The sequence below is a fragment of the Artemia sp. Qi Xiang Cuo genome, chromosome 14, assembly GCF_049724085.1.
Source record: "Artemia sp. Qi Xiang Cuo chromosome 14, ASM4972408v1, whole genome shotgun sequence".
In the NCBI taxonomy this organism is placed as follows: Eukaryota; Metazoa; Arthropoda; class Branchiopoda; order Anostraca; family Artemiidae; genus Artemia; species Artemia sp. Qi Xiang Cuo.
In genome coordinates, this window is record NC_142807.1 from 34,447,913 (window position 1) to 34,559,529 (window position 111,617).

General features: G+C 35.7%; 1 long non-coding RNA gene and 1 pseudogene across 2 annotated transcripts; one reads left to right on the top strand and one right to left on the bottom strand.

Annotated features, from left to right (window-relative positions):
* The first annotated feature begins 12,300 nt into the window (after positions 1-12,300).
* Positions 12,301-72,174, top strand: LOC148944400 (uncharacterized). Of its 2 annotated transcripts, none has more exons than XR_016142866.1 (3): positions 12,301-12,475; positions 69,298-69,427; positions 71,736-72,174. It is a non-coding gene; the product is annotated as an uncharacterized LOC148944400 (long non-coding RNA). The 2 variants fall into 2 exon arrangements; XR_016142867.1 differs by lacking the exon at positions 12,301-12,475 and adding an exon at positions 35,992-36,018 and having other exon boundaries at positions 71,736-72,170.
* On the bottom strand, positions 15,213-16,194 carry LOC148944401 (uncharacterized; annotated as a pseudogene).
* Positions 72,175-111,617: the final 39,443 nt, after the last annotated feature.

Here is a 111,617-nt window from a genome sequence, read left to right on the forward strand (position 1 = left end):
TGCAGGTATAGTTGGCTAGGCTCTTGGCTGATAGTGAGATTTTGTGGTGTTTGAAGCATTTTAGCAGTTTACAAAGCAAGGTATGTTTTACAGACGTCAGTATATTACATTCAAATAGGCAATGGTCAATTGTTTCATTATTCATATTACAATGGCTGCAAAGAGGGGACAGGGGAATTGAACCACTTGAATTAGAAAACTTATACGAGAATGCAAGGTGATTTAGTCCATTTGTTCCAGTGGTTGTGGTGTCAATCTATTGGTTATTTTACTTCTTCGGTACTCTACTGGTTTTCTGGTGCTCTAATTCTTTTCTTTGGCTGAAATCTGTGCCAGCTTCTATCATTAAATTGAAAAGAGGTTTAAGGCAAGGTGGAGTTTTATTTCCGACCCTATTTAATTTATGTATTTCAGGAGTTCTGGCAAAGATATCGGCTACCGATTTCTCTGGTTTTTCTGATGTTTCATACCTGCCTTACGCTGATGATCTGCTTCTTATAAGCCGCACTAAAACTGGTTTATCTAATATGGTTTCTTGTGTTGCCACTTCTTTTTCAGACATAGGCCTTTCTCTTAATGTAGATAATTGTAAATTTCTTTCTTTTAATAACACTTCTAGTACTTCCCTTCGCTATAGTGGCTTTACTATCCCTCTCGTAGATTCTCTTTGATGGCTCGGTATTTCTATTACTAATAGTGTTCTGAGCTTGCGCCAGCGCACAGTCTCAGATATTAATATGAAAATTAAATTAGGTAATGCTAAGATTGTTGCCAATAGAGGTAAATATAATAAACTCGCATTGGCCAAGCTCTACTCAACTTTTTGTAACCATTCAATTCTTTTTGCTTCGGGAATTTTTCTCCTTCTTAAGAAAACTGAGTTAAAAAGAATCCAGATTAATTATTTTAGATTTTGTAAATTTTCGTTGTTTCTTCCACCTTGGACCAAAAACCGATTAATTATTAATAAATTTCTTGTTCCTAATATTACTGAAAAACTGGAAGCACTACACAGAAAACTTTCAGATACTGCTTGTATCCGTTTTTCTCAGCACCATCACCTTATCAGTTTTTTTCAGTCGTAAGTTTTTTTCTTTTATTTTTCAGTTGTTTTTCTCTGTTTGGTCACTCTACATTTTTAGTATTGTAAAGAGTGAGTAAAAATCAAATAATGATAATAATAATGACAGCTTGTGTTCATATTTCTGCATATTACTGCTTATTAGGTTCTGCAAGTTGTGAGTTTTTTTTCTCTCTCTTCTTCTTTTCCCCCTCCTTTCATCTTATTTCTTTTTTGTTTTAGTTTCTTTTAAATTTTTATGTGTTACTTTGTAGCTGGTAATCTTTGATTTCTATATTGATTTGTGGTGCATTTTATGTGTTTTTCCTCGTGATACTCCACGTATTGTACTTCTGTACAGTGTGGGTTAGAAATAAATAATAATAATATGTAGTTTCAAGAAAATATGCCTCGTTGTATTGACAATGCTGTCAAATTTTCCATTGTATGTGTAAACTATACTTTTGTTGCCAATCCAGAACTTGGAAGTTTTTCATTAAATTTACAACATTTCCTCTGATTGTTAATGTGAAATTTTTCCAATGAATTACTAGTCAAGCTTACAACAGCATCTGGCCCTTTCAAAGAAAAGCTTGATCCCTGTTTTGGAATATTTTTTCATATCAACATAATTCATGTTTAACATGTTTCTCAGTTTATCCAGATCAAGTTTACATTTTTGCCCTTTTCTTGGACTTCTGGACAAATCTCTGATTAGATTTTCTTTGTTTGAGAACTATTGTTCATGTATGCTAACTATCATTATCCATCCTAGATTGAACAAGCTTCCTAAAAAGTTCATTTTGGTCATGCTTGATTGGCTGACAAGCCTTGTTGAGTGTTCTTGGAAGTGTCTGACTACAGCTCTGCAATGCTGACCTTGTGTTTTTGTAAAATTTTACTCTCATATTTTTTTTTCTATGATACTCTAGTTTTATCTCTCTAGGCTGTTCTATGCAACCTTGCAGGTATCTTAACGTTTTCTTGGTAGCTTTCATCGCTCCAGTATCTATTTATTGTTCTACTAGCTACTATATTTATATGCTTATTCTGGTAGCTTTCATCTTTTCTGCACTTATCTACCCTTATATAGTAACCCTTATTATTACAATATTGCTCCTTGATTTTTTCCACCTTTCCGTTGTCAATAGCCTTTATCAATTATAAATATTTTTTTTTCTGTCTTTAGTAACTTGGGTGTTCCTATTCTTAAAATCTTCATCAGAAGCCAACTTTGTTACCACTCTTATGTGTGTTCTGGCTCTGTTCCTTTCAGTAGTTTTCCCATTTGGTTTGTGCATGTTTTTTACATTTTCAGTATACTATCTCTTTTCTTTTTATAATACCATTTTCTTGCACTGGATATTTCAGTAGCTCTATTTTGATAATTATTATCAATGATAATGATATTTTGACAAATGATTAGAGCTAAGGGTTATATTTCTAAGTATTAATTTTAGCAGTAGTGGGTTTTATAGGCAGCGCAATAGCGCTGCCTAAGTAAAGAACAATGTTGGCACATAGCATTATTTTTTTTTGGTTTTACGCCAGGGCACTTTGTATTGAACACCCACCATTTCCCCAAACACATCCAATCAAAATTTTGAGATAGCCATTTTGTTCAACACAGTTGAAAGGTCTGGAAATTATGTCCTTAAGGAGAACAATCCCTCCCTAGTTCTCAGGGCAAGTGTTTTAATTTATGCCCTGGGGGCATATAATGTTTTTATTGAATGGTTTGTTACAGAAACTGTAAAAACGGCTCATTTGATTAGAAATTCAAAGGGCTAGTGCCCTTTTTAATAGTCAAAAGTGATTGGAGGGCAACTAACCCCCCTCCACGCACACCATTTCCCCAAACACATCCAATCAAAATTTCGAGATTGCCGTGTTGTTCAACATAGTAGAAAGTTCTGGAAATTTTGTCTTTGAGGATGAGAAACCCCTCAGGGCAAGGGTTGTAAAGTCTGCCCTGGGGATATGTTAGGTTTTTATAGAAAGTGCAGTCATAGGAACTTCAAAAAGGGCTCATTCATTTGGAAATTGAAAAGGCTAGTGGCCTTTTAATAGTTAAAAGTGATTGGAGGGTAACTAACCTCCATCTCATGCCCACATTTTCCCCAAACACGTCCAATTAAAATGTTGATAGCCGTTTTGTTCAACACAGTTGAAAGACCTGGAAATTGTCTTTGAGGAGGACACTCCCCCCACAGCCCTCAGGGCAAGGGTTGTAAGTTATTCCCCGGAGGCATATAAGGTTTTTAATGAAGACGTTGCTGTAGAAACTTCAAAAAAGGCTCATTTGATTGAAAATCAAAGTGCTAGTGCCCTAACAGTCAAAAGTGATTGGAGGGCAACTAACCCCCCTCTCACGCCCACCTTTTCCCTAAACACATCCAATCAAAGTTTTGATATAGCCATTTTATTCAACGTAGTTTTAAGTTCAGGAAATTAGGTCTTTGAGGATGACAACCCCCCCCCCCCAGCCCTCAGGGCCATGGTTGTATGTTATGCCCTGGGGGCATATAAGGTTTTGTATAGACAGCGTTGTCGTAGAAACATCAGAAAGGGCTCATTAAATTGGAAATTTAAATGGCTTCCTTTTTTAATAGTCAAAAGTGATTCTAAGGCAACTGACACCCCTTCCACGCCCACCTTTTCCCCAAACACATCCAATCAAAATTTTGATATAGCTATTTTATTAAACGTAGTTTCAAGTTCTAGACCGAGGATGCTCGATGTTGACAACCCCCCCCCCCCCACATCCCTCAGGACAACGGTTTTAAGTTATGCCCCGGGGGCATATAAGGTTTTGTATAGACAGCGCTGTTGTAGAAACTTCAGAAAGGGCTCATTCAATTGGAAATTTAAATGGCTTCCTTTTTTAATAGTCAAATGCGGTTCTATGGCAAGTGACACCCCTTCCAGGCCCACCATTTCCCCAAACACATCCAATCAAAATTTTGATCTAGCCATTTTGTATATTTGTATATTTTTGATAGCCATTTGGTTCAACGTAGTTGAAAGTTCAGGAAATTATAAGTTTGAGCAGGACACTCACCCCACAGTCTTCAGGGGCAAGGGTTATGTTATAACCTGGGGGCGTATATGGTTCTTATGGAAGGAATGCTCATATAAACTTCAGAGGGCTCATTTGATTGGAAATTGAAATTTCTAGTTCATTTTTTAAGTGTCAAATGATATTGGAGGGTAGCCAGCTCCCCCCCCCCCAAACCTCTTTTTCTCAAATGCATCCAATAAAAATTTTAAGATAACTATTTAGTTAAAATAGTGCAAAGATCATATAACAAAAATTTCGGTGTGGACACAACCCCACAGGGCCCAGGGGTAGGCGCTGTAAGTTATGCCCTGGGGGCATATATGGGAAATTGAAAGTCCTAGTTCACTTTCTAAGAGTCAAAAGAGATTTGAGGGCACCTAGCCTCCCCCCCCCCGCCACGCCCATTTTTCCTCAAACCCATCCAATAAGAACTTTGAGATAGCTTTTTTTGAAAAATAGTTCAAAGACCATATAACGAAAACACCGGGGTCGACACAGCCCCTCAGGACCTGAGGGCAAGCGTTGTAAGTTATGTCCTGGGGGAATATATGGTTCTTATTGAAGGGATGCTCGTAAAAAATTCAGAGATGGCTCATTTGATTGGAAATTGAAAGTTCTAGTTCAGTTTCTGAGAGTCAAAAGATATATTGGAGGGCAACTAGCCCCCACCCCTTTTTCCCCAAAAGCATCCAATAAAAATCTTGAGATAGCCATTAAATTAAAAATTGCTCAAAAGTCAGATAACAAAAACTCAGGTGTCATCACAACCCCCCAGGGCCTGGGTGCAGGCATTGTAAGTTATGTCCTGGGGCATATATGGATCATATGAAAGGGATGCTCGTATAAACTTTGGAGAGGGCTCATTTGATTGGAAATTGAAAATTCAAGCTCACTTTCTAATAGTCAAGAGATCCAAGGGCAGCTAGCCCCCCCCCCTCCCCCCTGCCTTCTTTTTCCAAACCCATCTGATGAACTTTGAGATATAAATTTTGTTAAAAATAGTTCAAAGGTTGGATAAGAAAAAATACGGTGTCAATACAACCCCCCAGGACCCAGGGGAGGGCGTTCTATGTTTTGCCCTAAGGGCATGTATGGTTCTTATGAAAGGGATGCTTGCATTAACTTCATAGAGGGCTTATTTGATTGGAAATTGAAAGTAAAGTAATTGATAGTAAAGGCCATACGGCTCCAATGTTTTATTATTATTATTATTTATTTTTTTAAGAGGCACTTCATATAGAAGGGGTTGTTGTATAAACTTCAAAGGGGGCTCATTCGATTGGAAATCAAGATTTTTAGTGCCCTTTTTAAGAGTCAAAAGTGATCGGAGGGCAACTATTCCCCCCCCCCCTCCAAGCCCTTTTTCTCCAAATACATCTGATAAAAAATTCTAAGTTAGACATTTTGTTAAAAATAGTTCAAAGATCATATAACAAAAACTCCTTTACATATGGTCATTTCGTTAGAAATAGTTCAAAGGTCAGATAAGAAAAACTGATGTGTCGACACCCCCCCCCCCGGGCCCGGGGAGGACGTTGTAAGTATTGTTCTGGGGGCATATATGGTTCCTATGGAAAGTATGCTTGTATAAACTTTGACCACCTTTGTATCGTAAAAACTTGTTTACTTCCTAAGGAGACAAGCATAGGCGATATTGCGACATTTTAAGCCTGGGCTGCATCAAAGTCACGTTTGTCGACTAATAAGCTAAGTTTAATTAATGATCGAGGCCGCATCCAAGTGGGGAGAGTTCCCGGGTTTTTACCCCTTTTTCCGCCATTTTTTTTGGCTTACTTACAAAAATGTAACACCAATTTTTACAAAATCAATTTGAAAGTTTTTTTGTAACTCCCCTCCTCAAAAAATATTCCAGCTGTTTTATTTCATTAGCATTCACCAAATTTCAATTCTCGAGTGTGTTTTATATAATAGACAAGTACCATGGTTTTTCGTAATTTTAGCTTCTAACTCATATTTCAGAAGCAAAAACCTAAAATGATTCCTAACGTTGAGAAGTTTCTCAACAAGTTTACCTCTCTTGGAGACACTAAGCGTAGACAGTAATATTATTTTTAGATCCAAGATATCTAGCTTCTCTAAGGGATAGAGAGAAAGAGAGAGGGGGATTACAAAATTACTTTAAAAAACGTATCAAAAATTGATACTATAATGTGTAAAAAATTGTATCGTAAAGCTATGGGAATCACAGTTTGAATCCACACAAAGTAATGAAAATGTACCATGGAAACGATAGAATCTTCTTAATTCTTTTATTTTGAATACACTTTGTTCTTGATCTGTAATGAAACCGGTTCTCTGTCTTCACTCGGAGATAATCAGCTTAGCCTGAGCGAGAGAAACTACTTTGGGGGTATGTTTTAATTAAATATTTAATATATAGAGGCGGCTAATTTAGGCATTAGATATAATTTGTTCTGGCCGGCCTGCTTCCCATAATTCTATGTTGTATTTTCCATAATTTTGTGACTAAATTATTATATTTTCCTTAACATTTTGGTATGTTTCATTATGATAAACACAGCTTCACTTCTTTGGTGTGGTTGTTATAACATGTAAGCACCAAATAGTACTTGAATAAATTCCAATATAGACTATGTGGGTAACAATGGAAGGAAGCATGATACTCTGATTAATTAAAAATCACTGCAATTATGAAGTTATAATTTCATTGTTCTTTTTTTTTTATATCCTAGAATTATACCGGCAACCAGAGAACCCTACTGTAGAGGTTTCAAGCCCCTATCTGCAAAAATGTAGAATTTTGTATTTTGTGCCAGAAGAAAAATAACGGATGCATGTTTATTTGTTTTTGTTGTTTTTTTTCCCAGGGGTGATCGTACCGACCCATTGGTCCTATAATATCGTCGGAGTGCTCATTCGAACGGAAATCAAAAGTTCTGGTGCACTTTTTAAGTGAACCAAAAAATGGAGGGCAACTAGGCCCCCTCCCACGCTCATTTTTTTCCCAAAGTCACCCGATCAAAATTTTGAGATAGCCATTTTGTTCAGCATGGTCGAAAATATAATAACTATGTCTTTTCGGATAACTTAATCCCCCACAGTCCCCCGGTGGAGGGCTGAAAGTTATGAACTTTACCCAATGTTTATACATAGTGTTGGGTATTGAGAAGTATACAGGCGTTTTCAGGGGGGATTTTTTCTGGTAGTGGAGGGTGGGTGGGTTTGGGGGTTATGTGGGAGGACCTTTCATGGGGGAAGGGACATTGTTATGAAGTGGGTGCCGGATTTCCCAGCATTATTTAAAAAACGATCAGAAACTAAATTAAAAAAAAACAGTTTTTCAACTGAAAGTAAAGAGCAACATAGAAATTTAAAACGAACAGAAATTATTAAGTATATGATTGGGTTCGCCCTCTAGTCAATACCTCGCTCTTAGTCAAAAGATTTTTTAGTACTTTCATAAGAGCTATTTATTCTAATTAACGGCCTTTGTGATTAAGGGGTCATTTTTAAAGAATTGGAACAAAATTCGAACTTTAGCGTAAAGAGTGAGGTGTTGACTAGGGGCCGAACCCCCTATTGAATTTTATACTAAGCTAATTGTGACACCCTTCCATTATAATTGGCAATCGCCACTTTGCATATACTAAGTGGGCAACCACTTGCAGTCTATATCATTTACGTTTTACACTATATTAGAGAAAATCAACTTACTGTGCAGTGTTGCTAAAGGGACACTTCTTTTTCAGTACACTTTAAGTACCTTTCCATTCTTCCCTAGCAAGCCCAATTCTATCTTCTTTTACTGACTCTTTTTCAGTTTCATAAGCAGACATTTCATGACAAATTAAAGCCTACTGAACAAACTGTTACAAGCAAACGATGAGCATGTCAATAAGATAAATATACACTACTTATTCAATATAATTCAGCTCTCAAAAGATATTACTAATACAGTTCATTTCTGCAATTTCTGAGATTCAATGTGTGGTAAAAGATAAGCATAAATAAGCTTAAAAGAGATATTGTGTTGCATAGATAACACACAGCATTTAAGATAGAAATCATTACTGTGGAGATTTGGCATTCTATGAATCAGAATTTCTGGATCCAACTAATCTTTGGCTTTTTTACTTTCAGATGGATAGTTCATGTCTCTGCAGAAACAATACTTAATTATCTGGCTTATTGAGGGCAAAGTTTTTTAATAGGATGACCACATCCAGAGTTACTAACTTTACGATCAAAATGAATCAAAACCTAGTAAATTTTAAACGGCGAGTCCAAGACCGTTGCCTGACAAGGACAATCTTGGGTATTCTGTCATCTATCATCTGCAGAATCAGTCTATGATATCCAAATTTTTCTCTTATTATAGCCCTAGAAAGCAGGATTGATCCATATTTTTGCACAACTTACTGTTTGAAATACGGTCAGTCAGTCGGGTATTCAAAACAATCAATCGATAATTTCTCTAGAAATATCTATTAAATCTTCCTCTGTTTTTTGTAGCAGTCACGCTTCAAAACCATGAATGACCAGTGTTGTCTGAAAAAGTCCAGAGAGCAAACTAAACACTCAAAATAATTAGGTTCACACTCCACACGACTATCAAAAGGCAAGAAACCTAAGACTGAAAAAGCCTAGACAGCCAACTAAGCATCTTAATTGATAATTTGCAGACAAGTCCAAAGAACTGCCGAAGTAAACATCAAATGATAAAATTCAAACTACAAAATGAAAGACGAAGAAATCTATCTTGGAAAAGCACAAATTACAGATCTAAACATCCCTATCATAAGCTTCACACTATTCAAACCATGGAATCCCAGACTAAACATTCTGATTTTCAAATTCCAGTCACGAAACTCTTTTAGAATTCGAAGAAATATACCATATAAGCATGGAAATCAAACTTAAAACAACAAAACATATATTTTTTACAACAAAAAGACGAAGAAAAACTCTAAATTGGCAAAATGTTCATCCATGACGAGTTATCCCTCTACACGATGCGGTGGTTTGTCTCCCTGTTCCCCCTATTATCTGTTTTTAACCCTTCGCTGCCCTTCAACATAAAAACCCCTCATAAAACAAAGACAAAACGATGCTGGAATCTAAATTGGTAAGCAATATTAAAATCTAAAAAAATATAAGAATATTTCCTCTTTCTCAGACTAGACAGTCTTGGCTTTTTCACCAATTATCCATGGCTACTTGATGCAGCCAGCAACTTGAATTTAAATCAAAAGTTTACCTTTCTTAAACTTCAAAAAATTTAGTTCTAAGATCACGCAACAACAAATAGAAAGCTGTCAACTTTTAACAAACGGAAAAAAAAACATTTAAAAATACGATCAATGGTAAAATAAAAGCAAAAGGGTCTAAATTAAAGAGAGTTAAAGAGGGTGTGGTTGCCAAATGAGGATCTAAACATAGACGAGGGACACTATATCCATATGCAATGTTGTGAGGCGTCTCATATGTCCCTATTTGATGTCGTGAGGTTTCTCTATCTCAGTGACTTAAAGAAAACTTTTATATGGTAAAATACAAGCGAAAAGGCCTTAATTAAAGAAAGTCGAAGAGGACGGTCGATCAAAAATCCCCCTGAAATACATGGAAGGGAAGGGGCTCCCTTAGATTTGGGAAAGTCATGGTTAACACTCTCAAAAATATAAATCTAAACGTATGTCTCTGATAAAACATAAAAATCTTGAAAAAAATAAAATTGTCAATATAAATGTTGTAAGTTAAAAAATCAAATGTTAAAAACTGGAATTATGAAAAACAAAATCGCTAATTAAAAAAAAACTAAAATTCAATCATTCCATTTTAAACAATAAAATAAAGAGAACCATCCATTTGAAATACAAAAAAAAACTTAGCTAAAGTTCGAAATAGAAAAACAAGTTTAAAAATTATGAAAAAACAGAAACTGGATAACTCTAATTTAACAAAGGAAAAAAAACATAAAAACTTGATAAATTGTAGAATATAAGAAAAAAGCCTATGTTAAGAAATTACAAAAAACGTCTATAGGATATATTGTGCGAAAGACCTGTGACATAGAGTAAGGTGCAAGAACCCATCTTGGGTCTAAAAAAGTTAGGGCCCTGAGTTCCAAAAATCCCAATCTATCAGTCTGCCCATGACAAACCATAAAAATCTCGCAAAAGATAAATAATTTGCAAGTTGAAATAAAAAAGACACGTCAAAAATTAGAATTACAGAAAAAACACGCCGTTAAAACTCAAAAGCAAAAACCGAATGTGAATTGCAGAATTCTGAAACGTGGTGCTCTAAAATACAGAATAGGGTTTAGAGAGTTGGATCCTCAGGCAAGTTCTTAGTAGCCGTAATTCTGGTTGTAGATTATTGAGAAATTACGTTTCAGAGTAGTCAATTACCACTTCCAAAATGAAAGTAGAGGAAGGATTTTAACCTAGAAATATGTGGTACCCCACCCTAATAGAGTTTTGAATTTTTGGGGTTTACTAGGGATGCAAAACCGTGAAATAACTTGTTTAAGTGTAAATTATTTTACCTGAGATAACGTAAACCCCCACTTCTCCAATTATGATTGGAGAAGTTCACAACATAGTAACTAAAAGTTGATTGAACTTGAAATTTAAATTTTTGCGAGACGTGAGTTAACCTTACGTTAAAAAAACGTCAATATAGAAGCCAAAGGTGGAATTTCTCTGGATGAGGATTTAAAAACTCTGGATGTGGTCATCCTTTTAAAAAACTTTGCCCTCAATAAGCCAGATAATTAAGTATTGTTTCTGCAGAGACATGAACCATCCATCTGAAAGTAAAAAAGCCAAAGATTAGTTGGATCCAGAAATTCTGATTCCTAGAATGCCAAATCTCCACAGTAATGATTTCTATCTTAAATGCTGTGTGTTATCTACGCAACACTGTATCTCTTTTAAGCTTATTTATGCTTATCTTTTACCACACATTGAATCTCAGAAATTGCAGAAAGAAACTGTATTAGTAATATCTTTTGAGAGCTGAATTATATTGAATAAGTAGTGTATATTTATCTTATTGACATGCTCATCGTTTGCTTGTAACATGTTGTTCAGTAGGCTTTAATTTGTCATGAAATGTCTGCTTATGAAACTGAAAAAGAGTCAGTAAAAGAAGATAGAATTGGGTTTGCTAGGAAAGAATGGAAAGGTACTTAAATGGTACTGAAAAAGAATTGTCCCTTTGGCAACATTGCACAGGAAGTTGATTTTCTCTAATATAGTGTAAAACGTAAATGATATAGACCGCAAGTGTTTGCCCACTTAGCATATGCAAAGTGGCGATTGCCAATTATAATGGAAGGGTGTCACAATTAGCTTAGTATGAAATTCAATTGTATTCCTTTAGAACATAAGGGTCAATTATAGAAAATGCGACTTAAGACGGGTGAGATTAGTTGGATCCAGAAATTCTGATTCCTAGAATGCCAAATCTCCACAGTAATGATTTCTATCTTAAAATCTGGGTGTTATCTACGCAAGACTGTATTTCTTTTAAACTTATTTATGCTTAACTTTTACTACACATTGAATCTCAGAAATTGCAGAAAGAAACTGTGTTAGTAATATCTTTTGAGAGCTGGATTATATTAAATAAGTACTGTATATTTATCTTATTGACATGCTCATCGTTTGCTTGTAACAGTTTGTTCAGTAGGCTTTAATTTGTCATGAAATATCTGCTTATGAAACTGAAAAAGAGTCAGTAAAAGAAGATAGAATTGGGTTTGCCAGGGAAAACTAAAAAGGTACTTAAACGGTACTGAAAAAGAAGTGTCCCTTTGGCAACACTGCACAGGAAGTTGAATTTCCCTAATATAGTGTAAAACGTAAATGATATAGACTGCAAGTGTTTGGCCACTTAGTACATGCAAAGTGGCGATTACCAATTATAATGGAAGGGTGTCACAATTAGCTTAGTATGAAATTCAATTGTATTCCTTTAGAACAGATGGGTCAATCATATAAAATGTGACTAACGACGGGCGAGATTAAACAACTTTTGCTGTCAAATCTATTTAGAGGATTTAATATAGATGTCAAATCTATGTTATTTTAACCAGTGCTTATCTACGAAAAGTTTTCATCGGTTAATTTTATTTCAAGTTATTTTTTGGTTTCTAGCAGCTACAATTCATTCTTCTAGAGTATGTGGGGCTGTATCTGCTGGTTATCACTATGGCATCCTTTCATGTTCCGCATGCAAAATATTTTTTGGATATGCATTCAAAATTGATGACAACACTATTTTGTATCGATTCAAAACTTACCAGTGTTCATATGGAAAGAATTGCAGCATGCCAAGCAAGGGAAAAAGACATTCCTGCAAGTACTGTAGGTTTAAAACCTGTTTGAGGATGGGAATGAACCGCAAGTTTCAATTAATTCATTTCAGCGGGAGTAATAGTAGAACGTCAGTTTTTGTTGCTTATTTTGTAGGTATTCTAGCCCCATGTAGAAAAATTAGTAGCTCCTTTCCCCTTGTTGAAGGATGGCTAAATATGCTGCTACTAATATCAAAGGCTTTTAAAATCACGTATTTTATTCTCGATGAAGATTATAACAATTTATTAAGCAGTTTATTATAGAATTGAATATAGACTTTTTTATTCTCAAGAATGATATAGGCACAGCAACAGAGTAGTTGCTGGGCCAATATTATACAAAAGAAATATACCATTCTTGAAGCAACGATAAATTGTATGCACAAGAAAACTAACTAGGCGTATTTGATTCTAGCAAATTCGTAGATCAGTTGATTGTTTTTAACTCTTCTTTTTTATGTTGAGAAAATACAATGATCAACTCAACAGATAACACTACTATGACGAATATGGGTTGGTTGGTAGTGTAGGGTGACAAACTTTTGAAGTTATCAAAATTTGGAGTTGAAATTTGGGATGCCTGGTAGTGTAGGGCAAACTGATACTTTACCCATTTGTCTATAATTTAATGATGTTAAAACTTTCATTTTGGGGCTCCATTGGCTTGAATGTTCGACATCGACATCGATTTACTAAAGCAGCTTTAAGGGAGGATTTGAATTTATTGAGACGGAGAAAGAGCGTGTTTTGAAGTGTTGGCATATGGCGGCCGATGATGCACTGAGTTATTAGTAGTAGTACTAGTATGAAAATTATTTGACAAATGGCCGAAAATATGAAGACTAACATAGTCAATTCATTGGCTCAGACATACTAATACATAGCAGACATATAAGTGTCCACAAGTTGGCATAGCCTGCTGTCAAACTTGAACCGCTTTTAGTCTCAAATGCTTCTGAGGTGTACTCTCAAATGTTGCTGAAGAGTATTTTTGCCAAATAAAATACTCTCTAGGATGATAAATCTTGGTCAGAACACATCTGTCATGATTGCAACTGACCTTGATCCATGTTTGAGTGAAATTTATATCTCTCCTGACGATGTTCTCTAAGCTGAGAACAAAATAGCAAGAGAGAATTTGGCCTTGCTTGCTGTTCAGTCTGTATAAGTAAATGTTTTTACTGTGATAATCCCTATGATTTAGCCCACAGCAGTATCAAGCTAGTTTATGGTGTTAACACGATTAAGCTTTAGTAGTAAAAGTCTGATATGCTTGGCCAGCTGCTGAATCTATTAAGGCTGAACAGAATTTCAATCGATCCACTCAAGTCTTGTAATATTGTTCCCAGAAATACCCATACAAAGTTTCCACGAAACAGATTTTACAGAGCCGCCACCAGTATCTCTTCTGAGAGTCTTTTCCATGGCTGATGACATATGAACAAGACATCTTTTTAACAAACTTTACCCTTAATAAGCCAGATAATTAAGTATTGTTTGTGAAGAGACAGGAACTATCCATCTGAAATAAAAGATGTTGAGGTAATCACTGAAAAATAGACCCGACACTCAGGGAAAACATTTACTTGTTTAGTTATGTAATGGTCAAAAATACCCGGTAGTTTATTTTTTTTTGTTATGAGCCCAAACAATTTAAAAACTGGGCTTGTTTAAAGTTCATTTATGTAAGCGAATCTTTTAAATTGTTTCATTTATATAATTCGAAGCCTGAAAAAAAATGCAAAATAAGTTAGTAAATAAGTAAATTTATTGCCCGAAAATTCACATGGAATTAAAACGGAGTATAACAAAGGAAAAAGAAAAGAAAATTCACACTAGGGAACATCACCAAACATATTTGATGTACATTAGAAAAACTACTGGTACATGATGGCTAGCAACGGGTTCGCTCTTCCCTTAGCGTTTTTCAAAAAATTCTCTCGACACGGTTAACACAGACTGTTGGGCGGGATACACCATAATTACGCATGATATAGGAGTTACTCAACCCTGGTGGAATTCTCAGAAGGAACTTCGCGAATCGAAAAACAGAACTCTTACTTTTGCACACTGGGCGGACGACAGGCATTTCCGAAAAGGTGCTATATACAGTACACGGGGAAGGGCAATGGCAATATACAGGGACGCAAGATATTTACGGCAGAACCAATGTCTGTTACCAATAATTGACCCGTACGCAATTTACATTTTCACTTCTACGTGGCGTATAAGCAGCATCCTGGTGGAGTGGAGGCTTCGGCCGACTGGTAAACAAAGGTAAGTAATACTCTCAGATGGTTTCACAACTGAATCGTTCGAATGGATTTCTTCTTAGCACTGCTCCGCATTGAAAACACGATGGCAGATTTTGACACATTAAACGACAAACCTACTTTACTGTATTCCCTATTCAACACATGAAAATTCTTCGATAGTCGATCAGCGGACCTGCTCAAATTAAGCAAGTCGACAGCATACGTCATGAATGAAACATCTGTCCCTTTTGAAACACAAGAAGTAGCTACTTGGGCTTGCGCCGGCAGAACACTTATTCTACTAACTCGGAGATACAGCTGAACCTTGTCTGACTCCTTTACGGATTAATTACTCTCTCTGTATAGTCATTTTTCACATTCATGTGGTGCTGCTTGAGGGCTTTCTTGAATTTACGTTTTGTGTGTACACGAAGACAATTCAGCACACCAAATTTAGGACGGCCACTTTCCCTCCACACTGAGAACCAGAACTTAGCATCCGGACATGCTTTCACTAGCTCTTGATTCTTTGAGAACCCCGGGATTTCAGTTCCTTTACGAATTTTCCTAACGGGAATAGAAGCATTTTCTGCGGTTAGTAGTGCGTGTGTGATTTCAATACAGAAAGGATTAACCTGTATTTTAGTTTCTTGGATATTCCTATGGCTTGTAGCAGACTAAATGGCACGCTGATCTTCTGAAGCGTCGTGTCCAGCATTGTCTGATAAAGCAGGAAGTCAGCATTTGACCAATCTTTTATTTCATGCCACTGTGAAGTAGTTTTTGCCTTTAAGATGCACACATTAACACATGCTTTAATTGGGATGTGATCGACGGAGTGACTTCCCATTAGCACGCTCACTGTGCCACTCACGTTCGGTGTGCATACCACATGGTCTATATTTGAGACTGAACCACTAATATTTACAAATGTGAAATCTTTGTCTTTTGGCAGCACACCATACCGACTTTCAGGTGCACTTAGGATCAGCTGGGACCAAGGAGACGAGTCGTCGACTAGATTACTCTTGTAGTCTCCGATTAAAACGCATTCCAGTTTGGAAAAAATAGTACTCTTGAGGCACTTTGTAAGAGCTCACATTGCTTTCGAGAATCGGTTATCCGATTCTTCGTCGCTGTAGTTTGTAGGAAGGTAAACATTGACAATCACCAGGCTCTCACCCCATATAGCCATAAAGTTTTCAGCTGCATAAAAACTCTCAGAATCAACGGCAGAACTACATACGATCGCTAGTCCACCAGAGGTCCTCCCACAATGACGAGACTTGGCTGGTACATACAAAAATGTATGATTGTCTGAAAACTTGAGAAGGCTGAGGCTATCATTTGTCAGCAAATGTTCTTGGATGCACAGAATATCGCTCCGCCGACATAGTTCCTCAAATAAAGGTATTCTCTGCGACACACTTCCATTGATATTCCAAGACACAATATTAGTATTCTGTTCAATCATGAGAGCGTTTTTGTTTTCCAATTTGCTTTTTCATCTCAGGGCATTGAAATGACTGACATATATGTTTTGTCGACTTACATGTCACACATCCAATTGGTTCCGTGCATGGGTTACTAGCCTTCGACGTATGGCATTGGACACCGCAACGTGGACAAATCTGGAGAGCAGAGCACGCCGCTGAAACGTGACCAAATTTTTGGCAATTAAAGCACCGTTTTGGGAGATACACAAATTCTTCAATCGGAAAACGTTCAAAATCTAGTTTTGGTGGGCTTTTCATAGCCAGATCTAGCTGATAACGGGAGGAAAAGTACAACTTATAGGTTTGGCTAGCATCACACCGCTCTGCCCTTTCACAACCTGAAACGAAGGCTTTCACCGTATCTCTATCATATGTGTTTGGGGCTAGTGCCTTTTTAATAATCGAAAGTTATTGAAGGGCAACTAACCCCCTTACACACACTTTGCTCCTAAAACAAATCCGATAAAAACTTTGAGATAGCTATTTTTTTTAAATAGCTTAAATATCTTATAATGAAACCTCCGGGGTCAATACGATCCCCCATTGCTCGGGGGCAGGCATTGCAAGCTATGCCCTGGGTCATATATAGTTCTTATTCAAGGGATGCTCGCATAAACTTCAGACAGGGATCAACTGATTGTAAATAGAAATTCCTAAATCAGTTTTGAGTGTCAAAAGAGATTGGTGGCAACTAGCCCCTCCTCCCCAAGCACCTTTTCCCCAAATTTATCATGTGAAAATTTTGAGATACCCATTCGGTTAAAAATAGTTCAAAAGTCAGATAACAAAAACTCAGGAGTCAGCGCAGCCCCCCGGGCCCGGAGCAGGCGCTGTAAGTTATGCCCCAGGAGCATATATGGTTCGTATGAAAGGGTTGCTCTCAAAATTCATAGTGTTTTATTTGACTAGAAATCCAAAGTTCTAGCTCACTCTTTAACATTTTTTTACTTAAATAACCAATTCTATTACTTAGAGTTATCAATCTCTTACTTAAATAGCTACAAAATTCTGCAAAATTAGTCTGCCTTTTTTTATTATAATTATGGAGAAAATAGAATTCAAAGACAAGCGAGAATTGGATTAAAGATTGGTTGGTAGACCGTGGTCACCTTCAGGGAGTAGGGGTTATGCACTTCTAATGGATGTTGTTTTCACCACAAACAAGAGTATGACTACTGCTCGTTTCGCTGATGAATAAAAGTATCAATTTCTTAACTTAAAATTATCATTCTCTTACGTAAGTGGCTACACAGTTCTGCAAAATTATTTTACCTTTTTTTATTCCAATGACTTGAAAAACAGAATTTAAGCACAAGTAAAAATTGGATTAAAGATTGGTTATTAGACCGCGGTCGTTTTCAGGGACTAGGGGTTTTTACTTCTACTGAATCATGTCTTCACTACAAACAACAGTATAGTCACTACCAGTTTTTCTAACGGTAAAAGTATAAGGCCTTCTGCGTATTTACTGAAACGAATTATATTACAAACTTTTCTTTTGTTCTTACTTAAATATTAAACATAAAATGAAAATTGCAGTGAAATCAGACCAGGATTTACCAATAGGCTCACTAGGCCCTGCGGTTTTCATTATTCCTGAAGTTTTGGGGCTTTCCCCAGGAAATCTTCCAAAAAAGGAGTGGAAAAACATTCGAGCCTAGAGGCATCAAAGCTTTAAATCTGGCCGGGGTGAAACAAATTCTTGAGCTGGTGAGCTTTTAGCAATTAATATCACTATATATAAAATATTCAGTATAATTTTTTAGTTCTTACCAAAACTTCGAATTTATAACGGAATGAAAAAAAAATATTTTTAATTTAGGAATTATAAAAAACTGAAAATTTTGGCCATCAAAAACGGACGAAAATTAATCTAAAAAAAGACTTTCCGATATAGAACTTTCAAAGAAAAGTAAAGGCCAAATTAAACTTAGTATCATAATAAAGAGAAACATACAATAAATCAAACTAAAAAAAAAAAAACAGAAATTACTGTTAAAGAATAAACGAAACCCAAAATGAACAGAAATTAAATAAACAATCATAGCAAAAAACATACAACAGGTATTACTATAAATGAATAAATATATCGCAAAACGAGTAAAGCTTAAGTTGAATATACAAGTCAAGCTTAAAACAGACAAAAATGTTTTGCTATTGAGACATAAATGAAATAAAAAACGAACAGAAATGAAACAAACAATTATAGTAAATAAACATTAAAACGAGTGAAACTTAAATTGAATATGCAAATCCAGCTTTAAACAAACACAAATTTCAACAAGGAAGAGTTTGGGTTTTGCCTCCTTCTTTCACTGTAAAAGTCTAAAAAATCTAAAGTCTAAAGTCTCAAGTAATAGTGTTGATAGGTGAAATCAAGCCAGCGTTTTAGTTGTTCAGTATCTAAATAAGATAAAAAAAAATGAAAAAAAATTCGTTGTGAACTGTGACCCTCTGTTGTTTTGTCGCCCCAATCGGGTCTCACGTGAACCTCTTGTTTGTTCACCTGAACCATCATCAGAATTACCTATATAGATGAACAAATAAATCCTAAAGCGAATCTGAACTATTTCCCCTTACAAGTTCACCCTTACCTTTCCCCTTACTTTTATGTTCGAGTAAGAAAGTCATCTATTTGGATATTTTAACACCCAAACTTCATAGAGGACCAAATATTAATTTCGTCCTTTATATCTGGGGTCGGTTTTAAGTTTTAGCGCTGTTCTTTTTTTTTGTCCTTTCTTATATCTCAAGTTGATTTACGTCTTTTTTTTCTAGGTTGAAAATTGAAAAGCTGAGCAGTAAATTTCGAAAACTTCTGTGTAAGCCTGTATCTGTTGCCGTCTTTTTGTGTAATGGCATTCATTTTTACATAATAAGTCGTTGCAACAGATCAGCCTTCTTGTAATTTAAAATTTTAATTTTAAAATCAAGGGTTCTCAACTTTTAAGTTCTTTTAACAGTAAAATTGTTGTTTATGCTCTTTTTTTCCTTTTTACATTTTAAAAGAAATTGAACCCTTTACATTTTTGAATCTATTATCTTTTTTACTCATCCCTCGCTAAACGAATTTACTGCTCATCCAAGCTCTTCTGCTTATGCTCCTCATGACCTCCGCTCCTCAGTCAAGGAACCGCTTCCTGAGTCAACAAGTTAAAAAAATGTATTTAATTTTCCCTCTATATTAATAAAATGTTGTCCTCAAAGACTTAATTTTCAGAATTTCCAACTACGTTGAACAAAATGGCTATCCCAAAATTTCTTGGATGTGTTTGGGGAAATGATGGGCGTGAGAGGGGGGTTAGTTGCCCTCCAATCACTTTTGACTATAAAAATGGGTACTAGCCCTTTCAATTTTCAATCGTATGAGCCCTTTTTGTAGTTTCTACGACAAAGCTCTCGATGACGATGACGATGTGAACCACCAAGTCCTTTTAATTAAGCTTGTAAACCTTGGACTACCCCCTAAGCTAGTATCTCTTATAAAATCTTTCATAGAATTGCGAAGTTTCATTGTTTGTGTAGGTTCAGCCTCTTCACCCCAAAAGACAATAACGAAAGGCCTTCCTCAGGGAGCAGTCCTCAGCTGCCTTCTTTTTGCCCTGTATCCCTGGGACATGAATCTCTCCCACACAAATCTACAATATGCTGATGATCTGGTGCAATGGTCATCTGGCAAAACCTTTGAGATTGCACAGTCAAAGCTGCAAAAGTCGCTTTTCCAATTTGAAAAATTCTCTCAACATTCAGATTTACCCATTGCACCTACCAAGTCAAAAATAATCCAATTTCACCGAAAGCGAAATCATGTTATTGCAAGACTAACTCTAAATGGAACAACTATTCCAGAAAGATAATCATATTAATTACCTAGGTCTCATGCTTGACCAAAAACATAATTTCCACCTCCTCATTTCAAACACAATAAAAAAATAATACGGAAAAACAATTATACTAAAAATACGTCTTTTCGCACACTGGGGCTGTAAGGAAAAAACCTTACTCAAGTTTTTTAAAGCACATATAAGCTCTCATATTGACTATGGGCTCATCGTCTATGGTGCCTGTGCAAAGACCCAGATGCAAAAAATTGAAACAATACCTAACGATATAATACGTCTCATATTTGGTATTAGGATACCCACAAGCACCGATTTTCTGATTATGGAGAGTGGATTAACAACAATGAGGGAGAGACGTAGCATTCTCTTGATAAAACATCTTACAATAATTAATCAAATAGCTCACACACCCTACATAATTGGTTAAGAAATCCAGCCATGTATAGAGGCATTGCAGATGAGTATGTCAATATTCAGAAGAAGTTCCCTGTACCTGCAAAGTCTATTGCACCTACTTTCCCCCAATCCCCTCCATAAAATTGGTCAATCCCCATAATAAATACTGATTTATCAAAGTGGACTAAAGATTTAACCCCCATTGCTTTTGTCCAGAAAAAATTTTCTGAACTTAATACAATTTACTTATAAAAACCATTTCCAAATATTTGTTGATGGGTCCAAAATGAATGAGAAGGTAGCAAGTGGTGCCTTCCTTCCTCACCTGAAAATTGCAATGGGTGAGAAATTGTATAATAATGTATCTATAATGTCTGCAGAGTTAAATGCCATAATCATGGCATTAGAACACCTTATAGAAAATAAACCCTTGATTGCTAATTTAAATAATATTATAGTTTATTCTGACTCTTCATCAAGCCTTGAGTTGCTGTCTTCAGCTCCTCAGTATAAGCTGGATATTGACACTTATCATTGTCTTAGTATTATCGATAATCTTGCTTCAAGTGGCATAAGAACTTATCTTCGGTATATTCCTAGCCACTCTGGTATAAGTGGTAATCATCAGGCTGATGAAGTAGCAAAAAATGCTATAAATGTTGACCAGCCAAGTGGGAAACCAATCCCCATTAGAGATATTTAACGATGGAGACTATCAGATATTATGTTTAGTAAGAAAAATCCTACTCTTTCCCCCTTTCCCAATAAGTAGTTTTGTAAAATTTATCACAGAATTTGTTTTGGAACAAATGGACTAATTTTTCTTGCATTCTCGTATCAGTTTCCTAATTCAAGTGGTTCAGTTCCCCTATCCCCTCTTTGCAGGTATTGTATTATGAATAATGAAACAATTGACCACTGCCTATTTGAATGTAATATGCTGACGTCTGCACAGCATACCTTGCATTGTAAACTGTTAAAAGGCTTCAAAAACCACAAAATCTCACTATCAGCCAAGAGCCTAGCCGACTATTCCTGCACACAGAGCACAGAAATCGATATCTATCATCTTATATTTGAACTCCTTGAGTCAAAAGATCTGCTGAAGGATATTTGAGAATATCTAATAAATAAGAGACGAACAAGCCAGTAGCTCTGTAGCCCACAGAGTGAAGCAAAAGGAAAAGGGCTAAATAGTATCAACTTAAAAGCCCGCCTGCTGTGAAATAGAAGAAGAAGAAGAAAATTTGAAATTTGGCGCCTTTTCTGGTTATAACTGATTGTTTGAATGTAGCGTCTTTTTCCTGCATTATGATTGGTTAACATATTGGGCTAAATGGTTTCAGCCAATCAGATGTGGCTAAATTTTTCCATTAATTTGTACATTTAAAGTGATTTTTAGTAGTGTTCGGCAATATTGGCAAATATCGGAATATCGAAATGTCGATATTTGAATTTTGATATATCGATATTTCGATATTCGATAACGATATTGACAAGGCCCAAGTAGGAAAGAACTAGTAGACCTAAAAACGTTTATTTGTACTAATTTATACTTCAGTATTGAGAAAAAACAAACAAAACTACAATCGTATACATGTGATGAATGCATACAAAAAGCCATGAAGGGGGGGGGGGACACATTATTGTCCTAGGAATAAAAGCATGTCTATATTATCTCCCTTTACGCGGTTTCGCCTCTCGCTAATCAACTGACAAGTTTTGGAGAACACCCTCTCTGGAGGGACACTAGTTGCTGGAACACAAAGGAACTTCAGGGCAACTTCTGCGAGGACCTTCCTAGACTGGTAGTGCGTCTTCCACCACACTAAGGGGTCAGTAGTACGAGCCATGGGCTTCTCACGATTGTAGCTTGTTAGATTGAGGATGCCCTCTGCAGCAGCGATCGTTGAACTGTTCCCTTCTATAGCACCGACGAGCTCATCATGGGCTCCCCATAGGCCACCTAAGTTGTTGGATGAAGCCATTGCTTCAGTTATTTCGGCTGCGTCCACTGAAGTAGATAGGAAATCAAGCTCTCTTGCAATCCTTGCTTCTATAGAAGAAACGGCATCCTGAGATATATATCCGTATGCTTTCCGGAACCGTGGGTTGAGATACGTAGCCACTGCTATAGGCGTCACTTGCTCAAGTCCCTGGAACCGATCTTTCATGTGGCAGATCAAACGTAAACGTAGCTGTTCGGCTGCGGGAGTATCGCAAGTTTCACTCGAAATGGAGTTTAGATGGCGGATCAAGATCTTTGTCAGCGGCAGGACCTTCGAAATCGTTGGGTACTTTTCCGCCGAGACTTCAACTGTGACTTCATCGAAAGGGCGAAGCAAGACTATGATAATCCTGAGACTTTCCCATTCGTCTTCCGTAAAAAGAAGCTCAAGCTTTCCAAGCATGGCAAGCGAACTAGAAACTGCATCCTTCACATCAAGCAAACTTTTGACCATCAGAAGAAGTGAGTTCCACCTAGTGGCAACATCAGCTTTGAGTTTCTTTGAGACGACTTGTCCATTACACAGCTGGTTGCTTCTGAGTTTGTCCGCTGCTATGACACTTCGATGAGTTAACGACATCTCGGCATTTCGAAAGTAGCGGATTGAAGCCTGGAGCCTCGTCTATTGCAGCACGCACGACAAGGTTTAGCGTGTGCGCAAAGCACGATACATGCCTCCAGCCGGATTTCAGTTCCTTGGCGGCATCGTTAACTGCTTTCTTGATATTGCTCGCATTATCTGTGACAATGGCCACAACTTTTTCTTTTATTTTCCATTCTTCTGCTACTTCCACCAAAAGTCTCTTGAGAGTTTCTGCTGTGTGACGCTCTTCGATTTTCTTTGTACTGATCACCCTGCTGTGCATCTTGAATTCATGAATAAAATGGACTGTAACGGCCATATAACCCTCTGTAGACCGTGATGTCCACCCATCAGTAGTAAGAGCAACATAGTGTGCTTTTCCAAGCTGGATGGAGAATTTTTCTTTTTCTTGCTGATAGTAAGTTGGGAGCAAGTCTCTCGTTATAGATTCAACACTCGGTAATGTGTAGCTGGGATTTAGAGCTCTACAGAACTGCTGAAAGCCAGTATTCTTGACCAATGAAAGAGGCTGCATGTCAGTTGCGATCATGTTGACCAGCAGACGATCACATTGTTTTTTCTGAGGATGAGACTTATTATACAAGGGCTGAGCAAACTCTGAAACCTTGACTTGTTTCTGTTCACTTAAGTTTCGTTCTCCATTTCTGAGTCTGTATTCGAGTTTGGCTCCTCTTTAGTACTGTTAGCAGGTCCTTTTATTCCAAGGTCCGGCTGCTTGTCCATATCGTTGAACTCCTTCTTGTGATTGTGTTCTCGATGGGATTGGAGATTTTTGGTGTTACCGGCTGTCATGACGCTTAAATTGCAGACTAGGCAGACAGCAGACTTGGCGTCTACTTTCCGGAAGTACTTCCACAGACGACTGCCCATTTTCTAAATCTGCGATCTGTTGGGCCTCAAATGAAACTGGAAAGGTAATGTGCTTTGACAAAAATTCAATTTTTCCAATCCTTAAAGGTAAATTCTAGCATTAAAATAAATGAATTCTAAGTATACACGTTCAACAGTTGAACTTTTACCTTATAAGTCTGTTCAAAAAGCTAGATTTCATCAGAGTACAATATCTTGAGCTAGAGTAATGCTTATTTTTAGTTAGCAAGGACGTTGTGTAGTAAGTATCAAATATTTGGTAAGTTTGGAATAAAGGACCATATTGAAATAGTGCTAAAGATGCAGATTAGCTACCCTACATTTTAGGTACGGAGGTACTTCACGATAGAACGAGGATAATAGAGTAAGTTGAAGGTGCAGTGTAGCTCTCCCTGTAGTATGCGGTGCAGAGGCCCTACAAATAGAACTGCAATATACAGTATTAGGCTATTATTATTATTATTATTATTAATAGGGGTGGACCCAATAAGGATCGAGGCTCAGGCCTCCAAGGCCCATTGCTGCTACACTCCAAAAACTATGCTTCGTTTGTGGTTGGGGGGCCAATGATGGCAATATACAGTGAGAAGTGAATTATTTATATTTTTCTTCTACTTGGTAGTATCTCTGCAACTTTACAGCCAAATTAACTGAATAATACACAGAAAGAAATGGGTTGTTTTTATTAGGGGTAGCTAATCTGTACCTTTACGAAGATAGCTAAGAAATAAACATACCATTGGATTCAGAGCTCAATCCATTATCTGAAAATAGCAAACATGTCTCCTGGAAGTTAGCCTTTAATTAATTTGGGGAATTTGCGAATTTGCAGGTTTTAGAATTTAGAAAACCTAGTTTTGGTTACGTTTTTGGCTTGCTTGAGATCAGGGGTCAAAGCAGTCCTACCCACGACCTAGCACCCTGACCCTGAATCCCTTTGTCTACCTGAAAAACTTGACTTATAGAATCTAAAGATGTATGGAATCCCGCCTGTGATGCATTTTATATTAAAATAATATGGATTGATGACTGTTAGATTTTCAAGCTTCTATGACAATATTTTTTCACCCAGAGCCAGTGCTATCTATTCAATTGTCTTTTGATGATGTCTATTTGTATAGTGCTTGTGTTTCTCTTTTCTATTTATTGTTTCCTGTTGGTTACTTCATCTTTATGGTGCCTCACACTCCTTTATTTGATATGGTCTATAAACAAATTTCACTTAAATTAATTTAAAAACTTTGACCTCAAAAAGTATTTAGCATTGAATTACTTTACTAGTATTGAAATTCTTTTAGCATTGAACTATAATATTTAAATATGTTAGTATTGGACTTGGAATGGAAAGCCCAGAATATCAAAATGTTTTTCCTCATTTATCAGCCAAACAATGAATATATTTAGGATAAAATATGAAATAGCAAACTAAGATGGTAATCATTATAGAAACTTAACATTTCCCTTGAGTAGCAGAAGTATTTTGACATTTTCACTTCAAAAAAAAAAAAAGGCAACGAAGTATTATTTGCCAACATACAATTGAAGTGGTCAGTATTTGCATTCTTGTCAAATGTATTGCTATACTCAATTAAGTAATAGTATTAAAATATGTAGTTAGATATATTTAAAGTTGGTCTTTTTAAAAGTGTGTTCAGACAGTCTGTTTGAAAAAAGGGAGATGTAAAAATAGAAAAAAAAAGTTGTCCAAACTTTACATTTTCCAGAAAATGGAAAAATGGAACATTGATGCTTGTCTACATTGAGTATTTTTTCCTATATATTCAAAAAGTGCTAGGTGTGAATGTGTTAAAAGATGGATTTTTTGTGAGGTTGCAATAATTATAGAAATCAATATGCTACTTTTAGATGTTTCAGAAAATCTTTGCATAGGTAAGCTTTTCAAATAAAAATAGCAAAAACTTCAGGTCAAATAACATTTGCAAACACATGCCATCATGAGTAAGTGGTATTTCATTATTTTTGAACAAAGAATTTATGTATTTAAATAACCAAATAGTTTTTATATTCTATACAATCGCATTTTTCAACATTTATCAACGAAAAAATGATTATTTTTGTCGCATATGGTAGATAAAATAGGTAACAGCTAAATTGTCATTGACCAAGAAGCAAAAATAAACAACATGGGCAGAATACCTAATGATAAGAAATGGGAATTTACCTTGAGTAGCAAAACCATTTTCAATTCTAGTTAAAATTAAAAAAAAATGACAGTTATAAAAATGGTTTACCAGCTAGAACCATATCCTTTGCTAAGAGCTGGTATGTGCAGCCTTGAACATAGGCAGTCCGCGATATGAATCGGGGGCCAGTCTGTGTCACGGCCAGCCCGGAGCGCCACTTAGGGGGGGGGGCATGGTCCTCCCTAGACTTTGAAAGTTTCCTTTATATTTATATTTTATAGCTATTTTCTATTTTAGCTATATGCTATATTAAACCAGCGAGACTGGCTAACTGGTCGTTTTTATTAGTCACCCCTTTGCTTCGTTTTTTCACAGCTATTAAAGAGGACTATTACCTACGCTATTTTATTACCTAATCCTTAACCGGAAATGTGGTTTCTGAGTAGGGTTCATTCAAAACTAAGCCCCTGTTTTAGGTATATTTGCTGAATGTTGTTCTTTTTTTTGCATCTTCATAAAATAAAATCGAAAAGAAAATCCTTGCCCCCCCACATTTTCGTGAATTGGCGCCACTGCTACCAGCAGGCCTAGCTGCCCGTCCTTTTAGCGTAACCGGTTGCTTCTTGACAGTGAAAAGCAGGCTATCAGAACAATGCCTTAAATTTGAAGTCTAGCTTGGTACTGAAACAAGTCAGAGATCTGCTAAGTATAACTGTGAGTCCCCCCCCTTAACCCTCTCATAAACTACGGTGACCGAATACGGTGGGTCTTAGCCATATGCCATCTATGTATGGCCACCGAGTTTTGATAGTGGCTAGAGTATTAGGCTTTGTTCAGCTGAAACCTAGATCAAAAGCTGAAGTAACCAACACAGACACAATAGGTGTGAAAATTCAGAACTGTTTAAACTATGCCAGTATGTCCAATATATTCAGTATTTACTGCTGTAGATATGAAAAGAACATCAAACATGTCTTAAGGGCTGATAACCTTACAAACAGATGAGTCTCAGACTGAAAGCTGGGTATCATGGCTACCTCTTCCCAATAGACATTTTGGCTGACCAAACCTACTAGTTTGCAAAAGAGCAATATAAAGTAATTCAGTAAAAGAATTAGAATAAGATGATCTAACCTTTGGGTGTGAGAAATATCTAGTTCAATCACCAGTGATCATGAGCTATGCCACTAGATTATGGAAACAAATTTGACTTATCTTTAGTTACTTACTCTGTTAATATTAGATAAAGCAATTACAGAGTTATTTGGAGATTTTGATGGAAAAAAAAGTTTTGAACATCACTTTGGATAGCTGTATGGCAAAAATGTCTGTTGGGAAGGATCATTCTTTGTGGCCTACTTTAGCTAGAGTGCTGATTCTTTCTGGCTCTGTTTGTGCTGATCTTCTGAATGATACATAATAAGCAAAAAATAGGTACAATAAATATGCATATCAATATGTTTCACTAGTTGCAGGCTGCCAGTCATGCAAATGGAAAAAAAATAACCAATTCCTTATGCATAAGAAAGAGGTTGAAATTTAAAACTATTTATTATACATGAGAATGTCAGACATTGCATACCCTTTTTACTAGCTCAGATGTAAGATGCTAAAGGAATGTGGATAAACACAAATGTTAGAGAAAAATACTTATTGCATGAAATGAGAGTCAAGATATAAAATGTACACAACTGTAGGCTATCTTATGAAGAGTCAATGAAAAGACAAATATACAAGAATGAGTACTGAAAAGATGCCAGACAAAACCTTAACTGTCACAAAACTAAATAGAGCATGGTTGAAACCTGGGTAAAGTTGCAAATTATTTCCCCCTCATAAAAACAAATTATTTCCTACTGTATATTATTCAGTTGTAAAGTTGCACTGATACAGCCCAGTAGAAACAGAATATTAACAACTAACTTCTTACTGTATAACTCAGTTCTATTGTTAGGGCCTCTGCACCCTACACTACAGGGAGAACTAAATTGTACCTTTACCAAAGCAAGTGGCATAGCCAGCTGGCCAAAGGCCCTCCCCCTTATTTTTTTTTCAGTTCTTTTTTCAAAGTTTCTATGGGTGTATCCCATTTGAGCGCTTTCCCATTTGAGCGCCATGGCGCGCAAATGGGAATTTCCCATTTGGGCGCCGTATTTTAATTAGTTCAGTTGTGTCCCATTTGAGCGCCAGATAATATTTTGCGTATGTTAGGTGATATAGCTAGGTGATCAGGTAAATTTTTCGCAAATCATATTATTGACTTACGAATAAAGTAAACACACCACTCGATGCCTTTTTTAGGCTCTTTCCAAATATAATAATCATTTTTGTCGGAAATGAATTTTACCCCCACCCCTATGTATACCAATCCAGGGTATATATTTGCACATTAGGGGGGTGGGGGTAAATTTTAAACTTACCTCCCATTAACATCAGAAATAAAATTTACCCCCCCCTAATGTGCAAATATATACCCTGAATTGGTATATATAGGGGTGGGGGTAAAATTCATATCAGAAAAAATGATTATTCTATTTGGAAAGAGCATAAAAAAGGTATCGAGTGGTATGTTTACTTTATTCTTATGTCAATAATATCAACTGCGAAAAATTTACCGACGGGTCTTCATGTCTGTTTTCCTCATACAGTATATAGCGGTGGATACCGCATAATGCATAAGTACCTGTATATGTCAATAATATCAACTGCGAAAAATTTACCGACGGGTCTTCATGTCTGTTTTCCTCATACAGTATATAGCGGTGGATACCGCATAATGCATAAGTACCTGTATATACCTTTAGTAGTAAATATATATGGTATACATAAATACTATATATATTTACTTAGTTTATAATACTATAAATGGAAGTTATTTTCACAACCATTGACCCAATAAAATCCTCAGTTTTGTTCGTTGTCTTCGTGGCAATAAATATTTCTACAGGTCAATGTGGCAGCAAACCACGCTTCATCCACCGCAAAATCACAATTTTGGGTTTGGCGCTCAAATGGTACTCCGTGGCGCTCAAATGGGAACAAAATTCCATGGCGCTCAAATGGAACAAAATTCCGTGGCGCTCAAATGGGAAAGCGCTCAAATGGGAACACCCCGTTTCTATCACTACAAGAGACCCTGAAATTGCCAGTTTGTAGTGGGGTAATCTAAAACAGGACCCCTCCCCCTGACCTTTGGATACGAGAATATTAAAAAAACAAGGAAAAACTTCTTAATGCTAAATTCGAAGTTTTTACTACACCATTGGTTGGAATTTACTGGTTGAAACTTAATTGAAAATTATATTGAAATTTCTTGTTGATATTTAATATTAGAATACAGATTAATTATAGAAAGAATCATTGTTGATATTAGAAATTATAAGAAAAAGAAATAAGAAAACGAGTTCAAAGTAGAGAAGATATGGGGGTCATGAATCAGCCAATAAAACAATATCAGAGCATTATTTAAAAAAAATGCTTGTCTTGGTGGACCATTCTCGGTTATAACCAGCCTTTGAAACAGTATTGGGATATGACGGTAAAGGTGCTCCCCATGCAGTAAAAATGTGGTGATGCAGCTCAATAGAAGCAGGATGTAAGACAAATTATGCATTAATTAGTCCATTGACCAGCAACTGTTCACCTTTACTGCATGGGTAGCAGTTCTGCATGTTTACCCAACATGATAGACTGAATAATATACAGTTGTTTTGATAATGGTGCAGATTAGCAAGATTAGCTAACTCTATAGTATAGGGTGCCTGATAGAACCAGAATAGACAGTAAAAAATGAGTTGTTCATATCCTGCATCTACTGGGCAGCATCTCTGCAACCTTACAGTACAATTTACTGAATAACATAGATTGAGCAATGAGTTGTTTTTTTTTTTAATTTTGGATATAGGATGATAATGAGATATTTAGGAAATAAACATACCAGTTGACTCAGAGTTTACCATAATACTGTATTGAAATGTAGCAATCATTTCCAGTGGAAAATCATCCTCTAGATTCTATAAATCAAGCTTTTTGGGGATAAAAAGGGATTCAAGGGTGGGCTGCAGGCTTGTAGGTGAGGTGGCCTTGACCCTGAACTCCAATTAAGCCAAAAAAAAAAAACTGAAAATAGGGTTTTCCTATCCGAGAATCTGGAAATTCCAGACTTTTTTAGATTTCTGGAATGAATTTCCACCATAAATGATTGTTATATTTGGATAGAGGATTGAATTCTAAATTGAATTGTATGTTCGTTTCCTAGCTATTTCATTATGGTCCTACATTTCAAATTTACAATTTTTATTAGGGGTAGCTAACCTGCAGCTATGCCCATCAGTGTTAGCAGTGGCAAAAACTCATAGGTGCAAGCTCTAGGCTAAATGAGATGCAGAAATAGTCAGCATTACAAGGAAACACAACTAGAGGAGACTTAAGAGAAGGATAAGCACAATGGTGTCACTCCAAAAACATACAGCTTACCTTTGTACTTTCGTAACACTATCTCGGCAATCAAATCCGTAACAAAACCTACTGATCTTTGCTCTTCGCAACCAACTGACCAACAGAATGAATGAAATTGCAAATGGGAATCGTGTAACTCACCAACTTCCTGTTGGCACATTGCTTTTGATTTGACGCTTGTCTTGTTGTTGTTTGTTGTTTGGGGTTTGACGCGTTCAACCAATCGGTCATATGCGTTCGTATCACTCGATTATTTAGTGCCTTCTGTAATCACTAGCTTGCTTGGGTGTCACTTTAGTCAATATTCATTGAGCCATGTCAGGTATCACTTATTGTGCTATTGGTAGGGGGTCATTCACCTGTAGCAAATGCCTGCATTGAAAAACAATAATCAATTCAGAACTGCTTTGTCATAAAACAATTAAAATACAATTGCAACACAATTAAATAAATAATGCCAATATACATCATTCCTGTCACATACGCCAACTAAAAAAAAAAAAAAAAAAAAAAAAAAAAAAAAAAAAAAAAAAAAAATTAAAGGGAATGAACCAAACCAGTAGCCTAGTCTTAACAAATTTACCTAAAAGGTTTGTGCTTAGCTTTCTAGCCCAAGGAGGAGATGTGTAATGTCCCAGAACTGAGCACATTGTGAATGCCTTAAATGCCCTCTCACAGCAATTCCTTAGTATTTCCCTCTCACAGCAATTCCTTAGTATTTCCCTCTCCTTTTCATATTTTCTACAGTTGAAGATGATGTGACGTATGTCTTCGTACACTCCACATGTGTCGGAGTTGGGGGAAGGGGTCATTTTCCAATGGAAGAGTTTTGATTTAGTCCTTGCATGGCCACATCTAAGACGAAAGAGACAAGTTGAAAGGATGCGAGATGAGAGGTACATTTCTTTTGATGGCTGCTTGTAATTATACAGATCTAGGAGCTGAGTATGGAAAGAACGGAGCCAAGCCTCTTCTTCCTCCAAAATTTTTGAACTGATTGAAGACAGGAATTCAGGACCAGTAATAGGGGTTTGAGTGATCAGACCCAGATGGGAGGCTTGTTTTGCAGCCTGGTCTGCTAATTCATTTCCTTTTATACCACACTGTGCTGGAATCCATATAAATAGGACGGATATACCCTTTCTTGCAAGTTGTGTAGTTAGATTTTCAATATCCATGGCAACATTTCTTGCTCGGTGTTGCTGGTGTGAAAAGTAGTCCAGAGCTGACAGTGAATCAGTGCAGACAATACACTTCTGATGCTTGATCTCTGTTTGGCTTGATATGGCTTGAAGAGAAAACTTAACTGCCATAAGTTCTGCAGAGAAAATTGCAAGGTTGGGGGGTAAACGGTGGCAAAGAGACAGGCCCTGGGAGGGTATAACTACTGCACAGCTGCATTTTGTTTCTGTCTTTGAGCCATCTGTGTAAACTTGGATGTAGTCCTAGTATTCTGCCATCTTTCCCAGGAATATGATTTTCATAACTGCTTGGGGGGGGGGAGGGTCCTCCTTTTTTCAATGCTGCTATTAGGAATAATCAATTCCCCAATTCCTTTGGAGGTGCTGGGAGAATCATCATCCAAATTAACAGTCAGCCTGCCATTCTCTGTGAACTCTTCCATGCCAGGAAGGCAAAGGAATCTCTGAAAAGAGGGCATCTCTGTTGATTTGCAGTAGAAATCAGGATTTTGATGGCTGAAGATTCTTTTGTATACAATGGGGTTTTTGCGTCTCATGTTACTACAAAAATATATTTGCATGGAATATTTTCTTCTGAAGTGGAGAGACTAGACCCCCACTTCGCAGTGCACAGCTGCAATAGAAGTTGATTTTAGGCAACCAAGGGTTCTTCATAAGATTGCATGGAGGATAGTGTCAAGTTTCTTCAGGAGACATTTCTTAGCGGATCCATATATAAATGATCCATAGTCTATCTTGGATATCACCACTGACTTGACGATAGTTGAAGCAAATGCAGTGGGGGCTCCTCTTCTTCCAAGGCAGAGAGCATTAATGAAGTTTTGTCTTTGGTTAAGACTGCCAATCATCTCATCCAGATGGGGTTTCCATGTCAGTTTTTGATCAAATACAATTCCCAGAAAGCGTGCATGTTCTGCAACCACAATCCCATGTCCATTCAGTTTCACCAGTGGTTTAAAAGCATCCAGGTTATGCATTTTGTTGAAAGAGGCACTGACTGACTTATTGTTCGAGAATAGCATATTATTAATTTTTGCCCAAATTAATAGCATATCTACAGCTTTTTGAGAGGCAGACCGTATGCAAAAAATGTCTCTCCCCAAAACTGCAACAGCAATATCATCAAGATACAAAAAAAGCTTTGCTCCAAGAATAATTTCCAGGCTTATATCATGACAATTAACTGAGAAGAGAAGTGGACTTAGAACAGCCCCTTGAGGGATTCCAGTGTCAAAGACTTTCCTCTTAAACTCTGAGAAGGAGCCCCCCAGGGAAACCTGGACCTCCCTGTTGGTGGATCCAATTTACCAGTAGGTCTGGTAAGCCCATTTCAGATAGCTTTCTGATTAGTTGCCTCACATCTACTCTATCAAATGCTGATTCCATGTCTAAAAATATCACATGTACTGCTTTTCCTTTTTTGAAGCTGTGTTTGATCAGATGCTCTAGTCTAACTAAGGCATCTGTGGTGCTCCTTCCAGGGAGAAATCCGAGCTGTTCAATTTGGATGTGATCGGATAATGGGGTTGAAATGCTTTGTTTCAACACCCTCTCAATTAGTTTTACAACTGAAGAGGCAAGAGATATGGACCAGTATGAATCAATCAGTTTGGGGTCTTGTCCTGTCATGAAAAGAGGGATCACGTTTGCCTTGTTCCACTCAGATGGTATTGATGACTCTATGACAGATCTATTGAATAACTCTGTCAGTAGCTCAACAAATGTATCTGGCAAATTTTTCAACATCAAATTGTGAATTCCATCAGGGCCAGTTGCACCAGGCTGGAGCTTTCAAATGGTGTCTTTAACTTCCTGAAGACTGCAATGAGAAAATGGACCAGTGCTGTTTCTGAGAATGAGTTGATGGTGTGTGAGCTGTGATGGTGTATATACTTTCAGAAACTTTTCTAAGAAGAGATTAATCTTTCCATTGGTTGAAAATTCTGCATTCCATCCCATCTGTATTTCTGCAGGGATGGGTGTTCTTCTTTTTTTACCTGAAAAAACCTGAAAATTTCTCCGCAACACTCGAACGGGGGTATTGTGGCCAAATTTCTTTTCAGTGAGTATTCTCCATCCCTCCTGTGTCTCAGTTTATAGCGTCTCTTTGAATTCTGCTGTCCTTTGCTTGGAAACTATTTTATTCTCAATTGAGAGGTATCTAGACAAGTTATTTTTTTCTTTTTAATTATGTAGGTAGGCTTTATGGCATTTACTTTTACATACAGGAGTGCAAATTTGTCTCTTTGGGTGAGGTTGTTTGTAAACAAATATATTTTATGAGGAAGCTACTATAACTGAAGTAATCTTATTAGATAATGATTCCACTGACTCGTCACTTGTCTTAATTTCTGAAGCCTTTTGGTCTAAGTTGTGTTTCCAGGACATCCAGAGTTTGTCTTGGAATTTCCAGAATTTCACTGGTTGGAAGCTTGACCTTGCTGGGTTGATCTCTAGTGTTAATGATAGAACCTCGTGGTCAGAATCAAAGTCACAGGGTTTCTGAATTTCTACACTATTTATAATATCTGATGATGTGAAAGTTAGGTCAATGGTTGAGTACTTGCCTGTCTGAGGGTTCAGCCTTGTATTTAGGTCTTTGGGGGTGACAAGGGACAACTTATTTATGGGTTCCAGGATGTAATTGGTTAGAGGGGTTGCAATTGGATCATCTGGTGATACAGCATCCCACATTCTGTGGTGCAGGTTAAAGTCACCACTAATTATTTTCACAGGACCACATGCATTCACAATCAGTTTGAATTGATTCAGGGAGAATTTATATGTCTTTGGGGCATAACAAATAGCAACACTAATCCACTTATTGCTTCCCAGTAGTTTTATGTCAATTATACATACCTCCATTTCCCCTTGTGGACTGGGGTCATGTATTCTAAAAGCTAGGTCATTTTTCACAAGTGACAGTAGGCCACCATCTTTTTTGTGGACTCTGTCCCAACGGGCAATATTGTACCCCTTGAAATCATGGACAATATTTTCCTGTTTTAAGAAAGTTTCTTGAAGTAGGAAAATATCAGGAGCGTGTCTGACTAAAATATTTTGGAGTTCTTTTCTTTTGGCTTTGTTAAATCCCCGGATATTTAATTGGAACACTGAAAGGGAGCTAGTCATTTGTGTGTGAGGGGGCTAACCTGGGTCTTTGTAGCTTATTACTACTACCTTCTGGGCTAGGTGTAGCCTCCTTTCCTTTGCGTTTTCTTTCAGGAGGCCTTGGGCTGCTGGTTTGGGGTGGGTTGTTACTGGTTGTAGGGCTTGATTCAACTCTGTTTAGGTTTTCAGCAATGTTGGACAGGCTAAGGACTGCATTTTGAAGATTAGCTGGCATCATCTGAGATACTAGTTTGCAAAGTGATGTTATTGTCTCAGCCAGATAAGAGATCTGCTTTGTAACACCTTCAAACATGGTCATATATCTCTTGTTCAGGTCCTCAACTGGATGGTGGTAAGGTGTCAAAGGAGGGAAGGAGTCTTTATGGGCCATAGGGACGTATGTGGTTTGTGTTTGAAGTCCCTTCTTCAGGACCTCGGCAGCAGTCCTCATGGGGACATTATTAGTGAAGGAATAGGTTACAATTGCTTTCTTCTCCATGAATACTGGGCATACTCTAGCATTAGCAGCATGGTTACCACTGCAGTTAGGGCACTTGAGGACCTGATCTTGTTTAATTAGCATTAAGAAGTTTTTCCTTGTTTTTTTTAATATTCTCGTTTGGGTGATTAAGGCGGCTTCCCAAGGTCAGGGGGAGGGGTCCAGTTTTAGATTACCCCATGCAATGTATTGCATAGCTAATAAAAGCGTTTCCTTTGCGCAAAAGCAAAAATTGTATCTTTTGAAAAAAGTATCATTTTAAAGCACCCTACAATTTCGCAAAAGCTAAGGGTAATGGCTTACGTGCAAAGCATAGCGCAAAGCATAGCATACGTCCGCAAATTCTACATTTGAAATTTTCCAAGAAGAAATCTAAAGTTTTTCTGCCTTCATTTTTATCTAGTTGAAACGAATTAGGGGGAGTGTCAGATAAACGATGTTTTTTTTTTTGCGCATCAAACCTTTTTTGCGGATGCAGACGTGCATTTAATTGCGACAATTTTTTTTGTATCTTCCCACGCATGGGAGACGTCAGCAAACCAGTTGTTTTACATTAGATATAAACTGAAAATTTGGTGTTTTAAGACAGTCTTAGGAGAGCATCCAGAGACAATTTTTATGCTCATTTACCGAGTTGTCATCTTTAACTTTGTCAATTGTCATTTTATGTAAGTACAATAAAACCATTGTTTATTATGATCTTCTTGTTTTTATTGTCATATGTCAGTCAGATCTCTCGTGTACTCTAGGTAACGTTCCCATTGGGAATCAGTATCAGAGGATAGCAAGCAGTCCTGAATCTGTGCTCCTTAATCTCAAGATAGAGGCAACGAAACTCAATCAGATCCCATAGATTCAATTCATAGGAGAAGGGATTCAAACCCTTCGTGAGGCCACCTCTAAATTAAAAGTCAGAAAACATCTTCAAGACATGAAAGCCTCCTTAAGATCAGCAACTTAAGAGTTCAAACATTACCCCCCGTTTCACCCACTACAAACTGGCAATTTCAGGGTCTCTTGTAGTGATAGAAACTTTGAAAAAAGAACTGAAAAAAAATTAAGGGGGAGGGCCTTCGGCCAGCTGGCTATGCCACTGGCTTTGGTAAAGGTACAATTTAGTTATCCCTGTAGTGTAGGTTGCAGAGGCCCAACCAATAGAAGTGGGATATACAGTAAGAAGTTAGTGGTTTATTTTCTGGTTCTACTGGACAATATCTATGCAACTTTACAACTGAATAATATACAGTAGGAAATAATTTGTTTTTATGAGAGGGAAATAATCTGCCACTTTATCCTTGTTTCAACCATGCTCTATTTCGTTTTGTGACAGTTAAGGTTTTGTCTGGCATCTTTTCAGTACTCATTCTTGTATATTTGTCTTTTCATTGACTCTTCATAAGATAGCCTACAGCTGAGTACATTTTATATCTTGCCTCTCATTTCATGCAATAAGTGTTTTTCTCTAACATTTGTGTTTATCCGCATTTCTTTACCATCTGAGTTAGTAAAAAAGGGTATGTATTATCTGGCATTCTCATGTATAATTAATAGTTTTAAATTTCAACCTATTTCTTATGCATAGGGAATTGTTTCTTTTTTTTTTCATTTGCATGACTGGCAGCCTGCAACTAGTGAAACATATTGATATGCATATTTATTGTACCTATTTTGTGCTTATTATGTATTTTTCAGAAGATCAGCAAAAACGGAGCCGGAAAGAATCAGCACTCTAGCTAAAGTGGGCCACAAATAATGATTCTTCACAACAGACATTTTTGCCATACAGCTATCCAAAGTGATGTTCAAAACTTTTTTTTCCATCAAAATCTCCAAATAACTCTGTAATTGCTTTATCTAATATTAAAAGAGTAAGTAACTAAAGATAAGTCAAATTTGTTTCCATAAGCTAGTGGTATAGCTCATGATCACTGGTGATTGCACTAGATATTTCCCACATCCGAAGGTTAGATCATCTTATTCTAATTCTTTTATTGAATTACTTTATGTTGCTCTGTTACAAATTGGTAGGTTTGGACAGCCAAAATATCTATTGGGAAGAGGTAGCCATGATACCCAGCTTTCAGTCTGAGACTCATATGTTTGTAAGGTTATCAGCACTTAAGACATGTTTGATGTTCTTTTAAGATCTACAGCAGTAAACACTGAATCTATTAGGCATACTGGCATAGTTTAAACAGCTCTGAATTTTCACACCTATTGTGTCTGTGCTGGTTACTTCAGCTTTTGGTCTGGGTTTCAGACTGAACACAGCCTAATACTCTAGCCACTTTCAAAACTCAGTGGCTAGACATAGATGGCATATAGCTAAGACCCACCGTATTCCGTCGCCGTAGTTTATGAGAGGGTTAAGGGGGGGGGGGGGACTCACAGTTATACCTAGCGGAGCTCTGACATGTTTAAGTACCAAGCTAGACTTCAAATTTAAGGCATTGTTCTGATAGCCTGCTTTTCACTGTCAAGATGCAACCGTTTAAGCTAAAAGGACTGGCAGCTAGGCCTGCTGGCAGCAGTGGCGCCAATTCACGAAAATGTGGGGGGGCAAGGATTTTCTTTTCGATTTTTTTTATGAAGATGCAAAAAAAAGAACAACATTGAGCAAATAGACCTAAAACAAGGGCTTAGTTTTGAATGAATCCTACTCAGAAATCACATTTCCGGTCAAGGATTGGGTAATAGAATAACGTAGGTAATAGTCCTCTTTAATAGCTGTGAAAAAAACGAAGCACAGGGATGACTAATAAAAAGACCAGTTTGCCAGTCTCGCTGGTTTAATGTAGCACATAGCTAAAATATAAAATAGCTATAAAATATAAATAAAAAGGAAACTTTCAAAGTCTAGGGAGGGCCACGCCCCCCCCCCCCCTAAGTGACGCCCCTGGCTGACAGTGACACAGACTGGACACAGATTCACATAGAGGTCTGCCTATGTTCAAGGCGGCACATACCAGCTCTTAGCAAAGGATATGGTTCTAGCTGGTAAACCGTTTTTACAAGTGTCAATTTTTTTTTATTTTAACTAGAATTGAAAATGGTTTTGCTACTCAAGGTAAATTCCCATTTCTTATCATTAGGTAGTCTGCCCATGTTGTTTATTTTTGCTTCTTGGTCAATGACAATTTAGCCGTTACCTATTTTATCTACCAAATGCGACAAAAATAATCATTGTTTAGTTGATAAATGTTGAAAAATGCTATTGTATAGAATATAAAAAATATTTGGTTATTTAAATACATAAATTCTTTGTTAAAAAAAATGAAATGCCAATTACTCGTGATGGCATGTGTTTGCAAATGTTATTTGACATGAAGTTTTTGCTATTTTTATTTGAAAAGCTTACCTATGCAAAGATTTTCTGAAACATCTAAAAGTAGCATATTGATTTCTATAATTATTGCCACCTCACAAAACATACATCTGTTAACGCATTCACACCTAGCACTTTTTGGATATATGGGAAAAAAAACTCAATGTAGACAAGCATCAATGTTCCATTTTTCTATTTTCTGGAAAATGTAAAGTCTGGACAACTTTTTTTTTCTATTTTTACATCTCCTTTTTCAAACAGACTGTCTGAACACTCTTTTAAAAAGACAAACTTTAAATATATCTAACTACATATTTTAATACTATTACTTAATTGAGTATAGCAATTCATTTGACAAGAATGCAAATACTGACCACTTCAATAGTATGTTACCCCCAATTTCTATGAACCCAAGTTACCAACCTCTCCCAGGATTCGAGTATAGAACCATCCCATTTTCAATCCAGGAAATGAAAAATGCAGTGCATCATATTAGGACCAAGACTAGCAGCAGCTATGACAATATACACCCTACATGGATAAAGAATCTCACCCCTTCATACAAACGGGAACTTCTAAACTGTTATAATCATGCTTGGGCTTCATCTATGTTCCACAATATCTGGAAATGTTCGTCCCTATTACCAATCCTAAAGAAAAATAAACCCAAAAATTACCCTGAGTCCTATAGGCCCATAATGATTACTCCTGTGATGGGGAAAATAATGGAAAAAATGATCTATTACCGACTCCTCTGGTTTGTTGAAAAAAATAATATGATCCCTCACACTGAAACTGGCTTCAGGAAACACTATTCCTCAACAGATGCTTTCATATTGTTAACAAACGCAATAAATGAATCATTCTCAAAAAAATGTGCTAGTTGTTGCTTTCCTAGACTTTGAAGGGGCATATGACAATGTGAAACACCAAATCTTTTTAATTAAACTTGCAAACTTGGGACTACCCCCCCAAACTAGTATCTTTTATAAAATCTTTCATAGAATTGCAAAGTTTCATTGTTTGTGTAGGTTCAGCCTCTTCACCCCAAAAGACAATAACAAAAGGTCTTCTTCAGGGAGCAGTCCTCAGCTGCCTCCTTTTTGCTCTGTATCTCTGGGACATGAATCTCCCCCACACAAATCTACAATATGCTGATGATCTGGTACTATGGTAATCTGGTAAAACCTTTGAGATTGCACAGTCAAAGCTGCAAAAGTCACTTTTCCAATTTGAAACATTCTCTCAACATTCAGTTTACCCATTGCACCTACCAAGTTAAAAATAATCCAATTTCACGGAAAGCGAAATCATGTTAATGCAAGACTAACTCTAAATGGAACAACTATTCCAGAAGATAATCATATTAATTACCTAGGTCTCATGCTTGACCAAAAACTTAATTTCAACCTCATCATTTCAAACACAATAAAAAAATGCTATAGAAAAACAATTATACTAAAAAGACTTCTTTCTACACCCTGGGACTGTAAGGAGAAAACCTTACTCTAGTTTTTTAAATCACATATAAGACCCCATATTGACTATGGGCTCATCGTCTATGGTGCATGTGCAAAGACCCAGATGGAAAAAATTGAAACAATACAAAACGATATAATACGTCTCATATATGGTCTTAGGAAACCCACAAGCACCAAGTTTCTGCTTATGGAGAGTGGATTAACAACAATAAGGGAGAAAAGTAGCTTTCTCTTGATAAAACATCTTACAAAATTTGAATCAAATAGCTCACACACCCTACATAATTGGTTAAGAACTCCAGCCATGTATAGAGGCATTGCAGATGAGTATGCCAATATTCAGAAGAAGTTCCCTGCAGGGTTGCCAAAATTTTTAGGGACGAAAGTGTCCAAATCAGCCAAAAAAGGACACTTTTAGTGTCCCTCTAGATAATTAGCCAAAATACAGGGTTGCCGCTATGAATTTTCAAAACCTGTGAAAAAAGTGCCGAAAAACCTGTGAAATTCGTTCTTCTTAGTTCTGCCACCTAGCGGTCTGTTACCTGCATGAGATCTGCAGGTATATCCAGCTTTGACGTTAACACTACCTATAAATTAAGTTTAGTGCGGGTTCAAATTGAAGAGATGGCAGAAAAAAATTCGTCATGAGAATGTCAACAGAGGGAAATGTTATATCGATTATCGATACCGCTACCTATCTTAGTCGAAAAGGAAAGAACCAACCATATAGATTTATTTTCACTTCGGCATTTTCATAAGTTATGCGTAAAAGATACGAGTCTTTGATCTTCGGTAGCTATTAAGGATCTTTGTGTGCGAGAAGGTACGAACGGCTGTAGCAACGAAATTTCTATTTTGACCTACATCGTTTTAAAGTTAAATAAAAGACGTCGATCACCTTAACCACTCAGCCAAATGGTTGTTCAAGAGGTTAAAATTGTTTAACAACTCATCTATCTTGCCGTTTTCTGAACATTTAGAAGCAGGGTTGCCATCATCAGTAGGATTTTACTAGATCTAGTAAAATAAAATAAAAAATCTAGTAAATTTAAAAGATCTAGCAAATTTCCCGAAGTAAAAAGTCATGATTTGTAGGAAACAAAACATTTGTTATTTTCCATGAATTCAGTAAAAAATTAGGGTCCATTCATTACAAAATCTGATTTCGATTATGTTAGATATTATGGCTACTATTGCTCTCATTTTTCGATTTCGCGTCAACCCTAGCGCCTAAAAATCTCTACTTTTCTCTAGGCTTCTTCTTGACACCAGCTTTGAAAGGCAAACTATTTAAAATCAGGACTGGTATGCCTGCTTAATTTGTTTTCAGACAAATTTCCCTGACTCTCATAATAGCTTTTACGTTTGTTATTTAGCTTTGTCCCTTTAAAGACGCTGTTGCAAACGAACTTTTTTAGTACTTGCCCAAGTTCTTTCTGACTCTCTGCAGCTTGCCCCATTTAATTGTTGGAGCAGAGGGACAGTTATTGATTTTATCGGTCATCAAAACTAAAAACCTGAATAGGTTAAATGTCTCGAGTGTTTTGTCTCTGATGAAAACAAAACAACTTGTTCTCAGGTCGTCAACTGGAGTACATGACTGGGTGATCCCCAGCGATTTGACTCGGGCTAACAAGAAATGGAAACAAGCAGATCCCTTCAGTCAGAACTCGACACTAGTGGATACTTTAAATTCGGATGAGGCCGAGTTAGATTAAAGCCTTTTATGTGCGACTTTTTTTTTAATTGTCACCACATATTTTTCTTCTTACTTCACAATTTGTATGATTTTCCTGACATGAAAACTATTGACAGAATAATATTTTTTCAAACTAAATATTCAATGTTATATGAGTTTTCTTTTTCTTGGCAATCCTAGTGCAATTTGAGGTGCACTTTTTAATTTACATATTTCCACAACTAAACCGGTAGCCGATTTCGTCATTGCCGTTTTGAAGTGACATAGATTGCATAGGTTAGTGACATAGGTTTTTGATTTCCTTGAATACGAACGAGAGAGAATCCAGAAAAAATCAGTTAAAAAAAAATCCTAAATTAATTGCTTTAAAATTCGTCAGAAATATTGGCAGGCAGCTTATCCCTTATTTAAAGACCAGCCCAATTAGTCTTTTAAAACTGGCGAATTTTCTCTTAAAAATGCAAAATTGAAGGGTTTAAATTTCAAACTGAAAACAGAAACTGGAGGACAAATTTCAAAAGCCGTCACTTTCAAACACACCTCAGATTCTAAGCACTCCATCGTCTGAATTGCTTTGTGAATATGAGTTGTAGCTGTTTTTCTTCGTTGATTGTTTTTCAATTTTTCAGTATACCTGAATTTTATGACCTGAAAACCATTGATAAATTAAAGCCGGGCTTCATCAGCTGGATTTCCAGAATCCAAGATTCCCGACTATTTTTTGACGTCTTGGATACACCACATCTGGAATATAACGCATATCCAGTAGTACATCCAAATATTAATAATAAAAAAGGATTTTCGAACTTATAGGTTTCCGGAATTTTCAATCATACTGTGACAACAAAAAAAATAAGGAAAAGAGAAAAAGAACAAGAAAAAAGGAAAAAAGATTGTGTAAATCCTATTGATTATCCTCCTATAGATAAAAATCGATGCTTGATGGTGCGCGTGCGGCGGTAGCCGCACACGCAAAAAAAATTGAGCATTTAGTAAAAACAGATACGATTTAGTAAATTTATCCTCTGAGATGTCGTGAATTCTCCCAGGCCAGGGTGGCAACCCTGTTTAGAAGTAGCCCTGAGCAAAAATAACGTTTCCGAGAACTAAAAAGCGAGAAGAAATGTGAGAAGCGGATTGAAATAAATTCGCTTGATTTATACTCGATAGAAACTGGCGACCAGTGTTTGACAAAAAATCACAGCTGAAAGTATGGAATATAAAACAGAAGCATTGGCTAGCGGCTATAAATAAAATTGAGCCGCAACACAGCTTTTCTGCGAAACTCTTTTCTTTCTATGACAGTAGTGCAATAATAGCCATGTGCCCACGGCTACACGCCACAGGGATTTACGCGGAACACGCCAGCATGGATTGGCCATTCACTTCTTCTCTCCAGCCTTCTCAGCGGCGTTGGTAAACTGCCACCAGCAGTAGGCGGGTCCTTGAAGTTGACCGACTTGATGACAAACGTCAACCGTAAGACAGAAGAAAAAGGAGGATTTGATAGTTCTAGCATACCATATTAGTTAAGAATTTTGGTCCTATTCCTCGTCAGTTGATAAATAGTGTTCGTACAGCACCCAAAAACATCGAAGAAAAATCCCAAAAACGTTACCAAAGAGTCAACGTAAACTACAAATTACAAATAGTCGTATTTATAAAAAAAATGAAGAAAATAAATACATTTATTTTTTGATTTGGAAAAATGTCCAAAAAGTGTCCTTTTTCTCAAAAAGCTGCCTTTTTTGACCCAATAATGTCCCGGTGTCCCTCAGAGTGAAAAAGTGTCCAAAAGACACTAAAAGTGTTCATTTGGTATCCCAGGTTCCCTGTACCTGCAAAGTCTATTGCACCTACTTTCCCCCAATCCCCTCCATGGAATTGGTCAATCCCCATAATAAATACTGATTTCTCAAAGTGGACTAAAGATTTAACCCCCATTGCTTTTGTTCAGAAAAAATTTGCTGAACTTAATACAATTACTTATAAAAACCATTTCCAAATCTTTGTTGATGGGTCCAAAATGAATGAGAAGGTAGCAAGTGGTGCCTTCCTTCCTCACCTGAAAATTACAATGGGTGAGAGATTGTATAATAATGTATCTATAATGTCTACAGAGTTAAATGCCATAATCATGGCATTAGAACACCTTATAGAAAATAAAACCTTGATTTCTAATTTAAATAATATTATAGTTTATTCTGACTCTTCATCAAGCCTTGAGTTGCTGTCTTCAGCTCCTCAGTATAAGCTGGATATTGACGCTTATCATTGTTTTAGTATCATAGATAATCTTGCTTCAAGTGGCATAAGAACTTATCTTCAGTATATTTCTAGCCACTCTGGTATAAGTGGTAATCATCAGGCTGATGAAATAGCAAAAAATGCTATAAATGTTGACCAGCCAAGTGGGAGACCAATCCCCATTAGATATTTACCGATGGAGACTATCAAATATTATGTTTAATAAGAAAAATTCTACTCTTTCCCCCTTTCCCAATAAGTAGTTTTCTAAAAATTTATCACATAATTCGTTCTGGAACAAATGGACTAAACTTTCTTGCATTCTCGTATCAGTTTTCTAATTCAAGTGGTTCAGTTCCCCTGTCCGCTCTTTGCAGGTATTGTATTATGAATAATGGAACAATTGACCACTGCCTATTTGAATGTAATATGGTGACGTCTGCACAGCATACCTTGCATTGTAAACTGTTAAAGTGCTTCAAACACCACAAAATCTCATCTATCATCTTATATTTGAAGTCCTTGAGTCAAAAGATCTGCTGAAAGATATTTGACAATATCTAATAAATAAGAGACAAACAAGCAAGTAGCTCTGTAGCCCACAGAGTGAAGCAAAAGGAAAAGGGCTAAATAGTATCAACTGAAAAGCCCGCCTGCTGTGAAATAGAAGAAGAAGAGGAAAATTTGAAGTTTGGCGCCTTTTCTGGCGCCAAATAATATGATCATATATTCTGACTCTCTATCAAGCATTGAGTTGCTGGCCTCAGCTCCTCAGTATAAGTTGGACATTGACACTTATCATTGTCTCAGTATTATAGATAATCTTGCTTCATGTGGCATAGGAACTTATTTTCAGTATATTCCTAGCCACTCTGGCATAAGTGGTAATCATCAGGCTGATGAAATAGCAAAAAATGCTATAAATATTGACCAGCCAAGTGGGAGACCAATCCCAAATAGAGATATTTACCGATGGAGGCTATAAGATATAAATTTTAATAAGATTAATCCTATCCTTTCCCCCTTTCCCAATAAGTATCTCTCTAAAATTTATCATAGAATTCGTTCTGGAACAAATGGACTAAATTTTCTTGCATTCTCATATAAGTTTTCCAATTCAAGCGGTTCAATTCCCCTGTCCCTTCTTTGCAGGCATTGTAATATGAATAATGAAACAATTGACCATTGCCTATTTGAATGTAATATGCTGACGTCTGCACAACATACCTTGCTTTGTAAACTGTTAAAATGCTTCAATCAACACAAAATCTCACTATCAGCCAAGAGCCTAGCCAACTATACCTGCACACAGAGCACAGACATCGATATCTATCATCTTATATTTGAACTCCTTGAGTCGAAAGATCTACTGAAAGATATCTGAGAATATCTAATAAATAAGAGACAACCAAGCCAGTAGCTCTGTAGCCCACAGTGTGAAGCAAAAAGAAGAGGGCTAAATAGTACCAACTGAATAGCCCGCCTGCTGTGAATTATAAGAAGATTTTCTGGTTATAACTGATTATTTGAATGTAGCGTCTTTTTCCTGCATTGTGATAGGTTAACATTTTGGGCTAAATGGTTTCAGCCAATCAGATGTGGCTAAATTTTTCCATTAATTTGTACATTTAAAGTGATTTTTAGAACCATTATTGAATCCATCAGATTCAAATAGGGAGGAATTGTTGGCATTTTCTCTTTTGAAGGAATTAACCTAGGCTATCTGAGGTTAGAAATATTAATCATAAATTTACCTGGGCTTGCTTTATTAAATTGAATATAGCTGTAGGCCTATATATAGGGGTGGGGGCTAGAATTTATTTCTGACAAAAATGATTATTCTATTCGTAAAGAGCATAAAAAAGGCATCAGGTGAGTGGTATATTCACTTTAGTTGAAACTCAATAATATGATTTGGTAAATATTTACCGTAACCATCACATTGGATTGGGGGTAAAGTTCTACCAAATCATATTATTGAGTTAGGACTAAAGTGAATACACCATTCGATGCCTTTTTTATGCTGATTACGAATATAATAATCATTTCTATCGGAAATGAATTTCAGCCCCCCCCCCCCTATATATACCAATTCAGGGTTAGGTTAGGTATATATAAGGGGGAGGGGCTAAAATTCATTTCCGATAGAAATGATTATTATATTTGCAATCAGCATAAAAAAAAGCCATCGAATGGTGTATTCACTTTATTCCTAACTCAATAATATGATTTGGTAGAACTTTACTGGATTGGGTACCGGGGCATGCAAACATTAGTGGAAATGAAATGGCTGACACTGCAGCAAAACAAGCATCCATAAAAGACAGGCAAACATTTGTAGGTATCACACCCAGGATGGTTAATCAAATTGGAATAGTGATAAAGAAATTGAGAATAAAGATATTCAAGGACAGCCGTGTGTTCTCAACAAATATGTTAGTTATACGAAAGAAAGAAAGGCAATTTAAAAAGAAAATATATGGACTGCTAAGTAAATCTGAAGCCAGGGTGATATTCAGACTAAGGTCAGGTCATGCAGGAATTCAGAAAAATAGAGCCCGTTTTAATAATGAATATCTTAGATGTGCATTTTGTGGAAATGAGGAAACGGTAAAACATCTGTTATTTTAATGTACAGGAACAGAAGACAGGAGGAAGGATATTAGACAGTTTAATAGAGAAAAGAGAATTTGACAGAGTAGTGACATACTAAGTGAAGCTTGAACAGTGACTGTGCTGATGGACTTAAGCTGATATGCAAGTTTTTAAAGGATATTAATCGGATGCATCTTATATAAACCAAGTGATTACAATAAGCCTTCTGAGCCCTTGCAGGAAGAGAGGAGGAACCATCCATTTCAATAATAAACCATATGTAATACTTACCAGAAAAGATTAAAAGGGATAAATGTACTGTGTCCCCATTGCCATTCAGCCCCTGAACCCCTGTATGTTGAATTCTTCTTCTTCTATTTTACAGCAGTGGGGCTTTTCAGTTGATACTTCTTCTTCTATTTAACAGCAGGCAGGCTTTTCAGTAATACTATTTAGCCCTTTTCCTTTTGCTTCACTCTGTGGGCTACAGAGCTACTGGCTTGATTGCCTCTTATTTACCCATTAAACCTACCAAGTAAAAAATTATCCAATTTCAACGAAAGCGAAATCATGTTAATGCGAGACTAACTTTAAATGGAACAACTATTCTAGAAGATAATCATATTAATTACCTAGGTCTCATGCTTTACCAAAAATTTAATTTCCACCTACATATTTCAAATACAATAAAAAAATGCTACAGAAAAACAATTACACTAAAAAGACTTCTTTCTACACCCTGGGTCTGTAAGGAGAAAACCTTACTCTAGTTTTTTAAATCACATATAAGACCCTATATTGACTATGGGCTCATCGTCTGTGGTGCATGTGCAAAGACCCAGATGCAAAAAATTGAAACAATACAAAACAATATAATACATCTCATATTTGGTCTTAGGAAACCCAAAAGCACCAAGTTTCTGCTTATGGAGAGTGGATTAACAACAATAAGGGAGAGACGTAACTTTCTCTTGCTAAAACATCTTACAAAAATTGAATCAAATAGCCCACACACCCTACATAATTGGTTAAGAAATCCAGCCATGTATAGAGGCATTGCAGATGAGTATGCCAATATTCAGAAGTAGTTCCCTGTACCCGCAAAGTCTATTGCACGTACTTTCCCCAAATCCCCTCCATGGAATTGGTCAATCCCCATAATAAATACTGATTTCTCAAAGTGGACTAAAGATTTAACCCCCATTGCTTTTGTCCAAAAAAAATTTGCTGAACTTAATACAATTACTTATAAAAACCATTTCCAAATATTTGTTGATGGGTCCAAAATGAATGAGAAGGTAGCAAGTGGTGCGTTCCTTCCTCACCTGAAAATTGCAATGGGTGAGAGATTGTATAATAATGTATCTATAATTTCTGCAGAGTTAAATGCCATAATCATGGCATTAGAACACCTTATGGAAAATAAACCCTTGATTGCTAATTCAAATAATATTATAGTTTGTTCTGACTCTTTATCAAGCCTTGAGTTGCTGTCTTCAGCTCCTCAGTATAAGCTGGATATTGACACATATCATTGTCTCAGTATTATAGATAATCTTTTTTCAAGTGGCATAAGAACTTATTTTCAGTATATTCCTAGCCATTCTGGTATAAGTGGTAATCATCAGGTTGATGAAATAGCCAAAAATGCTATAAATATTGACCAGCCAAGTGGGAGACCAATCTCCATTAGAGATATTTACCGATGGAGACTATCAGATATTAATTTTAATAAAAATAATCCTAGCCTTTCCCCCTTTCCCAATAAGTATTTTTATAAAATTTATAATAGAATGTATTATGAAACCAATGGTCTAAATTTTCTCGCAGCCTCGTATGAGATTTCTAATTCATGTGGTTCAATTCCCCTGCGTCGTCTTTGCAGACCTAGTAATATGAATAATGAAACTATTGAACATTGTGTATTTGAATGTAATATGCTGACATCTGCACAACATATCTTGCTTTGTAAACTGTTAAAATGCTTCAAACACCACAAAATCTCACTATCAGCCAAGAGCCTAGCCAACTATACCTGCACACAGAGCATAGAATTCGACATCTATCATCTTATATTTGAACTCCTAGAGTCGAAAGACCTACTGAAAGATATCTAATAAATATGAGGCGATCAAGCCAGTAGCTCTGTAGCCCAAAGAGTGAAGTAAAAGGAAAAGGGCTAAATAGTATTACTGAAAAGCCTGCCTGCTGTTAAATAGAAGAAGAAGTATCAACTGAAAAGCCCGCCTGCTGTAAAATAGAAGAAGAAGAATTCAACATACAGGGGTTCAGGGGCTGAATGGCAATGGGGACACAGTGCATTTATCCCTTTTAATCTTTTCTGGTAAGTATTACATTTGGTTTAGTATTGAAATGGATGGTCTCTCCTCTCTTCCTGCAAGGGCTCAGAAGGCTTATTGTAATCACTTGGTTTATATAAGATGCATCCGATTAATATCCTTTAAAAACTTGCATATCAGCTTAAGTCCATCAGCACAGTCACTGTTCAAGCTTCACTTAGTATGTCACTACTCTGTCAAATTCTTTTTCTCTATTAAACTGTCTAATATCCTTCCTCCTGTCTTCTGTTCCTGCACATTCAAATAACAGATGTTTTACCGTTTCCTCATTTCCACAAAATGCACATCTAAGATATTCATTATTAAAACGGGCTCTATATTTCTGAATTCCTGCATGACCTGACCTTAGTCTGAATATCACCCTGGCTTCAGATTTACTTAGCAGTCCATATATTTTCTTTTTAAATTGCCTTTCTTTCTTTCGTATAACTAACATATTTGTTGAGAACACACGGCTGTCCTTGAATATCTTTATTCTCAATTTCTTTATCACTATTCCAATTTTATTAACCATCCTGGGTGTGATAACTACAAATGTTTGCCTGTCTTTTACGGATGCTTGTTTTTCTGCAGTGTCAGCCATCCATTCCACTAATGTTTGCACGCCCGGTACCCAATCCAGTAAAGTTCTACCAAATCATATTATTGAGTTAGGAATAAAGTGAATACACCATTCCATGCCTTTTTTTATGCTGATTGCAAATATAATAATCATTTCTATCGGAAAGGAATTTTAGCCCCGCCCCCTTGTATATACCTAACCTAACCCTTAATTGGTATATATAGGGGGGGGGGGGCTGAAATTCATTTCCGATAGAAATGATTATTATATTCGTAATCATCATGAAAAAAGGCATCGAATGGTGTATTCACTTTAGTCCTAACTCAATAAAATGATTTGGTAGAACTTTACCCCCAATCCAATGTGATGGTTATGGTAAATATTTACCAAATCATATTATTGAGTTTCAACTAAAGTGAATATACCACTCACTTGATGCCTTTTTTTATGCTCTTTACAAATATAAAAATGATTTTTTTCAGAAATAAATTCTAGCCCCCACCCCTATATATAGGCCTACAGCTATATTCAATTTATTAAAGCAAGCCCAGGTAAATTTATGATTAATATTTCTAACCTCAGATAGCCTAGGTTAATTTCTTCAAAAGAGAAAATGCCAACAATTCCTCCCTATTTGAATCTGATGGATTCTTTAATAGTCCTAAAAATCACTTTAAATGTACAAATTATTGGAAAAATTTAGCCACATCTGATTGGCTGAAACCATTTAGCCCAAAAAGTTAATCAATCACAATGCAGGAAAAAGACGCTACATTCAAACAATCAGTTATAATCAGAAAATCTTCTTCTAATTCACAGCAGGCAGGCTATTCAGTTGGTACTATTTACCCCTCTTCTTTTTGCTTCACTCTGTGGGCTACAGACCTTCTGGCTTGGTTGTCTCTTATTTGTTAGATATTCTCAGATATCTTTCAGTAGATCTTTCGACTCAAGGAGTTCAACTATAAGATGATAGATATCGATTTCTGTGCTCTGTGTGCAGGTATAGTTGGCTAGGCTCTTGGCTGATAGTGAGATTTTGTGTTGTTTGAAACATTTTAACAGTTTACAAAGCAAGGTATGTTGTGCAGACATCAGCATATTACATTCAAATAGGCAATGGTTAATTGTTTCGTTATGTATATTACAATGCCTGCAAAGAGGGGACAGGGGAATTGAACCGCTTGAATTGGTAACTTATATGAGAATGCAAGAAAATTTAGTCCATTTGTACCAGAACGAATTCTATGATAAATTTTAGAGAGATACTTATTGGGAAAGGGGGAAAGGATAGGATTAATCTTATTAAAATTAATATCTGATAGCCTCCATCGTTAAATATCTCTAATTGGGATTGGTCTCCCACTTGGTTGGTCAATATTTATAGCATTTTTTGCTATATCATCAGCCTGATGATTACCACTTATGCCAGAGTGGCTAGGAATATACTGAAAATAAGTTCCTATGCCACATGAAGCAAGATTATCTATAATACTGAGACAATGATAAGTGTCAATGTCCAACTTATAGTGAGGAGCTGAGGCCAGCCACTCAAGGCTTGATAGAGAGTCAAAATATATGATCATATTATTTGGCGCCAGAAAATTCTCTTCTTCTAATTCACAGCAGGCGGGCTATTCAGTTAGTACTATTTAGCCCTTTTCTTTTTGCTTCACTCTGTGGGCTACAGAGCTACTGGCTTGGTCGTCTCTTATTTATTAGATATTCTCAGATATCTTTCAGTAGATCTTTTGACTCAAGGAGTTCAAATATAAGATGATAGATATCGATTTCTGTGCTCTGTGTGCAGGTATAGTTGGCTAGGCTCTTGGCTGATAGTGAGATTTTGTGGTGTCTGAAGCATTTTAACAGTTTAAAAAGCAAGGTATGTTGTACAGACGTCAGCATATTACATTCAAATAGGCAATGGTCAATTGTTTCATTATTCATATTACAATGCCTGCAAAGAGGGGACAGGGAAATTGAACCACTTCAATTACAAAACTTATATGAGAATGCAAGGAAATTTAGTCCATTTGTTCCAGGACGAATTCTATGAGAAATTTTAGAAAAATACTTATTGGGAAAGGGGGAAAGGATAGGATTAATCTTATTAAAATTAATATCTGATAGCCTCCATCAGTAAATATCTCTAATTGGGATTGGTCTCCCACTTGGCTGGTCAATATTTATAGCATTTTTGCTATTTCATCATCCTGATGATTACCATTTATGCCAGAGTGGCTAGGAATGTACTGAAAATAAGTTTTTATGCCACTTGAAGCAAGATTATCTATAATACTGAGACAATGATAAGTGTCAATGTCCAACCTATACTGAGGAGCTGAGGCCAGCAACTCGAGGCCTGATAGAGAGTCGAAATATATGATAATATTATTTGAATTTGCAATCAAAGTTTGGTTTTCCTTAAGGTGTTCTATTGCCATGATTAGGCATTTAACTCAGCAGACATTATAAATTATTATATAATCTCTCGCCCATTGCAATTTTCAGGTGAGGAAGGAAAACACCACTTGCAACTTTCTCATTCCTTTTTGACCCATCAACAAATATTTGGAAGTGATTTTTATAGGTAATTGTATTAAGTTCTGCAAATTTTTTTCTGGACAAATGCAATGGGGGTTAAATCTTTATTCCCCTTTGAGAAGTCATTATTTATTATGGGACTTGACCAATTCCATGGGGTGATCGGGGGAAAGTGGGTGCAATAGACTTTGCTGGTATGGGGAACTTCTTCTGAATATTGGCATACTCATCTGCAATGCCTCTATACATGGCTGGATTTCTTAACCAATTATGTAGTGTGTGTGAGCTATTTGATTCAATTTTTGTAAGATGTTTTGTCAAGAGAAAGCTACGTCTCTCCCTTATTGTTGTAAATCCACTCTCCATAAGCAGAAACTTGGTGCTTGTGGGTTTCCTAAGACCAAATGTGAGACGTGTTATATCATTTTGTATTGTTTCAATTTTTCGGATCGGGGTCTTTGCACATGTACACGATGAGCCCATAGTCAATATGAGGTTTTATATGTGACTTATAAAACTGGAGTAAGGTTTTCTCCTTACAACCCCAGGATGTGGAAAGAAGTCTTTTTAGTATATTTGTTTTTCTATAGCATATTTTTATTGTGTTTGAAATATGGAGGTGAAAATTAAGTTTTTGGTCAAGCATGAGACCTAGGTAATTAATATGATTATCTTCTGGAATAGTTGTTTTATTTAGAGTTAGTTTTGCATTAACATGGTTTCGCTTCCGGTGAAATTGGATTATTTTTGACTTGTTGGGTGCAATGGGTAAATCTGAATGTTGAGAGAATTTTTCAAACTGGAAAAGTGACTTTTGCAGAATTGACTGTGCTATCTGAAAGGTGCTGCCAGATGACCAAAGCACCAGATCATCAGCATATTGTAGATTCGTGTGGAGTAGGTTCATGTCCCAGAGATATAGGGCAAATAGGAGGCAACTGAGGACTGCTCCCTGAGGTAGGCTCTTGGTTATTGTGTTTTAGGGTGAAGAGGCTGAACCAACACAAACGATGAAACTTCGCACTTCTATGAAGGATTTAATAAAAGATACTAGCTTAGGGGGTACTCCAAGGTTTGAAAGTTTGTTTAAAAGGATTTGGTGGTTCACATTGTCGTATGCCCCTTCAAAATCTAGAACAGCTGCAAATAGGATACTATATTTTTAGAAAGATTCATGTATTGTATTTTTTAGCAAAATGAATGCATCTGTTAAGGAATGGTTTCTTGAAACCAGTTTGAGGGTGTGGGGTCACATTATTTTTTCCAATAAACCAAAGGAGTCTTAGATTGACCACTTTCTCCATTATTTTCCCCATCACAGGAGTAATCATTATGGGCCTATAAGACTCAGGGTTATCTTTGGGTTTATTTTTCTTTAGGTTTGGTAGGAGGGACGAACATTTCCATATATTGGGGAACATAGAAGATGGCCAAGCGTGATTATAACAATTTAGCAGTTCTTGTTTTTATGAATGTGGGAGATTCTTTATCCATGTAGGGTGTGTATTGTCATAGCTGCCGCTAATTTTGGTCCTAATATATTGCATTATTCAATTCCTGGATTGAAAATGGATTAGTTATGTACTCGGATCCTGGGCATGGTTTGTAGCTTGGGTTCATAGGAATTGGGGACAGTTTGCTTTGATTATCTGATGTTAGCTTATTAACAAAGAGTTGCAAATAGGTTAGCTTTTTCATTATCATTGTCATAATGGGTATTATTATGTATAAGCTCATACAAAAGTGGTTTGGGGGAAGTCTTTTTCCCACAGATGTGGCTTATAACTTTATGTATAATTGGCTCATGTGTTTCTCTAGAGAGATTATTTGCAAAATTATTCCAGTATTTATATTTAGCATCTATTATAGTCCTTTTTAGATTAGATTCTGCTTGTAATTTTTAATATGTGTAGTAGGTGATGGTTTTTTTTTATGAATTTTGTCCTAGCCGCCTTTTTTATTCTCCATTTATTTAGGCACTCATTTGTCCACCATGCTTTAGGAATTTGTTTAGGGAATGTTTTCTTAGGTGTTGTCCTGGGGATAGCATGATTAGCTGTATTTATTAGTAAAGATGTCAAGGCTTCAGCATGTCTGTCAACTGTTGTCTTAGAAATGCATGAAATTAGGCTGAAACTTGTAATTTCATCATTTAGCTAATTTTGGAGCATAGACCAATTTGGTTTAGTGTTGATGTAATTGGAAGTATGAGATAGAGTTTCAGCAGGTTCATTTAGGCAGCCAACTACAGCAAAGTGGTCTGTACACAGACTATCAATTTTATTTATATAAATTTTGTTCAAAATATTTAATGACAAAATTTGTAGGTCAATTGTAGAGAATATGCCACTTTTGGGGTTGAAATATGTATTCAGGTTTGGAGGGGTAGCAACAGCTAATTCAGTATTATTTGAAGTCATATGCTCAATGAATTTACCAGCTTTATTTGCTGGTTTATCCCCCCCAAAAGGCTGTGGGCATTAAAATCTTCACAAATAATGATATTTTTTAACATATTAGAATTATTTATATAATTAAAGAAATCCTTGGCATCTTTAGTTTGGCCATCAGGGTTATAAAAATTTATTCTGTAGGTTTTTATATTATTCAGCCAAACGCTCATACCAATTACGTCCATATCATGTGCATAATCTGAAAAACTGATGCCACAAAATTTTATATTATTTCTAACTAATAAATCTACACCACCCCCTTTTCTTTCTGAATATCTATAATTTCCGAGGATAGTATATCCCAGAGACTTAATTTGTTGATTTTGGGTTAAATGAGTTTCCTGGAGGCAAGCAATATTAATGGAATTATTGTTCATAAAAGATATTAGTTCAATTAGCTTATTTTCTGTGAGTGATCTTACATTCCATCGGAGTATTGATATATGTTGTGTTGTTGATTTATTCTTCATATGACTGTGTATCAATCTTCAGCTTTGTTAAAAGTAAAGCAAGATCTTTTTTTTCTTGAATGAGCATATCATCTGGAATGTAGATTTTTGCCAATTCTGCAATGATTTTTGTTTTCTGTAGTTGATGTATGTTCATGGCCTGAACTGCATTACAGTTTAGAATGAATAAGTATATATTTGGGGATTGCATTTTTGGTTGTGCATCCTGTTTGTCGGTTAAGGGATTAATTCCTGGTAGTGTTTCTGGTTTGTTTCTTCTTGGGAGGGGGGGGGGGCAGGCTGACCTCATCTCACCGGACAAGGTGGCTTGTTGGCTTGGTGATTACCTCTGATAGGGATTTGAGCTAGGGGGCTTAGAAGATGGTATTTTATATGGGGTGCTTGATGCATTGGGAGCGTTTGACTTTGGGGTTCTGGTTGGTTTCATTACAGGCTTTATTTGGTATTGTTGGGCAGCATTTGCTTCCATTGCTGCAAAGGGGTATAGGATGGCCTTCTCTGTTGATATTTGGAGTGTTAGAACTCTTTTCTTGTACGCAGGGCATAATGATTTATTTGTAGATTCATGTGGGCCTTTGCAATTGATGCATGTAGGCTGAGTGTTGTTGCAAGTTGTCAACTCTTTAGGATGGAAAGCTTCACAATTACTACACTCTCGGAGAATTTCATTGCATTTGTTTGTTGTGTGTCCCAGTTTGAGACACTTCTGACAGTGGATAGGCTTAGGTTTGTATTCCTTGTGTGGTTTGATTTGCCCAAATAGGAATAATTTTTCGGGGATATTAATTTTTTCCTTCAGTGTGAATAAGAAGAATCTACTAGTTTTTAGGCCATTAGAGTTAGGTTTGCCAAGTTGGGTAACATCCTCAACTGGGATTGTGTTTCCAGCCCTATCTGAGAGCCCTTCTTTTAACTCCTGAGTGGATATTTCTGGGGGAACATTATAAACTATTATTTTTGTTGGTGATTGTTTTGGGTTACAATTCGATGCAATAATTTGGGTATTCAGAAAGGATTTTAGGCTAAGTATTGTATCTGCTGATTTCTGATCTTCTACAGCTATTAGCAGAGATCCATCACGGTTAATATTAAGAGATAACATTGATTTTAGCAATTTAAAAATTGCAACTCTTATTGCAGTAATCTTTTTTATTTCAAAGGGGGTAGTAGGAGTGATTTTAAGGTAAATTACTAAGTTTTTGGAGGGAGGATCTTGGGCGGGGAGAGGGGAAATGCTTTTGATTGGGGAGATTTTTTTCCTTTTTTTAGAGCTTCTAGAGAGGACCTCCTGAAACCCATTATCATCATTTATGGTTACATTAGCCCCTACACTTATCATTGTCCTATTCTCCGAATTTGAGCTATCATTTGAACTTTGAGATAGTGTGCTTGACCAGCCAAGATGGGTTTCTTTCACTATGGCACTTTCACTGGAATTTGATTTGGGATCTGGGGGGACTTTTTTTTGAAGGACTTCTAAACATTGCCTATTGGAAATAGCTTTAAACGAAAAGGAAACAAAACTAAAACAAGAAGGGAAAATAGAATGATATCAAACCGTCGGCACTATACTATGGGGAGGAGAAACACCACAGTATAGCCCTGAGGATGAGTTGAGCAGGATTGGTTTGGTACAACTGCTGATTAGAAGCGATAATAGTTCACAAGAAAATTTATTTTAATTTTCTTATAGAGTTGCTGCTGTTGTGAAAATTAATAAAAAAAGAAAAGACGCCAAATTTCAAATTTTTTTCTTCTTCTTCTATTTCACAGCAGGCGGGCTTTTCAGTTGATACTATTTAGCCCTTTTCCTTTTGCTTCACTCTGTGGGCTACAGAGCTACTGGCTTTTTTGTCTCTTGTTTATCAGATATTCTCAAATATCTTTCAGCAGATCTTTTGACTCAAGGAGTTCAAATATAAGATGATAGATATCGATTTCTGTGCTCTGTGTGCAGGAATAGTCGGCTAGGCTCTTGGCTGTTAGAAAGATTTTGTGTTGTTTAAAGCACTTTTAACAATTTACAATGCAAGGTATGCTGTGCAGACGTCAGCATATTACATTCAAATAGGCAATGGTCAATTCTTTCACTATTCTTATTGCAATACCTGCAAAGAGGGGGATAGGAGAACTGAACCATATGAATTAGAGAACTGATGCGAGAATGCAAGAAAATTTAGTCCATTTGTTCCAGAACGAATACTGTGATAAATTTTAGAAAACTACTTATTGGGAAAGGGGGAAAGAGTAGGATTTTTCTTATTCAACATAATATCTGATAGTCTCCATAGGTAAATATCTCTAATGGGGATTGGTCTCCCACTTGGCTGGTCAACATTTATAGCATTTTTTGCTATTTCATCAGCCTGATGATTACCACTTATACCAGAGTGGCTAGGAATATACTGAAGATAAGTTCTTATGCCACTTGAAGCAAGATTATCTATGATGCTAAGACAATGATAAGTGTCAATATCCAGCTTATACTGAGGAGCTGAAGACAGCAACTCAAGGCTTGATGAAGAGTCAGAATAAACTATAATATTATTTAAATTAGAAATCAAGGTTTTATTTTCTATAAGGTGTTCTAATGCCATGATTATGGCATTTAACTCTGTAGACATTATAGATACATTATTATACAATCTCTCACCCATTGTAATTTTCAGGTGAGGAAGGAAGGCACCACTTACTACCTTCTCATTCATTTTGGACCCATCAACAAATATTTGGAAATGGTTTTTATAAGTAATTGTATTAAGTTCAGCAAATTTTTTCTGGACAAAAGCAATGGGGGTTAAATCTTTATTCCACTTTGAGAAATCAGTATTTATTATGGGGATTGACCAATTCAATTGAGGGGATTGGGGGAAAAAAGGTGCAATAGACTTTGCAAGTACAAGGAACTTCTTCTGAATATTGGCATACTCATCTGCAATGCCTCTATACATGGCTGGATTTCTTAACCAATTATGTAGGGTGTGTGAGCTATTTGATTCAAATTTTGTAAGATGTTTTATCAAGAGAAAGCTACGTCTCTCCCTTATTGTTGTTAATCCACTCTCCATAAGCAGATACTTGGTGCTTGTGGGTTTCCTAAGACCAAATATGAGACGTATTATATCGTTTTGTATTGTTTCAATTTTTTTGCATCTGGGTCTTTGCACATGCACCATAGACGATGAGCCCATAGTCAATATGGGGTCTTATATGTGATTTATAAAACTGGAGTAAGGTTTTCTCCTTACAGCCCCAGGGTGTAGAAAGAAGTCTTTTTAGTATAATTGTTTTTCTATAGCATTTTTTTATTGTGTTTGAAATGTGGAGGTGGAAATTAAGTTTTTGGTCAAGCATGAGACCTAGGTAATTAATATGATTATCTTCTGGAATAGTTGTTCCATTTAGAGTTAGTCTTGCATTAACATGATTTCTCTTCCGGTGAAATTGGATTATTTTTGACTTGGTAGGTGCAATGGGTAAATCTGAATGTTGAGAGAATTTTTGAAATTGGAAAAGTGACTTTTGCAGCTTTGACTGTGCAATCTCAAAGGTTTTGCCAGATGACCATAGTACCAGATCATCAGCATATTGTAGATTTGTGTGGGGGAGATTCATGTCCCAGAGATACAGAGCAAAAAGGAGTTAGCTGAGGACTGCTCCCTGAGGAAGGCCTTTGGTTATTGTCTTTTGGGGTCAAGAGGCTGAACCTACACAAACAATGAAACTTCGCAATTCTATGAAAGATTTTATAAAAGATACTAGCTTGGGGATTAGTCCAAGGTTTGCAAGTTTAATTAAAAGGATTTGGTGGTTCACATCGTCATATGCCCCTTCAAAATCTAGGAAAGTTGCAACTAGGAAATTATTTTTTGAGAATGATTCATTTATTGCATTTGTTAACAATATGAAAGCATCTGTTGAGGAATGGTGTTTCCTGAAGCCAGGTTGAGTGTGAGGGATCATATTATTTTTTTGTACAAACCAGAGGAATCGGTAATAGATCATTTTTTCCATTATTTCCCCCATCACAGGAGTAATCATTATGGGCCTATAGGACTCAGGGTAATTTTTTGGTTTATTTTTATTTAGGATTGGTAATAGGGACGAACATTTCCAGATATTGGGGAACATAGATGAAGCCCAAGCATGATTATAACAATTTAGAAGTTCCCGTTTGTATGAAGGGGCGAGATTCTTTATCCATGTAGGGAGTATATTGTCATAGCTGCCGCTAGTCTTGGTCCTAATATGATGTATTGCATTGTTCATTTCCTGGATTGAAAATGGGCTGGTTATATACTCAGATCCTGGGCGAGCTTGGTAACTTGGGTTCATAGAAATTGGGGGTATTTTGCTACAATTGTTTGATGTTAGCTTATTAACAAAAAGAGTGGCAAATAGCTTAGCTTTTTCATTATAATTGTCATAATGGGTATTATTACGCATAAGCTCATACAGGAGTGGGTTGGGGGAAGTTTTTTTCCCACAGCTGTGGCTTATGATTTTATGTATAATTGGTTCATGTGTTTCTCTGGAGAGATTATTGGCAAAATTATTACAGTAGTTATATTTAGCATTTATTATGGTCCTTTTTAGATTAGATTCTGCTTGTAATTTTTTTAAATATGTAGTAGGTGATGGTTTTTTTAAAGAATATTCTCCTAGCTGCCTTTTTTGTTCTCCATTTATTTTGGCACTCATTTGTCCACCATTCTTTGGGAATATGTTTAGGGAAGGTTTTCCTGGGCGTTGTCCGGGGGGTAGCATGATTAGCTGTATTTATTAGTAAAGATGCCAAAACTTCAGCATGTGTGTCAGCTGTTGCATTTGAAATGCATGAATTTTGGGTGAAACTTGTAATTTCATCATTTAGCTTATTTTGGAACATAGGCCAATTTGCTTTAGTGTTGATATATTTGGAGGTATGTGATAGGGTTTCAGCAGGATCGTTTAGGGAGCAAACTACGGCAAAGTGGTCAGAACATATACTATCAATTTTAGTTATATAAATTTTATTCAAAATATTTAAAGACACAATTTGTAGGTCAATTGTAGAGAAACTGCCACTTTTGGGGTTGAAATATGTATTCAGGTTTGGAGGGGTTGTAACAGCTAATTCATTATTATTTGAAGTCATATGCTCAATGAACTTACCAGTTTTATTTGCTGGTTTATTCCCCCACAAAAGGCTGTGGGCATTAAAGTCTCCACAAATAATAATATTTTTCAACATATTAGAATTATTTATATAGTTGAAAAAATCCATGGCGTCTGTAGTTTGGCCATTAGGGTTATAAAAGCTTATTATGTAAGTTTTTGTATTATTCAGCCAAACACTGATACCAATTGCATCAACATCATTTACAAAATCTGGAAAGTTGATGCCACAGAATTTTATATTAGTATTCTTAACTATTAAAGCTTCTCCACCTCCTTTTCTCTCTGATGATCTATCCTTTCTCAGGATAGTGTATCCCAGAGACTTAATTTGTTGATTTTGGGTTCAATGAGTTTCCTGGAGGCAAGCAATATTGATGGAATTATTATTCATAAAAGATATTAGTTCATTTAACTTATTTTCTATAAGTGATCTAACGTTCCACTGGAGTATTGATATGTGTTGTGTTGTTGTTTTATTTTTCATATGACTGTGTATCAATTTTCAGCTTTGTTAATAGTAAAGCAAGATCTTTTTTTTGCTTGAATGAGCATATGATTAGGGATGTAGATTTTTGCCAATCTAGCAATGATTTTTGTTTTCTCTACTTGTTGTATTTTCATGGCCTGAAGTATACTGCAGTTTCGAGTGAATAAACATATATTTTGGGTTTACATGTTTGGGTGTGTATCCAGTTTTTCAGTTAAGGGATTAATCCCTAGTAGTGTTTCTGGTTTGTTTTTTGTTGGGAGGGGGTGCCAGGCCAACCCCATCTCACTAGGCAAGGAGGCTTGTTGGCTTGGTGATTCTTTCTGATAGAGATGTGAGCTGGGGGGGGGGGCTTAAAGGATGGTGTTTTGTAAGGAGTACTTGATGCATTGGGAGTTTTATTTGAATTCAATATAGGTTTTATTTGGTGTGATTGGGCAGCATTTGCTTCCATAGCTATAAAAGGGTATGGAATGGCCTTCTCTGTTGCTATTTGGAGTGTTAGTGCTCTTTTTTATATGCAGGGCATTGTGATTTATTGGTGGATTCGTGTGGGCCTTTACAATTGATACATGTAGGCTGAGTGTTGTTGCAAGTTGTCAACTCTTTAGGATGGGATCCTTTACAGTTGCTACAGGCTAGGAGAATTTCATTGCATTTATTTGTTGTGCGCCCCAGTTTCAGACACTTCTGACACTGGATAGGCTTTGGCTTGTATTCCTTGTGCAGTTTGATTTGCCCAAATAGGAATAACTTTTCTGGGATATTAATTTTTTCCTTCAGTGTAAATAGGAAAGATCTACTTGTTTTTAATCCATTAGAGTTGGGTTTACCCAGTTGAGTAACATCTTCTACAGGGATTGTGTTACCAGCCCTATCTGAGAGCCCTTCTTTTAACTCCTGAATTGGTATTTCTAGGGGAACATTATATACTACTATTTTTGTTGGGGATTGTTTTGGGTTCCATTTAGATGAGTTAATTGGGGTATTCAGAAGAGATTTTAGATTAAGCATTAGGTAAAGTTCTACGAAATCATATTATTGAGTTAGGAATAAAGTGAATACACCATTTGATGCCTTTTTTATGCTGATTACAAATTTAGTAAGCATTTCTATCAAAAATGAATTTCAGCCCCCCCCCCCCTATATAGGCTATACCTAACGTAACCCTGAATTGGTCTATATAGGGGGGGGGGATGAAATTTATTTCCAATAGAAATGCTAATATGATTTCGTAGAACTTTACCAAGTATTATATCAGCTGATTTCTGATCTTGGGCAGCTATTAGCAAAGATCCTTCATGGTGAATGTTAAGAGAAAACATTGATTTTAACATTTTGAAAATTGCAACCCTTATTGTAGTAATCTTTGTTATTTCAAAGGGGGTATGTGGAGAAATTTTGAGGTAAATTCATAAGTTTTGGGAAGGATAATTTTGGAAAGGAGGAGGGGAAATACTTTTATAGGGGATGTTTTATTCCTTTTTTTGGAGCTCCTAGAAAGGGCCTCTTGAAAGCCTTTATCATCTAAAGTGACATTGGCTCCAACACTGATCATTGTCCTATTCTCAGAATTTGAGCTTCCATGTGAGCTTTGTGATAGGGAGCTTGACCAGCCAGGATGGGGCAAAAATGGATCAATTTCATTAGTATTTGGAGTGGGATCTGGAGGGACCTTTTTTTAGGGCGAGTTCTGTGCATTGCCTATTTGAATAAACTTTAAGCTAAAAAGGAAACGATAATAGTATGATACCAGACCGTCTGCACTCTACAGTGGGGAAAACTTCCACAAAAGAAACACCACAGTATGGCCCTGAGGAGGATTTTGAGCACGAGGGGTTCAGTACAGCTACTGATTAATCGAGACAATAATTCACAAGAAACTTATTTTTAAAATTTCTTAAAGTGTTGCTGTTGCTGTCAATAGCCAGAATAGCCGTTTAATAGCCGGAATTTTTTTGGTCTCCTGCAATAGCTGCGTTCCTCTTTGTTGTTCTATCAAAATCCAATCCAGGGTTGCCACCCTGACCTGGAAGAATTTACTAAATCGGAGAGGAAAAATTTACTAGATCGCATCTGTTTTTACTAAATGCTCCAAAAAATTTTTTTGCGCGTGAGGCTTTTATTGGGGATGTTTTATTCCTTTTTTTGGAGCTCCTAGAAAGAGCCTCTTGAAAGCCATTATCATCTATAGTGACATTGGCTCCAACACTGATCATTGTCCTATTCTCAGAATTTGAGCTTCCATGTGAGCTTTGTGATAGGGAGCTTGACCAGCCAGGATGGGGCAAAAAATGGATCAATTTCATTAGTTTTTGGGGTGGGATCTGGAGGGACCTTTTGTTAGGGCGAGTTCTTTGCATTGCCTTTTTGAGTAAGCTTTAAGCTAAAAAGGAAAGGATAATAGTATGATACCAGACCGTCTGCACTCTACAGTGGGAAAAACTTCCACAAAAGAAACACCACAGTATGGCCCTGAGGAGGATTTTGAGCACGAGGGGTTCAGTACAGCTACTGATTAATCGAGACAATAATTCACAAGAAACTTATTTTTAAAATTTCTTAAAGTGTTGCTGTTGCTGTCAATAGCCAGAATAGCCGTTTAATAGCCAGAATATTTTTGGTCTCCTGCAATAGCTGCGTTCCTCTTTGTTGTTCTATCAAAATCCAATCCAGGGTTGCCACCCTGACCTGGAAGAATTTACTAAATCGGAGAGGAAAAATTTACTAGATCGCATCTGTTTTTACTAAATGCTCCAAAAAAAATTTTTGCGCGTGAGGCTTTTATTGGGGATGTTTTATTCCTTTTTTTGGAGCTCCTAGAATCAGCCATCAATTTTTACTATAGGAGGATAATCAATACGATTTACACAATCTTTTTTCCTTTTTTCTTCTTCTTTTTTCTCTTTTCCTCTTTTCTTTCGTTTTCATAGTATGATTGAAAACCTACAAGTTCAAGTTCTGGAAACCTACAAGTTCAAAAATCCTTTTTTTGGATATATATATATATATATATATATATATATATATATATATATATATATATATATATATATATATATATATATATATATATATATATATATATATATATATATATATATATATATATATATATATATATATATATATATATATATATATATATATATATATATATATATATATATATATATATATATATATATATATATATATATATATATATATATATATATATATATATATATATATATATATATATATATATATCTTTTTTTCTTTAAGCAGGCTCCTTTTTCATCAATAAAAATTTTCAAACTGAGGATATTCACCTAATCACCTTGGGTTGGTGGCTTTCGTTTTGATTTCAATAGACTCCCAATCATCACAAATTCAAGTGTCATTATAGCTTCATTTTTAGTTGGTAAGATTTGATACACAGAAAGCTGATTTTGTCAACCCTTAGACGCCAGAAGTGAAGTGTCTGTTTATGAAAATAGGTGACTGCTTGTCTATCTCTGAGACAGAAAAGCAAAATTTTAAATTGTAAAACAGACAAGCAAAAATTGTAAATTGTCATATGTTTACGATAATTTTTTTCCCTGATTTCATGGAAAATAAAAAAAAGTTTTGTTTACTATAGATCATGACTTTTTACTAGTTTTTACTAGATTTCGGGAAATTTACTAGATCCTCTAAATTTACTAGATTTTTTTTTTACTAGATCTAGTAAAATCCTACTGACGGTGGTAACCCTAATCCAATCCTCGGTTTGACAAATAAGTTGTTTGTTTTCTATAAAGGGGCAAATCATGTCAAAACTGCAAATTTTTGTTGCCAAGCTTTTGATTAAGTACTAAAAAAAACTTTAGGGTGAAGAGCGAGGTGTTGAGGAAGGGGAAACCCCTTTGTGTATGTTGAATTTCTGTTTGTTGGAAGTTTCAACGTTGCTTCTTAATTTCTGTTGAAAAAACTTCAGTTAAAAACAATAGATAAATGTTCAAATAGGGATAAATCCTTTTAATAGATGTGATTGTTTCTGCTGATGACGGTCACTGTAAATGTGACAGAAATACACAGTAGTTATTGTTAATTATCACTGTCTGTTAGAACAATTTATCCCTATTTGAACTTTTATTTATTGTCATGGAAAGTTAGTGTGGTATTCACAAGTATCTATTTGTATTTTTTTTAAATTTAATTTGTATAGTAGCAACTATTTGTCTGTTGTGAGTGTTAATACTGTTCAAATTCTTTTTATAAAAATGATTTATTTTCCATTTTCCATCTATTTATTTTCCATATTTCTTGGTAATCTTGCGTCAATTATTTCTGGCAATATTGCTTCAAGATAAAACTTTTGTAATTCTGGTAGAATTTTTTTCTACCAGAATTCTTTATCACAATTGATTTTCTCAATAAATGGATTGCCTTTGCTGAAAAAAAACCCAACAAAATAGCCAAAATCTATGTTACAACACTCTAATTGCATTTGTATTTGGTAAAAATAATTATGTGACCTTTTAAGCCGTAATGTGCCATTATCTTTGTTTTCAAGACAAATACTTTTTTGGGATCGCCTCCATTCTTCTATATTTAAAGTTTTGGCACTGAAAGGATTTTTCGCTTCCAAAACCATCGCATCACCAGACAAAAAAGTGGCTGTTCCATCAGGACTGGCTGCAAAATATCCGTATTTAATATGAACGAAAAGTCCTGAAGGATGCACTTTGTAGTCCATCTTTTTCTCAAAAGCACATATAGCAATTTGTTTGTATATTTGCCCGTGTTCCATTGCTTTAGTCTAGTGGTTTTTGGGATAAAGCAGTTGGCGCACTAACGGTACAACAGTCTTAGTCCGTCTTTTGCAAATTATTCCAGCTACTGACGCAGTTATTCTATTTTTTCTGTATTATAGCCATCTGTTGTCAATACAATTTATCTGAAGTCGTTTTTCTTCTTCCATTTCATGCATTTCTAACTCAGTACACTGAACACGGCTCAGAAAATCACTTTTTGCATCTTCAAGAGAATCAGGATCTAAATCGGGAACACATTCATTCTGGCCATAGTTTTTGTTGGGTTTCGAAACTTTCTTCATAAATGGTGTTAAAAAAAGACGTCTTTTAGCTTGCCATGTTTGCTTGTTTGTGGCACTTTTGGCCTGCTGCTCAGCAAGTTGGTTCAACAAATGGCTTAGCAACTATACGCATAAAATACTCTGCAAGGTTGCTAGTACTGTTTCCGATGAGAAATTGAGCTCTTCTAGTTAAAGTGTCAAAGGCTGAATCCACATGACTAAGAAAAATATTGCTTGGGAAACCTTCTTTGCTGAATTCAATAACTTTTTCTGCCATTTAGCAGCATTCTGGGTATTGTGTAAGATCATTGCGAAGGATATGCAATGGTATCACTTTTAGCCGCAAAAGAAGGCATTTGGCTGCATAAGAAGGCAAATATCTGTAGCAAATTATCTCTTAGAAAAAGGAGCAAAGTTCAACTTGGAGAGTCACGTTTCAAAGGATGACGGACAAACGCCTTTATACTTTGCTGCTGGACAAGGTAAACTAGATATGTGTCAGTTACTTGTTTCAAAAGGTTCACATATAGACGCTTTAGATTATGAACATAGCACTCCTTTACTTTTGGCTGCAAAACAAGGGCATATATCGGTAGTTAAATAATTTTTCAAAAAGGGAGCAAGCTGCAACTTGAAGACTGACGATTTTGAGGAATCAGAACCAACCCCTTTACACTTTGCTGCTGAACAAGGGGATTTAGACATGATCTATTTCTGTTTTTTTTTTATATATATAATAAATAATGTGGGACAAAAACTTTGGAAAGTAGGGAAAGAATTATGCCAATTTAAGTGAAAGTGATAGTTACTAGGGGTGGATTGTCACTAGTGATAAATCACTAGGGGTGGCAGCCCTGAACTCAAGGGGATTTCTGGGGAACCAATTTTTTTCAAGAAGACAGATGTTTGGGAAAATCCCCAAGAATTCCAGACAAAATCTGCCAACAAATTTTACTAAGCCAAGACAAGTAGCATTGCCAAGTAGCATTGCTTATACGCTACCCCACTTTTTACATCCCCACCCCCGCAATGTGATAATATATAGCCCAAATTTTTTAAGTCTAATGCATTCTATCACCCGTCTTTGTATGCTGTGAAACCGGTTTTGTGAAATCTAACCTAAGCTTATTTCGCGAGTGTGTTTTGTTTACTTAACAAGTACCGTTAAAAACTCACTATTTGATTATAATTTCATTTTTTGAAGGTATAAAATCCAGAGGCATTTGTGAGTTAAGTATATTTATTACTAATAAAGAAGTTCTTAGGTAAAATTACACAACTTTCAAGAAAGCCATTTAACTAAATAAAAATAAAATTAATATGTCATTTTTTTTTCAATTATTCATGTACTGTGAGCCAAAATCAAAACCTGTATTGATTCAAAAACGTTCAAAATTGAATAAAAAAAAACACGTTTTTTTTAACTGAAAGTAAGGACTGACATTAAAACTTAAAATAAACAGAAATTATTATGTATATTGAAGGGGTTGTGCCCTCCTCAACGCCTTGCTCTTACGCTAAAGTTTGTCTCTTTCTCAAGACTCTATTTTTTTAAACAACCAAAAAACTCAGCGTAAAGAGCGAGGCGTTGAGAGGGGACAACCCCTTCAATATACGGAATAATGAACGTTTTATTTGACGAACCGATTCTTAGTTGACTAAAAAGTTAGCAATGACACTACTATTAAGAATTATCTTTAAGCGTTGCGGAGGGTGAGGAGGTGCAGCCACTTAGTCAACTAATTTTAACGAGTAAAATGGAAGAAGAAGCTGCACGGCTATAAAATTTTATATATATATATATATATATATATATATATATATATATATATATATATATATATATATATATATATATATATATATATATATATATATATATATATATATATATATATAAAATATCAACTTGTCATTCACATAACACTAGCACAGCCACTTTCCAGCAATTCGCCACTAAACTACTACGTTAGGACTCGGTGCATCACTTTTCACATGATTTGATGCCCCAGAGACAAGTATGAGCTATTGAGAATACATGCGCAAGAAAAACAACATTTGAATGTCTGTTAAAATTTCTTGAAACACGAAAACTGCCCTAATGGTCCTTGAGAAAGTTTTTCAACGTAATGTTGAAAGAAAAAAGTTTTTTTGGTTGCAGAGTACTAAGTTAGTGATATTTTGTTTTATAAGACTTGGTAGAGGAAAATCCGAATATTCTACCTGGGGGTTGAAATTGTGAAAGGGGGAAGTAAATTGTGGGAAAGAGAACTACATGTCTGGATATCTGCTTTAAATATGCCTGAAACTGTAACCCATACATGTAACAGCAAACCCAGGTTTTTCAGTAGCTTAAAGACTTGGTCACTATTGGACTGCATGAGAAGCTACTATGGTAAAAAGAATGAGACTGCTTGAGCAGCTGCTATGGTAAAAAGAATGCAGTACAGTAGACTGTTAGGACAGCAGTGACAAGGCAGTCTATATCAGCTGCTTGACTAAACAATTTAGTCTTTATAGCGATGTTTAGTTTTTTCCATGAGCTTCCAAGGATTGTTGACTTATGGTTTCTTTCATGTTAACTGGAATGTCACAACGGGTACTGGTTTTTGGTTTTCTAACCTGGTTACTGAAATTCCATCCTGATCTGGTCCCTATTTCGGTCTTAGGAAGGTCTCTAAGGCCCTAATTTTGGACCTTGCTGACTCTACGACCCCTGAGGCTGTAATTCCGGAATTTGATTCATAGGAATGGAAGAGTTTATGAAAAATATCCATTAGTATGACCTAGATTTAAGATAGCATGATCATGAGTGACAAAATACATATGAATACCATGCAGAATACAAGATACAGGACATTTTCCTTACAACTCCAAAAGAACAATATAAGAAGTGAATTCTGTAGACCTGATGCCGCTAAAAACCAAAATTATCTTTTGTGGGCAACAGGAGCATTATTGCTGAATTGAGCAATCTTGGTTTGGATACTAAACTAATACGCATCTCTTTGTGGTCTAACAATTGCAGGGCTGACCCTCTTCATTAAGCTTGGTTGTGTTCAATGTTACTTGAATAAGGATATTGAAAGCAGCATTACGTTGGGTCCTCCCAGAAAAAATTAAGAACCGAACGCAATGGCATCAATCAAGGTATCTGCAAGTGCTGATAAAACATCTATACACCTGGCACCGGGTTGGTACCCAAATTGGTGGGAAGGGGTGTAAGATTTTCTCTCCAACTCATAAACAAATAATGAAAGTCCTCTCTCGTAGTTCTATGTTGATTTTCCTCTTAGCAATGTATTTGGCCAACCAAATATATGTGTATATATGTAGCATATGTCATACTTGCGAAGATACGTTGAAAGGAAGAAGATCCAAAAATAATTATTAGTTACCCAAGTAATAGCTGTTGCAGCGCTTTGTACAAATAATTAGAAATACAACACTATGAGAAATAGTCCTTTGATTTTTTTTATTTTTTGATACATTTTTTTAGGATGGATGCTACCTAAAAGCACGACTAATAAATTATTTTCATCAATTTCGCCCGTCAATCCTCCGAGATCTCGAGGAATGGAAGAAGACAACAACCGACTGGGATAATTACAACATTAAGTACTACAAAGGTATTATTATTTATTTTTTTCACTTAGAATTTTATTTTCCAAATCCACTTAGAAAGTAAATAGCATAAATAATCATTATATTTTTCAAATTGGAAGACTTAAACACTGCAAAAAGGTCAGGGGCCTTTTAGAAAATTGTTTGGCTCTTGTTTTAAACGATTTTTTTTTATTTTAGTTTATTACCAGTTTTTTGCAATTGGTGTCTTATTATTAGTATTTATTTATTTTTTTTTTTTCGAATGTATTTGAGGGAGTTACCCTAACGTACAGAGCTTCTTTGCTTGCTGAATCTGGTATATTTGGGCATTATTATGGTATAAGGCTCTGTAGAAATACAGCAACACCTTTTCTGTATTTAGCGCCGTCACTACGGTCACGGTCTCGCCTGAGGAGCGTTTATCCCTGCATGGCAACCGCACTGCTCTGTATGTCATGATTGAGATTGGTCTAAGTGGTACACATGATAGATGGCTTTTCTGAGTTCACTAAATATAGGACCTGGTCAAACTTTGATCTGAGACCAATTCAATTAGTACATTAGAGTGGCTTTAGCACATAATTAGAGAAGTACCGCTTTGTGAGAGAGCTCTCATGCTGCTGCTTTTTAAACCTTATTTAAACTAAAAGCTCACTGACATTCAATAGTACTATATAAAAATTTGCTTTTAAGTCGTTGATATTCTTTGTCCTTGTGGAGAAGTTTTTACTTACTAAACTTCTCTTAAACGGAAAGTGAATATTTTCCCAAATCTTGTATACATAGCCAAATTGTTTTACAACTGTTTATTCGTCAGTTAAGATGGCTGTTAGCTATCAAGGTGTAAATACAGTTAAAGCAGGTAATGAGAAATCTGTGAAGTGGAAGATTAGTAGCCTAAACCAGCCACGTTACAATGTAGCAGGAATTCTCAGTAGCAGTAATTGTGTTTGTGATTAGATTAGGGCAAAGTTGTGCTGCTAAAGTGTCGGCAGCTTTTGGAATGCTACTGGCAGCTTTGGAAATTTTTGCATACCTGCTTTAGACCAGAATTAATTTAAGTTTTATATTGTAGTTTATGTTTTACTTCTAAGACACCACATGCATGATGTATTAGTTCAATAAATACAAATAAGATCAGTTTATGTTTTATGTTTATGAGTTAGTTTATGTTGTAGTTTATGTTTTACTTTTAAGACAACACATGCATGACATATTATTTCAATAAATACAAAAAGATCAAAATTCAAACTTTGGAGGAGAAATCCTCTTAAAATGGCTGATAGACTGGGAAAAACCGTTAGAAAAAAAATATTTTCAACTCAGTTTGGGTTAAATTTCCCCCTGTCAACTTTGTTTTGTATACTGTTTTCGCTAAACCTCGTAAAAAATACGTATTTCTGCAAAAGGCTAAACTATTTTACATAGATAATTAATGTTCTGCTGATGGAATTATTTTCAATCGATCAAAAGAACTAAATTGATCCAATGTAGCAACAACGATTCTGAGGTTTTACTGCCTTTCATTAGGAGGCATTGATGACCAATTGCATCTTTCTACAAAAACCTGATCAACTATGTCATGTATTGGGGATGAGCTAGAAAGGTAATCTGTGAAACAATAATAGAAGAGGATATTTAAAGAGGATTCGGCACAATAGACCGTTATCCGATTAAGGAGGACGGAGATAAAAAGGGTAACCTCCGTGACAAGGATTACCCTCATGTGCTATATGTAATAAAAGTTAGCCGGTGGAGATACTTTGACCGTGTACTACGCATGGACAATCCCTGGCTTCCGAATGCTCTGCTACTCTGGCAACCATCGGGTACACGCCGCAGAGACATATTCAGACACACCTCACAAATTGAATGTGCCATAAAAATCATGACTGAATAATTTTATCCATTCCTGAGAACTGCAAATACGCTCTTTTGACCATTTGGATGCACAATTGTATTGTGATTCAACTAAACGCCCTTTTGAAGCCGCTAGCCCTAATTTTCGAATAAATATACTATTTTTAAACTATTATATATTCTTTTAACTCAGACTGACGCCTTGCCATAATTATTAGTTAAATGTCCCTTTCTGTTCCTCATAGCTTGTCCTTCTTTTTTTTTTGTAATAATCTTTCACGTTCGAAAGAAACAGGCATCCATTTGGGCATTCTAACGCCCATCCTTCACAGAGGATCGAATGTTAATTTGGTTCACTCTGTTTTAGGGTTGTTTTTAAGTTTTAGCCCTGTTCTTTGTTTATTTATTTTTTTTATCACTTCTTTACATGTCTTTTATCTCCAATCCATTAATGTCTTTTTTCTTTTCTAGGTTGAAAATTAGAGCTGAGCAGTAAATTTTGATCTTAATTCTGTGTAGTCTGTTTACTGTTGCCGTCTTTTGTGTAATGGCGTGTATTTTTACATAAAAAAGTCGTTGCAACAGACATGGCTTCTTGTAATTGTAAAGTTAAAATAAAAATCAAGGGTTCTTAACCTTAAGTTCGTTTTATTCTCCGTGTAATTGTTATTTATGCCTTTTTTTTCTCCCCATTTTTACCTTTTAAAAGAAATAGAACCCTTTACTTTTTTTCAATAAATTATCTTTTTTGCTCATCCCTCGCTAAACGAATTTACTGCTCATTCAAGCTCTTCTGCTCCTTGTACAGCTTCTGCTCCTCAGCCAAGAAATCGTATCCGGAGTCAACAATCAAGTAAACAAGAAAAAAATTCGAAACATTTTATTTTCTCAGTATAGATTCAGTAATTGACCAGTTAAAACAAGAGAATTATATCATACTTTTTTGGATATTTTAACTTGGATACTTGGTAAATTTTCCATTGGCTGTTTTCAGCTCTACCTTTTGTAGCGATGAAAGCTTTAGGGTCGTGGTTATAAATATTGACCGCGTCAAATGTAATATCGTACCTTAAAGCTGAGAACTTACACTTTATAGGTTCTCCGATATCGCCGCTTATAGCACTAAAGATTTTGTCAACAAGGCTAGCACCACCCTCAATTAGTGGGAGAAAATAGAGTACATATACGTATTCATGTGGCCTTTTTTTCTTGAGATGTCTGTAGATCAGTGTCCTTGGGAGCGTCATTGGAGATTTAGTGAATTAATTACCTTCTTTTAGACTAGATTCAGGCATATAAAGTGAAATGAACACTGGTAAATACAATAGTTTTATTGGGACTTACAAATTTAGGTACTGAAGCGACTCACAGCAGTGAGTCAGTTCAAACGACAACAATGGTGACAGAGATACAATAATCAAAGAATTGCAAAGTTTGTACGCCGAGTATATCTGTCTAAGCAGTCCTGATCCTACATTACGAATATTTTCAAAAATCATTTTTACCCCACTATCAAACGTAGCTTTTTAGTCCTACACAGTAAGAATTAGCTCATAATTGGCCCAAGAGGTCCAAGGATGCGAACCCTTCGTCCAATAATCTTTCTTAACTATTTTTAATGATTTAGACGTTCACACGGTTCCTCTTATTTAAACTTCCTTAGAAATATTGTGATTAGCACCTTTTTTATTGCTCACTGTCTTAGCGAAATCCAAAGCTGGGATAGCATCGTTCTTTGTCTGAGGCTAACTTCAGTTTTTTTTTCTTTGCTGATTAAGGACTTTTCATTTTTGAAACTAGGTTTAACTTAATTATAGGAAGTCGGAATTATCTTTAGAAAGAAGGAACTTTATTTTGGTATTTTAAATACATCGCATTTTACTCATGGTACATATGACCCTTCCCATCAATTAATGACGCCCCGTCATTAGTATTTGCTTGCCTTTGGGCTTTTAAAATGTTCGCCATTTATTAAATATTTCTTCTACATAATTATTTTATATTTATGTTATGGCTTAATCAAGAGTGCTAAAAAAATTTTCTATTACTTTTCTTTTTCTTTTTTTCCTACATCCGTATCTAAAATTCATCTACCGGACTAAGATTATTCATGGTTCTAGCCTAGCTACTATACTAAAGATTTTTTTTCTACATCTAACACTGATTACTTTTACATTTCCAACAAGGTTGGGGCTATTCTACCTTTACATAAGCTTTTTTGAATTCACTTTTTACAAGGTTTTTTTTTTATTTTGCTGTCTATATGGCACACTACATTCTATCTACGCTACATTAAACGAATAACATGATAATACTACACCTAATTCTACTTGAACATCTAGCGGTACATACATGAATGATTTATAACACACAATATTATGTTTACCATTTTCACTGGTGACAAAAACACTTTCACTTGGACTGTTTGTTACGCAACGTTAATGATAGGATATTGGGATTTTTGAATTATCAAAGTTATTAAGAAGTAACATATGTAAATTCACATCTATTTCATCACCTTCGAGTCTTTAGTGTACTTAATCCTTCTATTTTAAGTTTTTGTCCTTCACTCTTTTTGTCTTGGCAACATTTTTTAAAGCACTTACGTTATGGTTTCTTCATGGAACAGCTCGAGCCTGATTTTGTTCATACGGCAAGTTTTCTCTTATTATCAACTGAGAAATTATGCTTCCCACTACAGGTGTTGGCATATGCTATCAGGGTTCATTCTCACCTACTTTTTTTTGATAGTTCCTAGGGTGCCTTATCATTAAGGGGTCGAACACTGGGAGTGCGTTTATTTTCTTATCAGTATATCATTTTTAGGATATTTTGATGAACATAGAGAATGTATTCTCGCGTAAAATTGTTCATTTGTGCCTTTTATAAAATTGTTAGCTCATGGCTTGCGTCGATTAACTTTTGCGGTGCTTCCTAGGTTACTCTCGGGGGAATTGAAGTTTGGATTTTGAACGGATTGACATCAAATTATAGCGAATCTTTCAACATATTGCCTTTAACTTCAACTTCAAATATCTTCAAATATCTTCAAATATCATTTAACTTCAAATATCGTTAAATATCATTTAACTTCAAATATCATCACTATACAGTCAAATGATTCTGGGGTCCATAATGATTATCAAGGACGATATTTCCGTTTTTATATCTTGTACTGATTGATGGGGTTCTCAGAATTTATGTGACTATATAGTTCGATAATGCGCTGGATACTGAGATTCAAATATAATGTTACCTGATGCGTAATATGGTTCATGGTCGAAGAAACAATGATCAAAGGTAACTGGGATGAAAATTGCCTGGAATGTATGAAGAGTACTCTTCGTTGGTTGAGGTATGATGAAAATAGATGCTACTAGGTTGTATATTTTCACTCAGATATAGGTGGGCATTTAGGAGTTATGAAAACGTTCCATAAATTAAAACAATATTTTTACGTGCCGTCGGCAATGACAAAACTTAAAGAATTTGTAAGTACATGCGAAGCATGTAACGTAAGAAAAATCCTCCCAGCTTATCCTAATTCTCCAATGGGAAGGATCCCGGTAGCAAAGTACCCCTTCGATATTATCTCATTTGACTTATACGGAACAAGTGGAGGCTTGCCTGTCTCTAGCAGAGGCCATACTTGTATTCTTTCGGTTATAGACCACTTTTCAGGATTTACTTTTGCAAAAGCATTAAAAAATCAAGGTGCTTATGCCACCAGTAAGGAGTTAGCAAAATTATTTTTAAAATTTGGCATTACTAATAAAATTTTGAGTGATAACGGGAGCAATTTTGTTTCAAAGGTAACAAAGGATTTAATGAGTTTTCTTAATATAGAGAAAATGATGACATCTCCGTACCACCCACAAGCTAATTGTAAAATAGAAAATAGGCATAAATATTTTCGCACGTATTAAGTCTTTATACAAAAGGCAGTAGGAACGACTGGTATCAATTCTTACCTTATTTAACTAATGTAATCAACACTGCTTATTCAGAAACAACTAAAGACAATACTTTTTATTTACTTTTTGGTCGTTATTTTAGAATCCCGTATAATGAGATTATTGAATCTCGGCAGTCTTATAATAGCTCGGAAGATTACAAACAAGAATTCATAAATAGGATGAGGAAAACTTATAAAATAGTTAGACAAGAGTTGGAAAATGTAAAATAAACCAAGAGCTAAGAAACCAACCCAAAGTCGAGGGGAGTATAGATTTCAAAGTAGGAGACTGCGTCTACCTAAAGAACGAAGCAAAAACGGAAGGCAGAACACTTTCCAACAAATATTCTGGACCGTACAGAATAGTCAAAAATTACGATAACGACTATACTTTTAAAATGAAGAACCCCGATAGCGGAAGAACTTACAAGGCACATGTTAGCAGAATAAAAAGAGCCAAATTTCCGGAAAGATGGGTATCAAATCCCTATTCTGTTGATTCGTCAGATTCGGAAAACGAACCACCTAGTTCAAAATTGGCAGAGCTAAAACCTTTTAATTTTAAACAATATTATTTTGAAGATGAGAGCAACTAGGAAAACTTTAAAGAATTTTTAGCTATTAAAAATCGATTTATTCCAGAGAAAAAATCCGTAAGACCAGTAAGAATAAAAACACAAAAAAGTCCAAAAAGCTATTCATTGGTGAGCGCAGGAGATTTAGATTATACAATATCTCCAAAAACCCAATTTTTTCCCAATAGAATTTCGACCCCATGTCCCCCCAAAAGATTTCCAGACGATATTGTTTCCCCTGCAACACCGAAAGAAAGGCCCCTGTCCTTACAGGAGGAATTAAACAGAGCTGTAGAAACCCCCAGCATTGCTGTAAAGAAAACTCCCACCAAAGATTCAACTAAAACAAACCTGCGAGAAGCTATGGATTTAATAAATTTTCCCATAAAAACGAGTCAAAGTACATTTCCCGAGAATAAAACTCCCAAGGATGACCAGCAAAGACAATATCATGATATAACTGTGTCAAAGGTCAAGCCTAAACAGTGAACTTCATGGAGGGAAACCTTAGTGCAAAAAATGCCCCATCCCCCTGAGGACATGGCCTTCAAACAGTGGAGGAACCCCGCAAAAACTATTGATTCCTCCCAAAGCTCTCAAGAATCTTTCAAATCCCCCGAGTTGAGAACTCAAGGCGAGGACTTAGAGAATAAACCTTCTACTTCCAGAGGAGTAGAAATTTACGAAGGAAGGGCAGGTGATACCTCAACAAAAGTCACCTCTAAAAGTTCCAATCCGGATTCGTCGGAAACCAGTTCCGACGAGTCTGACGGCGAATCAGACCATATAGTATTTAAAGAAATAGGGAAATAAAGGCCGACTTCAGCAGATGCACATGCCAAGAAAACAATATTAAAAGGTAAATAATTTTTGAAAAAACAATACAAAATTTCTGACCTTATTTCGCTAGAAAAACCGAAAAATAAAAAACCGCAATAAACAGAGGAGAAAATAACGACACAATCAGGCAGAACGGTTAAAAAACCTGACAGATGGAAATATCCCTAATTAATGTAAAGACAAATTTCAAATCCCTTATGAAAATCAACTTGTGATCCACCATAATATATTTAACAATGTGCAAGTAAAGTTAACCAAGTAAATATTAATGAAAAAAAAAATACTAATACGAGTGATGTCAAAACGTCGACGATCAGAGAGAAAGGTGGGAACAGAAAATAACCAAAGGTAGGAAGCTCGTGGTCTACTGAAGACGACAACTGGCGTTGGACCATGTCTTGTGGGAAGCCTGGGGAGGAACTCAAGGCCCACGTGGCGTTTAATTTACTGGGTTTTGGCGGTCTCTCTAGATTTTATATGAAAAATCGACCCATGTCCGAACAAAGATTGATGTCATCAAAAACAAAAACAAAATTTTTACTAATCGTTTAATTTCTACCAATAAGAAGACTGCAAGGTGATGACGGTGATATCTTTACTATTGGTCTTATACATGGATTAAGACGAGGCGAAATCTCCTCTCTACAATGGGCATAAGAGCTTTCTAAGATGTAGAATCACTACAACCATTATTAAACTCATTAAGACAGGGCTCTTTGTGTATGTTTTGCAGTACTGCTTTGGTATCTACCCCTTTCTTAAGTTCATTTGTATGAAATTGCCTTCCACGTGAAGATTGAAAAAAAATTTAAACTATGAAGAAAATTAATCAAAAGTAAATCAAATATGCCTAACTTGACTTAAAAATTCGATAATCTGACATAGCTAGAGCTTGATCTGAATCGTGTTTTGCTCTATTTTTAGGTTTTTAGTGTTTAATCTTCCTTTTTTTTACTTGCCGTTTTGTTCGTTTTTCTTGCTTAAAATATCAGTCAAATTCTAATTTAATTATTCTAATAATCAATTCGTACACAATTTTTTACTTTAATTATTTATTAAAATATAATTTCTCAATAAGTTATTAATTAAAATTCAATTATCTCAATTAAACTAATTAGAACCTGATAATGTATTTAAGTTAGACTAAGGTTTATGTTTAACTTGGAAAGATTGTGCTTCATTTAGCGAAAAACGTTTATTTTTGTCAATTTTTTCCTGTTTCTCCTTTTTTTTTTAGTAAAAAAAAGGGCAAGTAAACAAAAGGGAGATTAAACACTAAAAACCTAAAAATCAGAGCAAAACACGATTCAGATCAAGCTCTAGCTATGTCAGATTATCGAATTTTTAAGTCAAGTTAGGCATATTTGATTTACTTTTGATTAATTTTCTTCATAGTTTAAATTTTTTTCAATCTTCACGTGGAAGGCAATTTCATACAAATGAACTTAAGAAAGGGGTAGATACCAAAGCAGTACTGCAAAACATACACAAAGAGCCCTGTCTTAATGAGTTTAATAATGGTTGTAGTGATTCTACATACTTAGAAAGCTCTTATGCCCAATGTAGAGAGGAGATTTCGCCTCGTCTTTATCCATGTATAAGACCATTAGTAAAGATATCACCGTCATCACCTTGTAGTCTTCTTATTGGTAGAAATTAAACGATTAGTAAAATTTTTGTTTTGTTTTTGATGACATCAATCTTTGTTCGGACATGGGTCGATTTCTCATAGAAAATCTGAGGATACCGTCCGAACCCAGTAAACTAAACGCCGTGTGGGCCTTGAGTTCCTCCCCAGGCTTCCCACAAGACATGGTCCAACGCCAGTTGTCGTCCTCAGTAGACCACGAGCTTCCTACCTTTGGTTATTTTCTGTTCCCACCTTTCTCTCTGATCGTCGACGTTTTGACATCACTCGTATTAGTATTTTTTTTCATTAATATTTACTTGGTTAACTTTACTTGCACATTGTTAAATTTATTATGGTGGATCACAAGTTGATTTTCATAAGGGATTTGAAATTTGTCTTTACATTACTTAGGGATATTTCCATCTGTCAGGCTTTTTAACCGTTCTGCCTGATTATGTCGTTATTTTCTCCTCTGTTTCTTGCGGTTTTTTCTTTTTCGGTTTTTCTAGCGAAATAAGGTCAAACTTTTTGTATTGTTTTTCAAAAAATTATTGCCCTTTTAATTTTGTTTCCTTCGCGTGTGCTGATGCTAAAGTCAGTTTTTATTTCCCTATTTCCCTAACTACTATGCTGTCTGATTCGCCGTCGGACTCTTTAGAATTGATTGCCGATGAGTCCACAGTAGAACTTTTAGATGTGGCACCTGTTGAGGTATCACCTACCCTTCCCTTGTAAATTTTTTCTCCCCTAAAAGCAGAAAGTCTATTCCCTAAGTCCTCATCTTGAGTTCTCAACTCGGGGGATTTGAAAGATTCTTGAGAGCTTTGGGAGGAATCAATAGTTTTTGCGGGGTTCGTCCACTGTTTGAAGGCCATGTCCTCAGGGGGATGGGGCATTTTTGCACTAAGGTTTCCCTCCATGAAGTCCACTGCTTAGGCTTGACCTTTGACACAGTTATATCATGATATTGTTCTTGCTGGTCATCCTTGGGAGTTTTATTCTCGGGAAATGTACTTTGACTCGTTTTTATGGGAAAATTTATTAAATCCATAGCTTCTCGCAGGTTTGTTTTAGTTGAATCTTTGGTGGGAGTTTTCTTTACAGCAATGCTGGGGGTTTCTACAGCTCTGTTTAATTCCTCCTGTAAGGACAGGGGCCTTTCTATCGGTGTTGCAGGGGAAACCATATCGTCTGGAAATCTTTTGGGGGGACATGGGGTCGAAATTCTTTCGGGGAAAAATTGGGTTTTTGGAGATATTGTATAATCTAAATCTCCTGGGCTCGCCGATGAATAATTTTTTGGACTTTTTGGCTTTTTTATTCTTACTGGTATTAGGTATTTTTTCTCTGGAATAACTAGATTTTTCATAGCTAAAAATTCTTCGAAGTTTTCCTCATCGCTCTCATCTTCAAAATAATCTTGTTTAAAATTCAAGGGTTTTAGCTCTGCTAATCTTGATTTAGGTGGCTCATTTTCCGAATCTGACGAATCAGTAGAGGAGGGATGTGATACCCATCTTTCCGGAAATTTGGCTCTTCTTATTCTGCCAACATGTGCCTTGTAAGTTCTTCCGCTATCGGGGTTCTCCATTTTAAAAGTATAATCGTTATCGTACCTTTTGACTATTCTGTACGGTCCAGAATATTTGTTGGAAAGTTTTTTGCCTTCCGTTTTTGCTTCGTTCTTTAGGTAGACGCAGTCTCCTACTTTGAAATCTATACTCTCCTTGACTTTGGGTTGGTTTCTTAGCTCTTGGTTTATTTTACATTTTTCCAACTCTTGCCTAACTACTTTATAAGTTTTCCTCATCCTATTTATGAATTCTTGTTTGTAATCTTCCGAGCTATTATAACACTGCCGAGATTCAATAATCTCATTATATGGGATTCTAAAATCACGACCAAAAAGTAAATAAAATGGATTGTCTTTAGTTGTTTCTGAATAAGCAGTATTGATTACGTTTGTTAAATAAGGTAAGAATTGATCCCAGTCGTTCCTATTGCCTTTTGTATAAATACTTAATACGTTCGAAAATATTTTATGCCTATTTTCTATTTTACCATTAGCTTGTGGGTGGTACGGAGCTGTCACGATTTTCTCTATATTAAGAAAACTCATTAAATCTTTTGTTACCTTTGAAACAAAATTGCTCCCGTTATCACTCAAAATATTATTAGGAATGCCAAATTTTAAAAATAATTTTGCTAACTCTTTACTGGTGGCATAAGCACCTTGATTTTTTATTGCTTTTGCAAAAGTAAATCCTGAAAAGTGGTCTATAACCGAAAAAATACAAGTATGGCCTCTGCTAGAGACAGGCAAGCCTCCCATTGTTCCGTATAAGTCAAATGATGTGATATCGAAGGGGTACTTTGGTACCGGGACTCTTCCCATTGGAGCATTAGGATAAGCTGGGGCGATTTTTCTTAAGTTGCATGCTTCGTAGTTACTTACAAATTCTTTAAGTTTTGTCATTGCCGACGGCACGTAAAAATATTGTTTTAATTTATGGAACGTTTTCATAACTCTTAAATGCCCACCTGTATCTGAATGAAAATATTCAAGTGCAGGCACTATTGAGTTTTGTGGTAATACAGGTATTATTGAAGTTTTTTTTTGTCCCAGCAGTCACGATTCTACACAGTATTTCTTCATTAGGATCATAGTAAAAATTATTTATCTCTTTTCTAAGAGTTTTGAATTTATCCGGTAACACATTGTCATTCACAAAATAATTAATAAGCGCCGAACATATTTCGTCATTTTTTTGCTTTCTTTCTATATTTTCTAACGACAAGGGACAATAGTTAACCTTATTTTCCTTAACTGCGTCTTTGACTTTGTTTTTCTTACGTCCATGTTTGCTCTTAGCATTGATAGCGTTAACTTCATTTTATTCAGCTTCAGACGAAATATTTTCTGGGTATCTACTCAATAAGTCGCAAGCTGCATTTTGTTTACCTTTTAAATGTTCAAATTCGTAATCTAGGTCTTGAATTTTCATAATCCATCGAGCTAGAATGCCCGTGGGGTTTTTAAATGTGCGCAGGTACTGCAAGCTTTTATGGTCTCATCGTAGCATAAATTTTCTTCCAATTAAATTGTGTCTAAATTTGTCCAAGTGGTGGATTATAGATAATAATTCTAAGTTTGTGGCGGAATAACTACTTTCGCCCTTTGATAAGGTTCTACTCGAATAGCATTTAACTTTTCTATTTTTTTTATTAGATGGTCCTTGTAGAGGATCAGGGTTTCCAATGGGAATTATTTGCGAAAGAATAACCCCAATGTCTTTTCAACTAGCATTGGTCGTGACCAAGAAAACTGCGTTTTCGAAATCAGGTAGTGATTATATTGGTTCAGATGTGAGTGCCTTTTTGAGACGCCCTCGAAAAGTTTAAGATTCGTACGGCCAGGTAATAATTTAAGAGTTCCCTTTAGTCAAGTCTGTGAGGGGTTTTGCAATTTGGGCGTAATTGCGTACGAATTTTCTAAAGTAGCTAGTACGGCCTAAAATTCCTCTTAATTCTTTCATAGTTCTGGGGGGTTTGAGGTTTTCAACACATTTATTTTATCAGGGTCTGGGGATATCTCTCCTTGTGTCACTACTACTCCTAAAAATTTAATTTTATGTTGAAATAAATTTACTTTCTCAGGCCGGCATTTTAAATTGCCCTGTCTGAACTTCTCGAACACCTTAGCTAATGTCGCTAAGTGTTGTTCAGTGTTTTCCCCCATGCATATAACATCATCGACAAAATGAATGATATTCTTTAATCCTCTTAACAGGTGCAGTAGGGGTCTATATAGCGCGCTTGAACTTGTTTTCAATCCAAATGGTACCCTTAAGTATTCATATGAACCATATCCAGATGCTGAAAATTCTGTTTTATGGACATCCTTTTCGGCTATTTTCACTTGGTGGTAGCCTTGGGTAAGGTCCAAATAAGTAAAAATTTTGTTTTTCCTTGAAATTGAGTCAAGAATTTCATTTATTCTTGGTAGAGGAAATTTATCGCTAACTACTTGTTTGTTAAGGGCTCTATAGTCTACTACAAGTCTAAGATCACCATTCTTCTTTGGTACGAATATCACAGGTGCACTATACGGACTTATACTTGGGCGCATAATTTCATTTTTTTCTAATTCCTGCATTTTATTTTTTAACCATTCTTTGTGCTTATACGGCACTCGATATGGCTGTTTTGCTACGGAATTACCAGTCGTTAAAATTGAATGTTCATCAAATTGTATCAGTCCGATGTCATCTTCAGATGGAGAAAACACATCTTTAAAATTATATAATAATTAACATAATTTTTTCTTAAGTTCCAAGTCCGTAATATGATCCATATTAAATTTGTTCAAAAATTGTGATTTAGTTAAAGGATATTTGTTATTTGAAGTTTTAATGCCGTTAACTAGAATTCTTTTAGAATTTTCCCATGTATTTAAATCATTCTCCGTTAAAACCTGGATTTGAAATAAACACATCCCCTTTTTAATTATAATTGTATCATTTTCGTGGTTATTAGTTACCCCAATAAAACCTTCTCCTTTGTCGTAAGATATAATCTGTTCCTCGCATAGCAGATTTTCGGGTATTTCAGATGGGGTCGCAAACCATGTTTCGTATTTGCTAACCACTGGCTCAATCATCTGTGATATTTAAATTTTTGCATCGTTTTGTGAGGGACTTTTGTTTTCCTTATCGCGAATCCGTAATATTGCTATTTATTTTCATTATTTATTAGATTCATACTGACGCTATGCTGCGCCATTTCAGCCTCCTGTGGCGTCATGTTGGGTTTTACTATGTTTTTCCATAGTTCCACTATTTTCTTGATTTCGTTTGACCTGTACTGTCACATATCTCCTATTTTCATTTTTGCGAATTCAATACTTTTATTATTTAAATTTATTTCATCGTCAGAAATTTTGTTTACTGTTATGTTGTTTTCGTATCCTCTGTTACGATTTCTTAAGGTAGAAATTTCTTCCCCCACCTTAGCCGGGTAGACAAGCCTCTAATTTGCAACGTCTAATAGTACTGTGTTAGACCTTAAAAAATTTGCGACTATGATTGCTTCATATGGAAAGTTATCGCATATTATAAAATTTGTCATAAAGATCCTATTGTCTCTTTTTACGCTTAGGCAAATTGAACCTCTTGCGTCCAATTTATGGCCTGCCACACTAGTTAAATTGTGATTATTAGGGTTCCTCTATCACCTAATATGCAGAGGCAACATATTAAATACGCAAGAGTTTATGATACTAATCGTTGCACCAGAGTCAATCAAAGCTTTAAAATAAACATTTTCTACACAAAAATCATTAAATATTGGTAACTTGTTATTAATATCACTACAAGACGGCACTACTATTGTCTTGGACCTATTAAATATTCCGGGCACCCTCTGGGTCCAATTTATATTTCTGAGGGGCCTGACACGTTTCCCTGAAGATTTATTTCATGTGTCGGTGCCTGTAATAGATATTCAGACGTATGAGTTTCCGTAGGCATATCTAATTGATTTACGTCTGTCTGTCTTCGCCATGTATTATTATGGTAACGTGGATGTCCTGTGTCAGTGACACTTGCTGGCACTGACTCCCATATTGGCTTATATTGGCTTTGGCGAGTATTTGGGTTTTCAAATCGGAAATTAATTTGTCTGTAGGGGGGAGGGTTGTACAAGTTTGGTTGGTACGTGTTGTAGGGTACTGCTTGGCGCAATCCCCCTGGCTGTAGCCTAGTTCACGACCGGTGCTAAGATTTGTTCTTCCGAACAAATGGTTGCCGTAACTTTGCGTATTACCGATAGCAATTCTTGGTATGCGATTGGGGACATAACGGCACTCTCTCGCGATATGGCCAACACGATTACAATTATAGCACCTTATTATTGTGGGGTTATTTTCGTGATTGGAGTGTTTGATAGGCTGAAAACTTACTGTTTTCTGCCCAGCGGGTTCTTGCGTTTTGTTTTTTTATGGCACTGGGGAGTTATCTCTTGAAAACAAATCGGAGAACGCCTGATCGATTTTGAAGTTTGTGATCGCATTTGAATCGTCTAGGCTATTATTTTTGCTTTACTGTGATTTGCGAACATCGTGTCGACTTCGATCAATCGCTCTACCTCCTGAAGTGCGAGATCCAACGTCTGAATATTTTTGGATATTACCACTCTATATAGTTTTGGGGGTAGCCCTTGCAAAAAGGTATTTAGTATGACTTTTTCATACAGTTGCCCCGAAAAAACTTCCGTATTTTGCCTCTACAGAAATGCGTATATTATCAAGGTATTCTCTTATATTTTGTGAAAAGTCAAAGCTCACTGTTCCGTGTTTTAATTTATTTATGGAACTGGTTTCTATAAACCTATCTTTAAATGCTTTTAACAAGTTATCAACCGTATTTATTGGCAAGTTGGTGTTATTGCCTATGGTATGTTCAATCTGTTTTAGAAAGGTTAAGGCCTGGCCTTTTAATCGTAGTAGGAGCATGTCGCCTAACGCTACTAGGTCTGTTTTTGTTAGTTGTACAAACTGGGCAAAATTAATATTGAATTCGTCAATATCTGATTGACCATTGTACTGAGGGATAGATTTTGCCATTTGTATATTTTCTACGAACAATTTTTGCACTATTAATTGTTCTTCTAAATCTTCAGACAGTTTTTTTTTTGTATAGATTTTATTTTTTCACTTAACCTATTTTGGGGGAGGTTATTATCTCCTAAGATATATTTTTAGGGGTTTCCCTGTCGTAGCTTAGCGGTTATAGGCCTAATCACTTTACTTATATGTCTGTATCTCTCTAATAATTTAATTCGAATTACAAAGTTTATAGCGTAATTAGTTCGAAATTTTTCTTCCAATTTCCGGCTGCGCCATTTGTAGCGATGAAAGCTCCGACCGCGCCATTTGCAGCGATGAAAGCTTTAGGGTCGTAGTTATAAATATTGACCGCGTCAAATGTAATATCGTACCTTAAATCAGAGAACTTACAATTTATGGGTTCTCCGACATCGCTGCATATAGCACTAAAGATTGTGTCAACTAGGCTAGCGCCGCCCTCAATTAGTGGGAGAAAATAGAGTATGTAGACATATTAATGTGGCCTTTTTTTTCTTTAGATATCTGGAGATCAGATTCCCTGGGAGCGTCCTTGAAGATTTTGCGAATTAATTACCTGTTTTTAGACTAGATGCAGGCATATAAAATGAAATGAACACAGGTAAAAAACAATAGGTTTATTGAGACTTACATATTTAGGTGCACAGCAGTGAGTCGCTTCAAATGACAACAATGGTGACAGAGATACAACAATGAAAGAATTGCTAAGATCGTACGCCGAGTAAATCTGTCTAAGCGGTCTTGATTCTACATTACGAATCTTTTCAAAAATCATTTTTACCCCACTATCAAGCGTAGGTATTCAGTCCTGCGCTGTAAGAACTGGCTCATAATTGGCCCAAGTGGTCCAAGGATGCGAACCTGTCGTCCAATAATCTTTTTTAACTATTTTTGATGATTTAAACGTTCACACGGTTCTTATCGTTTAAACTTCCTTAGAAATATTGTGCGTAGCACCTTTTTTATTGCTCACTGTCTTAGCAAAATCCAAAGCTTGGATAGCGTCGTGCTGTGTCTGGGGCGAACATCAGTTTTTTTTTTCTTTTCTGATTAATGGCATTTCATTTTTGAAACTAGGTTTAACTTAATTATAGGAAGTCGGAATTACACTTAGAAAGAAGGAACTTTATTTTGGTATTTTAAATACATCGCATTTTACTCATGGTACACTTTTTTTTATCCCGCCCACTGTCATCAGTCGCTGATAGGCATTCATACACAGAAGGTGTGCGGACGTATTGAGAGAGAGATTTTGCTTTTTTCATTTTGTCATTTGCCGAAGCTATGCAAGTGGGAAACCAGGCGTTTGCTCAATTTAAATATTACAGGCTGTGGCCTTGCAAAATTACAAGGGTGATACCTGTCAAAGATGATGGAAGTAATTATGAAGTTTGCTGTTACGGAACTGACGAAATTAAAATAGTAACGTCCGAGAATATATGGGCTTACGCGGAGAAATATGAAGAAGCGCTGAGAGATGGCAGAAAAAATGTTCAGAGAGCGATAAGACTGTGTACGGAGGACTCGGAAGGTTTAGCCGGGGATTTATCTGAGTCGGTTAACTTGATGCAGTCAGAAATTGTTAACCTTCGTGACGGCATACAGGATGAAATTCGTAAGAGAGTGGAAGAGCAGTGCAGTAGATTAGGGAGTTCTCCGGTGACACAGATTAAGTCAGATTTTCTTGATACTGTTACGCAAGCTGTCTATGAGGCGATCGATATGCAAATCAAGGGTAAATTTGAACTGCTTGAAAAATCACTTGGCGATTTGCGGGTAAGAATTGTTTAAAGTTGCGCAAAGCTCCAAAAGCTTGAAACTAAGCTGGATGATATAAACCAGTCTTCTCTTCTGACTAAGGTCATTGTATCTGGGATAGACTCTCCCGCGCGTGATTTGCCTCACCTTGTTGAGAAAGTATTAGCTCGACTTAACAGTGAAATGGGACTTAATCTTGATAAATCCGTTGTCAAGGGTGCAAGGCGTTTGGGAGGTGCCTCGGAAATAAAAACTTCGATTGAACTTACATTTTTTGCTGAGGCATCTGCAGTTGAGATCCTGCGCAATCGCAAGAATTTGAAAGGTACCCGAATCTATGTAAATGAGGCTCTAACCAGGGAAAGGCAAGAAATCTACAAGCTTGAGCGCAATAAGTTTGAATTGAAAAATGTATGGACTTTAGGAGTTGTTGTTTATGTCAAGTGCGGTTCGCAAATCATTCCGTGTAAAACGATTTCCGACGTAGTTCAGATTCGCAATGTGTCATATGAACCTGTCGTCTAAACTAAGAAGCTGTGAATTTTTCTTTTCTTTTTTTGTTTTATGGATCGTTTTCAGCGTTTTCTTGATTCTCGTTTGAAATTAGATGTTATTCTAAATTCAGCTACCGGAAGTGATAAAGATATGCCTTATGTAAATAATCTACCTGAATGTGATTATTCTTCAGGCGAGTTTCTATCGGATAAAACAAAAAGTTGTGATTTTCTGATCAGATTGTTACATGTAAATGCCCAGGGGCTACATAGTGCATTCAATGAACTGAAGCTTTTGCTTGCATCTAGTCCTATAGACATTGTTGGAGTTTGCGAAACTTTTCTGTCTGCTAATACACCCCTTACAATGTTAGATCTGCCCGGGATGAAGTGTATTTCGCGTACAAGGTGCCACAATGCGAGAGGAGGTCAGATGCTGTATATTCGTGATGACTGGTCTTTTAGTATTCTCAGTGATTTGTCTGTATTTGATGAAGGGTTATGTGAGACTATTTTTGTTGAAGTTGTACCTTTGGGCTGTAATCCATTTATTTTCGGGTCTGTTTATCGATCTCCGTCGGGAAACCCAAAAAGATTTTTGAAGTTTTTGAACCGCTGTTGAAAAATCTGGAAGCGTTGAAAAAACCGGTTATTATTTCGGGTGATATTAATTTTGATCTTTTGAATCTCGATGTTGGAAATAATAAGGAGTTTTTAACTATGATGTTGGGTTCTAATTTTCTTCCAAGTATTTCTCTGCAGACAAGAGTTACAGCTAACACAGCTACATTATCAGATAATATATTTTTCTCTCCTGCTTTATTTGATGCTGAAAAATCGTCAGTAATTTTGTCTGATATGTCAGATCATTTTCCGGTGAGGTTTCTTTTAAATTTAAATAATAGTAATAAAGAGCATCAAGATTCAACAATGTATAATTCAAAAAAGTGACATACATGGATTGACTGTAAAGTTCTACGTCAGTTAATTGGTGACCATGATTGGAGTTCGGTTTATGGCTCAGGTGACGCAAATGCTGCGTTTTCAGATTTTATGATGCGACTGCGTTTTTTGATGCGACTGCGGGATCGGGCTTCTTCAACACGAGTTTCGCATGGAAAGTTTGCGCAGAAATTTGACCCATGGATTACTGAAGGTATTTTGGCATCGTTAAAACATAAAAATAGAAAATTTAAGAATCATTTAAAATTACAGACAACTGAGTCGTTTGAAGAAATCAGAGTTTATATGAATAAGCTAAAATCAAATATAAGACAAGAGAAGAGAAAAAATTATAAAAATAAAATTTTTGTGTATAAATCGGATATGAGAAAAACATGGCAATTGATAAATGAAAAGATACGTCCTCATAGTCGTAAAAATACTAGTGTTAATTGCCATGTTTTAAATGGAGAAAATGCTCCAGATCCCAATGAAATTTTAAATGCTTTTGGAGATTATTTTAGTAATATTGGTTCTTGGCTTTAATCGACTATGAATATGCAACTGAATTCCCCCTCTGTTCCAGTTAATGAGCAATATGCGGAAAATTCGTTTTCTTTTTCTGAGATTAAGCCTCATGAGATTGAAAAAGTTATTCTGAAGCTTAAACGGAGTTTTTCTAAGGACGAATTTGGATTTTCGGCTCAAACCGTAAAGCAAATAGCGTCAAGCATTTAACCTTTGTTGGCACATATTTTTAATCTATCACTTATGCATAGGGTTTTTCCTGAGCTTTTAAAAAAAAGCAAATGTTATAGCATTACCTAAAGGTGGGAGTTCAACTGACCCTTCAGATTATAGAGGCATTTCTCTACTTTCGGTTTTCAGCAAAATTTTGGAAAAACTTGCAAATACTCAATTATAAAAATATTTATTTGATAGTAAGATTTTACACACGTCTCAATATGGTTTTATAAAAGGAAAGTCAACTGAACTGGCAATTCATGAGCTTATTAAATATTAATGATTCACTAGATGATGGTCAACACGCGTTGGCGATTTTTCTTGATGTCGCAAAGGCGTTTGACACCGTAAATCATTCGTTGCTTCTTTTTAAACTAAAGTCTTATGGGTTTTCAACACAAGCTGTTAAATTTTTTTCATCTTACCTTTCTGGGAGACGACTAGATTGTGTTGAAAAATCTCGTGATCTCCGTTCCGAAACTTTTCCAATTAATTACGGAGTGCCTCAGGGCTCTGTTCTTGGGCCTATTCTATTTATTCTTTTTATAAATGATTTGCCAGAAGTTTTGCCTCTTTGTAAAATTATAATGTTTGCTGATGATGTAGTAATTTTTGCTTCTCACCGGGACCTATCAGTTCTTTTCCAGAACCCCGAAAGTACGTTACTAACTGTTTCTGATTGGTATTCAAGGAATTTATTAGCTCTTAATGAAAAAAAAATGCCAATATCTGTTATTTTCGCGAACTGGATCAGAAGTGTCAGATACCTTCTCTCTTTTTTTGAATGGTCTTGAATTAAGACGGGTAGATCAGTTCAAATATCTTGGGATTATTTTAGGTGAAAATTTGTCGTTTCATAAATATGTTAAAAACACTGTCGTTAAAACTTTACCGAAATATTGGCATGCTAACTCGTCTTTGTCACTTTTTTCCTAAAGCTATTCTAAAATCTATTTGTTATTCTTTCGTGCACCCATATTTTCTCTATTGCGTTTCGGTTTGGGAATCTACCTTTCCGTCTGTTTTCAAATCTCTCCAAATACTTCAGAATAAAGCGATGAGGATTCTTTTTAATGTTGATTGCAGAACTTCAGTTAGACACCTATATGGGACTTCAGGAATTTTCTCTTTGGACCAACATCATTTAATTTCTATCTCTAGTATTTGTCACGATTATCAATATAGTAATTTACCTGTAAATTTCTCTGGCATTTTCTCAACTAATTCTCAATTTCATAATTATCCTACTACGCATCGTTCAGACTTTTCGTGCGAAATTCGCCCGACATCGAGAGCGGGATTCAGCATCCGTCACATTGGCCCAAAAATCTGGAACTCAATTCCTGCATCAGTTCGAGAATGCAGCAACAAGCGACATTTTCTAAGACTGGTGAAGAAATATATTACGACATGCTAAGCATTTTGTTCATTAGGGTTTTCTTTTTCGTTGTTGTAAAATTTAGTTAGAAAATGGCTGTGTATTTTCGTTGGCAATACTTTCAGCGCTAAAATATGCCACCAGGCATGTGCGCTGTTTTGTGACATTTATTTATGTACGTGTTATAAATAAAAATATTCTACTATTCTACTAATATTCTAAATAAAAATTGAAAAGAATGTTTAAGTACAACTTTATAATTTGTATTCTCACAGCTTATCATATACTTACTACTTGCCTGTTCCTAGACTCAGAAATTATTTAAGGAACCCATATAAAAAGGTTGAGTCAGTTGGGAAGGTGATCTTGCTCAAAATCATGGTCCTGGAATCCTAGAATACTCTAATTAATCTATACTACTAAATTAATATAATAATTACAATATAGATAAAATAGACTAACCCTTATAATATAAATAATTAGCTTTCCCAAATACCAGTAAAGATGTCAAATATTATTTTGGGAATATAAAGGAAATTGCTAGCTTGGTTGTATGCCATCAGCTAGAAATGACACATGTTCGAAGTTGAAAACTCGGGGTATTGACGAATTCTGTTAGGAAGTGGGGTGTAATTATTACATTTTCAATTTTAGTATTATTGCATCTTGGATCTCACCTCTCTTCGGTTGAACTCTGTGCCATCAACTACTTTATGGCCAAAATAAATATATAATAATTTTTTAATTTAAATGTACTTGCGAGAGGCGGTGAGGAATGTGGACACCTTGGGAACCGGGTCACTTGCCGGGAAGTAGCTGACATGCTAAGCCTTATTACTGCAGGGAATTGTTACACTTCAAGGTTTATATGTCAAATATAGTAATATTTTAAACCAATAAAAATTCTGCAGAGAAAAGGCATTAGTTGTGCTTAAATATGCTATTAAAATGAATTGTGAAACATTTAAGAAAGGGTTTTTCACTTACGAAGCTGAACAAGATGCTAATTCTGTTTGACGCATATGTTTTTAGAATTTTATTCTGAGTTTCTGCCCTTTTGACAGCCTAGTTGTCGATATTGACTTAAGAATTCCTTCAAAATCCTCAGCAACTGTCCCTAAAAGTAAGGAAAGTCATGCTTTTAAAAGATTAAAAGTTTCCTCTTAAACTTGGTTTTGTAGCAATGGAAAAATTTTTATTTGTAGTAATGGAAAAATTTATTATTTGTAGCGATAAAAGATTTGCTACTTGTGGCGATAGAAATTTCTCCGATAGCGCCGCTTATAGCGCTGGATATTGTGGCGCCGCTCTCAATTAAAGAGAGAGGATTGAATATGTAGACATATAAATGTGGCCTCTTCTTTCTTGAGCTATCTGGAGATCAGATTCCTTTGGGAGCATTTACCTTGGAGACTTACAAATTAATTACCTATTATTGGACTAGACGCAGACATATAAATGAAATAAACACGGATAAAAATACAATAGTTTTATTGAACTTACATACTTAGTCACAGAGGAACGGGTTACTTTTGTGACAATAACGGTGACCAAAATACAATAATTTCGCCTGAATCTCTCTAGGTCTGATGTACTGATTGTTTCAGATCTGACTTGAGATTAAAATTAAAAGGCACATTTACCCCACTCCCAAACGCAGTTCTTTCGTCCTGCGCTGTAAGGACTGCTCGCCATTGGATCGAGTGGACCAAGAATGTAAATCTTTCGTCCAATAATTTCTATTAAATATTCTTGATGATTCAGGCGTTCACACAGTTTTTTTTGCCGTTTAAACTTCCTTAGAAATATCGTACGTAGCATTTTTTTTTGCTACTAATTATCTTAGCGAAATTCGAACGACTAGCGTCGTTGTCTGACTGAAGCTAGAAATGCAATTTCTCTTTTTGCTGATTAAGAATTTAGACTCTTGGAAGCGGTATTTGAACTCAATTAGGGGACGTTTAATTTCTGCCCGAATCATCTTTAGAAGGAAAGAATCTTGTATTTTAAATATATGGTATTCTACTACTGGTGCACATCACGCTTCCCATTAAATAATGACGTCCCGTCATTAGTAACTGCTCATTCGGAGTGCTTAAAATTTTCAACTATTTTTCTTATTTTTTTCTACATCCCAATCTAAAATTCATCTACCTGACTAAGATTATTTATGTTTATATGATACCATCTGTATTAAAGATTTTTTTTCTATACCTAAAACTGATTACTTTTACTTTTCCTACAAGGTTGCAACTATTCTGCTTTTACATTAGTTTTTTTTTATTTTGCTGTCTATATGACGAACTACACACTATCTACACAACGTTAAATGGATAGCATGATAATATTACACCTAATTCTACTTGTGGTACATACATGAATGATTTATAACATACAATATTTGGCTCAACATATTCACTGATAACATTAAAACACTTTCACTATTGGGATTTTTGAATTGTCAACGTTATTAGGAAGTAACACATGTAGCTTCACATCTATTCATCACCTTTTGTGTCCTTAGTGTACTACACCCTTCTGTTGTAAATTACTGTCCTTCACTCCTTTTGTCGTGGCAAAAATTTTGAAGCACTTACGTTATGGTTTCTTCATGGAACAGTTCGAGTCTAGTTGTCTTTACACGGTAAGTTTTCCCTAATAGTCAACTGGGAAATGACCGTTAAATATCGTTCTAATAGTCAACTGGGAAATGATTCTTCCCACTACTGGTGTTGGTGTTTTTCTTCTCAGCATATCATTTTTAGGATTTTTGAGGCACATAGAGAATATATTCTCGCGTAAAATTGTTCATTTGTGCCTTTTGAAACGGGTTGTCGTCCTACTATAGTGACTCTTTTAATATATTGTCTTTAAATTCAACTTCAAACATCTTCAAATATCATTTGATTTCTAATATCATTTATCTTGTACTACTCGATGGGGTTCTCAGAATAAACTTCAAATTTTCTCTAACTTCAGTTTCAAATATCTTCAAATGTCTTTAATTATCTTTCAACTTCAAATATCGTTAAATATCGTTAATCTTGTTCTGATCAATGGGTTTCTCAGCATTTATGTGATTATATAGTTCGTTAAAGCACTTGATACTGAGGTTCAAATATAGTGTTACCTGATACATAATATGGTTCATAGTCGAAGAAACGACGATCGAAGGTAACTGATGTTTTCGTAGATGAAGCTGGGATGAAAGTTGCCTAGAGTTATGGTGAGTACTCTTCGTTGGTTGAGATATGATGAAAATAGATGCTACATGGTCGTATCTGTACTGGGCAGCTCATTGTAATGCTCAATAACCAATTTGCCATTTACTTCCTGTAATAGAAATAGCCAGGCAGGATCACACGTTATTTAAAGTAAACACTCATAGTACAAATAAGTCACGTATTAATTGGGTACATTAATTTCTAAGCTATGAGACAGAATTAAATAAATACATTAATATTAGTACTCACAATGAAAATTTAAAACAGAAATGTCTTCAAATCTGTTTTGAGGACGGAAATATCGATATTAAATAAACATAATTTACCCTACATTATTAAGTTTGAGGTCTACTTTTACAATATTTTTCATGCCTGCATTGTTCACGCAAGTCCGTGCTGTATAAGAAACGCTTGTTGCAGCGTCATAACCACACGGTTTTACGTAAACAGTACTACAATGAGGGAACAAGACATAACAAGGACGAGTGGAGACCTCTATACCCACTAGTTTTCTGATGTCCACCCTATTGCTAGGCTTGGATGCTCTTATGGGGCTCCGGGTTTAAAGGTTGAAATGCAGAGGTGTTCTTCTTTGTTTCCCGGTGTTCTTTTCTTGGATTTTCCGTAATTACGAGTCAACATTGGTGCCTCTTATTCGCTTTTCGAATAAGGTCATTAGATGCAGGATTCCATACTTGCCTCCGTAGATTCCAGTTAATGCTTGGCAAAGAATGTAAGCATAATGAAGAACTGGCATCGATATCTTTTTAGAAGGCTATTGTTTCAGCAAATACTTCAGCACTAAATAAATAAATATTATATTAAAGTCTTATTAGAATCCATTAAGCGAGAAACACCTTCACATTAATAGGGAATTCCTTGTGGGTTTTACTTAGTCGCCATTGGACATACACCGGGTTTCAATCCATGTATCTTAACTGATCAAATGGTTTTTAAAATTTTACATATTATTATTGAGACATAGTTCCACATTCTCCGTGAAATTCTGCATATAAACGTACCAATAGGTTTTTTGGTTATACTTTCCAATAGTTGGCTATTGGTACATATATTACTCGAGTAAGAAGAACATTAATGAGCAATGTGTAGGCCTATAATTATTATAATCTGCGCTAAGATAAAGTATTTTATATAATTAGACGCTTCTATACTGATAATATCTTGTTTTGGATAATATCCATCCTAGTTAGGGCACGGGTCGAATTTTTCATGGAAAATCCGAGGGAGACCTGAGTCAGTATAGATAAGATATAACGTGACTGACTTGCGAAAATATGTCACAAAAATTAGAGTACAATATATTTCATAGATAAACCAATGAAATTAAAGGACATTTTTGTCACAGAACTATAGAACGGTGATCTCTCTGTTATTGTATTACGTCATAGATATAAACTAATGAAATTAAATTTTTTCGCCAAGGAGCTAAAGACATTAATGTCTCTGTTTCTCTTTGGAAGTAATGTTTAACACAGAGCTGTAGGACAACATACGTCATAGATATAATATAATGAAATTAAAAAGCTTTTCTCTCGTTTTTTTGCCTCGGAGCTATAAGAAAGAAAACTCCCTGTTTCTCTTTCAAAGCATTCTGATCTAAAAAACGAAAACTTAACTAGGTCACAGAAGTTCCTATTCAACCTTTAAGTATTGCTTTGACTGGCCCTGATTGGCATAAAAATACTAATTTCTTACACTTGAAGGACTGAAAAATATCCCTTCCTACGATCGTTTAAAAAAAGTTACAAAAAACAATCATGGGCCTTGAGTTCCTACCCGGGCTTCCCACAAGACGTGGTCCAACGCCATTTGTCGTTTTCCGTAGACAACTAGTTTCCTACCGGTGGTTATTTTCTGTGATCGTCAACGTTTTGACATTACTCGTATTATTTTATTTTTTTTTTATTAATATTGACTTGGTTAACTTTACTTTCACACTTTTTAATTTATTATGGGGTTAAATTTGTTATATTTGATATTTGTCTTTACATTAGTTAGGGATATTTCCATCTGTCAGGTTTTTTAACCGTTCTGCCTGACTGTGTCGTGATTTTCTCCTCTGTTTCTTGCGGTTTTTTATTTTTTTGGTTTTATAGCGAAATAAGGTCAAGTTTTTTGTTTTGTCTTTTAAAAAATTATTTCCCTTTTAAATTAGTTTGTTTCTCGTGTGCGGCTGCTGAGGGTAGCCATGATTTCTCTGCTTCTTTAGCTACTATATGGTTTGCTTCACCATCAGACTCTTTGGAACTAGTTTCTGTCGACTCTAGATTAGAAATTTCAGAGGTGACAATTTTTGAGGTGTCACCTGCCCTTCCTTCGTAAATTTCCACTCCTCTGGAAGTAGAAGGTTTATTCTCTAAGTCCTCGTTTTGAGTCCTCAACTGGGGAGATTTGAAAGATTCTTGAGAGCTTTGGGAGGAGTCAATAGTTTTTGCGGGGTTCCTCCATTGTTTAAATGCCATGTCTTCAGGGGGTTGAGGCATTTTTTGCACTAGGGTTTCCCTCCATGAAGTCCATTGTTTAGGTTTGGCCTTGGATACAGTTATATCATGATATTGACCTTGCTGGTCATCCTTTGGATTTTTATTCCCGGGCAATGTACTTTGACTCGTTTTCATGGGAAAATTTATTAAATCCATAGCTTCTCGCAGGTTGGTTTTAGTTGAATCTTTGGGAGTTTTATTTACAGTAATACAAGGGGTTTCTAGAGCTCTGTTTTATTCCTCATGTAAAGACAGGGGCCTTTCTATTGGTGTTCCAGGGGAAGCCATATCGTCTGGGAATCTTTCGGGGGACAAGGGGTCGAAATTCTATTGGGGAAGAATTGGGTTTTTGGAGATATTGTATAATCTAAATCTCCTGCGCTTGCCGATGAATAACTTTTTGGACTTTTTGGCGTTTTTATTTCAGGAAAAAATCCTGGTATTAGGGATTTTTTCTTAGGAACAACTAGATTTTCCATTGCTAAAAATTCTTCAAAGTTTTGTTCATCACTGTCATTTTCGAAATAATCTTGTTTAAAATTAAAGGGTTTTAGCTCTGCCAATCTTGACCTAGGGAGTGAATTTGTCCAGTCTGACAAAACAGTAGAGGAGGGCTTGTACAGCAATATCTCTCGAAAGTTGGCTATTTTTATTCACCTATCATGTATCTCGTAAGTTCTTCAATTATCTGGGTTTTCCATTTTAGTGGTATGTTCATTATCTTACTTTTTGACTATTCTGTACGATCCATAATATTTGTTTGAAAGTTTTTTTCCTTCAATTTCTGCCTCATTCCTTAGGTAAACGTGTTGTTATACTTTGAAATTTATATTCCCTTTAAATTTTGGTTGGTTTCTTAGCTCTGGGGTTATTTTACATTTTTACTGCTCTTGCCTACCTATTTTATAAGTTCTCTTCATCCTATTTATGAATTCTTGTGTATAGTATTTTGAGTTGTTATAATACTTCCGAGATTAGATAATATAATAATACGGGATTCTAAAATCAAGACCAAAAAGTGAATAAAATGGATTGTCTCTGGTTGTTTCGGAATAAGCAGTGTTGATTACGTTAGTTAAATAAGGTAGGAATTTATCCCAGTCGCTCCTGTTGTCTTTCGTATAAATAATTAGTACGTTCGAAAATATTTTATGCCTGTTTTCTATTTTGTCATTAGCTTGTGGATGGTGCGGTACTGTCACCATTTTCTCTATATTAAGGAAATTCATTCAATCTTTTGTTACTTTTGCGACAAAATTGCTCCCGTTGTCGCTCAAAATTTTATTATGAATACCAAATTGTAAAAATAATTTTGTTAATGCCTTACTTGTGGTATAATCACCTTGAATTTTTAATGCTTTTGCAAAAGTAAATCCGGAAAATGATCTATAACCGAAAGAATACAAGTAGTACTTTTGCTAGAAACAAGTAAACCCCCACTTGTCTCTTATAGGTTAAATGAGATAATGTCAAACGGGTAACTTACCTTTGGAACCCTTCCCAGTGGAGGATCCGGGTAGACTGGGGGAATTTTTCACAAATTACATGCTTCGCATGTACTTACAAATTCTTTAAGTTTTTTTCAGTGCCGATTGTACGTAAAAATATTGTTTTAACTTATGGAACTTTTTCATAACTCCTAAATGTCCACCTGTGTCCGAGTGAAAATATTCAAATGCAGGCCCTTTCAAGTTTTGTGGTAACACAGGTATTATCGAGGTTTGGTTTCTATTTGTCTCAGCAGTCACAATCCTACACAGTATTTTTTCATCAAGGTCGTAGTAAAAATTATCTATCTCTTTTCTAAGAGTTTTGAATTTATCCGGTAACGCCTCATCATTCACAAAATAATCAATTAGTGCTACACACACTTCGTCCTTTTTTTGCTTTCTTTTTATATTTTCCAAAGACAAGGGACAATAGTTAATCTTATTTTCTTTTACTGCGTCTTTGACTTTGTTTTTCTTACATCCATGTTTGCTTTTAGCATTAATAGCATTAACTTCATTTTCTTCAGTGTCCGACGGACTATTTTCTGGGTATCTACTCAAAAAGTCGCAAGCTACTTTTTGTTTTCCCTTTAAATGTTCAAATTCATAATCTAGGTCTTGGACTTTCATAATCCATCTAGCTAGAATGCCCGTGGGGTTTTTAAATGTGCGCTGGTACTGCAAGCTTTTATGGTCTGATTGTAATATAAATTTTCCACAAATTACATAATGTCTAAACTTGTCCAAGTGGTAGATAATAGATAACAATTCTAAGTTTGTGGCGGAATAACTACTTTCGCCTTTTGATAAAGTTTTACTTGAATAGCATATAACTTTTTCTATTTGTTTGTGTATTCCCTGTAGAGGGTTAGGGTTTTCTACCGGGATTATTTGCGAAAGAATTGCGCCAATGCCTTTTGAACTAGCATCAGTGGCAACCACAAATTTTCCATTTTCGAAATTAGGGAGTGATAAAATTGGTTCAGAAGTGAGTGCCTTTTTGAGAAGGTCTAGGGAAGTTTGAGCTTCCTGGGACCAGTTAACATCATGGGAGTTTACTTTGGTTTATTTCATTAGGGGTTTTGCAATTTGGGCATAATTGCGCACGAATTTTCAAAAGTAGCCAGTAAGTCCTAATATTCCTCTAAATTCTTTTATAGTTCTGGGGGGTTTGAGGTTTTCAACACATTTCATTTTATCAAGGACTAGGGATACCTCTCCCTGGGTTACTACTACTCCTAAAAATTTAATTTTGGGTTGAAATAAAGTTAATTTCTTGGGCCGGCATTTTAAATTGCCTTGCCTGAACTTCTCGAACACCTTAGCTAAAGTTGCTAAGTGTTGCTCAGTGTTTTCCCCCACGCATATAATATCATCAACAAAATGAGTTATATTCTTTAATCCTCTTAACAGGTGCAATGGGGGTCTACATAACGCGCTTGAACTTGTTTTAAGCCCAAATGGTACCCTTAAGTATTCATAAGATCCATATTCGGATGCTGAAAATGCAGTTTTATGGACATCCTTTTCGGCTATTTTCACTTGCCTCTCAATTACTTGGACTATCTGTCTTGGCTTTTCTCTGTCTACAATTACCCAGCCAAAGAAGGTCCAAAGAAGTAAAAATTTTGTTTTTGCTTGAAATTGAGTCAAGAATTTCGTCTATTCTTGGTAGAGGAAATTTATCGCTAACTACTTGTTTGTTGAGAGCCCTGTAATCTACAACGAGTCTAAGATCTCCATTCTTTTTTGGTACTAAGATCACTGGTACACTATACGGACTTATACTTGGGCGTATAATTTCGTTTTTTTCTAATTCATGGATTTTATTTTTTAACCACTCTTTGTGCTTATATGGCACACGGTATGGCTGTTTCGCTACGGGATTACTGGTCGTTAAAATTTAATGTTAATAAAATTGAATCATCCCGATATCACCTTAAAATTCAGAAAATACATCCTTAAATTTACATAATAATTAGCATAATTTTTTCTTAAGTTCCATATAAGTTATATGATCCATATTAAATTTTTTTAAAAATTGTGATTTAGCTAGAGGATATTTGTTATTTGAAGTTTTAATTCCGTTAACTAGGTTTCCTTTAGAATTTTCCCATCTATTTAAATAATTGTCCGTTAAAACTTCGATTTGGACTAAACAAGTCCCCTTTTTAGTTGTAATTGTATCATTTTCGTGGTTATTGGTTACCCAAATAAAACCTTCCCCTTTGTCATAAGATATAATCTGTTCCTCGCATAATAGATTTTCAGGTATTTCAGATGGTGTCGCAATCCATATTTCTGGATTTGCTAACCATTGGCTCGATCATTTGTCATATTTGAATTTTTTGCGTCGTTGTGGGAGGGATTTTTGTTTTCATTGTCGCAAATCTGTAATATTTCTCTTCATTATCATTATTTATTAGATTCATACTGGCGCTATGATGCGCCATTGCGGCATCTTATGGTGTCACGTTGGGTTTTATTATGTTCTTCCATAATTCCGCTATTTTTTGAATTTCGTTTCACCTGTACTGTTGTATATTTCCTATTTTTATTTTCGCAGATTTAATACTGTTATTATTTAAATATACTTCATTTCTGCAATATCTCACAGGGTAATTGAATAAATTTCCAACTATACCATGTCTTTGCGGGACATGAGGTTCAAAATATTTCGCCATTATACCACTAGGACTTTTGTTTACTGTTATGTTATCTTCGTAACCTCCGTTAAGATTCCTTAAGGTAGAAATTTCTTCCCCTACCTTATCTGGGTATATCAGCTTCTCGTTGGCCACATCTAATAGTATTCTATTAGACCTTAGAAAATTTGCCCCTATAATAGCTTCATGTGGGAGATTATCGCATATAATAAAATTTGTCATGATGTTTCTATTGTCTCTTTTTACGTTTAGGCAAATTGACCCTTTTGCATTTAATTTATGACCTGTAACACTTGTTAAATTGGGATTATTAGGGTTCTTTTGTCGCCTAATGTGCAGAGGCAACATATTAAATACGCAAGAGTTTATGATATTTATAGTAGCTCCGCTGTCAACTAAGGCCGTGAAGTAAACGTTGTCTACACAAAAATCATTTAATATAGGTAACTTGTTATTAGTATCAATACAAGAAGGCACTAGTAATTTCTTGCGCCTATTAAATATTCCTGGCTCCCTCTGGGTCCAATTTATATTTCTGAGGTGCCCGAAACGTTTCCCTGGGGATTTATTTCATGTTTTGGTGCCCGTAATAGATATTCAGACGTATTAGGTTCCGTAGGCATATTTAAATGATTTACGTCTTTCTGTCTTCGCCATGTATTACTATGGTAACTTGGATATCTCGTGTCAGTGCCATTTGCTTGCGCTGACTGCCGGTGCTGTTGGCTTTTAAAATTTTCCTTTCTTATGGGCAAATTTTAATGATCTCTATATTGCATTCTCGCATTATATTGACCTTGGCGAGTATTTGGGTTTTCAAACCGGTAATTAATTTCCCTGTTGGGGAGAGGGTTATACAAATTTGGTTGGTACGCATTATAAGGTACTGATTGGCGCAATCCCCCTGGCTATAGCCTATTGCACGACCGGTGCTAAAATTTGTTCTTCCGAATAAATGGTTGCCGTAATTTTGCGTATTACTGACAGCATTTCTTGGTATAGGATTAAGGACAGGTTAGAACTCTCTCGTTATGCGACCATCGTGGTTGCAGTTCTATTGTTTCATTGCGTTAGGGCTCATGGACTGAAACCGTCATCTTTTCCATCTAGTAGGTTCTGGCGTGTTGTATATTTGTGTTACTGAGGAATTATCCCGTGAAAGGATATTTGGTAATGCCTGATCGTCTCTGAAGATTATGTTCACGTTTGAATCGCCTAGGCTATTTATTTTTGCGTTACTATGATTAGCAACCATTGTATCAACTTCGATTAATCGCTCTACCTCTTGGACGGCAAGATCTAACGTCTGAATATTTTTGGATATTACTGCTCTATATAGTTTTGGGGGTAGCCCTTGCAAAAAGGTATTTAGTATGACTTTTTCATACAGTTGCCCCGAACCACTTCCGTATTTTGCTTCTACAGAAATGCGTATGTTATCGAGATATTTCCCTATATTTTGTGAAAAATCAAAGCTTACTACTCCGTGTTTTAATTTATTTATAGAACTGGTTTCTATAAATCTCTCTTTGAATGCTTTTAACAAGTCATCAACCGTATTTATTGGCAAGTTAGCGTTATTGCCTATTTTGTGCTCAACCTGTTTTAGATAGGTTAAGGCCTGGCCTCTTAATCATAGTAGGAGCATGTCTTTTAATGCTTCAACGTCTGTTTTTGTTAATTGTACAAACTGGGTCAATTGGATATTAAATTCGTCAATATCTGACTGACCATTATATTCCGGGATAGATTTTGCAATCTCTCTATTTTTGGCGACTAACTTTTGCACTATTAATAATTAGTTTAGATCCTCCATTTTTTTTGCTTTTATATCAACTTTAAATTTTAATTAACCTATTTTATGGTTATCTCCTTTGATATATAAGGGGTTTACTGTGTTAGACTAGTGGTTATAGGCCTAATCACTTTACTTATGTCTGTATCTCTCCAACAATTAAATTCAAATTACAAAGTTTAAATAGCCTAACTAGTTCGCAGTTTTCCTCCAATTTCCGACACGCGCCATTTGTAGCGATGGAAAAATTTTTATTTGTAGTAATGGAAAAATTTATTATTTGTAGCGATAAAAGATTTTCTACTTGTGGCGATAGAAATTTCTCCGATAGCGCCGCTTATAGCGCTGGAGATTGTGGCGCCGCTCTCAATTAATGGGAGAGGATCGAATATGTAGACATATAATTGTTGACTCTTTTTTCTCGAGCTATCTGGAGATCAGATTCCTTTGGGAGCATTTACCTTAGAGACTTACGAACTAATTACCTATTATTGGACTAGACGCAGACATATAAATGAAATAAACACAGATAAAAAGACAATAGATTTATTGAACTTACATGCTTAGTTGCACAGGAACGGGTCACTTCTATGACAATAACGGTGACCAAAATACAAAAAATTAAAAAATTAAAAGGCACATTTACCCCACTACCAAACGCAGTTCTTTCGTCTTGCGCTGTAAGGATTGCTCGCCATTGGATCGAGTGGACCAAGGATGTAAATCTTTCGTCCAATAATTTCTTTTAAATATTCCTGATGATTCAGGCGTTCACAGTTTTTTTTGCCGTTTAAACTTCCTTAGAAATATCGTACGTAGCATTTTTCTTTGCTACTAATTATCTTATCGAAATTCGAACGACTAGCGTCGTTGTCTGACTGAAGCTAGAAATGCAATTTCTCTTTTTGCTGATTAAGAATTTAGACTCTTGGAAGTGGTATTTGAACTCAATTAGGGGACGTTTGATTTCTGCCCGAATCATCTTTAGAAGGAAAGAATCTTATATTTTAAATATATGGTATTCTACTGCTGGTGCAGTTTTATGTCCTAATCTCTTGCTGAGTTACATCATATATCCCATTTTGACAACTATAACGGACCTTGTATATTCCAATTTGGTATAATAACAATCACCTTATATTGTCAGGAAATATTTACTTTATAAACTCAGACGTTCCTGAGATAACATAAATGTACTTTTTCCGACCTTCATGTAAAGGGGTTTCTTGATTTTGTTTGGCCCCCTCCTGATGCAATTGCAATTGAATACCAGTAAGAGTTTCTGAAATATTGCAGAATCTTTTGATAAGGATTGCTATTTTATTACATTCATTGATGTGACGAATTAAAAATTAGGATGAAATTTTAAAACAGACAAAAGGTTTTGGTACGTACATGATATAGCGACCACGCTTTGTTTTTGATCTGTATTGAAACCTGGTTTTTGATATTCATCTTAGCCTGAGCGAGATAAACTACTGTGCTGGTATATTTTAATTAGATATTTAATAAATAGAGATGGTTAGGTAAGGTTCAGTATTTAATATAATTTGTTCTGGACGGCCTGCTTTCCATATTTCGCTGTTGTAGTTTCCATAGTTTTGTTACTAAAATATTATATTTTCATCATATTTGGTATATTTCATTCAATATGAAATTGCAATTGAATACCAGTAAAAGTTTCAGAAATATTGCAGTTACGCCATTTTTATATTTATTTCAATATATGCTGGGAGTTTAGCTGAATTTTCTATATAAATTCACTTACAAATTCCTGAGAGACCCTCAAAAGATTTAGTCATGTGGAGTGGTGATTTTGCTGGTCAACAAATCCTGAGATCTGGATTCGTCACAGCATTGCATCTGTGCGGCTATTGGTCTATACTACTAAAATCAGAGAAGTATAATTATAAATTAATCTAATATTTCCAAAATTTAGTATATAAATCTATATATACAAATATTCTATCAAGTATATCTGGTTATAAATTCCCCACTTTTGATGATATTTAAGAAATAGGCGGTGATGTTTCTTTAGCTAATTTTGAACGAAAAAGGTATATTTAATACATAGTGTAGTGACTTTTGAACAAGAAACCCAGCAATGATGCCCATTGTTGTAGTAAGGCTTGCTGAACAAGTGCCATCTTTCTTAAAAGTTTTTTAATCAGCATAAGAAGCTACTACACGAAGTAGGGCACATTAAAAAAAGAAAAAAATTAAACAATTCCTGCTCAAACATGGTACAATTTGGCGAATAGCCTACTTCTAATATTCCAGCCAAAAAAGGCTGAAGATCAAGACATAGAGGAGGAACACAATTGTTCATTTGAAAAGGTGAATCACGTGATAATTAAAGGAAATTGAAAGAGGAAATCTATGAAAAACACTTTCCTAATTCAAAAATTTGCAAAACGTCATTTGGAAGAAGTCTTTTCAAAGTTCAGCAAACTTCAATCTTGTAAACAATTGGGTTTGATAAGTCAAAATAAGGGTTTTGGCCCAATTTTACGACAATAAGAGATCTTAGGTCCCTTCACTCATGGAAGCCACAATTTTTCTAAAGCTTTTTGAATTGTTAGTTGTTAGTACTTAGTTTCTCTTTGGGCTTGCATCCTCCCACTACGTTTGCAGTGATGTATACGCACATCGGAGATCAATTTCAGAAATGCGCCTTAGTTTATTCCTCAGTCCCCTCTCTGTTAATGCTGCCATTAATGCACTTGGTATGTGTTCTTGAGCTCAGCCTTTTGGAACTCGGCTACAAGATAACTCCATGTTTCTTTCTTTATCACTTCAGAAATAAGCAGCTGGATAGTTCTCCGGCAGATCTTACTATTACTGACAGTTAGTCACAGACCATTATTTAACATAACATCACAGTTGCGTATGTTAATATACATATATTTCAATAATGTACACATTTAACTATACGTATATTTTTGTACAAAGAAGGCTAGAGGATACAGCTTAAAAAAAATTAAATTACCCACCGATTTCTAATATTTTGGATTCAGCTTATCTTCCGGAGTACAATTTAAGAAATTCAAATGATCGAAAAAAGGCTGATTACTTCGTCTCTAAGTATTCAAGCTATCAGAAGCAAGATAGCCACATTTAGCACGAAAGTGCTATTTTAGCAAATATTATTATGTATAGCACTTGCTCAGAATTGCCATTTGTAGCAGGAATATGCTATTGTAGCACAATTTTAGAACTATTACTGCCAAATTTTGTAACTCTAGCCCCGAAAATCACTATGTAGCACGCAAACTTGGGCAATTGTAGCACTTTAGGAGCAGACCGGGGGGGTAACCCTGATCAGAAGCCGTTTCTGTATGAACGAGATATCAAAATCTCAGAATTTATTAGCTTTTGAAGCATTATGTTTTTAGTCTCGAAAAAATTTAACCTGAAATTTCCTGAGAACATTGATATTTCCTAACTATTGCTCACTCAAAATTTTTGTCTAAGTTTCATTCCTTGCATCTTAAAAGCGGTACAGATTGTGGGAGAGATCCGATAACCACCGCAACTTGCATATGTCGGTGGCATTATAGCTGGATGATCAAGGTCGAATGTTAGGTTACAGACACAGCGCGAGAAACCAGCTGACCTATTCCTGTTCTATGTTAGAATGTTTCGATACTAACAGTCGGAAGGGATAGGAATAAATTGCAGATCAAAAATCTCTTATTGGTCATTTAGCATTCAAAATGAAAGAACCTAAGGGTGATTAATATTCGAATTTCAACCTGCTACCTGCTGGAGCACAATGACCTATTAAACAAGATCGGGTGTGTTTATTTGGATGTTTAGATTTGATTGCTAGAGAAGTTTCTTTTTCAGAAATTAAGTTGGGAGATATATGTTTTTCTTGATTAACATAATATACATGGTGACCAATAAGGATATTTGGAGTTCTTAGTCTATTTAGACTAAGGATATTTAGAATTGAGAAGGAAGTACGGCTTGAGATTTCTGAAGTAAGAGCGGAAATTTGGCAGGTTAATGACTCAATTAGTGATCTTGTTAAGCAAAATATTGCAAAGAAGATCAGTAAGGTCAAATTCACTTAAGATGACCTTGAGAAAATAATGCAAACTGCTCATTCATCCGTTATGTTAGAGCTTAAAAGTAGCCACGAAAGATTAGTGGACCAACTTGGAGCGCTGGAATCAAAAGTTGATATCTTGGTATCAGCACTGTCCAATCTACATTATGACCTCGATGAAATGCAACAAGCTAGTAAGTCTTCTTGCGTAGTTACTCAACCTCTTCCTGGTCTGAATGAAACAACAAGGCATCCCACCCAATACTTTGCTAGACTTAATAACAATCAGACTAGGTCTATGATCGGTGTCCGAGTCTGACATTATGGATGTTAGTATTTTGGGGAAACCCAGTAGTAGCAAAATCCCCCCAGTTGAAGTCGGATTTAAAAGCCCAACAGTTGCACCATAAATATTGAAAAGTCGGAGCAAGCTGAAAGGATTGCAATGTTTTGTAAGTGAAAGCCTTACTCATCCTAGACAGAAAGTTCTAAATTCTGGTAGGGATGTAGTGGGTATGAGAAATGCTCGGTCAGTGCAGAGCCGTATCTTTGTAAATTCTGGCGATCAAGTAGTTAGAATAAAGGACCTATCAGAAAGTGTCTCGCTGAGCCGTCTTCAAGAAGCCAGGGTTTCGGCTAACTGACAGGAGAGTGACTAAACTGTTTTGGTGACAGGAAGGTGAGCTTTTTTTTCCAAATGTCTCTTCTGACTCATAGACTATCTGATCTTGCAGGAAATTACTTTAATTTAGTTAACATATGTGAACGAGGCCTTTGTGAACGTGATGGGTGGAATGAAAAAGTGAGTTCAGATCTAAATATTCCTGTTTCTGAGTAGATTAATCCTGCGATCTGAGGCGGAATGAATCATCAAGTGATCTTATCGAAGCCACATATAATTGTCAGGGGCTTGAAACAGCCTTTTATACACTAGTTACCACAGTTAATGAAAATAATCTGTTTCGATGTGACATCTCTAACTGAGACTTTCTTGAGTTAAATTTCACCTTTAAGTTTGGATTCATTGGGAGGTTCTTTTTATTATAAAAATATAGCGTAGATGAGAAAAAGTGTATTAGGGAATTTACGTGCGGGATGATATTTCTGTAACCGTTAAAGATACTTTAGGTGTTAAAGATACCGACTGGCTGGTCATTTTTACCGACTGATTTTTGTCAATAGTTGCATAATTTCTGTTTCGAATACAATACGTAAAATCACTGCACGAGTCGGTAAAACCGCTGCATTTACCAACCAAGATTCAGATTTTGGTACATATCATGTCACTATTTTAACGCTGTTTACTTAACCAAATGGAAAGGTGTCGCACCATCTATAAAAGCACGGCAGGATTCGGTAAAACTGATACGTTTACCGACCAAGTTCAAAATTTCTGTAGATGATATGTCAGTATTTTCTTGGTCTTTATTGAACCGAACAAAGAATTTAACGGTGTCAAAAAAATTGTGGCGCAAACCGCCACGGTTTTACTGAATTTTTTTTCACCAAGTGACCAAAAACATTGGGGGGTCGTCCCCCCTTCCGCTCCCCCTATACGTTACGGCCCTGTTTAAAGGACACCTAGTTCTAACCCCTCGGAAATGTCTTAGCATTTTTAGAATCTTTATCAGAATTTATGGTCGCGTAGAAAGCCGTGCATGCTAATGGGAGATTTTAACCATAACTTGTTGGAGCTCGGAAATAACACGACTTCGGAATTTTTGACAACTAAGCTACCAATTAGCTTTTTCCTGTCAATTAAAATCCCCACACGAATCACAGAACGCACGGCCACGCTTATTGATAACATGTTAATTAGTGAAGATATTTGTGACCGGCTGAAATCATCATATGTGCTAATTGCGTCAGGTTTGGATCATCTCCTTGCATTTGTAGTGATGTCGTTTAGTGATTTATCATCATATCCAAATGACCAGCATAAAATTAAAGAGAAAATATTATTTTTCAATGAACTAAATTTATATAAATTTAAAGATCATATAGGAAAACTAGACTGGAGCGATTTTTTTAGTCAAATGACCATGAAGTAAGTTATTTTCTGTTTTCTGATATGATTCGTGAAGCAATGCATGAGTGTTGCAAGATTGAAGGACCACATGAGAATAGATCGAGAAAGAAAAACAATTTTAAATCTCCGTGGTTAACAAAAAAATTACAAAACATGATAAAATTAAGAAACAAGCTTTATAGTAGAATGTTGAAAATCGACATATTTATGTTAGTTACCGAAATGTTGTCAATAAACAAACAAACATATAGATAATAAGATCCCTAAGAAAAAAGCTCACCTTACTGTCACCAAAACAGTTTAGTCACTCTCCTGTCTGTTAGCCGGAACCCTGGCTTCTTGAAGACGGCTCAGCGAGACACTTTCTGATAGGTCCTTTATTCTAACTACTTGATCAGAGTACTTGAAGTTGTACTCCGGCAGATAAGCTGAATCCAAAATATTAGAAGTCGGTGGGTAATTTAATTTTTTTAAGCTGTATCCTCTAGCCTCCTTTGCACAAAAATATACGTATAGTTAAATGTGTACATTATTGGAATATATGTATATTAACATACGCAACTGTGATGTTATGTTAAATAATGGTCTGTGACTAACTGTCAGTAATAGTAAGATCTGCCGGAGAACTATCCAGCTGCTTATTTCTGAAGTGATAAAGAAAGAAACATGAAGTTATCTTGTAGACGAGTTCCAAAAGGCTGAGCTCAAGACCCCATACCAAGTGCAGTAATGGCAGCATCAACAGAGAGGGGACTGAGGAATAAACTAAGGTGCATTTCTGAAACTGATCTTCGATATGCGTATACATCACTGCACACGTAGTGGGAGGATGCAACCCCAAAGAGAAACTAAGTACTAACAACTAACAATTCAAAAAGCTTTAGAAAAATTGTGACTTCCATGAGTGAAGGGACCTAAGATCTCTTATTGTCGTAAAATTGGGCCAAAACCCTTATTTTGACTTATCAAACCCAATTGTTTACAAGATTGAAGTTTGCTGAACTTTGAAAAGACTTCTTCCAAATGACGTTTTGCAAATTTTTGAATTAGGAAAGTGTTTTTCATAGATTTCCTCTTTCAATTTCCTTTAATTATCACGTGATTCACCTTTTCAAATGAACAGTTGTGTTTTTTCTCTATGTTTTGATCTTCAGCCTTTTTTGGCTGGAATATTAGAAGTAGGCTATATTGCCAAATTGTACCATGTTTGAGCAGGAATTGTTTAATTTTTTTCTTTTTTTAATGTGCCCTACTTCGTGTAGTAGCTTCAGATGCTGATTAAAAAACTTTAAAGAAAGATGGCACTTGTTCAGCAAGCCTTACTACAACAATGGGCATCATTGCTGGGTTTCTTGTTCAAAAGTCACTACACTATGTATGAAATATACCTTTTTCGTTCAGAATTAGCTAAAGATACTCCACAGCCTATTTCCTAAATATCATCAAAAGTGGGGAATTTATAACCAGATATACTTGATAGAATATTTCTATATATATAGATTTATATACTAAATTTTTGAAATATTAGATTAATTTATAATTATACTTCTCTGATTTTAGCAGTATAGACCAATAGCCGCACAGATGCAATGCTGTGACGAATCCAGATCCCAGGATTTGTTGACCAGCAAAATCACCACTCCAGACGACTCAATCTTTTGAGGGTCTCTCAGGAATTTGTAAGTGAATTTATATAGAAAATTCAGCTAAACTGCCAACATATATTGAAATTAAAATGAAAATGGCGTAACTGCAATATTTCTGAAACTTTTACTGGTATTCAATTGCATATTGAATGAAATATACCAAATGTGATAAAAATATAATATTTTAGTAACAAAACTATGGAAACTACAACAGCGAAATATGGAAAGCAAGCCGTCCAGAACGAATTATATTAAATACTGAACCTTACCTAACCATCTCTATTTATTAAATATCTAATTAAAATAGACCTGCACAGTAGTTTATCTTGCTCAGGCTATGATGAATATCAAAAACCATGTTTCATTACAGATCAAAAACAAAGCGTGGTCGCTATATCATGCATGTAGCAAAATCTTTTGTCTGTTTTAAAATTTCATCCTAATTTTTAATTCGTCGCAGCAATGAATGTAATAAAATAGCAATCCTTATCAAAAGATTCTGCAATATTTCAGAAACTCTTACTGGTATTCAATTGCATCAGGAGGGGGCCAAACAAAATCAAGAAACCCCTTTACGTGAAGGTCGGAAAAAGTACATTTGTGTTATCTTAGGAACGTCTGAGTTTACAAAGTAGATATTTCCTGACAATATAAAGGTAATTGTTATTATGCCAAATTGGAATATACAAGGTACTTTATAGTTGTCAAAATGGGATATATGTTTTAGGGACAGTTGATGAGGATTTTGAAGGAATTCTTAAGTCAATATCGACAACTAGGCTGTCAAAAGGGCAGAAACTCAGAATAAAATTTTAAAAACATATGCGTCAAACAGAAGTAGCTTCTTGTTCAGCTTCGTAAGTGAAAAACCCTTTCTTAAATGTTTCACAATTCATTTTAATATCATAATTTTAGCATTACTAATGCCTTTTCTCTGCAGAATTTTCATTGGTTTAAAATATTACTATATTTGACATATAAACCTTGAAGTGTAACAATTCCCTGCAGTAATAAGGGTTAGCATGTCAGCTACTTCGAGCATTATTTATAGATGACATAAACAGAAAAATTCAAAGCGAAACGTTTCTTTGTGCACGAAAATCGTTTTTATTAGAACTGAAGTCATTGACGAAGCTATCAGAAAAGATTTTAAACTTTAGACATCTTATACTTGTGTGAGAAGGTAAAATAAGTGACCAGGTTCCCAAGGTGTCCACATTCCTCACTGCCTCTCGCTAGTACATTTAAATAAAAAAATTACTAGATATTTATTTTGGCCATAAAGTAGTTGATGGCACAAAGTTCAACCCAAGAGAGGTGATATCCAAGATGCGATAATACTAAAATTGAAAATGTAGTAATTACACCCCACCTCCTAACAGAATTTGTCAATACCCCGAGCTTTCAATTTCGAACATGTGTCATTGCTGGCTGATGGCATACAACCAAGCTATCAATTTCCTTTATATTCCCAAAAATAACATTTGACATCTTTACTGGTATTTGGGAAAGCTAATTATTTATATTATATAATTATAAAATTTATATAATTATACAATTATTTATATGTTTGACTCTATTTTTAGTCATTAAATGGTCTTAAGGAAACCTTAGAGGGTCAATCATTTTGATCAAAAGCTTCCGTCAATCAATTGATTGAATCATGATTGACCGTCTAGGAATCTGTTTGAAGCTTGAGTCAAGCGTTGATGGTGATTGATAGAAAGTTTGAATGACTCAATCAGTTCCTAGACAGTCAATCTTACTGTAATCAATTGATTGACGGAAGCTTTTGATCAAAATGATTGACCGTCTAGGGTGTCCTTTATTCCTTTGATTCCAGACTTTTAACAATACCCTTTTTACAATAGTTTCTTTTTATTAATATTCAAGAGTACATAGCAGGACATTCCTAGGGTTGGGTTTCCAAGCGTTGAGTTTTAAGTAAAGTTCTTAAGCTATCAAACTTGAGACTGAAAGTATTAC